At 50.1% G+C, this 143,813-nt stretch overlaps 2 protein-coding genes and 1 long non-coding RNA gene across 3 annotated transcripts; 2 read left to right on the forward strand and 1 right to left on the reverse strand.

Moving 5' to 3' along the window:
- Positions 1-40,917: 40,917 nt before the first annotated feature.
- Positions 40,918-94,836, forward strand: LOC145877557 (uncharacterized). The gene is made up of 8 exons (XM_082973393.1): positions 40,918-40,955; positions 41,101-41,206; positions 43,185-43,325; positions 47,163-47,430; positions 47,742-47,839; positions 48,198-48,317; positions 84,499-84,501; positions 94,669-94,836. The coding sequence occupies exons 1-8, from the start codon at positions 40,918-40,920 to the stop codon at positions 94,834-94,836; spliced, it is 942 nt and encodes a 313-aa protein (XP_082829519.1).
- Positions 94,837-130,118: 35,282 nt separating this feature from the next.
- On the reverse strand, positions 130,119-136,402 carry LOC106575478 (mitotic checkpoint protein BUB3). Its single transcript, XM_014151992.3, has 7 exons — positions 136,261-136,402; positions 134,303-134,497; positions 134,036-134,105; positions 133,784-133,935; positions 133,386-133,544; positions 131,836-132,013; positions 130,119-131,322 (listed from the first exon to the last, which is right to left on the reverse strand). Exons 2-7 carry the CDS (start codon positions 134,495-134,497, stop codon positions 131,102-131,104), a joined length of 975 nt encoding a protein of 324 aa, XP_014007467.3. The 5' UTR covers positions 136,261-136,402; the 3' UTR covers positions 130,119-131,101.
- Positions 136,403-136,477: 75 nt separating this feature from the next.
- On the forward strand, positions 136,478-140,039 carry LOC145882988 (uncharacterized). The gene is made up of 2 exons (XR_014394565.1): positions 136,478-136,549; positions 139,565-140,039. It is a non-coding gene; the product is annotated as an uncharacterized LOC145882988 (long non-coding RNA).
- Positions 140,040-143,813: the final 3,774 nt, after the last annotated feature.

Below are 143,813 nucleotides of genomic sequence, written 5' to 3' on the forward strand. Positions count from 1 at the left end.
TGTCCTGTGCCCCCTTTTTAGAGACATAGCTACATAATTAGAGAGGTCTTGTCCCATGTCCCCTGGTTAGAGACATAGCTACATAATTAGAGAGGTCCTGTCCTGTGTCCCCTGGTTAGAGAGGTAACTACATAATTAGAGAGGTCTTGTCCTGTGCCCCCTGGTTAGAGACATAGCTACATAATTAGAGAGGTATTGTCCTGTGCCCCCTGGTTAGAGAGGTAACTACATAATTAGAGAGGTATTGTCCTGTGCCGCCTGGCTAAATAATTAAGGAGGTCTTGTCCTGTGTCCTCTGGTTAGAGAAGTAACTACATAATTAGAGAGGTCTTGTCCTGTGGCCCCTGGTTAGAGACGTAGCTACATAATTAGAGAGGTCTTGTCCTGTGTCCCCTGGTTAGAGAGGTCTTGTCCTGTGCCCCCTGGTTAGAGAGGTAGCTACATAATTAGAGAGGTATTATCCTGTGCCGCATGGCTACATAATTAGAGAGGTCATGTCCTGTGTCCCCTGGTTAGAGAGGTAACTACATAATTAGAGAGGTCTTGTCCTGTGTCCCCTGGTTAGAGAGGTAACTACATAATTAGAGAGGTCTTGTCCTGTGCCGCCTGGTTAGAGAGGTAACTACATAATTAGAGAGGTCTATTCCTGTGTCCCCTGGTTAGAGACATAGCTACATAATTAGAGAGGTCTTGTCCTGTGCCCCCTGGTTAGAGACATAGCTACATCATTAGAGAGGTCTTGTCCTGTGCCCCCTGGTTAGAGAGGTAACTACATAATAAGAGAGGTCTTGTCCTGTGTCCCCTGGTTAGAGACATAGCTACATAATTAGAGAGGTCTTGTCCTGTGCCCCCTTTTTAGAGACATAGCTACATAATTAGAGAGGTCTTGTCCTGTGTCCGCTGGTTAGAGACATAGCTAAATAATTAGAGAGGTCTTGTCCTGTGTCCCCTGGTTAGAGAGGTAACTACATAATTAGAGAGGTCTTGTCCTGTGCCCCCTGGTTAGAGAGGTAACTACATAATTAGAGAGGTCTTGTCCTGTGCCCCCTGGTTAGAGAGGTAACTACAGAATTAGAGAGGTCTTGTCCTGTGTCCCCTGGTTGGAGACATAGCTACATAATTAGAGAGGTCTTGTCCTGTGCCCCCTGGTTAGAGACATAGCTACATAATTAGAGAGGTCTTGTCCTGTGCCCCCTGGTTAGAGAGGTAACTACATAATTAGAGAGCTCTTGTCCCGTGCCCCCTGGTTAGAGACATAGCTACATAATTAGAGAGGTCTTGTCCCATGTCCCCTGGTTAGAGACATAGCTACATAATTAGAGAGGTCCTGTCCTGTGTCCCCTGGTTAGAGAGGAAACTACATAATTAGAGAGGTCTTGTCCTGTGCCCCCTGGTTAGAGACATAGCTACATAATTAGAGAGGTATTGTCCTGTGCCCCCTGTTTAGAGAGGTAACTACATAATTAGAGAGGTATTGTCCTGTGCCGCCTGGCTAAATAATTAGGGAGGTCTTGTCCTGTGTCCTCTGGTTAGAGACGTAGCTACATAATTAGAGAGGTCTTGTCCTGTGTCCCCTGGTTAGAGACGTAGCTACATAATTAGAGAGGTCTTGTCCTGTGTCCCCTGGTTAGAGAGGTCTTGTCCTGTGCCCCCTGGTTAGAGAGGTAGCTACATAATTAGAGAGGTATTATCCTGTGCCGCCTGGCTACATAATTAGAGAGGTCATGTCCTGTGTCCCCTGGTTAGAGAGGTAACTACATAATTAGAGAGGTCTTGTCCTGTGTCGCCTGGTTAGAGATGTAACTACATAATTTGAGAGGTCTTGTCCTGTGCCGCCTGGTTAGAGAGGTAACTACATAATTAGAGAGGTCTTGTCCTGTGTCCCCTGGTTAGAGACATAGCTACATAATTAGAGAGGTCTTGTCCTGTGCCCCCTGGTTAGAGACATAGCTACATCATTAGATAGGTCTTGTCCTGTGCCCCCTGGTTAGAGAGGTAACTACATAATTAGAGAGGTCTTGTCCTGTGTCCCCTGGTTAGAGACATAGCTACATAATTAGAGAGGTCTTGTCCTGTGTCCCTTGCTTAGAGACGTAGCTACATAATTAGAGAGGTCTTGTCCTGTGTCCCCTGGTTAGAGACGTAGCTATATAATTAGAGAGGTCGTGTCCTGTGTCCCCTGGTTAGAGAGGTAGCTACATAATTAGAGAGGTCTTGTCCCGTAAACCCTAGTAAGAGACATAGCTACATTATTAGAGTGGTCTTGTCCCGGTGTCCCCTGGTTAGAGACGTAGCTACATAATTAGATAGGTCTTGTCCCGTTCCCCCTGGTTAGAGACATAGCTACATAATTAGAGAGGTCTTGTCCTCTGTCCCCTGGTTAGAGACATAGCTACATAATTAGAGAGGTCTTGTCCCGTGCCCCCTGGTTAGAGACGTAGCTACATAATTAGAGAGGTCTTGTCCCGTGTCCCCTGGTTAGAGACGTAGCTACATAATTAGAGAGGTCTTGTCCTGTGTCCCTTGCTTAGAGACGTAGCTACATAATTAGAGAGGTCTTGTCCTGTGTCCCCTGGTTAGAGACGTAGCTATATAATTAGAGAGGTCTTGTCCTGTGTCCCCTGGTTAGAGAGGTAGCTACATAATTAGAGAGGTCTTGTCCCGTAAACCCTAGTAAGAGACATAGCTACATAATTAGAGAGGTCTTGTGCTGTGTCCCCTGGTTAGAGACATAGCTACATAATTAGAGAGGTCTTGTCCTGTGTCCCCTGGTTAGAGAGGTAACTACATAATTAGAGAGGTCTTGTCCTGTGCCCCCTGGTTAGAGAGGTAACTACATAATTAGAGAGGTCTTGTCCTGTGCCCCCTGGTTAGAGAGGTAACTACATAATTAGAGAGATCTTGTCCTGTGTCCCCTGGTTAGAGACATAGCTACATAATTAGAGAGGTCTTGTCCTGTGCCCCCTGGTTAGAGACATAGCTACATAATTAGAGAGGTCTTGTCCTGTGCCCCCTGGTTAGAGAGGTAACTACATAATTAGAGAGCTCTTGTCCCGTGCCCCCTGGTTAGAGACATAGCTACATAATTAGAGAGGTCTTGTCCCATGTCCCCTGGTTAGAGACATAGCTACATAATTAGAGAGGTCCTGTCCTGTGTCCCCTGGTTAGAGAGGTAACTACATAATTAGAGAGGTCTTGTCCTGTGCCCCCTGGTTAGAGACATAGCTACATAATTAGAGAGGTATTGTCCTGTGCCCCCTGGTTAGAGAGGTAACTACATAATTAGAGAGGTCTTGTCCTGTGCCCCCTGGTTAGAGAGGTAACTACATAATTAGAGAGGTCTTGTCCTGTGTCCCCTGGTTAGAGACATAGCTACATAATTAGAGAGGTCCTGTCCTGTGCCCCCTTTTTAGAGACATAGCTACATAATTAGAGAGGTCTTGTCCTGTGCCCCCTGGTTAGAGACATAGCTACATAATTAGAGAGGTATTGTCCTGTGCCCCCTGGTTAGAGAGGTAACTACATAATTAGAGAGGTATTGTCCTGTGCCGCCTGGCTAAATAATTAGGGAGGTCTTGTCCTGTGTCCTCTGGTTAGAGAAGTAACTACATAATTTGAGAGGTCTTGTCCTGTGCCGCCTGGTTAGAGAGGTAACTACATAATTAGAGAGGTCTTGTCCTGTGTCCCCTGGTTAGAGACATAGCTACATAATTAGAGAGGTCTTGTCCTGTGCCCCCTGGTTAGAGACATAGCTACATCATTAGATAGGTCTTGTCCTGTGCCCCCTGGTTAGAGAGGTAACTACATAATTAGAGAGGTCTTGTCCTGTGTCCCCTGGTTAGAGACATAGCTACATAATTAGAGAGGTCTTGTCCTGTGCCCCCTTTTTAGAGACATAGCTACATAATTAGAGAGGTCTTGTCCTGTGTCCCCTGGTTAGAGACATAGCTACATAATTAGAGAGGTCTTGTCCTGTGCCCCCTGGTTAGAGACATAGCTACATAATTAGAGAGGTATTGTCCTGTGCACCCTGGTTAGAGAGGTAACTACATAATTAGAGAGGTATTGTCCTGTGCCGCCTGGCTAAATAATTAGGGAGGTCTTGTCCTGTGTCCTCTGGTTAGAGAAGTAACTACATAATTAGAGGTCTTGTCCTGTGTCCCCTGGTTAGAGACGTAGCTACATAATTAGAGAGGTCTTGTCCTGTGTCCCCTGGTTAGAGAGGTCTTGTCCTGTGCCCCCTGGTTAGAGAGGTAGCTACATAATTAGAGCGGTATTGTCCTGTGCCGCCTGGCTACATAATTAGAGAGGTCATGTCCTGTGTCCCCTGGTTAGAGAGGTAACTACATAATTAGAGAGGTCTTGTCCTGTGTCCCCTGGTTAGAGACATAGCTACATAATTAGAGAGGTCTTGTCCTGTGTCCCCTGGTTAGAGAGGTAACTACATAATTAGAGAGGTCTTGTCCTGTGCCCCCTGGTTAGAGAGATAACTACATAATTAGAGAGGTCTTGTCCTGTGCCCCCTGGTTAGAGAGGTAACTACATAATTAGAGAGGTCTTGTCCTGTGTCCCCTGGTTAGAGACATAGCTACATAATTAGAGAGGTCTTGTCCTGTGCCCCCTGGTTAGAGAGATAGCTACATAATTAGAGAGGTCTTGTCCTGTGCCCCCTGGTTAGAGAGGTAACTACATAATTAGAGAGCTCTTGTCCCGTGCCCCCTGGTTAGAGACATAGCTACATAATTAGAGAGGTCTTGTCCCATGTCCCCTGGTTAGAGACATAGCTACATAATTAGAGAGGTCCTGTCCTGTGTCCCCTGGTTAGAGAGGTAACTACATAATTAGAGAGGTCTTGTCCTGTGCCCCCTGGTTAGAGACATAGCTACATAATTAGAGAGGTCTTGTCCTGTGCCCCCTGGTTAGAGACATAGCTACATAATTAGAGAGGTCTTGTCCTGTGCCCCCTGGTTAGAGAGGTAACTACATAATTAGAGAGGTCTTGTCCTGTGTCCCCTGGTTAGAGACATAGCTACATAATTAGAGAGGTCTTGTCCTGTGCCCCCTTTTTAGAGACATAGCTACATAATTAGAGAGGTCTTGTCCCATGTCCCCTGGTTAGAGACATAGCTACATAATTAGAGAGGTCCTGTCCTGTGTCCCCTGGTTAGAGAGGTAACTACATAATTAGAGAGGTCTTGTCCTGTGCCCCCTGGTTAGAGACATAGCTACATAATTAGAGAGGTATTGTCCTGTGCCCCCTGGTTAGAGAGGTAACTACATAATTAGAGAGGTATTGTCCTGTGCCGCCTGGCTAAATAATTAAGGAGGTCTTGTCCTGTGTCCTCTGGTTAGAGAAGTAACTACATAATTAGAGAGGTCTTGTCCTGTGTCCCCTGGTTAGAGACGTAGCTACATAATTAGAGAGGTCTTGTCCTGTGTCCCCTGGTTAGAGAGGTCTTGTCCTGTGCCCCCTGGTTAGAGAGGTAGCTACATAATTAGAGAGGTATTATCCTGTGCCGCCTGGCTACATAATTAGAGAGGTCATGTCCTGTGTCCCCTGGTTAGAGAGGTAACTACATAATTAGAGAGGTCTTGTCCTGTGTCCCCTGGTTAGAGAGGTAACTACATAATTAGAGAGGTCTTGTCCTGTGCCGCCTGGTTAGAGAGGTAACTACATAATTAGAGAGGTCTATTCCTGTGTCCCCTGGTTAGAGACATAGCTACATAATTAGAGAGGTCTTGTCCTGTGCCCCCTGGTTAGAGACATAGCTACATCATTAGAGAGGTCTTGTCCTGTGCCCCCTGGTTAGAGAGGTAACTACATAATTAGAGAGGTCTTGTCCTGTGTCCCCTGGTTAGAGACATAGCTACATAATTAGAGAGGTCTTGTCCTGTGCCCCCTTTTTAGAGACATAGCTACATAATTAGAGAGGTCTTGTCCTGTGTCCGCTGGTTAGAGACATAGCTAAATAATTAGAGAGGTCTTGTCCTGTGTCCCCTGGTTAGAGAGGTAACTACATAATTAGAGAGGTCTTGTCCTGTGCCCCCTGGTTAGAGAGGTAACTACATAATTAGAGAGGTCTTGTCCTGTGCCCCCTGGTTAGAGAGGTAACTACAGAATTAGAAAGGTCTTGTCCTGTGTCCCCTGGTTGGAGACATAGCTACATAATTAGAGAGGTCTTGTCCTGTGCCCCCTGGTTAGAGACATAGCTACATAATTAGAGAGGTCTTGTCCTGTGCCCCCTGGTTAGAGAGGTAACTACATAATTAGAGAGCTCTTGTCCCGTGCCCCCTGGTTAGAGACATAGCTACATAATTAGAGAGGTCTTGTCCCATGTCCCCTGGTTAGAGACATAGCTACATAATTAGAGAGGTCCTGTCCTGTGTCCCCTGGTTAGAGAGGAAACTACATAATTAGAGAGGTCTTGTCCTGTGCCCCCTGGTTAGAGACATAGCTACATAATTAGAGAGGTATTGTCCTGTGCCCCCTGTTTAGAGAGGTAACTACATAATTAGAGAGGTATTGTCCTGTGCCGCCTGGCTAAATAATTAGGGAGGTCTTGTCCTGTGTCCTCTGGTTAGAGAAGTAACTACATAATTAGAGAGGTCTTGTCCTGTGTCCCCTGGTTAGAGACGTAGCTACATAATTAGAGAGGTCTTGTCCTGTGTCCCCTGGTTAGAGAGGTATTGTCCTGTGCCCCCTGGTTAGATAGGTAAGTACATAATTAGAGAGGTATTGTCCTGTGCCGCCTGGCTAAATAATTAGGGAGGTCTTGTCCTGTGTGCTCTGGTTAGAGAAGTAACTACATAATTAGAGAGGTCTTGTCCTGTGTCCCCTGGTTAGAGACGTAGCTACATAATTAGAGAGGTCTTGTCCTGTGTCCCCTGGTTAGAGAGGTCTTGTCCTGTGCCCCCTGGTTAGAGAGGTAGCTACATAATTAGAGAGGTATTATCCTGTGCCGCCTGGCTACATAATTAGAGAGGTCATGTCCTGTGTCCCCTGGTTAGAGAGGTAACTACATAATTAGAGAGGTCTTGTCCTGTGTCGCCTGGTTAGAGATGTAACTACATAATTTGAGAGGTCTTGTCCTGTGCCGCCTGGTTAGAGAGGTAACTACATAATTAGAGAGGTCTTGTCCTGTGTCCCCTGGTTAGAGACATAGCTACATAATTAGAGAGGTCTTGTCCTGTGCCCCCTGGTTAGAGACATAGCTACATCATTAGATAGGTCTTGTCCTGTGCCCCCTGGTTAGAGAGGTAACTACATAATTAGAGAGGTCTTGTCCTGTGTCCCCTGGTTAGAGACATAGCTACATAATTAGAGAGGTCTTGTCCTGTGCCCCCTTTTTAGAGACATAGCTACATAATTAGAGAGGTCTTGTCCTGTGTCCCCTGGTTAGAGACATAGCTACATAATTAGAGAGGTCTTGTCCTGTGTCCCCTGGTTAGAGAGGTAACTACATAATTAGAGAGGTCTTGTCCTGTGCCCCCTGGTTAGAGAGGTAACTACATAATTAGAGAGGTATTGTCCTGTGCCCCCTGGTTAGAGAGGTAACAACAGAATTAGAGAGGTCTTGTCCTGTGTCCCCTGGTTGGAGACATAGCTACATAATTAGAGAGGTCTTGTCCTGTGCCCCCTGGTTAGAGACATAGCTACATAATTAGAGAGGTCTTGTCCTGTGCCCCCTGGTTAGAGAGGTAACTACATAATTAGAGAGCTCTTGTCCCGTGCCCCCTGGTTAGAGACATAGCTACATAATTAGAGAGGTCTTGTCCCATGTCCCCTGGTTAGAGACATAGCTACATAATTAGAGAGGTCCTGTCCTGTGTCCCCTGGTTAGAAAGGTAACTACATAATTAGAGAGGTCTTGTCCTGTGCCCCCTGGTTAGAGACATAGCTACATAATTAGAGAGGTATTGTCCTGTGCCCCCTGGTTAGAGAGGTAACTACATAATTAGAGAGGTATTGTCCTGTGCCGCCTGGCTAAATAATTAGGGAGGTCTTGTCCTGTGTCCTCTGGTTAGAGAAGTAACTACATAATTAGAGAGGTCTTGTCCTTTGTCCCCTGGTTAGAGACGTAGCTACATAATTAGAGAGGTCTTGTCCTGTGTCCCCTGGTTAGAGAGGTCTTGTCCTGTGCCCCCTGGTTAGAGAGGTAGCTACATAATTAGAGCGGTATTGTCCTGTGCCGCCTGGCTACATAATTAGAGAGGTCATGTCCTGTGTCCCCTGGTTAGAGAGGTAACTACATAATTAGAGAGGTCTTGTCCTGTGTCCCCTGGTTAGAGACATAGCTACATAATTAGAGAGGTCTTGTCCTGTGTCCACTGGTTAGAGAGGTAACTACATAATTAGAGAGGTCTTGTCCTGTGCCCCCTGGTTAGAGAGATAACTACATAATTAGAGAGGTCTTGTCCTGTGCCCCCTGGTTAGAGAGGTAACTACATAATTAGAGAGGTCTTGTCCTGTGTCCCCTGGTTAGAGACATAGCTACATAATTAGAGAGGTCTTGTCCTGTGCCCCCTGGTTAGAGAGATAGCTACATAATTAGAGAGGTCTTGTCCTGTGCCCCCTGGTTAGAGAGGTAACTACATAATTAGAGAGCTCTTGTCCCGTGCCCCCTGGTTAGAGACATAGCTACATAATTAGAGAGGTCTTGTCCCATGTCCCCTGGTTAGAGACATAGCTACATAATTAGAGAGGTCCTGTCCTGTGTCCCCTGGTTAGAGAGGTAACTACATAATTAGAGAGGTCTTGTCCTGTGCCCCCTGGTTAGAGACATAGCTACATAATTAGAGAGGTCTTGTCCTGTGCCCCCTGGTTAGAGACATAGCTACATAATTAGAGAGGTCTTGTCCTGTGCCCCCTGGTTAGAGAGGTAACTACATAAATAGAGAGGTCTTGTCCTGTGTCCCCTGGTTAGAGACATAGCTACATAATTAGAGAGGTCTTGTCCTGTGCCCCCTTTTTAGAGACATAGCTACATAATTAGAGAGGTCTTGTCCCATGTCCCCTGGTTAGAGACATAGCTACATAATTAGAGAGGTCCTGTCCTGTGTCCCCTGGTTAGAGAGGTAACTACATAATTAGAGAGGTCTTGTCCTGTGCCCCCTGGTTAGAGACATAGCTACATAATTAGAGAGGTATTGTCCTGTGCCCCCTGGTTAGAGAGGTAACTACATAATTAGAGAGGTATTGTCCTGTGCCGCCTGGCTAAATAATTAAGGAGGTCTTGTCCTGTGTCCTCTTGTTAGAGAAGTAACTACATAATTAGAGAGGTCTTGTCCTGTGTCCCCTGGTTAGAGACGTAGCTACATAATTAGAGAGGTCTTGTCCTGTTTACCCTGGTTAGAGAGGTCTTGTCCTGTGCCCCCTGGTTAGAGAGGTAGCTACATAATTAGAGAGGTATTATCCTGTGCCGCCTGGCTACATAATTAGAGAGGTCATGTCCTGTGTCCCCTGGTTAGATAGGTAACTACATAATTAGAGAGGTCTTGTCCTGTGTCCCCTGTTTAGAGAGGTAACTACATAATTAGAGAGGTCTTGTCCTGTGCCGCCTGGTTAGAGAGGTAACTACATAATTAGAGAGGTCTTTTCCTGTGTCCCCTGGTTAGAGACATAGCTACATAATTAGAGAGGTCTTGTCCTGTGCCCCCTTTTTAGAGACATAGCTACATAATTAGAGAGGTCTTGTCCTGTGTCCCCTGGTTAGAGACATAGCTAAATAATTAGAGAGGTCTTGTCCTGTGTCCCCTGGTTAGAGAGGTAACTACATAATTAGAGAGGTCTTGTCCTGTGCCCCCTGGTTAGAGAGGTAACTACATAATTAGAGAGGTCTTGTCCTGTGCCCCCTGGTTAGAGAGGTAACTACAGAATTAGAGAGGTCTTGTCCTGTGTCCCCTGGTTGGAGACATAGCTACATAATTAGAGAGGTCTTGTCCTGTGCCCCCTGGTTAGAGACATAGCTACATAATTAGAGAGGCCTTGTCCTGTGCCCCCTGGTTAGAGAGGTAACTACATAATTAGAGAGCTCTTGTCCCGTGCCCCCTGGTTAGAGACATAGCTACATAATTAGAGAGGTCTTGTCCCATGTCCCCTGGTTAGAGACATAGCTACATAATTAGAGAGGTCCTGTCCTGTGTCCCCTGGTTAGAGAGGAAACTACATAATTAGAGAGGTCTTGTCCTGTGCCCCCTGGTTAGAGACATAGCTACATAATTAGAGAGGTATTGTCCTGTGCCCCCTGGTTAGAGAGGTAACTACATAATTAGAGAGGTATTGTCCTGTGCCGCCTGGCTAAATAATTAGGGAGGTCTTGTCCTGTGTCCTCTGGTTAGAGAAGTAACTACATAATTAGAGAGGTCTTGTCCTGTGTCCCCTGGTTAGAGACGTAGCTACATAATTAGAGAGGTCTTGTCCTGTGTCCCCTGGTTAGAGAGGTCTTGTCCTGTGCCCCCTGGTTAGAGAGGTAGCTACATAATTAGAGAGGTATTATCCTGTGCCGCCTGGCTACATAATTAGAGAGGTCATGTCCTGTGTCCCCTGGTTAGAGAGGTAACTACATAATTAGAGAGGTCTTGTCCTGTGTCGCCTGGTTAGAGAGGTAACTACATAATTTGAGAGGTCTTGTCCTGTGCCGCCTGGTTAGAGAGGTAACTACATAATTAGAGAGGTCTTGTCCTGTGTCCCCTGGTTAGAGACATAGCTACATAATTAGAGAGGTCTTGTCCTGTGCCCCCTTTTTAGAGACATAGCTACATAATTAGAGAGGTCTTGTCCTGTGTCCCCTGGTTAGAGACATAGCTACATAATTAGAGAGGTCTTGTCCTGTGTCCCCTGGTTAGAGAGGTAACTACATAATTAGAGAGGTCTTGTCCTGTGCCCCCTGGTTAGAGAGGTAACTACATAATTAGAGAGGTATTGTCCTGTGCCCCCTGGTTAGAGAGGTAACAACAGAATTAGAGAGGTCTTGTCCTGTGTCCCCTGGTTGGAGACATAGCTACATAATTAGAGAGGTCTTGTCCTGTGCCCCCTGGTTAGAGACATAGCTACATAATTAGAGAGGTCTTGTCCTGTGCCCCCTGGTTAGAGAGGTAACTACATAATTAGAGAGCTCTTGTCCCGTGCCCCCTGGTTAGAGACATAGCTACATAATTAGAGAGGTCTTGTCCCATGTCCCCTGGTTAGAGACATAGCTACATAATTAGAGAGGTCCTGTCCTGTGTCCCCTGGTTAGAAAGGTAACTACATAATTAGAGAGGTCTTGTCCTGTGCCCCCTGGTTAGAGACATAGCTACATAATTAGAGAGGTATTGTCCTGTGCCCCCTGGTTAGAGAGGTAACTACATAATTAGAGAGGTATTGTCCTGTGCCGCCTGGCTAAATAATTAGGGAGGTCTTGTCCTGTGTCCTCTGGTTAGAGAAGTAACTACATAATTAGAGAGGTCTTGTCCTGTGTCCCCTGGTTAGAGACGTAGCTACATAATTAGAGAGGTCTTGTCCTGTGTCCCCTGGTTAGAGAGGTATTGTCCTGTGCCCCCTGGTTAGAGAGGTAGCTACATAATTAGAGCGGTATTGTCCTGTGCCGCCTGGCTACATAATTAGAGAGGTCATGTCCTGTGTCCCCTGGTTAGAGAGGTACCTACATAATTAGAGAGGTCTTGTCCTGTGTCCCCTGGTTAGAGACATAGCTACATAATTAGAGAGGTCTTGTCCTGTGTCCCCTGTTTAGAGAGGTAACTACATAATTAGAGAGGTCTTGTCCTGTGCCGCCTGGTTAGAGAGGAAACTACATAATTAGAGAGGTCTTTTCCTGTGTCCCCTGGTTAGAGACATAGCTACATAATTAGAGAGGTCTTGTCCTGTGCCCCCTTTTTAGAGACATAGCTACATAATTAGAGAGGTCTTGTCCTGTGTCCCCTGGTTAGAGACATAGCTAAATAATTAGAGAGGTCTTGTCCTGTGTCCCCTGGTTAGAGAGGTAACTACATAATTAGAGAGGTCTTGTCCTGTGCCCCCTGGTTAGAGAGGTAACTACATAATTAGAGAGGTCTTGTCCTGTGCCCCCTGGTTAGAGAGGTAACTACAGAATTAGAGAGGTCTTGTCCTGTGTCCCCTGGTTGGAGACATAGCTACATAATTAGAGAGGTCTTGTCCTGTGCCCCCTGGTTAGAGACATAGCTACATAATTAGAGAGGTCTTGTCCTGTGCCCCCTGGTTAGAGAGGTAACTACATAATTAGAGAGCTCTTGTCCCGTGCCCCCTGGTTAGAGACATAGCTACATAATTAGAGAGGTCTTGTCCCATGTCCCCTGGTTAGAGACATAGCTACATAATTAGAGAGGTCCTGTCCTGTGTCCCCTGGTTAGAGAGGAAACTACATAATTAGAGAGGTCTTGTCCTGTGCCCCCTGGTTAGAGACATAGCTACATAATTAGAGAGGTATTGTCCTGTGCCCCCTGGTTAGAGAGGTAACTACATAATTAGAGAGGTATTGTCCTGTGCCGCCTGGCTAAATAATTAGGGAGGTCTTGTCCTGTGTCCTCTGGTTAGAGAAGTAACTACATAATTAGAGAGGTCTTGTCCTGTGTCCCCTGGTTAGAGACGTAGCTACATAATTAGAGAGGTCTTGTCCTGTGTCCCCTGGTTAGAGAGGTCTTGTCCTGTGCCCCCTGGTTAGAGAGGTAGCTACATAATTAGAGAGGTATTATCCTGTGCCGCCTGGCTACATAATTAGAGAGGTCATGTCCTGTGTCCCCTGGTTAGAGAGGTAACTACATAATTAGAGAGGTCTTGTCCTGTGTCGCCTGGTTAGAGAGGTAACTACATAATTTGAGAGGTCTTGTCCTGTGCCGCCTGGTTAGAGAGGTAACTACATAATTAGAGAGGTCTTGTCCTGTGTCCCCTGGTTAGAGACATAGCTACATAATTAGAGAGGTCTTGTCCTGTGCCCCCTTTTTAGAGACATAGCTACATAATTAGAGAGGTCTTGTCCTGTGTCCCCTGGTTAGAGACATAGCTACATAATTAGAGAGGTCTTGTCCTGTGTCCCCTGGTTAGAGAGGTAACTACATAATTAGAGAGGTCTTGTCCTGTGCCCCCTGGTTAGAGAGGTAACTACATAATTAGAGAGGTATTGTCCTGTGCCCCCTGGTTAGAGAGGTAACAACAGAATTAGAGAGGTCTTGTCCTGTGTCCCCTGGTTGGAGACATAGCTACATAATTAGAGAGGTCTTGTCCTGTGCCCCCTGGTTAGAGACATAGCTACATAATTAGAGAGGTCTTGTCCTGTGCCCCCTGGTTAGAGAGGTAACTACATAATTAGAGAGCTCTTGTCCCGTGCCCCCTGGTTAGAGACATAGCTACATAATTAGAGAGGTCTTGTCCCATGTCCCCTGGTTAGAGACATAGCTACATAATTAGAGAGGTCCTGTCCTGTGTCCCCTGGTTAGAAAGGTAACTACATAATTAGAGAGGTCTTGTCCTGTGCCCCCTGGTTAGAGACATAGCTACATAATTAGAGAGGTATTGTCCTGTGCCCCCTGGTTAGAGAGGTAACTACATAATTAGAGAGGTATTGTCCTGTGCCGCCTGGCTAAATAATTAGGGAGGTCTTGTCCTGTGTCCTCTGGTTAGAGAAGTAACTACATAATTAGAGAGGTCTTGTCCTGTGTCCCCTGGTTAGAGACGTAGCTACATAATTAGAGAGGTCTTGTCCTGTGTCCCCTGGTTAGAGAGGTATTGTCCTGTGCCCCCTGGTTAGAGAGGTAGCTACATAATTAGAGCGGTATTGTCCTGTGCCGCCTGGCTACATAATTAGAGAGGTCATGTCCTGTGTCCCCTGGTTAGAGAGGTACCTACATAATTAGAGAGGTCTTGTCCTGTGTCCCCTGGTTAGAGACATAGCTACATAATTAGAGAGGTCTTGTCCTGTGTCCCCTGGTTAGAGAGGTAACTACATAATTAGAGAGGTCTTGTCCTGTGCCCCCTGGTTAGAGAGATAACTACATAATTAGAGAGGTCTTGTCATGTGCCCCCTGGTTAGAGAGGTAACTACATAATTAGAGAGGTCTTGTCCTGTGTCCCCTGGTTAGAGACATAGCTACATAATTAGAGAGGTCTTGTCCTGTGCCCCCTGGTTAGAGAGATAGCTACATAATTAGAGAGGTCTTGTCCTGTGCCCCCTGGTTAGAGAGGTAACTACATAATTAGAGAGCTCTTGTCCCGTGCCCCCTGGTTAGAGACATAGCTACATAATTAGAGAGGTCTTGTCCCATGTCCCCTGGTTAGAGACATAGCTACATAATTAGAGAGGTCCTGTCCTGTGTCCCCTGGTTAGAGAGGTAACTACATAATTAGAGAGGTCTTGTCCTGTGCCCCCTGGTTAGAGACATAGCTACATAATTAGAGAGGTCTTGTCCTGTGCCCCCTGGTTAGAGACATAGCTACATAATTAGAGAGGTCTTGTCCTGTGCCCCCTGGTTAGAGAGGTAACTACATAATTAGAGAGGTCTTGTCCTGTGTCCCCTGGTTAGAGACATAGCTACATAATTAGAGAGGTCTTGTCCTGTGCCCCCTTTTTAGAGACATAGCTACATAATTAGAGAGGTCTTGTCCCATGTCCCCTGGTTAGAGACATAGCTACATAATTAGAGAGGTCCTGTCCTGTGTCCCCTGGTTAGAGAGGTAACTACATAATTAGAGAGGTCTTGTCCTGTGCCCCCTGGTTAGAGACATAGCTACATAATTAGAGAGGTATTGTCCTGTGCCCCCTGGTTAGAGAGGTAACTACATAATTAGAGAGGTATTGTCCTGTGCCGCCTGGCTAAATAATTAAGGAGGTCTTGTCCTGTGTCCTCTGGTTAGAGAAGTAACTACATAATTAGAGAGGTCTTGTCCTGTGTCCCCTGGTTAGAGACGTAGCTACATAATTAGAGAGGTCTTGTCCTGTGTCCCCTGGTTAGAGAGGTCTTGTCCTGTGCCCCCTGGTTAGAGAGGTAGCTACATAATTAGAGCGGTATTGTCCTGTGCCGCCTGGCTACATAATTAGAGAGGTCATGTCCTGTGTCCCCTGGTTAGAGAGGTAACTACATAATTAGAGAGGTCTTGTCCTGTGTCCCCTTGTTAGAGACATAGCTACATAATTAGAGAGGTCTTGTCCTGTGTCCCCTGGTTAGAGAGGTAACTACATAATTAGAGAGGTCTTGTCCTGTGCCCCCTGGTTAGAGAGATAACTACATAATTAGAGAGGTCTTGTCCTGTGCCCCCTGGTTAGAGAGGTAACTACATAATTAGAGAGGTCTTGTCCTGTGTCCCCTGGTTAGAGACATAGCTACATAATTAGAGAGGTCTTGTCCTGTGCCCCCTGGTTAGAGAGATAGCTACATAATTAGAGAGGTCTTGTCCTGTGCCCCCTGGTTAGAGAGGTAACTACATAATTAGAGAGCTCTTGTCCCGTGCCCCCTGGTTAGAGACATAGCTACATAATTAGAGAGGTCTTGTCCCATGTCCCCTGGTTAGAGACATAGCTACATAATTAGAGAGGTCCTGTCCTGTGTCCCCTGGTTAGAGAGGTAACTACATAATTAGAGAGGTCTTGTCCTGTGCCCCCTGGTTAGAGACATAGCTACATAATTAGAGAGGTCTTGTCCTGTGCCCCCTGGTTAGAGACATAGCTACATAATTAGAGAGGTCTTGTCCTGTGCCCCCTGGTTAGAGAGGTAACTACATAATTAGAGAGGTCTTGTCCTGTGCCCCCTGGTTAGAGACATAGCTACATAATTAGAGAGGTATTGTCCTGTGCCCCCTGGTTAGAGAGGTAACTACATAATTAGAGAGGTATTGTCCTGTGCCGCCTGGCTAAATAATTAAGGAGGTCTTGTCCTGTGTCCTCTGGTTAGAGAAGTAACTACATAATTAGAGAGGTCTTGTCCTGTGTCCCCTGGTTAGAGACGTAGCTACATAATTAGAGAGGTCTTGTCCTGTGTCCCCTGGTTAGAGAGGTCTTGTCCTGTGCCCCCTGGTTAGAGAGGTAGCTACATAATTAGAGCGGTATTGTCCTGTGCCGCCTGGCTACATAATTAGAGAGGTCATGTCCTGTGTCCCCTGGTTAGAGAGGTAACTACATAATTAGAGAGGTCTTGTCCTGTGTCCCCTGGTTAGAGACATAGCTACATAATTAGAGAGGTCTTGTCCTGTGTCCCCTGGTTAGAGAGGTAACTACATAATTAGAGAGGTCTTGTCCTGTGCCCCCTGGTTAGAGAGATAACTACATAATTAGAGAGGTCTTGTCCTGTGCCCCCTGGTTAGAGAGGTAACTACATAATTAGAGAGGTCTTGTCCTGTGTCCCCTGGTTAGAGACATAGCTACATAATTAGAGAGGTCTTGTCCTGTGCCCCCTGGTTAGAGAGATAGCTACATAATTAGAGAGGTCTTGTCCTGTGCCCCCTGGTTAGAGAGGTAACTACATAATTAGAGAGCTCTTGTCCCGTGCCCCCTGGTTAGAGACATAGCTACATAATTAGAGAGGTCTTGTCCCATGTCCCCTGGTTAGAGACATAGCTACATAATTAGAGAGGTCCTGTCCTGTGTCCCCTGGTTAGAGAGGTAACTACATAATTAGAGAGGTCTTGTCCTGTGCCCCCTGGTTAGAGACATAGCTACATAATTAGAGAGGTCTTGTCCTGTGCCCCCTGGTTAGAGACATAGCTACATAATTAGAGAGGTCTTGTCCTGTGCCCCCTGGTTAGAGAGGTAACTACATAATTAGAGAGGTCTTGTCCTGTGTCCCCTGGTTAGAGACATAGCTACATAATTACAGAGGTCTTGTCCTGTGCCCCCTTTTTAGAGACATAGCTACATAATTAGAGAGGTCTTGTCCCATGTCCCCTGGTTAGAGACATAGCTACATAATTAGAGAGGTCCTGTCCTGTGTCCCCTGGTTAGAGAGGTAACTACATAATTAGAGAGGTCTTGTCCTGTGCCCCCTGGTTAGAGACATAGCTACATAATTAGAGAGGTATTGTCCTGTGCCCCCTGGTTAGAGAGGTAACTACATAATTAGAGAGGTATTGTCCTGTGCCGCCTGGCTAAATAATTAAGGAGGTCTTGTCCTGTGTCCTCTGGTTAGAGAAGTAACTACATAATTAGAGAGGTCTTGTCCTGTGTCCCCTGGTTAGAGACGTAGCTACATAATTAGAGAGGTCTTGTCCTGTGTCCCCTGGTTAGAGAGGTCTTGTACTGTGCCCCCTGGTTAGAGAGGTAGCTACATAATTAGAGAGGTATTATCCTGTGCCGCCTGGCTACATAATTAGAGAGGTCATGTCCTGTGTCCCCTGCTTAGAGAGGTAACTACATAATTAGAGAGGTCTTGTCCTGTGTCCCCTGTTTAGAGAAGTAACTACATAATTAGAGAGGTCTTGTCCTGTGCTGCCTGGTTAGAGAGGTAACTACATAATTAGAGAGGTCTTTTCCTGTGTCCCCTGGTTAGAGACATAGCTACATAATTAGAGAGGTCTTGTCCTGTGCCCCCTTTTTAGAGACATAGCTACATAATTAGAGAGGTCTTGTCCTGTGTCCCCTGGTTAGAGACATAGCTAAATAATTAGAGAGGTCTTGTCCTGTGTCCCCTGGTTAGAGAGGTAACTACATAATTAGAGAGGTCTTGTCCTGTGCCCCCTGGTTAGAGAGGTAACTACATAATTAGAGAGGTCTTGTCCTGTGCCCCCTGGTTAGAGAGGTAACTACAGAATTAGAGAGGTCTTGTCCTGTGTCCCCTGGTTGGAGACATAGCTACATAATTAGAGAGGTCTTGTCCTGTGCCCCCTGGTTAGAGACATAGCTACATAATTAGAGAGGTCTTGTCCTGTGCCCCCTGGTTAGAGAGGTAACTACATAATTAGAGAGCTCTTGTCCCGTGCCCCCTGGTTAGAGACATAGCTACATAATTAGAGAGGTCTTGTCCCATGTCCCCTGGTTAGAGACATAGCTACATAATTAGAGAGGTCCTGTCCTGTGTCCCCTGGTTAGAGAGGAAACTACATAATTAGAGAGGTCTTGTCCTGTGAACCCCTGGTTAGAGACATAGCTACATAATTAGAGAGGTATTGTCCTGTGCCCCCTGGTTAGAGAGGTAACTACATAATTAGAGAGGTATTGTCCTGTGCCGCCTGGCTAAATAATTAGGGAGGTCTTGTCCTGTGTCCTCTGGTTAGAGAAGTAACTACATAATTAGAGAGGTCTTGTCCTGTGTCCCCTGGTTAGAGACGTAGCTACATAATTAGAGAGGTCTTGTCCTGTGTCCCCTGGTTAGAGATGTATTGTCCTGTGCCCCCTGGTTAGAGAGGTAAGTACATAATTAGAGAGGTATTATCCTGTGCCGCCTGGCTAAATAATTAGGGAGGTCTTGTCCTGTGTCCTCTGGTTAGAGAAGTAACTACATAATTAGAGAGGTCTTGTCCTGTGTCCCCTGGTTAGAGACGTAGCTACATAATTAGAGAGGTCTTGTCCTGTGTCCCCTGGTTAGAGAGGTCTTGTCCTGTGCCCCCTGGTTAGAGATGTAGCTACATAATTAGAGAGGTATTATCCTGTGCCGCCTGGCTACATAATTAGAGAGGTCATGTCCTGTGTCCCCTGGTTAGAGAGGTAACTACATAATTAGAGAGGTCTTGTCCTGTGTCCCCTGGTTAGAGAGGTAACTACATAATTTGAGAGGTCTTGTCCTGTGCCGCCTGGTTAGAGAGGTAACTACATAATTAGAGAGGTCTTGTCCTGTGTCCCCTGGTTAGAGACATAGCTACATAATTAGAGAGGTCTTGTCCTGTGCCCCCTGGTTAGAGACATAGCTACATCATTAGATAGGTCTTGTCCTGTGCCCCCTGGTTAGAGAGGTAACTACATAATTAGAGAGGTCTTGTCCTGTGTCCCCTGGTTAGAGACATAGCTACATAATTAGAGAGGTCTTGTCCTGTGCCCCCTTTTTAGAGACATATCTACATAATTAGAGAGGTCTTGTCCTGTGTCCCCTGGTTAGAGACATAGCTACATAATTAGAGAGGTCTTGTCCTGTGTCCCCTGGTTAGTGAGGTCACTACATAATTAGAGAGGTCTTGTCCTGTGCCCCCTGGTTAGAGAGGTAACTACATAATTAGAGAGGTATTGTCCTGTGCCCCCTGGTTAGAGAGGTAACAACAGAATTAGAGAGGTCTTGTCCTGTGTCCCCTGGTTGGAGACATAGCTACATAATTAGAGAGGTCTTGTCCTGTGCCCCCTGGTTAGAGACATAGCTACATAATTAGAGAGGTCTTGTCCTGTGCCCCCTGGTTAGAGACATAGCTACATAATTAGAGAGGTCTTGTCCTGTGTCCCCTGGTTAGAGACATAGCTACATAATTAGAGAGGTCTTGTCCTGTGTCCCCTGGTTAGAGAGGTAACTACATAATTAGAGAGGTCTTGTCCTGTGCCCCCTGGTTAGAGAGGTAACTACATAATTAGAGAGGTCCTGTCCTGTGTCCCCTGGTTAGAGAGGAAACTACATAATTAGAGAGGTCTAGTCCTGTGCCCCCTGGTTAGAGACATAGCTACATAATTAGAGAGGTATTGTCCTGTGTCCCCTGGTTAGAGACATAGCTACATAATTAGAGAGGTCTTGTCCTGTGTCCCCTGGTTAGAGAGGTAACTACATAATTAGAGAGGTCTTGTCCTGTGCCCCCTGGTTAGAGAGGTAACTACATAATTAGAGAGGTCCTGTCCTGTGTCCCCTGGTTAGAGAGGAAACTACATAATTAGAGAGGTCTTGTCCTGTGCCCCCTGGTTAGAGACATAGGTACATAATTAGAGAGGTATTGTCCTGTGCCCCCTGGTTAGAGAGGTAACTACATAATTAGAGAGGTATTGTCCTGTGCCGCCTGGCTAAATAATTAGGGAGGTCTTGTCCTGTGGCCTCTGGTTAGAGAAGTAACTACATAATTAGAGAGGTCTTGTCCTGTGTCCCCTGGTTAGAGACGTAGCTACATAATTAGAGAGGTCTTGTCCTGTGTCCCCTGGTTAGAGAGGTATTGTCCTGTGCCCCCTGGTTAGAGAGTTAAGTACATAATTAGAGAGGTATTGTCCTGTGCCGCCTGGCTAAATAATTAGGGAGGTCTTGTCCTGTGTCCTCTGGTTAGAGAAGTAACTACATAATTAGAGAGGTCTTGTCCTGTGTCCCCTGGTTAGAGACGTAGCTACATAATTAGAGAGGTCTTGTCCTGTGTCCCCTGGTTAGAGAGGTCTTGTCCTGTGCCCCCTGGTTAGAGAGGTAGCTACATAATTAGAGAGGTATTATCCTGTGCCGCCTGGCTACATAATTAGAGAGGTCATGTCCTGTGTCCCCTGGTTAGAGAGGTAACTACATAATTAGAGAGGTCTTGTCCTGTGTCCCCTGGTTAGAGAGGTAACTACATAATTTGAGAGGTCTTGTCCTGTGCCGCCTGGTTAGAGAGGTAACTACATAATTAGAGAGGTCTTGTCCTGTGTCCCCTGGTTAGAGACATAGCTACATAATTAGAGAGGTCTTGTCCTGTGCCCCCTGGTTAGAGACATAGCTACATCATTAGATAGGTCTTGTCCTGTGCCCCCTGGTTAGAGAGGTAACTACATAATTAGAGAGGTCTTGTCCTGTGTCCCCTGGTTAGAGACATAGCTACATAATTAGAGAGGTCTTGTCCTGTGCCCCCTTTTTAGAGACATAGCTACATAATTAGAGAGGTCTTGTCCTGTGTCCCCTGGTTAGAGACATAGCTACATAATTAGAGAGGTCTTGTCCTGTGTCCCCTGGTTAGAGAGGTAACTACATAATTAGAGAGGTCTTGTCCTGTGCCCCCTGGTTAGAGAGGTAACTACATAATTAGAGAGGTATTGTCCTGTGCCCCCTGGTTAGAGAGGTAACTACATAATTAGAGAGGTCTTGTCCTGTGTCCCCTGGTTAGAGACATAGCTACATAATTACAGAGGTCTTGTCCTGTGCCCCCTTTTTAGAGACATAGCTACATAATTAGAGAGGTCTTGTCCCATGTCCCCTGGTTAGAGACATAGCTACATAATTAGAGAGGTCCTGTCCTGTGTCCCCTGGTTAGAGAGGTAACTACATAATTAGAGAGGTCTTGTCCTGTGCCCCCTGGTTAGAGACATAGCTACATAATTAGAGAGGTATTGTCCTGTGCCCCCTGGTTAGAGAGGTAACTACATAATTAGAGAGGTATTGTCCTGTGCCGCCTGGCTAAATAATTAAGGAGGTCTTGTCCTGTGTCCTCTGGTTAGAGAAGTAACTACATAATTAGAGAGGTCTTGTCCTGTGTCCCCTGGTTAGAGACGTAGCTACATAATTAGAGAGGTCTTGTCCTGTGTCCCCTGGTTAGAGAGGTCTTGTACTGTGCCCCCTGGTTAGAGAGGTAGCTACATAATTAGAGAGGTATTATCCTGTGCCGCCTGGCTACATAATTAGAGAGGTCATGTCCTGTGTCCCCTGCTTAGAGAGGTAACTACATAATTAGAGAGGTCTTGTCCTGTGTCCCCTGTTTAGAGAAGTAACTACATAATTAGAGAGGTCTTGTCCTGTGCTGCCTGGTTAGAGAGGTAACTACATAATTAGAGAGGTCTTTTCCTGTGTCCCCTGGTTAGAGACATAGCTACATAATTAGAGAGGTCTTGTCCTGTGCCCCCTTTTTAGAGACATAGCTACATAATTAGAGAGGTCTTGTCCTGTGTCCCCTGGTTAGAGACATAGCTAAATAATTAGAGAGGTCTTGTCCTGTGTCCCCTGGTTAGAGAGGTAACTACATAATTAGAGAGGTCTTGTCCTGTGCCCCCTGGTTAGAGAGGTAACTACATAATTAGAGAGGTCTTGTCCTGTGCCCCCTGGTTAGAGAGGTAACTACAGAATTAGAGAGGTCTTGTCCTGTGTCCCCTGGTTGGAGACATAGCTACATAATTAGAGAGGTCTTGTCCTGTGCCCCCTGGTTAGAGACATAGCTACATAATTAGAGAGGTCTTGTCCTGTGCCCCCTGGTTAGAGAGGTAACTACATAATTAGAGAGCTCTTGTCCCGTGCCCCCTGGTTAGAGACATAGCTACATAATTAGAGAGGTCTTGTCCCATGTCCCCTGGTTAGAGACATAGCTACATAATTAGAGAGGTCCTGTCCTGTGTCCCCTGGTTAGAGAGGAAACTACATAATTAGAGAGGTCTTGTCCTGTGAACCCCTGGTTAGAGACATAGCTACATAATTAGAGAGGTATTGTCCTGTGCCCCCTGGTTAGAGAGGTAACTACATAATTAGAGAGGTATTGTCCTGTGCCGCCTGGCTAAATAATTAGGGAGGTCTTGTCCTGTGTCCTCTGGTTAGAGAAGTAACTACATAATTAGAGAGGTCTTGTCCTGTGTCCCCTGGTTAGAGACGTAGCTACATAATTAGAGAGGTCTTGTCCTGTGTCCCCTGGTTAGAGATGTATTGTCCTGTGCCCCCTGGTTAGAGAGGTAAGTACATAATTAGAGAGGTATTATCCTGTGCCGCCTGGCTAAATAATTAGGGAGGTCTTGTCCTGTGTCCTCTGGTTAGAGAAGTAACTACATAATTAGAGAGGTCTTGTCCTGTGTCCCCTGGTTAGAGACGTAGCTACATAATTAGAGAGGTCTTGTCCTGTGTCCCCTGGTTAGAGAGGTCTTGTCCTGTGCCCCCTGGTTAGAGATGTAGCTACATAATTAGAGAGGTATTATCCTGTGCCGCCTGGCTACATAATTAGAGAGGTCATGTCCTGTGTCCCCTGGTTAGAGAGGTAACTACATAATTAGAGAGGTCTTGTCCTGTGTCCCCTGGTTAGAGAGGTAACTACATAATTTGAGAGGTCTTGTCCTGTGCCGCCTGGTTAGAGAGGTAACTACATTATTAGAGAGGTCTTGTCCTGTGTCCCCTGGTTAGAGACATAGCTACATAATTAGAGAGGTCTTGTCCTGTGCCCCCTGGTTAGAGACATAGCTACATCATTAGATAGGTCTTGTCCTGTGCCCCCTGGTTAGAGAGGTAACTACATAATTAGAGAGGTCTTGTCCTGTGTCCCCTGGTTAGAGACATAGCTACATAATTAGAGAGGTCTTGTCCTGTGCCCCCTTTTTAGAGACATATCTACATAATTAGAGAGGTCTTGTCCTGTGTCCCCTGGTTAGAGACATAGCTACATAATTAGAGAGGTCTTGTCCTGTGTCCCCTGGTTAGTGAGGTCACTACATAATTAGAGAGGTCTTGTCCTGTGCCCCCTGGTTAGAGAGGTAACTACATAATTAGAGAGGTATTGTCCTGTGCCCCCTGGTTAGAGAGGTAACAACAGAATTAGAGAGGTCTTGTCCTGTGTCCCCTGGTTGGAGACATAGCTACATAATTAGAGAGGTCTTGTCCTGTGCCCCCTGGTTAGAGACATAGCTACATAATTAGAGAGGTCTTGTCCTGTGCCCCCTGGTTAGAGACATAGCTACATAATTAGAGAGGTCTTGTCCTGTGTCCCCTGGTTAGAGACATAGCTACATAATTAGAGAGGTCTTGTCCTGTGTCCCCTGGTTAGAGAGGTAACTACATAATTAGAGAGGTCTTGTCCTGTGCCCCCTGGTTAGAGAGGTAACTACATAATTAGAGAGGTCCTGTCCTGTGTCCCCTGGTTAGAGAGGAAACTACATAATTAGAGAGGTCTAGTCCTGTGCCCCCTGGTTAGAGACATAGCTACATAATTAGAGAGGTATTGTCCTGTGTCCCCTGGTTAGAGACATAGCTACATAATTAGAGAGGTCTTGTCCTGTGTCCCCTGGTTAGAGAGGTAACTACATAATTAGAGAGGTCTTGTCCTGTGCCCCCTGGTTAGAGAGGTAACTACATAATTAGAGAGGTCCTGTCCTGTGTCCCCTGGTTAGAGAGGAAACTACATAATTAGAGAGGTCTTGTCCTGTGCCCCCTGGTTAGAGACATAGGTACATAATTAGAGAGGTATTGTCCTGTGCCCCCTGGTTAGAGAGGTAACTACATAATTAGAGAGGTATTGTCCTGTGCCGCCTGGCTAAATAATTAGGGAGGTCTTGTCCTGTGGCCTCTGGTTAGAGAAGTAACTACATAATTAGAGAGGTCTTGTCCTGTGTCCCCTGGTTAGAGACGTAGCTACATAATTAGAGAGGTCTTGTCCTGTGTCCCCTGGTTAGAGAGGTATTGTCCTGTGCCCCCTGGTTAGAGAGTTAAGTACATAATTAGAGAGGTATTGTCCTGTGCCGCCTGGCTAAATAATTAGGGAGGTCTTGTCCTGTGTCCTCTGGTTAGAGAAGTAACTACATAATTAGAGAGGTCTTGTCCTGTGTCCCCTGGTTAGAGACGTAGCTACATAATTAGAGAGGTCTTGTCCTGTGTCCCCTGGTTAGAGAGGTCTTGTCCTGTGCCCCCTGGTTAGAGAGGTAGCTACATAATTAGAGAGGTATTATCCTGTGCCGCCTGGCTACATAATTAGAGAGGTCATGTCCTGTGTCCCCTGGTTAGAGAGGTAACTACATAATTAGAGAGGTCTTGTCCTGTGTCCCCTGGTTAGAGAGGTAACTACATAATTTGAGAGGTCTTGTCCTGTGCCGCCTGGTTAGAGAGGTAACTACATAATTAGAGAGGTCTTGTCCTGTGTCCCCTGGTTAGAGACATAGCTACATAATTAGAGAGGTCTTGTCCTGTGCCCCCTGGTTAGAGACATAGCTACATCATTAGATAGGTCTTGTCCTGTGCCCCCTGGTTAGAGAGGTAACTACATAATTAGAGAGGTCTTGTCCTGTGTCCCCTGGTTAGAGACATAGCTACATAATTAGAGAGGTCTTGTCCTGTGCCCCCTTTTTAGAGACATAGCTACATAATTAGAGAGGTCTTGTCCTGTGTCCCCTGGTTAGAGACATAGCTACATAATTAGAGAGGTCTTGTCCTGTGTCCCCTGGTTAGAGAGGTAACTACATAATTAGAGAGGTCTTGTCCTGTGCCCCCTGGTTAGAGAGGTAACTACATAATTAGAGAGGTATTGTCCTGTGCCCCCTGGTTAGAGAGGTAACAACAGAATTAGAGAGGTCTTGTCCTGTGTCCCCTGGTTGGAGACATAGCTACATAATTAGAGAGGTCTTGTCCTGTGCCCCCTGGTTAGAGACATAGCTACATAATTAGAGAGGTCTTGTCCTGTGCCCCCTGGTTAGAGAGGTAACTACATAATTAGAGAGCTCTTGTCCCGTGCCCCCTGGTTAGAGACATAGCTACATAATTAGAGAGGTCTTGTCCCATGTCCCCTGGTTAGAGACATAGCTACATAATTAGAGAGGTCCTGTCCTGTGTCCCCTGGTTAGAGAGGTAACTACATAATTAGAGAGGTCTTGTCCTGTGCCCCCTGGTTAGAGACATAGCTACATAATTAGAGAGGTATTGTCCTGTGCCCCCTGGTTAGAGAGGTAACTACATAATTAGAGAGGTATTGTCCTGTGCCGCCTGGCTAAATAATTAGGGAGGTCTTGTCCTGTGTCCTCTGGTTAGAGAAGTAACTACATAATTAGAGGTCTTGTCCTGTGTCCCCTGGTTAGAGACGTAGCTACATAATTAGAGAGGTCTTGTCCTGTGTCCCCTGGTTAGAGAGGTCTTGTCCTGTGCCCCCTGGTTAGAGAGGTAGCTACATAATTAGAGCGGTATTGTCCTGTGCCGCCTGGCTACATAATTAGAGAGGTCATGTCCTGTGTCCCCTGGTTAGAGAGGTAACTACATAATTAGAGAGGTCTTGTCCTGTGTCCCCTGGTTAGAGACATAGCTACATAATTAGAGAGGTCTTGTCCTGTGTCCCCTGGTTAGAGAGGTAACTACATAATTAGAGAGGTCTTGTCCTGTGCCCCCTGGTTAGAGAGATAACTACATAATTAGAGAGGTCTTGTCCTGTGCCCCCTGGTTAGAGAGGTAACTACATAATTAGAGAGGTCTTGTCCTGTGTCCCCTGGTTAGAGACATAGCTACATAATTAGAGAGGTCTTGTCCTGTGCCCCCTGGTTAGAGAGATAGCTACATAATTAGAGAGGTCTTGTCCTGTGCCCCCTGGTTAGAGAGGTAACTACATAATTAGAGAGATCTTGTCCCGTGCCCCCTGGTTAGAGACATAGCTACATAATTAGAGAGGTCTTGTCCCATGTCCCCTGGTTAGAGACATAGCTACATAATTAGAGAGGTCCTGTCCTGTGTCCCCTGGTTAGAGAGGTAACTACATAATTAGAGAGGTCTTGTCCTGTGCCCCCTGGTTAGAGACATAGCTACATAATTAGAGAGGTCTTGTCCTGTGCCCCCTGGTTAGAGACATAGCTACATAATTAGAGAGGTCTTGTCCTGTGCCCCCTGGTTAGAGAGGTAACTACATAATTAGAGAGGTCTTGTCCTGTGTCCCCTGGTTAGAGACATAGCTACATAATTAGAGAGGTCTTGTCCTGTGCCCCCTTTTTAGAGACATAGCTACATAATTAGAGAGGTCTTGTCCCATGTCCCCTGGTTAGAGACATAGCTACATAATTAGAGAGGTCCTGTCCTGTGTCCCCTGGTTAGAGAGGTAACTACATAATTAGAGAGGTCTTGTCCTGTGCCCCCTGGTTAGAGACATAGCTACATAATTAGAGAGGTATTGTCCTGTGCCCCCTGGTTAGAGAGGTAACTACATAATTAGAGAGGTATTGTCCTGTGCCGCCTGGCTAAATAATTAAGGAGGTCTTGTCCTGTGTCCTCTGGTTAGAGAAGTAACTACATAATTAGAGAGGTCTTGTCCTGTGTCCCCTGGTTAGAGACGTAGCTACATAATTAGAGAGGGCTTGTCCTGTGTCCCCTGGTTAGAGAGGTCTTGTCCTGTGCCCCCTGGTTAGAGAGGTAGCTACATAATTAGAGAGGTCTTGTCCTGTGTCCCCTGGTTAGAGAGGTAACTACATAATTAGAGAGGTCTTGTCCTGTGCCGCCTGGTTAGAGAGGTAACTACATAATTAGAGAGGTCTTTTCCTGTGTCCCCTGGTTAGAGACATAGCTACATAATTAGAGAGGTCTTGTCCTGTGCCCCCTGGTTAGAGACATAGCTACATCATTAGAGAGGTCTTGTCCTGTGCCCCCTGGTTAGAGAGGTAACTACATAATTAGAGAGGTCTTGTCCTGTGTCCCCTGGTTAGAGACATAGCTACATAATTAGAGAGGTCTTGTCCTGTGCCCCCTTTTTAGAGACATAGCTACATAATTAGAGAGGTCTTGTCCTGTGTCCCCTGGTTAGAGACATAGCTAAATAATTAGAGAGGTCTTGTCCTGTGTCCCCTGGTTAGAGAGGTAACTACATAATTAGAGAGGTCTTGTCCTGTGCCCACTGGTTAGAGAGGTAACTACATAATTAGAGAGGTCTTGTCCTGTGCCCCCTGGTTAGAGAGGTAACTACAGAATTAGAGAGGTCTTGTCCTGTGTCCCCTGGTTGGAGACATAGCTACATAATTAGAGAGGTCTTGTCCTGTGCCCCCTGGTTAGAGACATAGCTACATAATTAGAGAGGTCTTGTCCTGTGCCCCCTGGTTAGAGAGGTAACTACATAATTAGAGAGCTCTTGTCCCGTGTCCCCTGGTTAGAGACATAGCTACATAATTAGAGAGGTCTTGTCCCATGTCCCCTGGTTAGAGACATAGCTACATAATTAGAGAGGTCCTGTCCTGTGTCCCCTGGTTAGAGAGGAAACTACATAATTAGAGAGGTCTTGTCCTGTGCCCCCTGGTTAGAGACATAGCTACATAATTAGAGAGGTATTGTCCTGTGCCCCCTGGTTAGAGAGATAGCTACATAATTAGAGAGGTCTTGTCCTGTGCCCCCTGGTTAGAGAGGTAACTACATAATTAGAGAGATCTTGTCCCGTGCCCCCTGGTTAGAGACATAGCTACATAATTAGAGAGGTCTTGTCCCATGTCCCCTGGTTAGAGACATAGTTACATAATTAGAGAGGTCCTGTCCTGTGTCCCCTGGTTAGAGACATAGCTACATAATTAGAGAGGTCCTGTCCTGTGTCCCCTGGTTAGAGAGGTAACTACATAATTAGAGAGGTCTTGTCCTGTGCCCCCTGGTTAGAGACATAGCTACATAATTAGAGAGGTATTGTCCTGTGCCCCCTGGTTAGAGAGGTAACTACATAATTAGAGAGGTATTGTCCTGTGCCGCCTGGCTAAATAATTAAGGAGGTCTTGTCCTGTGTCCTCTGGTTAGAGAAGTAACTACATAATTAGAGAGGTCTTGTCCTGTGTCCCCTGGTTAGAGACGTAGCTACATAATTAGAGAGGTCTTGTCCTGTGTCCCCTGGTTAGAGAGGTCTTGTCCTGTGCCCCCTGGTTAGAGAGGTAGCTACATAATTAGAGAGGTCTTGTCCTGTGTCCCCTGGTTAGAGAGGTAACTACATAATTAGAGAGGTCTTGTCCTGTGCCGCCTGGTTAGAGAGGTAACTACATAATTAGAGAGGTCTTTTCCTGTGTCCCCTGGTTAGAGACATAGCTACATAATTAGAGAGGTCTTGTCCTGTGCCCCCTGGTTAGAGACATAGCTACATCATTAGAGAGGTCTTGTCCTGTGCCCCCTGGTTAGAGAGGTAACTACATAATTAGAGAGGTCTTGTCCTGTGTCCCCTGGTTAGAGACATAGCTACATAATTAGAGAGGTCTTGTCCTGTGCCCCCTTTTTAGAGACATAGCTACATAATTAGAGAGGTCTTGTCCTGTGTCCCCTGGTTAGAGACATAGCTAAATAATTAGAGAGGTCTTGTCCTGTGTCCCCTGGTTAGAGAGGTAACTACATAATTAGAGAGGTCTTGTCCTGTGCCCACTGGTTAGAGAGGTAACTACATAATTAGAGAGGTCTTGTCCTGTGCCCCCTGGTTAGAGAGGTAACTACAGAATTAGAGAGGTCTTGTCCTGTGTCCCCTGGTTGGAGATATAGCTACATAATTAGAGAGGTCTTGTCCTGTGCCCCCTGGTTAGAGACATAGCTACATAATTAGAGAGGTCTTGTCCTGTGCCCCCTGGTTAGAGAGGTAACTACATAATTAGAGAGCTCTTGTCCCGTGTCCCCTGGTTAGAGACATAGCTACATAATTAGAGAGGTCTTGTCCCATGTCCCCTGGTTAGAGACATAGCTACATAATTAGAGAGGTCCTGTCCTGTGTCCCCTGGTTAGAGAGGAAACTACATAATTAGAGAGGTCTTGTCCTGTGCCCCCTGGTTAGAGACATAGCTACATAATTAGAGAGGTATTGTCCTGTGCCCCCTGGTTAGAGAGGTAACTACATAATTAGAGAGGTATTGTCCTGTGCCGCCTGGCTAAATAATTAGGGAGGTCTTGTCCTGTGTGCTCTGGTTAGAGAAGTAACTACATAATTAGAGAGGTCTTGTCCTGTGTCCCCTGGTTAGAGACGTAGCTACATAATTAGAGAGGTCTTGTCCTGTGTCCCCTGGTTAGAGAGGTCTTGTCCTGTGCCCCCTGGTTAGAGAGGTAGCTACATAATTAGAGAGGTATTGTCCTGTGCCACCTGGCTACATAATTAGAGAGGTCATGTCCTGTGTCCCCTGGTTAGAGAGGTAACTACATAATTAGAGAGGTCTTGTCCTGTGTCCCCTGGTTAGAGACATAGCTACATAATTAGAAAGGTCTTGTCCTGTGTCCCCTGGTTAGAGAGGTAACTACATAATTAGAGAGGTCTTGTCCTGTGCCGCCTGGTTAGAGAGGTAACTACATAATTAGAGAGGTCTTGTCCTGTGTCCCCTGGTTAGAGACATAGCTACAAAATTAGAGAGGTCTTGTCCTGTGTCCCCTGGTTAGAGAGGTAACTACATAATTAGAGAGATCTTGTCCTGTGCCCCCTGGTTAGAGAGGTAACTACATAATTAGAGTTCTTGTCCGGTGCCACCTGGTTAGAGAGGTAACTACATAAGTAGAGAGGTCTTGTCCTGTGTCCCCTGGTTAGAGACATAGCTACATAATTAGAGAGGTCTTGTCCTGTGCCCCCTGGTTAGAGAGGTAACTACATAATTAGAGAGGTCTTGTCCTGTGCCCCCTGGTTAGAGAGGTAACTACAGAATTAGAGAGGTCTTGTCCTGTGTCCCCTGGTTGGAGACATAGCTACATAATTAGAGAGGTCTTGTCCTGTGCCCCCTGGTTAGAGACATAGCTACATAATTAGAGAGGTCTTGTCCTGTGCCCCCTGGTTAGAGAGGTAACTACATAATTAGAGAGCTCTTGTCCCGTGTCCCCTGGTTAGAGACATAGCTACATAATTAGAGAGGTCTTGTCCCATGTCCCCTGGTTAGAGACATAGCTACATAATTAGAGAGGTCCTGTCCTGTGTCCCCTGGTTAGAGAGGAAACTACATAATTAGAGAGGTCTTGTCCTGTGCCCCCTGGTTAGAGACATAGCTACATAATTAGAGAGGTATTGTCCTGTGCCCCCTGGTTAGAGAGGTAACTACATAATTAGAGAGGTATTGTCCTGTGCCGCCTGGCTAAATAATTAGGGAGGTCTTGTCCTGTGTGCTCTGGTTAGAGAAGTAACTACATAATTAGAGAGGTCTTGTCCTGTGTCCCCTGGTTAGAGACGTAGCTACATAATTAGAGAGGTCTTGTCCTGTGTCCCCTGGTTAGAGAGGTCTTGTCCTGTGCCCCCTGGTTAGAGAGGTAGCTACATAATTAGAGAGGTATTGTCCTGTGCCACCTGGCTACATAATTAGAGAGGTCATGTCCTGTGTCCCCTGGTTAGAGAGGTAACTACATAATTAGAGAGGTCTTGTCCTGTGTCCCCTGGTTATAGACATAGCTACATAATTAGAAAGGTCTTGTCCTGTGTCCCCTGGTTAGAGAGGTAACTACATAATTAGAGAGGTCTTGTCCTGTGCCGCCTGGTTAGAGAGGTAACTACATAATTAGAGAGGTCTTGTCCTGTGTCCCCTGGTTAGAGACATAGCTACATAATTAGAGAGGTCTTGTCCTGTGTCCCCTGGTTAGAGAGGTAACTACATAATTAGAGAGATCTTGTCCTGTGCCCCCTGGTTAGAGAGGTAACTACATAATTAGAGTTCTTGTGCGGTGCCACCTGGTTAGAGAGGTAACTACATAATTAGAGAGGTCTTGTCCTGTGTCCCCTGGTTAGAGACATAGCTACATAATTAGAGAGATCTTGTCCTGTGCCCCCTGGTTAGAGACATAGCTACATAATTAGAGAGGTCTTGTCCTGTGCCCCCTGGTTAGAGAGGTAACTACATAATTATAGAGCTCTTGTCCCATGCCCCCTGGTTAGAGACATAGCTACATAATTAGAGAGGTCTTGTCCCATGTCCCCTGGTTTTAGACATAGCTACATAATTAGAGAGGACCTGTCTTGTGTCCCCTGGTTAGAGAGGTAACTACATAATTAGAGAGGTCTTGTCCTGTGCCCCCTGGTTAGAGACATAGCTACATAATTAGAGAGGTATTGTCCTGTGCCCCCTGGTTAGAGAGGTAACTACATAATTAGAGAGGTATTGTCCTGTGCCACCTGGCTAAATAATTAGGGAGGTCTTGTCCTGTGTCCTCTGGTTAGAGAAGTAACTACATAATTAGAGAGGTCTTGTCCTGTGTCCCCTGGTTAGAGACGTAGCTACATAATTAGAGAGGTATTATCCTGTGCCGCCTGGCTACATAATTAGAGAGGTCATGTCCTGTGTCCCCTGGTTAGAGAGGTAACTACATAATTAGAGAGGTCTTGTCCTGTGTCCCCTGGTTGGAGAGGTCTTGTCCTGTGCCCCCTGGTTAGAGAGGTAGCTACATAATTAGAGAGGTATTATCCTGTGCCGCCTGGCTACATAATTAGAGAGGTCATGTCCTGTGTCCCCTGGTTAGAGAGGTAACTACATAATTAGAGAGGTCTTGTCCTGTGTCCCCTGGTTAGAGACATAGCTAGATAATTAGAGAGGTCTTGTTACGTGCCGCCTGGTTAGAGAGGTAACTACATAATTAGAGAGGTCTTGTCCTGTGTCCCCTGGTTAGAGACATAGCTACATAATTAGAGAGGTCTTGTCCTGTGCCCCCTGGTTAGAGACATAGCTACATAATTAGAGAGGTCTTGTCCTGTGCCCCCTGGTTAGAGAGGTAACTACATAATTAGAGAGGTCTTGTCCTGTGTCCCCTGGTTAGAGACATAGCTACATAATTAGAGAGGTCTTGTCCTGTGTCCCTGGTTAGAGACATAGCTACATAATAAGAGACGTCTTGTCCTGTGTCCCCTGGTTAGAGAGGTAACTACATAATTAGAGAGCTCTTGTCCCGTGCCCCCTGGTTAGAGACATAGCTACATAATTAGAGAGGTCTTGTCCCATGTCCCCTGGTTAGAGACATAGCTACATAATTAGAGAGGTCCTGTCCTGTGTCCCCTGGTTAGAGAGGTAACTACATAATTAGAGAGGTCTTGTCCTGTGCCCCTTGGTTAGAGAGGTAACTACATAATTAGACAGCTCTTGTCCCGTGCCCCCTGGTTAGAGACATAGCTACATAATTAGAGAGGTCTTGTCCCATGTCCCCTGGTTAGAGACATAGCTACATAATTAGAGAGGTCCTGTCCTGTGTCCCCTGGTTAGAGAGGTAACTACATAATTAGAGAGGTCTTGTCCTGTGCCTCCTGGTTAGAGACATAGCTACATAATTAGAGAGGTATTGTCCTGTGTCCCCTGGTTAGAGAGGTCTTGTCCTGTGCCCCCTGGTTAGAGAGGTAGCTACATAATTAGAGAGGTATTATCCTGTGCTGCCTGGCTACATAATTAGAGGTCATGTCCTGTGTCCCCTGGTTACAGAGGTAACTACATAATTAGAGAGGTCTTGTCCTGTGTCCCCTGGTTAGAGAGGTAACTACATAATTAGAGAGGTCTTGTCCTGTGCCGCCTGGTTAGAGAGGTAACTACATAATTAGAGAGGTCTTGTCCTGTGTCCCCTGGTTAGAGACATAGCTACATAATTAGAGAGGTCTTGTCCTGTGCCCCCTGGTTAGAGACATAGCTACATAATTAGAGAGGTCTTGTCCTGTGCCCCCTGGTTAGAGAGGTAACTACATAATTAGAGAGGTCTTGTCCTGTGTCCCCTGGTTAGAGACATAGCTACATAATTAGAGAGGTCTTGTCCTGTGTCCCTGGTTAGAGACATAGCTACATAATAAGAGAGGTCTTGTCCTGTGTCCCCTGGTTAGAGAGGTAACTACATAATTAGAGAGCTCTTGTCCCGTGCCCCCTGGTTAGAGACATAGCTACATAATTAGAGAGGTCTTGTCCCATGTCCCCTGGTTAGAGACATAGCTACATAATTAGAGAGGTCTTGTCCTGTGCCCCCTGGTTAGAGAGGTAACTACATAATTAGAGAGGTCTTGTCCTGTGTCCCCTGGTTAGAGACATAGCTACATAATTAGAGAGGTCTTGTCCTGTGTCCCTGGTTAGAGACATAGCTACATAATAAGAGAGGTCTTGTCCTGTGTCCCCTGGTTAGAGAGGTAACTACATAATTAGAGAGCTCTTGTCCCGTGCCCCCTGGTTAGAGACATAGCTACATAATTAGAGAGGTCTTGTCCCATGTCCCCTGGTTAGAGACATAGCTACATAATTAGAGAGGTCCTGTCCTGTGTCCCCTGGTTAGAGAGGTAACTACATAATTAGAGAGGTCTTGTCCTGTGCCCCTTGGTTAGAGAGGTAACTACATAATTAGACAGCTCTTGTCCCGTGCCCCCTGGTTAGAGACATAGCTACATAATTAGAGAGGTCTTGTCCCATGTCCCCTGGTTAGAGACATAGCTACATAATTAGAGAGGTCCTGTCCTGTGTCCCCTGGTTAGAGAGGTAACTACATAATTAGAGAGGTCTTGTCCTGTGCCCCCTGGTTAGAGACATAGCTACATAATTAGAGAGGTATTGTCCTGTGCCCCCTGGTTAGAGAGGTCTTGTCCTGTGCCCCCTGGTTAGAGAGGTAGCTACATAATTAGAGAGGTATTATCCTGTGCTGCCTGGCTACATAATTAGAGAGATCATGTCCTGTGTCCCCTGGTTACAGAGGTAACTACATAATTAGAGAGGTCTTGTCCTGTGTCCCCTGGTTAGAGAGGTAACTACATAATTAGAGAGGTCTTGTCCTGTGCCGCCTGGTTAGAGAGGTAACTACATAATTAGAGAGGTCTTGTCCTGTGTCCCCTGGTTAGAGACATAGCTACATAATTAGAGAGGTCTTGTCCTGTGCCCCCTGGTTAGAGACATAGCTACATAATTAGAGAGGTCTTGTCCTGTGCCCCCTGGTTAGAGAGGTAACTACATAATTAGAGAGGTCTTGTCCTGTGTCCCCTGGTTAGAGACATAGCTACATAATTAGAGAGGTCTTGTCCTGTGTCCCTGGTTAGAGACATAGCTACATAATAAGAGAGGTCTTGTCCTGTGTCCCCTGGTTAGAGAGGTAACTACATAATTAGAGAGCTCTTGTCCCGTGCCCCCTGGTTAGAGACATAGCTACATAATTAGAGAGGTCTTGTCCCATGTCCCCTGGTTAGAGACATAGCTACATAATTAGAGAGGTCTTGTCCTGTGCCCCCTGGTTAGAGAGGTAACTACATAATTAGAGAGGTCTTGTCCTGTGTCCCCTGGTTAGAGACATAGCTACATAATTAGAGAGGTCTTGTCCTGTGTCCCTGGTTAGAGACATAGCTACATAATAAGAGAGGTCTTGTCCTGTGTCCCCTGGTTAGAGAGGTAACTACATAATTAGAGAGCTCTTGTCCCGTGCCCCCTGGTTAGAGACATAGCTACATAATTAGAGAGGTCTTGTCCCATGTCCCCTGGTTAGAGACATAGCTACATAATTAGAGAGGTCCTGTCCTGTGTCCCCTGGTTAGAGAGGTAACTACATAATTAGAGAGGTCTTGTCCTGTGCCCCTTGGTTAGAGAGGTAACTACATAATTAGACAGCTCTTGTCCCGTGCCCCCTGGTTAGAGACATAGCTACATAATTAGAGAGGTCTTGTCCCATGTCCCCTGGTTAGAGACATAGCTACATAATTAGAGAGGTCCTGTCCTGTGTCCCCTGGTTAGAGAGGTAACTACATAATTAGAGAGGTCTTGTCCTGTGCCCCCTGGTTAGAGACATAGCTACATAATTAGAGAGGTATTGTCCTGTGCCCCCTGGTTAGAGAGGTCTTGTCCTGTGCCCCCTGGTTAGAGAGGTAGCTACATAATTAGAGAGGTATTATCCTGTGCTGCCTGGCTACATAATTAGAGAGGTCATGTCCTGTGTCCCCTGGTTACAGAGGTAACTACATAATTAGAGAGGTCTTGTCCTGTGTCCCCTGGTTAGAGAGGTAACTACGTAATTAGAGAGGTCTTGTCCTGTGCCGCCTGGTTAGAGAGGTAACTACATAATTAGAGAGGTCTTGTCCTGTGTCCCCTGGTTAGAGACATAGCTACATAATTAGAGAGGTCTTGTCCTGTGCCCCCTGGTTAGAGACATAGCTACATAATTAGAGAGGTCTTGTCCTGTGCCCCCTGGTTAGAGAGGTAACTACATAATTAGAGAGGTCTTGTCCTGTGTCCCCTGGTTAGAGACATAGCTACATAATTAGAGAGGTCTTGTCCTGTGTCCCTGGTTAGAGACATAGCTACATAATAAGAGAGGTCTTTTCCTGTGTCCCCTGGTTAGAGAGGTAACTACATAATTAGAGAGCTCTTGTCCCGTGCCCCCTGGTTAGAGACATAGCTACATAATTAGAGAGGTCTTGTCCCATGTCCCCTGGTTAGAGACATAGCTACATAATTAGAGAGGTCCTGTCCTGTGTCCCCTGGTTAGAGAGGTAACTACATAATTAGAGAGGTCCTGTCCTGTGTCCCCTGGTTAGAGAGGTAACTACATAATTAGAGAGGTCTTGTCCCATGTCCCCTGGTTAGAGACATAGCTACATAATTAGAGAGGTCCTGTCCTGTGTCCCCTGGTTAGAGAGGTAACTACATAATTAGAGAGGTCTTGTCCTGTGCCCCCTGGTTAGAGACATAGCTACATAATTAGAGAGGTATTGTCCTGTGCCCCCTGGTTAGAGAGGTCTTGTCCTGTGCCCCCTGGTTAGAGAGGTAGCTACATAATTAGAGAGGTATTATCCTGTGCTGCCTGGCTACATAATTAGAGAGGTCATGTCCTGTGTCCCCTGGTTACAGAGGTAACTACATAATTAGAGAGGTCTTGTCCTGTGTCCCCTGGTTAGAGAGGTAACTACATAATTAGAGAGGTCTTGTCCTGTGCCGCCTGGTTAGAGAGGTAACTACATAATTAGAGAGGTCTTGTCCTGTGTCCCCTGGTTAGAGACATAGCTACATAATTAGAGAGGTCTTGTCCTGTGCCCCCTGGTTAGAGAGGTAACTACATAATTAGAGAGGTCTTGTCCTGTGCCCCCTGGTTAGAGACATAGCTACATAATTAGAGAGGTATTGTCCTGTGCCCCCTGGTTAGAGAGGTAACTACATAATTAGAGAGGTATTGTCCTGTGCCGCCTGGCTACATAATTAGGGAGGTCTTGTCCTGTGTCCTCTGGTTAGAGAAGTAACTACATAATTAAAGAGGACTTGTCCTGTGTCCCCTGATTAGAGACGTAGCTACATAATTAGAGAGGTCTTGTCCTGTGTCCCCTGGTTAGAGAGGTCTTGTCCTATGCCCCCCGGTTAGAGAGGTAGCTACATAATTAGAGAGGTATTGTCCTGTGCCGCCTGGCTACATAATTAGAGAGGTCTTGTCCTGTGTCCCCTGGTTAGAGAGGTAACTACATAATTAGAGAGGTCTTGTCCTGTGTCCCCTGGTTAGAGAGGTAACTACATACTTAGAGAGGTCTTGTCCTGTGCCGCCTGGTTAGAGAGGTAACTACATAATTAGAGAGGTCTTGTCCTGTGTCCCCTGGTTAGAGACATAGCTACATAATTAGAGAGGTCTTGTCCTGTGCCCCCTGGTTAGAGACATAGCTACATAATTAGAGAGGTCTTGTCCTGTGTCCCCTGGTTAGAGACATAGCTACATAATTAGAGAGGTCTTGTCCTGTGTCCCCTGGTTAGAGAGGTAACTACATAATTAGAGAGGTCTTGTCCTGTGCCGCCTGGTTAGAGACATAGCTACATAATTAGAGAGGTCTTGTCCTGTGCCCCCTGGTTAGAGACATAGCTACATAATTAGAGAGGTCGTGTCCTGTGCCCCCTGGTTAGAGAGGTAACTACATAATTATAGAGCTCTTGTCCTGTGCCCCCTGGTTAGAGAGGTAGCTACATAATTAGAGAGGTATTATCCTGTGCTGCCTGGCTACATAATTAGAGAGGTCATGTCCTGTGTCCCCTGGTTACAGAGGTAACTACATAATTAGAGAGGTCTTGTCCTCTGTCCCCTGGTTAGAGAGGTAACTACATAATTAGAGAGGTCTTGTCCTGTGCCGCCTGGTTAGAGAGGTAACTACATAATTAGAGAGGTCTTGTCCTGTGTCCCCTGGTTAGAGACATAGCTACATAATTAGAGAGGTCTTGTCCTGTGCCCCCTGGTTAGAGAGGTAACTACATAATTAGAGAGGTCTTGTCCTGTGCCCCCTGGTTAGAGACATAGCTACATAATTAGAGAGGTATTGTCCTGTGCCCCCTGGTTAGAGAGGTAACTACATAATTAGAGAGGTATTGTCCTGTGCCGCCTGGCTACATAATTAGGGAGGTCTTGTCCTGTGTCCTCTGGTTAGAGAAGTAACTACATAATTAGAGAGGACTTGTCCTGTGTCCCCTGATTAGAGACGTAGCTACATAATTAGAGAGGTCTTGTCCTGTGTCCCCTGGTTAGAGAGGTCTTGACCTATGCCCCCCGGTTAGAGAGGTAGCTACATAATTAGAGAGGTATTGTCCTGTGCCGCCTGGCTACATAATTAGAGAGGTCTTGTCCTGTGTCCCCTGGTTAGAGAGGTAACTACATAATTAGAGAGGTCTTGTCCTGTGTCCCCTGGTTAGAGAGGTAACTACATACTTAGAGAGGTCTTGTCCTGTGCCGCCTGGTTAGAGAGGTAACTACATAATTAGAGAGGTCTTGTCCTGTGTCCCCTGGTTAGAGACATAGCTACATAATTAGAGAGGTCTTGTCCTGTGCCCACTGGTTAGAGACATAGCTACATAATTAGAGAGGTCTTGTCCTGTGTCCCCTGGTTAGAGACATAGCTACATAATTAGAGAGTTCTTGTCCTGTGTCCCCTGGTTAGAGAGGTAACTACATAATTAGAGAGGTCTTGTCCTGTGCCGCCTGGTTAGAGACATAGCTACATAATTAGAGAGGTCTTGTCCTGTGCCCCCTGGTTAGAGACATAGCTACATAATTAGAGAGGTCGTGTCCTGTGCCCCCTGGTTAGAGAGGTAACTACATAATTATAGAGCTCTTGTCCTGTGCCCCCTGGTTAGAGACATAGCTACATAATTAGAGAGGTCTTGTCCCATGTCCCCTGGTTAGAGACATAGCTACATAATTAGAGAGGTCCTGTCCTGTGTCCCCTGGTTAGAGAGGTAACTACATAATTAGAGAGGTCTTGTCCTGTGCCCCCTGGTTAGAGACATAGCTACATAATTAGAGAGGTCTTGTCCCATGTCCCCTGGTTAGAGACATAGCTACATAATTAGAGAGGTCCTGTCCTGTGCCCCCTGGTTAGAGAGGTAACTACATAATTAGAGAGGTATTGTCCTGTGCCGCCTGGCTACATAATTAGGGAGGTCTTGTCCTGTGTCCTCTGGTTAGAGACATAGCTACATAATAAGAGGGGAAGGATGTGGAGGGGGAGACAACATGTTCTTCCTGTAATTTAATTAAAGCACACACTCACACACATACATACCATAAGATCATATGACCTGTTTGTGCTCGCCATATGTCTATGTTCCAGTGGTACAGACCGCTGTGCATCTCCCCACAGTCAATGACCACGGCAATGTGAACTGAATCCACTCTGTGAGAGATTGATTTCCATAACCTACTGCGCTCTCATAACCCGGAGACCCATACTTTTATTTTATTTTTTTAAATTCAATGACTGGTTAGTTTGTGTTTCTCCAGTTGAATGTGAAGACGAAAATGTCCAAAATATATACATTTTTCTGCTCCCAAATAACGTCTATACCGCAGTGAGGTTTTCCTGGTGGAAATCCGAGCCTCCCGGTGGTTTGTTGTTTACGTCTTCCAGGAACGGGATGCCGGAGCCAAGAGAAGAGCCCCGGTTGAGAAACATCATTCCGGGATACAATTTCACTGCAGCAAGTTGGACGGCAGGAAAGTATATCGGCTGCCTCATCTCACAAAGAGGTGCTAGAAAGAGAAAAAACGGACTCCTGTTTGCAACTTTTCTCTGGTTTTATTAAAGTAAGAGCTCAACGTTTGTCTCCGTCTTTTGTTTCTAACGTTAGTATCTGTCTTGTCTTTGTTTTTCCGCAGGATGTCACCGCTAAGTCAAGTTCATTTTCCGAGTGTTTTTTTTGTTTGTTGTTGTTGTTGTGAACAAACAACGTTTGTTGACATTGGCAATATAGAAGTTGTAGCTAAATACAGCGAGATAATGTAACGTAAATGATGTGTTGTCCAAAAAAATATATATATTTAGTTAGTTAGGACATGCTGTGCTTGCTCCTTCCAAATAGCACATTTAAAAACGGATGGGAATGATGTGGAACAGGAATCTCTTCCAAAAGACTTAGTAAATAACAAGGTTGCCAACAAACAACAGAATAATATGACCAGGTAGGGAGTTGATGCCTATTCGGCACCTAGTTATCTTGGTGAATTGATCATGCTACTTTGTATACGTTGTTTGTTGACATCCTTTTTAGTTATTTACCAAGTTTTTTGGAACAGATTCCTGTTGGAACGTAACACAAATTATACCCACCCGGTAAAAACACGTTGTTTTTAAAAAATGTTTTTGTTACTAGCTATATATATTCTTGTTGTTTAAAGATGTTGCTGTCTAAATGAGCTTTTACTTTCCTGTAGCTTGATGCTGTTTTATGTCAACATATAGCTACACCCCTCCACTTCTATAGCTACATACACAAAACATTAGGAACACCTTCCTAATATTGAGTTGCACCCCCTTTTCCCCTCATAACAGCCTCATTTCATCAGGTCATGGAATCTACAAGGTGTTGAAAGTGTTCCACAGGGGATGCTGGCCGATGTTGACTCCAATGCTTCCCACAGTTGTGTCCAGTTGGCTGGATGTCCTTTGGGTGGTGAACCATTCTACATACACACAGGAAACTGTTGAGCGTGAAAAACCCAGCAGCGCTGCAGTTCTTGACACACACAAACCGGTGTACCTGGCACCTACTACCATACCCCGTTGAAAGGCACTTAAATCTTTTGTCTTTCCCACTCACCCTCTGAATGAGACACATACACAATACACGTCTCGAGGCTTAAAAATCCTTAATAAATTTGTCTCCTCCCCTTCATCTACACTGATTGAAGTGGATTTAACAGGTGACATTAATAAGGGATCATAGCTTTCACCTGGTCAGTCTATGTTCCCAATGTTTTATACACTCTGTGTGTGTTGTTCCACTTATTATCAGGTTTGATTTTGTTGTTTCAGATCCACAAGAAGAATGTTTCAGCTTGGAAGCCAACTTGCCCAGTTTCACTTCTCCACAGGACCCAGTACTGCTACTGCAGGTGCCCAAGGAGAGACTACACAGCCTGCCCTAACAGTACAGGACTTTATCCAACATGTCAGGTAGGTCTGAATGAATGGATTTTTAACATGTCAGGTAGGTCTGAATGACTGGATTTTTAACATGTCAGGTAGGTCTGAATGACTGGATTTTTAACATGTCAGGGACTTTATTCAAGTGTTTTCTGTACATATGGTGAGGTTATTAGCTAGATGTTCTTGTTTCTCCTCAACAGTGGTAGCTAGCTAGACGACTATGGGGGGAGGGTCATGTTGTACGTAGTTAAAAAAAAAGCATAAGGACCTTGGATTTATAGCCCTTTTTCCAATATTGTCTTTAGGAAACTTGGCGGACTGAAAAAAGAATACATTTTCTGCGACTTACGTGTCCCGACCCAGTTTCAAACCACCAAGGCAGACGACATCAACCTTGTCATCCTCACAGGTGTGCAATCAAGTATTTTTAACTAACTAGGTCTATGAACTGTGTAGTTGACTTGACTCCTAACCAATGTTCCCTCATTTTTGGGGGGAGGGGCACTGAGTAAACTTCAGTTCTGCAAACTTTGAAATTTGTGAAAATTCCTGTTGAACTTCCAGCGCATGTTTACTGTGAACACTGAGGCTGTACTCGCTTTAAGTTAGTTTTAACAGTGGCCAAGTAGGCTACTGTGGGTATTTGATCATAATGTAGGCCTACCAGAGTGGCCTACCATCAAAAATAATGGGGAAAATGCATCCCATAACATGTTAACATGGAAATAACTGTTCTATCATTCAGCCTACAGTAGCAGCCAATGTGTGGTGTTCAATGTAGATCTACATTCCATGAGACTTTTGAACAGAAAAACATGTAGGGATTGACATTAACCTGTTGATCCACTTGTCCTTCAGACAAATAGGTGGCTGGAAATGGTGTGGTGTTTGACGCAAGAAACCAAAATACAACACAGCCCCTTCAAGACAAAAAAAAGTACTTTACCTGACTGGCTTTTCTAGAAATGTACTTTTTTAATTTTGTGTTCTTGTAGGAAGCAATCACTCCCCCACTGCCGACTACAAATTATTTATAACTTGGCTAATAACTCACTAACTAGCAAAAGATATGAACAAAATGTACACATGGCTACATGCAGCTCTTGATTTGATCTCAAAACAAGCGCATCCATTCTCGACCGCTCATGCTGTGAACACAGTCCAGCTCAAAGTGAATGGCACAGATCCATATATGGCAATGGTCTATTTGCATATAGGCCTACTGCAGCTCTGATTGTTCCGCACCGATCTGTGTAGAGTACGGGCTGAGTTGTGTTCTGCCTCCAACTAAATCTCTTGCATAGTTATTTATTTTTTTCTTCGGTATGTTGCTTTGAAAGTGGCTAATTTTGCGTTGATTTGATCATAATTAAAACAGTAAAGGGAAAAGTTGATAGTGTTAACTTACAGGGAAAACTCTGAGCTTCACTCAGCTTTCTAATCTCCTGCTTCTCTGTGGGCTGATATTTGTTCTGCGTGGCAGTCCCGGGAGCGGGGAGGAAGTCTTGGGGCTACTGCGTAAACGCACGCAGCTTAGAGTGAACGTTGACAGGGATGCTGGCCCATGTTGACTCCAATGCTTCCCCACCCGTGTGTCAAGTTCGCTGGATGTCCTTTGGGTGGTGGACCGTTCTTGATACACATGGGGGAAACTGTTAAGTGTGGAAAAACCCAGCAGCATTGCAGTTCTTGACACACTCAAACCGGTGCGCCTGGCACCTATCACACCCCGTTCAAAGGCACTTATTCTTTTGTCTTGCCCGTTCACCGTCTGAATGGCAACCATAAACAATCCATGTCTCAATTGTCTCCAGGCTTAAAAATCCTTCTATAACCTGTCTCTTCCCCTTCATCTACACTGATTTTTAAGTGGATTTAACAAGTAACATCAATAAGGGACCATATCTTTCACCTGGTCAGTCTGTCATGGAAAGAGGTGTTCCTAATGTTTTGTACACTGTCTATATGATTGGGTGTATAGATTGAAAGCAGCCATTCAGCTCTATCAGAGGTGCTAATGGACATACTGAGCATAAACTCTAAATCAAGGCTGTCCAACCCTGTTCCTGGAGAGACGCCCTCCTGTAGGTGTTCACTCCAACCCTGTTCCTGGAGAGACGCCCTCCTGTAGGTGTTCACTCCAACCCTGATCCTGGAGAGATGCCCTCCTGTAGGTGTTCACTCCAACCCTGTTCCTGGAGAGACGCCCTCCTGTAGGTGTTCACTCCAACCCTGATCCTGGAGAGATGCCCTCCTGTAGGTGTTCACTCCAACCCTGTTCCTGGAGAGACGCCCTCCTGTAGGTGTTCACTCCAACCCTGTTCCTGGAGAGACGCCCTCCTGTAGGTGTTCACTCCAACCCTGTTCCTGGAGAGACGCCCTCCTGTAGGTGTTCTGCATCGACGTGAAGCCCTGGAGAGGAACGGTGTCTTCCCAGCAGCAGAACTGGCACGTTCAGCTCAAAGAACAGGACCACAACTTTACCAACACCTCTATAGAACAGGTGGCAGACCCTCTTGAGGCCATCATGGTAAATATGTCATAACATCTTTCGTTAAAAAAAAAAAAATCTAATGTCACTTAGATGCATCTTGCTAAGTCATTCACATAGACTAGTGGTCCAAAAGCTTACAGTATGAAGACTAGATCAGGGGTTCTCAAACGTTTTATCAGCCCCCCCCCCCCCCCCCCCCCACACAAGAAATGGCCCATAGTTTTACTGTGGCAGGGCATAGTCGGACAAGTCTCAGGCCCTGGGAAGGAACATTTTTAAAGGCCTTCCTCTTTGGCATAGGAAAGCAAATTTCCTGCAATTCTACAAATTTATGTTATTTGTCAAAGCAATGTTATTTAATGGGGGGCAAAGCAATGTTGTTACAGCTTTAAAGCTAATATCCTGTAACTCTACACATTTTGCCATGAGACAGAACTTTGCAGTTTTAAAGCTTAAATTTCAGTGCATTTTATGTAAAAAGGGGGAAAAAATTAATTATAATTGAAGTATTTGCCCAGGGTTTAAGAACATGCATTGTATATTAATATAACATTGTATTACACCCTCTAAACTTATTGAAGAGATCTTTTGAAATTAGTCAAAAATAAATATATATAAAAAATACTTTTTTTTTAGGTCTGACCACAAACCCCTCGCCTAGATAGCCTAAAGTGACGAGAACTGATGCCAAGTGGTAGCCTAGTTGTTGTAAGCATTTGCAGTCTGGCACTTAATTCTGCCAGCCCAAGCTCCAACACCCTCTCTTATCCAACCTCTTCTCTGCCCCAACATAGCATCGACAGCAGGGTTGTTCATTTTGCCCCCCCCCCCCCCCCCCCCCCCGCAGCCCGCCTACGGTCTTCACCAAGGTCCGGAGGGCCGCACTTAAAATGGATTCTATTTATTCGATCCGTCGCTTTTGGAATTTGCTCCCTGACTGTCTCGCTTGCGTATAGATGACTGTTAGTAAGCCGGACAGGGGAAGACTATAAATGTAGGTTATTATTTCTACAGAGATTCAGTTTTATTTTGGTCATTTTAATGTTGATTGAGATGGTTTCCCCCTCGTAGGCCAGATCTGGCCCATATGTTTGACACCCCTGAGGCTCTGATCTACAGTGAATGGAAATGAGTGACTCCTGTCCTGCCCTGGTAGACAGGGTGACAGCTGTGTTGAGACGCCTGTTTTTCCCCCCCCTCTATAAACATAATTACAGCCGTTAAAATCAAGAGGCCCTACTTTGGGAGGGAATTTACCGAAACCCTGCTTCGCTGTAGTGTTAATCAACTCATTTCCATATAAATGTGCTACTCTGACTCAGTCAAGATCCAGGACAAAGCAGACATTTAGATTAGAATACAAAACAAGTCAGTCAGACTTATTTTTTATTTTTTTTAACTACAGCTTGGTTTAGAAGGATATTTTTTATCATCAAATCCTTCCAATGGTGATTTTTGGGGGTAACATCATTTTCCTAAACTGTGCTTTCCATTTCCATAGTGTGTCAGAAGAACATTACCCACCAAAAACATACATTATGAGTTATTATTTGTGGTTGTTAAAATGCTGCTTGATGAAGAATAATATACTATACTTGAAAGACTTGCTAATGATTAGGTCTCTGATTATTAGCTAATGATTTATATCTACACAATTAGATTTTACATTCACTTTTTAGTCATTTAAGGGGGGTAGTTGCGTGTCATCCGCATAGCAACAATAGGAGAGAGGATGTGAGGATATGACAGAGCTGAGTGACTTGGTGTATAGAGAGAAGAGGAGAGGTCCATCCTCATAGCAGTGATGGGAGAGACCATGTGAGGATATGAGAGCTGTGTGACTTGGTCTATAGAGAGAAGAGGGCCTAGAACCAAGCCCTGGGGAACACCAGTAGTGAGAGTACATGGTGCAGATACAGATCCTCTCCACGTCACCTGGTAAGAGCGACCAGCCGGGTAGGATGCAACCAAGAGTGTGTAGTCTGAGACGCCCAGCCCTGCGAGGAGGATCTGATGGAGCCTGAGACGCCCAGCCCTGCGAGGAGGATCTGATGGTTCACGGTGTCGAAGGCAGCAGATAGATCTAGGAGGAAGAGAACAAGAGTCAGCTTTGGCAGTGTTACGAGCCCCTGACACAGAGGAGCAGTCTCGGTTTAGTGGCATGTCTTGAAGCCTGACTGGTTAGGGTCCAGAAAATAATTCTTAGAGTTGGTCAGAGACTCAAGTATTTTTGGAAAGAAAAGAAATCAGGGATATAGGTCTGTAGTTTCTGACATCAGAGGGTTTCAAGACAAGGGGAGCAACTCTGGCCATTTTGAATTTAGAGGGTCAGGGATGAGTTGGTGAGGGAAGTGAAGGTCTCCATTGATGGTCTGGAGAAGGGGATGGGGTTGAGCAGGCAGGTTGTCGGGCAGCCGGACCTCACTAGTTGCTGGATGTCATCTGGAGAGAGAGGGGAGAAAGAGGTCAAGGCGTCGGGTAGTTCTGTGTGAGTGAGACAAGTGGAGTCAATAGGTTGAGTGGATGTCAAACTTATTTTCAAAGTGGTTGACAAAGTTGTCTGCAGGGACGTGGTGGAGGGGAAGGTGGGAAAGTGTTTCCTAGGTTTAGAGGCAGGACCTTGACATTTACATTGATAGAAAGTGTACCCATACTAGCATGCTGTATACTCATCGTCGCATACTATTTAACATGTCGCGTTTAGTAAAAATGATGCAGTATGTCACGGCCGCAACGCAAGAGCGGCTCCTGAGTAGGTGGGGTTGAGTGCGGGTGCATTTCTTTTCCAAATTCAACAGACGTTCATCGCGTTAACCAGCCTGATAATATCTCATTTCCAATACGATCAATTTGTCTAAACTCTGAATATAATATGAATGGGGTTATAGGCCTACTCAGGCTGGTTATATGCAGCCTATCACATTCGACTTATACCATTGGCTATTTAAGGACTAAAGACAGTTATTTGGTTCCATTTCAACGTATTTATTAGTGAAACAAATGTGTGTACACACACTTTTCAAATGTTCAAATCAAAAGACTATTTCACAGAAAAACGTGGCCAGCCGTGGTGCATCGCAAATTCAGAACCGTTGCATAGCAACATAATAAACTATACCACTGATCATTGGGAATGAGATCAGAATGACCTACGAAGGCTTGATCCATCAATTCAGTTATTAAATAGGGAGGTCAGCCTACAAAACCGATTTTTAGCATGACATCAATAACAGCCAAGTCCACGGTGCTGACACATACAGAAATCTAAAGATGGTTTAGCATTTAGTTTAGAAACTCTGACGAGAACAAGAAACACTTTTCAATGAGAAAACGGAAATCCTCTTTGGTTTAAAAAAAAAAAAAAAACGAACAAAAAAATACTCTTGATAATTTTAAGGAGAACAAAAATTACTTAGCCTACATTTGCGAACCACAGCAGAAAACGTCGCTGTTCGGCGTCTTCCCAATTAAGTAGTTTTGTTGTTAGTACCTAGTTGGCTTCAAGTAGCCAATCACTCGACAATGCATTGTGGGAAAGTGTGCATCGAATTCTACTAGATGACGAGTCCAAATGAGTAGGACATAATGGCATTTAAAGTATGATCGATTTTTCTAAAATGTTGTATACTATTTTTTTTTTTTATAAAAAAATGTGCATACTCAAACGGCCTCCTATTTAGGACGCAAGGGTATTTGGTCATGGCCATTGGCTTTAGCAGAGGATACAGATATAGAGGAGGGAGTGAAAGGATGATAGGTCCTCTGGAAGTTTAGTTTTCCTCCATTTTCACTCAGCTGCCCGCAGCCCTGTTCTGTAAGCCATACCCCCTCCAGACCAAGACAGGTAACCTGTGGTATCTATATCCCCTCCAGACCAAGACAGGTAACCTGTGGCATCTATATATCCTCCAGACCAAGACAGGTAACCTGTGGCAGTACCTGAGGAGGAGCGGCATATCGGTGCGTCAGGAGCTCTTCCTTCCCAGGCTAGTCTTCCTCGCCCCAGACTGCCAGCTGGATGAAGAGTTGAGGAAGAGGAGGGAGCTGGTCTCCCACAGTCAAATAGATGCATTCCTCTGCTCCTTCAGAGAGGGTTATGTAGCCTGGATATCAGACGCACTGACTCCTGCCTGGCTGTCCGGTGAGTGGAGGAGGCATTGTGGTTTTTTTGGGGTCACAAATAAATAAAAATAAAAAATTATATATTTTTTTTAAACAAAAATGGATGCCTTGGATAAGAAAATACTATTTTGGTGAAATATGACAGTTTTAAATAGTGAAAGAAGGGAGCTTTTCAATTATTCTAAGCTAATCAATATTTACTACTGTTGGCCTAGTCTGCTGCTCATCGCTTGCTGTACTGTTGACGGTAGACAGAGATGCACATTTGCATGTGTGTTTAAGAGCTTTATAAATCCTGTATATTATTACTGTTTCCTCCGTGTCCTGCAGGTCACCTGTCGTACCGTCAGATAGGGGAGCTGAAACAAGTGGTGAGGAAAATGGGGACCTGGGACCTGGTCAGACTACAGGGAGGAGAGCAGCTCAAGGTGGCTTTAACAACTTAATGGATATTAATATCTGCCATTTCGCAGACGCTTTTATCCTAAACCACTAACAGTCATGTGTGTACATTTTAAATATGGGTGGCCCCGGGAATCGAACCCACAATCCAGGAGGTACCAGTGCCGTGCTCTACCAACTGAGTCATTCAGGACCCCCATAGCCTTGTATCTGTCTGTTTTATTAATAATAATAATGCGTAGGCCACTACTTTTTCTAGTGCTGTTCTGAAACCAAAAGACACTATTACCTTTTTTTTGTTTTGTTTTTATTGTTTTACTGTGAAGTGTGTCATGAATTTTTAAATGCGGTTTTAAATCAAGTTTGTCTGTACTTGGTTTGAAGGGAGACTTCCGGAGCTGTCCTTACATTGCTCTGAACCGCCAGGAGACGGACACCATGGAATTCTTTAAGATCAAAAGGCTGTCTGCTAATTCGCTGTGGGCTCTGCTGGGACACGCCCCTGCTGGGACATGCCCCCCTCTAACCACTAGGCTACCTGCCTCCCCCCCTCTAACCACTAGGCTACCTGCCTCCCCCCCTCTAACCACTAGGCTACCTGCCTCCCCCCCTCTAACCACTAGGCTACCTGCCTCCCCCCCTCTAACCACTAGGCTACCTGCATCCCCCCCTCTAACCACTAGGCTACCTGCCTCCCCCCCCTCTAACCACTAGGCTACCTGCCTCCCCCCCCTCTAACCACTAGGCTACCTGCCTCCCCCCCTCTAACCACTAGGCTACCTGCCTCCCTCCCTCTAACCACTAGGCTACCTGCCTCCCTCCCTCTAACCACTAGGCTACCTGCCCCCCTCCCTCTAACCACTAGGCTACCTGCCCCCCTCCCTCTAACCACTAGGCTACCTGCCCCCCTCCCTCTAACCACTAGGCTACCTGCCCCCCTCCCTCTAACCACTAGGCTACCTGCCCCCCTCCCTCTAACCACTAGGCTACCTGCCCCCCTCCCTCTAACCACTAGGCTACCTGCCTCGCTCCCCTCCCCCTAACCACTAGGCTACCTGCCTCCCTCCTCCCCTCCCCCTAACCACTAGGCTACCTGCCTCCCTCCTCCCCTCCCCCTAACCACTAGGCTACCTGCCTTTATTTATTTAACTAGGCAAGTCAGTTAAGAACATTCTTATTTACTACCTGCCCCCCCCGCTAACCTCTAACCACTAGGCTACCTGCCTCCCCCCCTCTAACCACTAGGCTACCTGCCTCCCTCCTTCTAACCACTAGGCTACCTGCCTCCCTCCCTCTAACCACTAGTCTACCTGCCTCCCTCCCCCTCCCTCTAACCACTAGGCTACCTGCCTCCCTCCCCCTCCCTCTAACCACTAGGCTACCTGCCTCCCTCCCCCTCCCTCTAACCACTAGGCTACCTGCCTCCCTCCCTCTAACCACTAGGATACCTGCCTCCCTCCCCCTCCCTCTAATCACTAGGCTACCTGCCTCCCTCCCCCTAACCACTAGGTTACCTGCCTCCCTCCTCCCCTCCTCCCCTCCCCCTAACCACTAGGCTACCTGCCTCCCTCCCCCCCCTCCACCTAACCACTAGGCTACCTGCCTCCCCCCCCCCCTCCCCCTAACCACTAGGCTACCTGCCTACCTCCCTCCCTCCCCCCCCCTAACCACTAGGCTGCCTGCCTCCCTCCCGCCCTCCCCCCCCTAACCACTAGCCTGCCTCCCTCCCTCCCTCCCCCCCCCTAGCCACTAGGCTGCCTGCCTCCCTCCCTCCCCTCCTAACCACTAGGCTGCCTGCCTCCCTCCCTCCCCCCCCTAACCACTAGGCTGCCTGCCTCCCTCCCTCCCCCCTAACCACTAGGCTGCCTGCCTCCCTCCCTCCCCCCCTAACCACTAGGCTGCCTGCCTCCCTCCCTCCCTCCCCCCCCTAACCACTGGGCTGCCTGCCTCCCTCCCTCCCTCCCCCCCCTAACCACTAGGCTGCCTGCCTCCCTCCCCCCCCCCCCCCCCTAACCACTAGGCTGCCTGCCTCCCTCCCCCCCCCCCCTAACCACAAGGCTGCCTGCCTCCCTCCCCCCCCCCCTAACCACTAGGCTGCCTGCCTCCCTCCCTCCCCCCCCCCTAACCACTAGGCTGCCTGCCTCCCTCCCTCCCCCCCCCCCCCAACCACTAGGCTGCATGCCTCCCTCCCTCCCCCCCCCCCTAACCACTAGGCTGCATGCCTCCCTCCCTCTAACCACTAGGCTACCTGCCTCCCTCCTTCTAACCACTAGGCTACCTGCCTCCCTCCCTCTAACCACTAGTCTACCTGCCTCCCTCCCCCTCCCTCTAACCACTAGGCTACCTGCCTCCCTCCCCCTCCCTCTAACCACTAGGCTACCTGCCTCCCTCCCCCTCCCTCTAACCACTAGGCTACCTGCCTCCCTCCCTCTAACCACTAGGATACCTGCCTCCCTCCCCCTCCCTCTAATCACTAGGCTACCTGCCTCCCTCCCCCTAACCACTAGGTTACCTGCCTCCCTCCTCCCCTCCTCCCCTCCCCCTAACCACTAGGCTACCTGCCTCCCTCCCCCCCCTCCACCTAACCACTAGGCTACCTGCCTCCCCCCCCCCTCCCCCTAACCACTAGGCTACCTGCCTACCTCCCTCCCTCCCCCCCCCTAACCACTAGGCTGCCTGCCTCCCTCCCGCCCTCCCCCCCCTAACCACTAGCCTGCCTCCCTCCCTCCCTCCCCCCCCCTAGCCACTAGGCTGCCTGCCTCCCTCCCTCCCCTCCTAACCACTAGGCTGCCTGCCTCCCTCCCTCCCCCCCCTAACCACTAGGCTGCCTGCCTCCCTCCCTCCCCCCTAACCACTAGGCTGCCTGCCTCCCTCCCTCCCCCCCTAACCACTAGGCTGCCTGCCTCCCTCCCTCCCTCCCCCCCCTAACCACTGGGCTGCCTGCCTCCCTCCCTCCCTCCCCCCCCTAACCACTAGGCTGCCTGCCTCCCTCCCCCCCCCCCCCCCTAACCACTAGGCTGCCTGCCTCCCTCCCCCCCCCCCCTAACCACAAGGCTGCCTGCCTCCCTCCCTCCCCCCTAACCACTAGGCTGCCTGCCTCCCTCCCTCCCCCCCTAACCACTAGGCTGCCTGCCTCCCTCCCTCCCTCCCCCCCTAACCACTAGGCTGCCTGCCTCCCTCCCTCCCTCCCCCCCCTAACCACTGGGCTGCCTGCCTCCCTCCCTCCCTCCCCCCCCTAACCACTAGGCTGCCTGCCTCCCTCCCCCCCCCCCCCCCCTAACCACTAGGCTGCCTGCCTCCCTCCCCCCCCCCCCTAACCACAAGGCTGCCTGCCTCCCTCCCCCCCCCCCTAACCACTAGGCTGCCTGCCTCCCTCCCTCCCCCCCCCCTAACCACTAGGCTGCCTGCCTCCCTCCCTCCCCCCCCCCCCCAACCACTAGGCTGCATGCCTCCCTCCCTCCCCCCCCCCCTAACCACTAGGCTGCATGCCTCCCTCCCTCCCTCCCCCCCTAACCACTAGGCTGCCTGCCTCCCTCCCTCCCCCCCTAACCACTGGGCTGCCTGCCTCCCTCCCTCCCCCCTAACCACTGGGCTGCCTGCCTCCCTCCCTCCCCTCCCCTAACCACTGGGCTGCCTGCCTCCCTCCCTCCCCCCCCAACCACTGGGCTGCTTGCCTCCCTCCCTCCCCCCTAACCACTGGGCTGCCTCCCTCCCTCCCCCCCCTAACCACTAGGCTGCCTGCCTCCCTCCCCCCCCACCCTAACCACTAGGCTGCCTGCCCCCCTAAACACTAGGCTGCCTGCCTCCCTCCCCCCCCCCCCTAACCACTAGGCTGCCTGCCCCCCTAACCACTAGGCTGCCTGCCTCCCTCCCTCCCCCCCTAACCACTAGGCTGCCTGCCTCCCTTCCTCCCCCCCTAACCACTAGGCCGCCTGCCTCCCTAACCACTAGGATGCCTGCCTCCCCCCCCCCCATTACCACTAGGCTGCCTGCCCCCCTAACCACTAGGCTGCCTGCCTCCCTCCCTCCCCCCCTAACCACTAGGCTGCGTGCCTCCCTCCCCCCCCTAACCACTGGGCTGCCTGCCTCCCTCCCTCCTCCCCTAACCACTGGGCTGCCTGCCTGCCTCCCTCCCCCCCTAACCACTAGGCTGCCTGACTCCCTCCCTCCCCCCCCTAACCACTAGGCTGCCTGCCTCCCTCCCTCCCTCCCCCCCTAACCACTAGGCTGCCTGCCTCCCTCCCTCCCTCCCCCCCCTAACCACTAGCCTGCCTCCCTCCCTCCCCCCTAACCACTAGACTCCCTCCCTCCCTCCCTCCCCCCCCTAACCACTAGGCTGCCTGACTCCCTCCCTCCCTCCCTCCCCCCCCCCCTAACCACTAGGCTGCCTGACTCCCTCCCTCCCTCCCCCCCTAACCACTAGGCTGCCTGCCTCCCTCCCTCCCTCCCCCCCCTAACCACTAGCCTGCCTCCCTCCCTCCCCCCCTAACCACTAGGCTGCCTGCCGACCTCCCTCCCTCCCTCCCTCCCCCCCCTAACCACTAGCCTGCCTCCCTCCCTCCCCCCCTAACCACTAGACTCCCTCCCTCCCTCCCCCCCCTAACCACTAGGCTGCCTGACTCCCTCCCTCCCTCCCTCCCCCCCCCCTAACCACTAGGCTGCCTGACATCCCTCCCTCCCTCCCCCCCCTAACCACTAGGCTACCTGCCTCCCTCCCTCTAACCACTAGGCTACCTGCCTCCCTCCCTCTAACCACTAGGCTACCTGCCCCCCTCCCTCTAACCACTAGGCTACCTGCCCCCCTCCCTCTAACCACTAGGCTACCTGCCCCCCTCCCTCTAACCACTAGGCTACCTGCCCCCCTCCCTCTAACCACTAGGCTACCTGCCCCCCTCCCTCTAACCACTAGGCTACCTGCCCCCCTCCCTCTAACCACTAGGCTACCTGCCTCGCTCCCCTCCCCCTAACCACTAGGCTACCTGCCTCCCTCCTCCCCTCCCCCTAACCACTAGGCTACCTGCCTCCCTCATCCCCTCCCCCTTAACCACTAGGCTACCTGCCTTTATTTATTTAACTAGGCAAGTCAGTTAAGAACATTCTTATTTACTACCTGCCCCCCCCGCTAACCCCTCCCCCCCTAACCACTAGGCTGCCTGCCTCCCTCCCTCCCTCCCCCCCCTAACCACTAGCCTGCCTCCCTCCCTCCCCCCTAACCACTAGACTCCCTCCCTCCCTCCCTCCCCCCCCTAACCACTAGGCTGCCTGACTCCCTCCCTCCCTCCCTCCCCCCCCCCCTAACCACTAGGCTGCCTGACTCCCTCCCTCCCTCCCCCCCTAACCACTAGGCTGCCTGCCTCCCTCCCTCCCTCCCCCCCCTAACCACTAGCCTGCCTCCCTCCCTCCCCCCCTAACCACTAGGCTGCCTGCCGACCTCCCTCCCTCCCTCCCTCCCCCCCCTAACCACTAGCCTGCCTCCCTCCCTCCCCCCCTAACCACTAGACTCCCTCCCTCCCTCCCCCCCTAACCACTAGGCTGCCTGACTCCCTCCCTCCCTCCCTCCCCCCCCCCTAACCACTAGGCTGCCTGACATCCCTCCCTCCCTCCCCCCCCTAACCACTAGGCTGCCTGCCTCCCTCCCTCCCTCCCCCCCCTAACCACTAGGCTGCCTGCCTCCCTCCCTCCCTCCCCCCCCTAACCACTAGCCTGCCTCCCTCCCTCCCCCCCTAACCACTAGGCTGCCTGCCGACCTCCCTCCCTCCCTCCCCCCCCTAACCAATAGCCTGCCTCCCTCCCTCCCCCCCCCCTAACCACTAGGCTGCCTGCTTCCCTCCCTCCCCCCCCTAACCACTAGGCTGCCTGCCTCCCTCCCCCCCCTAACCACTAGGCTGCCTGCCTCCCTCCCTCCCCCCACTAACCACTAGGCTGCCTGCCTCCCTCCCTCCCCCTCTAACCACTAGGCTGCCTGCCTCCCTCCCTCGCCCCTTAACCACTAGGCTGCCTGCCTCCCTCCCCCCCCCCTAACCACTAGGCTGCCTGCCTCCCTCCCCCCCCTAACCACTAGGCTGCCTGCCTCCCCCCCTAACCACTAGGCTGCCTGCCTCCCTCCCGAACCACTAGGCTGCCTGCCTCCCTCCCTAACCACTAGGCTGCCTGCCTCCCTCCCTAACCACTAGGCTGCCTGCCTCCCTCCCTAATCACTAGGCTGCCTGCCTCCCTCCCTAACCACTAGGCTGCCTGCCTCCCTCCCTAACCACTAGGCTGCCTGCCTCCCTCCCTAACCACTAGGCTGCCTGCCTCCCTTCCTAACCACTAGGCTGCCTGCCTCCCTCCCTAACCACTAGGCTGCCTGCCTCCCTCCCTAACCACTAGGCTGCCTGCCTCCCTCCCTAAACACTAGGCTGCCTGCCTCCCTCCCTAACCACTAGGCTGCCTGCCTCCCTCCCTAACCACTAGGCTGCCTGCCTCCCTCCCCCCTAACCACTAGGCTGCCTGCCTCCCTCCCCCCTAACCACTAGGCTGCCTGCCTCCCTCCCCCCTAACCACTAGGCTGCCTGCCTCCCTCCCCCCTAACCACTAGGCTGCCTGCCTCCCTCCCCACTAACCACTAGGCTGCCTGCCTCCCTCCCCACTAACCACTAGGCTGCCTGCCTCCCTCCCCCCTAACCACTAGGCTGCCTGCCTCCCTCCCCCCTAACCACTAGGCTGCCTGCCTCCCTCCCCCCTAACCACTAGGCTGCCTGCCTCCCTCCCCCCTAACCACTAGGCTGCCTGCCTCCCTCCCCCCTAACCACTAGGCTGCCTGCCTCCCTCCCCACCTAACCACTAGGCTGCCTGCCTCCCTCCCCTTCTAACCACTAGGCTGCCTGCCTCCCTCCCCCCTAACCACTAGGCTGCCTGCCTCCCTCCCCCCTAACCACTAGGCTGCCTGCCTCCCTCCCCCCTAACCACTAGGCTGCCTGCCTCCCTCCCCCTTAACCACTAGGCTGCCTGCCTCCCTCCCCCCTAACCACTAGGCTGCCTGCCTCCCTCCCCCTAACCACTAGGCTGCCTGCCTCCCTCCCCCCTAACCACTAGGCTGCCTGCCTCCCTCCCCCCTAACCACTAGGCTGCCTGCCTCCCTCCCCCCTAACCACTAGGCTGCCTGCCTCCCTCCCCCCTAACCACTAGGCTGCCTGCCTATCTCCCCCCTAACCACTAGGCTGCCTGCCTGCCCCCCTAACCACTAGGCTGCCTGCCTCCCTCCCCCCCCCCCCTAAACACTAGGCTGCCTGCCCCCCCCCCCTAACCACTAGGCTGCCTGCCCCCCCCCCCTAACCACTAGGCTGCCTGACTCCCCCCCCCCTAACCACTAGGCTGCCTGACTCCCCCCCCCCCCCCCCCCTAATCACTAGGCTGCCTGCCTCCCCTCCCCCCCCCCCTAACCACTAGGCTGCCTGCCTCCCCCCCTAACCACTAGGCTGCCTGCCTCCCCCCCCTCCCTAACCACTAGGCTGCCCCGCCTCCCTAACCACTAGGCTGCCCCGCCTCCCCCCCCCTAACCACTAGGCTGCCTGCCTCCCCCCCCCCTAACCACTAGGCTGCCCCGCCTCCCTCCCTCCCCCCCCTAACCACTAGGCTGCCTGCCTCCCTCCCTCCCCCCCTAACCACTAGGCTGCCTGCCTCCCTCCCTCCCCCCCTAACCACTAGGCTGCCTGCCTCCCTCCCTCCCCTAACCACTAGGCTGCCTGCCTCCCTCCCTCCCCCCCCCCTAACCACTAGGCTGCCTCCCTGCCTCCCTCCCTAACCACTAGGCTGCCTCCCTGCCTCCCTCCCTAACCACTAGGCTGCCTGCCTCCCTCCCTAACCACTAGGCTGCCTGCCTCCCTCCCCCCTAACCACTAGGCTGCCTGCCTCCCTCCCCCCTAACCACTAGGCTGCCTGCCTCACTCCCCCCTAACCACTAGGCTGCCTGCCTCACTCCCCCCTAACCACTAGGCTGCCTGCCTCCCTCCCCCCTAACCACTAGGCTGCCTGCCTCCCTCCCCCCTAACCACTAGGCTGCCTGCCTCCCTCCCCCCTAACCACTAGGCTGCCTGCCTCCCTCCCCCCTAACCACTAGGCTGCCTGCCTATCTCCCCCCTAACCACTAGGCTGCCTGCCTATCTCCCCCCTAACCACTAGGCTGCCTGCCTGCCCCCCTAACCACTAGGCTGCCTGCCTGCCCCCCTAACCACTAGGCTGCCTGCCTCCCTCCCCCCCCCCTAAACACTAGGCTGCCTCCCTCCCCCCCCCCTAACCACTAGGCTGCCTCCCTCCCCCCCCCTAACCACTAGGCTGCCTGACTCCCCCCCCCCTAACCACTAGGCTGCCTGACTCCCCCCCCCCCTAATCACTAGGCTGCCTGCCTCCCCTCCCCCCCCCCCCCCTAACCACTAGGCTGCCTGCCTCCCCCCCTAACCACTAGGCTGCCTGCCTCCCCCCCCACCCTAACCACTAGGCTGCCCCGCTTCCCTAACCACTAGGCTGCCCCGCCTCCCTAACCTCTAGGCTGCCCCGCCTCCCTAACCACTAGGCTGCCCCGCCTCCCCCCCCTATCCCACTAGGCTGCCTGCCCCCCCCCCCCTAACCACTAGGCTGCCCCGCCTCCCTCCCCCCCCCCCCTAACCACTAGGCTGCCTGCCTCCCTCCCCCCCCCCTAACCACTAGGCTGCCTGCCTCCCTCCCTCCCCCCCCTAACCACTAGGCTGCCTGCCTCCCTCCCTCCCCCCTAACCACTAGGCTGCCTGCCTCCCTCCCTCCCCCTAACCACTAGGCTGCCTGCCTCCCTCCCTCCCCCCCCCCTAACCACGCGGGCTGCCTCCCTGCCTCCCTCCCTAACCACTAGGCTGCCTCCCTGCCTCCCTCCCTAACCACTAGGCTGCCTGCCTCCCTCCCTAACCACTAGGCTGCCTGCCTCCCTCCCTAACCACTAGGCTGCCTGCCTCCCTCCCCCCTAACCACTAGGCTGCCTGCCTCCCTCCCCCCTAACCACTAGGCTGCCTGCCTCCCTCCCCCCTAACCACTAGGCTGCCTGCCTCCCTCCCCCCTAACCACTAGGCTGCCTGCCTCCCTCCCCCCTAACCACTAGGCTGCCTGCCTCCCTCCCCCCTAACCACTAGGCTGCCTGCCTCCCTCCCCCCTAACCACTAGGCTGCCTGCCTCCCTCCCCACCTAACCACTAGGCTGGCTGCCTCCCTCCCCACCTAACCACTAGGCTGGCTGCCTCCCTCCCCACCTAACCACTAGGCTGCCTGCCTCCCTCCCCACCTAACCACTAGGCTGCCTGCCTCCCTCCCCACCTAACCACTAGGCTGCCTGCCTCCCTCCCCCCTAACCACTAGGCTGCCTGCCTCCCTCCCCCCTAACCACTAGGCTGCCTGCCTCCCTCCCCCCTAACCACTAGGCTGCCTGCCTCCCTCCCCCCTAACCACTAGGCTGCCTGCCTCCCTCCCCCCTAACCACTAGGCTGCCTGCCTCCCTCCCCACCTAACCACTAGGCTGCCTGCCTCCCTCCCCTTCTAACCACTAGGCTGCCTGCCTCCCTCCCCCCTAACCACTAGGCTGCCTGCCTCCCTCCCCCCTAACCACTAGGCTGCCTGCCTCCCTCCCCCTTAACCACTAGGCTGCCTGCCTCCCTCCCCCCTAACCACTAGGCTGCCTGCCTCCCTCCCCCCTAACCACTAGGCTGCCTGCCTCCCTCCCCCCTAACCACTAGGCTGCCTGCCTCCCTCCCCCCTAACCACTAGGCTGCCTGCCTCCCTCCCCCCTAACCACTAGGCTGCCTGCCTCCCTCCCCCCTAACCACTAGGCTGCCTGCCTCCCTCCCCCCTAACCACTAGGCTGCCTGCCTATCTCCCCCCTAACCACTAGGCTGCCTGCCTCCCTCCCTAACCACTAGGCTGCCTGCCTCCCTCCCTAACCACTAGGCTGCCTGCCTCCCTCCCTAACCACTAGGCTGCCTGCCTCCCTCCCTAACCACTAGGCTGCCTGCCTCCCTCCCTAACCACTAGGCTGCCTGCCTCCCTCCCTAACCACTAGGCTGCCTGCCTCCCTCCCCCCTAACCACTAGGCTGCCTGCCTCCCTCCCCCCTAACCACTAGGCTGCCTGCCTCCCTCCCCCCTAACCACTAGGCTGCCTGCCTCCCTCCCCCCTAACCACTAGGCTGCCTGCCTCCCTCCCCCCTAACCACTAGGCTGCCTGCCTCCCTCCCCCCTAACCACTAGGCTGCCTGCCTCCCTCCCCCCTAACCACTAGGCTGCCTGCCTCCCTCCCCCCTAACCACTAGGCTGCCTGCCTCCCTCCCCACCTAACCACTAGGCTGCCTGCCTCCCTCCCCTTCTAACCACTAGGCTGCCTGCCTCCCTCCCCCCTAACCACTAGGCTGCCTGCCTCCCTCCCCCCTAACCACTAGGCTGCCTGCCTCCCTCCCCCCTAACCACTAGGCTGCCTGCCTCCCTCCCCCCTAACCACTAGGCTGCCTGCCTCCCTCCCCCCTAACCACTAGGCTGCCTGCCTCCCTCCCCCCTAACCACTAGGCTGCCTGCCTCCCTCCCCCCTAACCACTAGGCTGCCTGCCTCCCTCCCCCCTAACCACTAGGCTGCCTGCCTCCCTCCCCCCTAACCACTAGGCTGCCTGCCTCCCTCCCCCCTAACCACTAGGCTGCCTGCCTCCCTCCCCCCTAACCACTAGGCTGCCTGCCTCCCTCCCCCCTAACCACTAGGCTGCCTGCCTATCTCCCCCCTAACCACTAGGCTGCCTGCCTGCCCCCCTAACCACTAGGCTGCCTGCCTCCCTCCCCCCCCCCCTAAACACTAGGCTGCCTGCCCCCCCCTAACCACTAGGCTGCCTGCCCCCCCCCCCCCTAACCACTAGGCTGCCTGACTCCCCCCCCCCCTAACCACTAGGCTGCCTGACTCCCCCCCCCCCCCCCTAATCACTAGGCTGCCTGCCTCCCCTCCCCCCCCCCTAACCACTAGGCTGCCTGCCTCCCCCCCCTCCCTAACCACTAGGCTGCCCCGCCTCCCTAACCACTAGGCTGCCCCGCCTCCCCCCCTAACCACTAGGCTGCCTGCCTCCCCCCCCCTAACCACTAGGCTGCCCCGCCTCCCTCCCTCCCCCCCTAACCACTAGGCTGCCTGCCTCCCTCCCTCCCCCCCTAACCACTAGGCTGCCTGCCTCCCTCCCTCCCCCCCTAACCACTAGGCTGCCTGCCTCCCTCCCTCCCCCTAACCACTAGGCTGCCTGCCTCCCTCCCTCCCCCCCCCCTAACCACTAGGCTGCCTCCCTGCCTCCCTCCCTAACCACTAGGCTGCCTCCCTGCCTCCCTCCCTAACCACTAGGCTGCCTCCCTGCCTCCCTCCCTAACCACTAGGCTGCCTGCCTCCCTCCCTAACCACTAGGCTGCCTGCCTCCCTCCCCCCTAACCACTAGGCTGCCTGCCTCCCTCCCCCCTAACCACTAGGCTGCCTGCCTCACTCCCCCCTAACCACTAGGCTGCCTGCCTCCCTCCCCCCTAACCACTAGGCTGCCTGTCTCCCTCCCCCCTAACCACTAGGCTGCCTGCCTCCCTCCCCCCTAACCACTAGGCTGCCTGCCTCCCTCCCCCCTAACCACTAGGCTGCCTGCCTCCCTCCCCCCTAACCACTAGGCTGCCTGCCTATCTCCCCCCTAACCACTAGGCTGCCTGCCTGCCCCCCTAACCACTAGGCTGCCTGCCTGCCCCCCTAACCACTAGGCTGCCTGCCTGCCCCCCTAACCACTAGGCTGCCTGCCTCCCTCCCCCCCCCCCTAAACACTAGGCTGCCTCCCCCCCCCCCCTAACCACTAGGCTGCCTCCCTCCCCCCCCCTAACCACTAGGCTGCCTGACTCCCCCCCCCCTAACCACTAGGCTGCCTGACTCCCCCCCCCCTAATCACTAGGCTGCCTGCCTCCCCTCCCCCCCCCCCCTAACCACTAGGCTGCCTGCCTCCCCCCCTAACCACTAGGCTGCCTGCCTCCCCCCCCTCCCTAACCACTAGGCTGCCCCGCCTCCCTAACCACTAGGCTGCCCCGCCTCCCTAACCACTAGGCTGCCCCGCCTCCCTAACCTCTAGGCTGCCCCGCCTCCCTAACCACTAGGCTGCCCCGCCTCCCCCCCCTAACCACTATGCTGCCTGCCCCCCTCCCCCTAACCACTAGGCTGCCCCGCCTCCCTCCCTCCCCCCCCTAAACACTAGGCTGCCTGCCTCCCTCCCCCCCCCCTAACCACTAGGCTGCCTGCCTCCCTCCCTCCCCCCCCCTAACCACTAGGCTGCCTGCCTCCCTCCCTCCCCCCCTAACCACTAGGCTGCCTGCCTCCCTCCCTCCCCCTAACCACTAGGCTGCCTGCCTCCCTCCCTCCCCCCCCCCTAACCACGCGGGCTGCCTCCCTGCCTCCCTCCCTAACCACTAGGCTGCCTCCCTGCCTCCCTCCCTAACCACTAGGCTGCCTGCCTCCCTCCCTAACCACTAGGCTGCCTGCCTCCCTCCCTAACCACTAGGCTGCCTGCCTCCCTCCCCCCTAACCACTAGGCTGCCTGCCTCCCTCCCCCCTAACCACTAGGCTGCCTGCCTCCCTCCCCCCTAACCACTAGGCTGCCTGCCTCCCTCCCCCCTAACCACTAGGCTGCCTGCCTCCCTCCCCACCTAACCACTAGGCTGGCTGCCTCCCTCCCCACCTAACCACTAGGCTGCCTGCCTCCCTCCCCACCTAACCACTAGGCTGGCTGCCTCCCTCACCACCTAACCACTAGGCTGCCTGCCTCCCTCCCCACTAACCACTAGGCTGCCTGCCTCCCTCCCCCCTAACCACTAGGCTGCCTGCCTCCCTCCCCCCTAACCACTAGGCTGCCTGCCTCCCTCCCCCCTAACCACTAGGCTGCCTGCCTCCCTCCCCCCTAACCACTAGGCTGCCTGCCTCCCTCCCCACCTAACCACTAGGCTGCCTGCCTCCCTCCCCTTCTAACCACTAGGCTGCCTGCCTCCCTCCCCCCTAACCACTAGGCTGCCTGCCTCCCTCCCCCCTAACCACTAGGCTGCCTGCCTCCCTCCCCCTTAACCACTAGGCTGCCTGCCTCCCTCCCCCCTAACCACTAGGCTGCCTGCCTCCCTCCCCCCTAACCACTAGGCTGCCTGCCTCCCTCCCCCTAACCACTAGGCTGCCTGCCTCCCTCCCCCCTAACCACTAGGCTGCCTGCCTCCCTCCCCCCTAACCACTAGGCTGCCTGCCTCCCTCCCCCCTAACCACTAGGCTGCCTGCCTCCCTCCCCCCTAACCACTAGGCTGCCTGCCTCCCTCCCCCCTAACCACTAGGCTGCCTGCCTCCCTCCCCCCTAACCACTAGGCTGCCTGCCTCCCTCCCCCCTAACCACTAGGCTGCCTGCCTTCCCCCCTAACCACTAGGCTGCCTGCCTGCCCCCCTAACCACTAGGCTGCCTGCCTCCCTCCCCCCCCCCTAAACACTAGGCTGCCTGCCCCCCCCCCCCTAACCACTAGGCTGCCTGACTCCCCCCCCCCTAACCACTAGGCTGCCTGACTCCCCCCCCCCCCCTAATCACTAGGCTGCCTGCCTCCCCCCCTAACCACTAGGCTGCCTGCCTCCCCCCCTAACCACTAGGCTGCCTGCCTCCCCCCCTCCCTAACCACTAGGCTGCCCCGCCTCCCTAACCACTAGGCTGCCCCGCCTCCCCCCCCTAACCACTAGGCTGCCTGCCTCCCTCCCTCCCCCCCCCTAACCACTAGGCTGCCTGCCTCCCTCCCTCCCCCCCTAACCACTAGGCTGCCTGCCTCCCTCCCTCCCCCCCTAACCACTAGGCTGCCTGCCTCCCTCCCTCCCCCCCTAACCACTAGGCTGCCTGCCTCCCTCCCTCCCCCTAACCACTAGGCTGCCTGCCTCCCTCCCTCCCCCCCCCCCTAACCACTAGGCTGCCTCCCTGCCTCCCTCCCTAACCACTAGGCTGCCTCCCTGCCTCCCTCCCTAACCACTAGGCTGCCTCCCTGCCTCCCTCCCTAATCACTAGGCTGCCTCCCTGCCTCCCTCCTTAACCACTAGGCTGCCTGCCTCCCTCCCCCCTAACCACTAGGCTGCCTGCCTCACTCCCCCCTAACCACTAGGCTGCCTGCCTCCCTCCCCCCTAACCACTAGGCTGCCTGCCTCCCTCCCCCCTAACCACTAGGCTGCCTGCCTCCCTCCCCCCTAACCACTAGGCTGCCTGCCTCCCTCCCCCCTAACCACTAGGCTGCCTGCCTCCCTCCCCCCTAACCACTAGGCTGCCTGCCTCCCTCCCCCCTAACCACTAGGCTGCCTGCCTATCTCCCCCCTAACCACTAGGCTGCCTGCCTGCCCCCCTAACCACTAGGCTGCCTGCCTGCCCCCCTAACCACTAGGCTGCCTGCCTGCCCCCCTAACCACTAGGCTGCCTGCCTCCCCCCCCCCCCCCTAAACACTAGGCTGCCTCCCTCCCCCCCCCCTAACCACTAGGCTGCCTGACTCCCCCCCCCCCTAACCACTAGGCTGCCTGACTCCCCCCCCCCCCTAATCACTAGGCTGCCTGCCTCCCCTCCCCCCCCTAACCACTAGGCTGCCTGCCTCCCCCCCTAACCACTAGGCTGCCTGCCTCCCCCCCCTCCCTAACCACTAGGCTGCCCCGCTTCCCTAACCACTAGGCTGCCCCGCCTCCCTAACCTCTAGGCTGCCCCGCCTCCCTAACCACTAGGCTGCCCCGCCTCCCCCCCCTAACCACTAGGCTGCCTGCCCCCCCCCCCCTAACCACTAGGCTGCCCCGCCTCCCTCCCTCCCCCCCCTAAACACTAGGCTGCCTGCCTTCCTCCCCCCCCCCTAACCACTAGGCTGCCTGCCTCCCTCCCTCCCCCCCCTAACCACTAGGCTGCCTGCCTCCCTCCCTCCCCCCCTAACCACTAGGCTGCCTGCCTCCCTCCCTCCCCCTAACCACTAGGCTGCCTGCCTCCCTCCCTCCCCCCCCCCCTAACCACGCGGGCTGCCTCCCTGCCTCCCTCCCTAACCACTAGGCTGCCTCCCTGCCTCCCTCCCTAACCACTAGGCTGCCTGCCTCCCTCCCTAACCACTAGGCTGCCTGCCTCCCTCCCTAACCACTAGGCTGCCTGCCTCCCTCCCCCCTAACCACTAGGCTGCCTGCCTCCCTCCCCCTAACCACTAGGCTGGCTGCCTCCCTCCCCCCTAACCACTAGGCTGCCTGCCTCCCTCCCCCCTAACCACTAGGCTGCCTACCTCCCTCCCCCCTAACCACTAGGCTGCCTGCCTCCCTCCCCACCTAACCACTAGGCTGGCTGCCTCCCTCCCCACCTAACCACTAGGCTGGCTGCCTCCCTCCCCACCTAACCACTAGGCTGCCTGCCTCCCTCCCTAACCACTAGGCTGCCTGCCTCCCTCCCCCCTAACCACTAGGCTGCCTGCCTCCCTCCCCCCTAACCACTAGGCTGCCTGCCTATCTCCCCCCTAACCACTAGGCTGCCTGCCTATCTCCCCCCTAACCACTAGGCTGGCTGCCTCCCTCCCCACCTAACCACTAGGCTGCCTGCCTCCCTCCCCACCTAACCACTAGGCTGCCTGCCTCCCTCCCCTCTAACCACTAGGCTGCCTGCCTCCCTCCCCCCTTACCACTAGGCTGCCTGCCTCCCTCCCCCCTAACCACTAGGCTGCCTGCCTCCCTCCCCCCTAACCACTAGGCTGCCTGCCTCCCTCCCCCCTAACCACTAGGCTGCCTGCCTATCTCCCCCCTAACCACTAGGCTGCCTGCCTATCTCCCCCCTAACCACTAGGCTGCCTGCCTATCTCCCCCCTAACCACTAGGCTGCCTGCCTATCTCCCCCCTAACCACTAGGCTGCCTGCCTATCTCCCCCCTAACCACTAGGCTGCCTGCCTATCTCCCCCCTAACCACTAGGCTGCCTGCCTATCTCCCCCCTAACCACTAGGCTGCCTGCCTATCTCCCCCCAAACCACTAGGCTCCCTCCCCCCCCCTAACCACTAGGCTGCCTGCCTCCCTCCCCCCCCCTAAACACTAGGCTGCCTCCCTCCCCCCCCCCTAACCACTAGGCTGCCTCCCTCCCCCCCCCCTAACCACTAGGCTGCCTGCCCCCCCCCTAACCACTAGGCTGCCTGACTCCCCCCCCCCCCCCTAACCACTAGGCTGCCTGACTCCCCCCCCCCCCCCTAACCACTAGGCTGCCTGCCTCCCCCCCTAACCACTAGGCTGCCTGCCTCCCCCCCTAACCACTAGGCTGCCTGCCTCCCCCCCTCCCTAACCACTAGGCTGCCCCGCCTCCCCCCCCTAACCACTAGGCTGCCTGCCTCCCTAACCACTAGGCTGCCCCGCCTCCCTCCCTCCCCCCCCCTAACCACTAGGCTGCCTGCCTATCTCCCCCCTAACCACTAGGCTGCCTGCCTATCTCCCCCCAAACCACTAGGCTCCCTCCCCCCCCCCTAACCACTAGGCTGCCTGCCTCCCTCCCCCCCCTAAACACTAGGCTGCCTCCCTCCCCCCCCCCCCAAACACTAGGCTGCCTCCCTCCCCCCCCCCCTAACCACTAGGCTGCCTCCCTCCCCCCCCCCCCTAACCACTAGGCTGCCTCCCTCCCCCCCCCCTAACCACTAGGCTGCCTGCCCCCCCCCCTAACCACTAGGCTGCCTGACTCCCCCCCCCCCTAACCACTAGGCTGCCTGCCTCCCCTCCCCCCCCCCTAACCACTAGGCTGCCTGCCTCCCCCCCTAACCACTAGGCTGCCTGCCTCCCCCCCTCCCTAACCACTAGGCTGCCCCGCCTCCCTAACCACTAGGCTGCCCCGCCTCCCCCCCTAACCACTAGGCTGCCTGCCTCCCTCCCCCCCCCCCCTAACCACTAGGCTGCCTGCCTCCCTTCCTCCCCCCCCTAACCACTAGGCTGCCTGCCTCCCTCCCTCCCCCCCCTAACCACTAGGCTGCCTGCCTCCCTCCCCCCCCCCTAACCACTAGGCTGCCTGCCTCCCTCCCTCCCTCCCCCCTAACCACTAGGCTGCCTGCCTCCCTCCCTCCCTCCCCCTAACCACTAGGCTGCCTGCCTCCCTCCCTCCCCCCCCCCTAACCACTAGGCTGCCTCCCTCCCTCCCCCCCCTAACCACTAGGCTGCCTGCCTCCCTCCCTAACCACTAGGCTGCCTGCCTCCCTCCCTAACCACTAGGCTACCTGGCTCCCTCCCTCCCCCCCCTAACCACTAGGCTGCCTGCCTCCCTCCCTAACCACTAGGCTGCCTGCCTCCCTCCCTCCCTCCCCCCTAACCACTAGGCTGCCTGCCTCCCTCCCTCCCTCCCCCTAACCACTAGGCTGCCTGCCTCCCTCCCTCCCCCCCCCCTAACCACTAGGCTGCCTCCCTCCCTCCCCCCCCTAACCACTAGGCTGCCTGCCTCCCTCCCTAACCACTAGGCTACCTGGCTCCCTCCCTCCCCCCCCTAACCACTAGGCTGCCTGCCTCCCTCCCTAACCACTAGGCTGCCTGCCTCCCTCCCCCCTAACGACTAGGCTGCCTGCTTATCTCCCCCCTAACCACTAGGCTGCCTGCCTATCTCCCCCCTAACCACTAGGCTGCCTGCCTCCCCCCCTAACCACTAGGCTGCCTGCCTCCCCCCCTAACCACTAGGCTCCCTCCCCCCCCCCTAACCACTAGGCTGCCTGCCTCCCTCCCCACCCCCCCTAAACACTAGGCTGCCTCCCTCCCCCCCCTAACCACTAGGCTGCCTGCCCCCCCCCCTAACCACTAGGCTGCCTGCCTCCCCCCCCCCTAACCACTAGGCTACCTGCCTCCCCCCCCCCCTAACCACTAGGCTGCCTGCCTCCCCCCCCCCAACCACTAGGCTGCCTGCCTCCCCCCCCCCCCTAACCACTAGGCTGCCTCCCCTCCCCCCCCCCTAACCACTAGGCTGCCTGCCTCCCCCCCCCTAACCACTAGGCTGCCTGCCTCCCCCCCTAACCACTAGGCTGCCTGCCTCCCCCCAAACCACTAGGATCCCTCCCCCCCCTAACCACCAGGCTGCCTGCCTCCCTCCCCCCCCCTAAACACTAGGCTGCCTCCCTCCCCCCCCCCTAACCACTAGTCTGCCTGCCCCCCCCCCCTAACCACTAGGCTGCCTGCCTCCCCCCCTCCCCCCCCCTAACCACTAGGCTGCCTGCCTCCCTCCCTAACCACTAGGCTGCCTGCCTCCCTCCCCCCTAACCACTAGGCTGCCTGCCTCCCCCCCCTCCCTAACCACTAGGCTGCCCCGCCTCCCTAACCACTAGGCTGCCCCGCCTCCCTAACCACTAGGCTGCCTGCCTCCCCCCCCTAACCACTAGGCTGCCCCGCCTCCCTAACCACTAGGCTACCTGGCTCCCTCCCTCCCCCCCCTAACCACTAGGCTGCCTGCCTCCCTCCCTAACCACTAGGCTGCCTGCCTCCCTCCCTCCCTCCCCCCTAACCACTAGGCTGCCTGCCTCCCTCCCTCCCTCCCCCTAACCACTAGGCTGCCTGCCTCCCTCCCCCCCCCCCCCCCCTAACCACTAGGCTGCCTCCCTCCCTCCCCCCCCTAACCACTAGGCTGCCTGCCTCCCTCCCTAACCACTAGGCTGCCTGCCTCCCTCCCTAACCACTAGGCTACCTGGCTCCCTCCCTCCCCCCCCTAACCACTAGGCTGCCTGCCTCCCTCCCTAACCACTAGGCTGCCTGCCTCCCTCCCCCCTAACGACTAGGCTGCCTGCTTATCTCCCCCCTAACCACTAGGCTGCCTGCCTATCTCCCCCCTAACCACTAGGCTGCCTGCCTCCCCCCCTAACCACTAGGCTGCCTGCCTCCCCCCCTAACCACTAGGCTCCCTCCCCCCCCCCCTAACCACTAGGCTGCCTGCCTCCCTCCCCACCCCCCCTAAACACTAGGCTGCCTCCCTCCCCCCCCCTAACCACTAGGCTGCCTGCCCCCCCCCCTAACCACTAGGCTGCCTGCCTCCCCCCCCCCCTAACCACTAGGCTACCTGCCTCCCCCCCCCCCTAACCACTAGGCTGCCTGCCTCCCCCCCCCCTAACCACTAGGCTGCCTGCCTCCCCCCCCCCCCCTAACCACTAGGCTGCCTCCCCTCCCCCCCCCCCTAACCACTAGGCTGCCTGCCTCCCCCCCCCTAACCACTAGGCTGCCTGCCTCCCCCCCTAACCACTAGGCTGCCTGCCTCCCCCCAAACCACTAGGCTCCCTCCCCCCCCTAACCACCAGGCTGCCTGCCTCCCTCCCCCCCCCTAAACACTAGGCTGCCTCCCTCCCCCCCCCCTAACCACTAGTCTGCCTGCCCCCCCCCCCTAACCACTAGGCTGCCTGCCTCCCCCCCTCCCCCCCCCTAACCACTAGGCTGCCTGCCTCCCTCCCTAACCACTAGGCTGCCTGCCTCCCTCCCCCCTAACCACTAGGCTGCCTGCCTCCCCCCCCTCCCTAACCACTAGGCTGCCCCGCCTCCCTAACCACTAGGCTGCCCCTCCTCCCTAACCACTAGGCTGCCCCGCCTCCCTAACCACTAGGCTGCCTGCCTCCCCCCCCTAACCACTAGGCTGCCCCGCCTCCCTAACCACTAGGCTGCCCCGCCTCCCTCCCTCCCCCCCCCTAACCACTAGGCTGCCTGCCTCCCTCCCTAACCACTAGGCTGCCTGCCTCCCTCCCTAACCACTAGGCTGCCTGCCTCCCCCCCTAACCACTAGGCTGCCTGCCTCCCCCCCTAACCACTAGGCTGCCTGCCTCCCCCCCTAACCACTAGGCTGCCTGCCTCCCCCCTAACCACTAGGCTGCCTGCCTCCCCCCCTAACCACTAGGCTGCCTGCCTCCCCCCCAAACCACTAGGCTCCCTCCCCCCCCTTAACCACTAGGCTGCCTGCCTCCCTCCCCCCCCCCCCAACCACTAGGCTGCCTGCCTCCCCCCCCCCCTAACCACTAAGCTGCATGCCTCCCCTCCCCCCCCCTAACCACTAGGCTGCCTGCCTCCCCCCCCTCCCTAACCACTAGGCTGCCCCCCCTCCCTAACCACTAGGCTGCCCCGCCTCCCTAACCACTAGGCTGCCCCGCCTCCCTAACCACTAGGCTGCCCCGCCTCCCTAACCACTAGGCTGCCCCGCCTCCCCCCCCCTAACCACTAGGCTGCCTGCCTCCCTCCCCCCTAACCACTAGGCTGCCTGCCTCCCTCCCCCCTAACCACTAGGCTGCCTGCCTCCCTCCCCCCTAACCACTAGGCTGCCTGCCTCCCTCTCCCCTTACCACTAGGCTGCCTGCCTCCCTCCCCCCTAACCACTAGGCTGCCTGCCTCCCTCCCCCCTAACCACTAGGCTGCCTGCCTCCCTCCCCCCTAACCACTAGGCTGCCTGCCTCCGTCCCCCCTAACCACTAGGCTGCCTGCCTCCGTCCCCCCTAACCACTAGGCTGCCTGCCTCCCTCCCCACCTAACCACTAGGCTGCCTGCCTCCCTCCCCACCTAACCACTAGGCTGCCTGCCTCCCTCCCCCTAACCACTAGGCTGCCTGCCTCCCTCCCCCCTAACCACTAGGCTGCCTGCCTCCCTCCCCCCTAACCACTAGGCTGCCTGCCTCCCTCCCCCCTAACCACTAGGCTGCCTGCCTCCATCCCCCTTAACCACTAGGCTGCCTGCCTCCCTCCCCCCTAACCACTAGGCTGCCTGCCTATCTCCCCCCTAACCACTAGGCTGCCTGCCTATCTCCCCCCTAACCACTAGGCTACCTGCCTATCTCCCCCCTAACCACTAGGCTGCCTGCCTCCCCCCCTAACCACTAGGCTGCCTGCCTCCCCCCCTAACCACTAGGCTGCCTGCCTCCCCCCCTAACCACTAGGCTGCCTGCCTCCCCCCCTAACCACTAGGCTCCCTCCCCCCCCCCAAACCACTAGGCTCCCTCCCCCCCCCCTAACCACTAGGCTGCCTGCCTCCCTCCCCCCCCCCCCCCCCTAAACACTAGGCTTCCTCCCTCCCCCCCCCTAAACACTAGGCTGCCTGCCTCCCCCCCCTCCCTAACCACTAGGCTGCCCCGCCTCCCTAACCACTAGGCTGCCCCGCCACCCCCCCTAACCACTAGGCTGCCTGCCTCACCCCCCCCTAACCACTAGGCTGCCCCGCCTCCCTAACCACTAGGCTGCCCCGCCTCCCTCCCTCCCCCCCCCTAACCACTAGGCTGCCTGCCTCCCTCCCCCCCCCCCCCTAACCACTAGGCTGCCTGCCTCCCTCCCTCCCCCCCCTAACCACTAGGCTGCCTGCCTCCCTCCCTCCCCCCCTAACCACTAGGCTGCCTGCCTCCCTCCCTCCCCCCCCCTAACCACTAGGCTGCCTGCCTCCCTCCCCCCCCCCTAACCACTAGGCTGCCTGCCTCCCTCCCTCCCTCCCCCCTAACCACTAGGCTGCCTGCCTCCCTCCCTCCCCCTAACCACTAGGCTGCCTGCCTCCCTCCCCCCCCCCCCCCTAACCACTAGGCTGCCTGCCGCCCTCCCCCCTAACCACTAGGCTGCCTGCCTATCTCCCCCCTAACCACTAGGCTGCCTGCCTATCTCCCCCCTAACCACTAGGCTGCCTGCCAATCTCCCCCCTAACCACTAGGCTGCCTGCCTATCTCCCCCCTAACCACTAGGCTGCCTGCCTATCTCCCCCCTAACCACTAGGCTGCCTGCCTATCTCCCCCCTAACCACTAGGCTGCCTGCCTATCTCCCCCCTAACCACTAGGCTGCCTGCCTATCTCCCCCCTAACCACTAGGCTGCCTGCCTATCTCCCCCCTAACCACTAGGCTGCCTGCCTATCTCCCCCCTAACCACTAGGCTGCCTGCCTATCTCCCCCCTAACCACTAGGCTGCCTGCCTATCTCCCCCCTAACCACTAGGCTGCCTGCCTATCTCCCCCCTAACCACTAGGCTGCCTGCCTATCTCCCCCCTAACCACTAGGCTGCCTGCCTATCTCCCCCCTAACCACTAGGCTGCCTGCCTATCTCCCCCCTAACCACTAGGCTGCCTGCCTATCTCCCCCCTAACCACTAGGCTGCCTGCCTATCTCCCCCCTAACCACTAGGCTGCCTGCCTATCTCCCCCCTAACCACTAGGCTGCCTGCCTATCTCCCCCCTAACCACTAGGCTGCCTGCCTATCTCCCCCCTAACCACTAGGCTGCCTGCCTATCTCCCCCCTAACCACTAGGCTGCCTGCCTATCTCCCCCCTAACCACTAGGCTGCCTGCCTATCTCCCCCCTAACCACTAGGCTGCCTGCCTATCTCCCCCCTAACCACTAGGCTGCCTGCCTATCTCCCCCCTAACCACTAGGCTGCCTGCCTATCTCCCCCCTAACCACTAGGCTGCCTGCCTATCTCCCCCCTAACCACTAGGCTGCCTGCCTATCTCCCCCCTAACCACTAGGCTGCCTGCCTCCCCCCCCCCCCCCTAGGCTGCCTGCCCCCCCCCTAACCACTAGGCTGCATGACTCCCCACTAGGCTGCCTGCCTCCCTCCCCCCCCCCTAAACACTAGGCTGCCTCCCTCCCCCCCTAACCACTAGGCTGCCTGACTCCCCTCCCCCCCCCCCCTAACCACTAGGCTGCCTGCCTCCCCCCCTCCCTAACCACTAGGCTGCCCCTCCTCCCTAACCACTAGGCTGCCCCGCCTCCCCCCCCTAACCACTAGGCTGCCTGCCTCCCCCCCCTAACCACTAGGCTGCCCCGCCTCCCTAACCACTAGGCTGCCCCGCCTCCCTCCCTCCCCCCCTAACCACTAGGCTGCCTGCCTCCCTCCCCCCCCCCCTAACCACTAGGCTGCCTGCCTCCCTCCCTCCCCCCCCTAACCACTAGGCTGCCTGCCTCCCTCCCTCCCCCCCTAACCACTAGGCTGCCTGCCTCCCTCCCTCCCCCCCCTAACCACTAGGCTGCCTGCCTCCCTCCCTCCCCCCCCTAACCACTAGGCTGCCTGCCTCCCTCCCTCCCTCCCCCCTAACCACTAGGCTGCCTGCCTCCCTCCCTCCCCCTAACCACTAGGCTGCCTGCCTCCCTCCCTCCCCCCCCCCCTAACCACTAGGCTGCCTCGATCCCTCCCCCCCCTAACCACTAGGCTGCCTGCCTCCCTCCCTCCCTCCCCCCTAACCACTAGGCTGCCTGCCTCCCTCCCTCCCCCTAACCACTAGGCTGCCTGCCTCCCTCCCTCCCCCCCCCCTAACCACTAGGCTGCCTCCCTCCCTCCCCCCCCCTAACCACTAGGCTGCCTGCCTCCTCCCTAACCACTAGGCTGCCTGCCTCCCTCCCTAACCACTAGGCTGCCTGCCTATCTCCCCCCTAACCACTAGGCTGCCTGCCTATCTCCCCCCTAACCACTAGGCTGCCTGCCTATCTCCCCCCTAACCACTAGGCTGCCTGCCTATCTCCCCCCTAACCACTAGGCTGCCTGCCTCCCCCCCAAACCACTAGGCTCCCTCCGCCCCCCCTAACCACTAGGCTGCCTGCCTCCCTCCCCCCCCCCCCTAAACACTAGGCTGCCTCCCTCCCCCCCCCCTAACCACTAGGCTGCCTGCCCCCCCCCTAACCACTAGGCTGCATGACTCCCCCCCCCTAACCACTAGGCTGCCTGCCTCCCTCCCCCCCCCCCAACCACTAGCCTGCCTCCCTCCCTCCCCCCCCCTAACCACTAGGCTGCCTGCCTCCCTCCCCCCTAACCACTAGGCTGCCTGCCTCCCTCCCTCCCCCCTAACCACTAGGCTGCCTGCCTCCCTCCCCCCCCCCCCCCTAACCACTAGGCTGCCTCCCTCCCTCCCCCTCCTAACCACTAGGCTGCCTGCCTCCCTCCCTCCCTCCCCCCTAACCACTAGGCTGCCTGCCTCCCTCCCTCCCCCTAACCACTAGGCTGCCTGCCTCCCTCCCGCCCCCCCCCCCTAACCACTAGGCTGCCTCCCTCCCTCCCCCCCCTAACCACTAGGCTGCCTGCCTCCCTCCCTAACCACTAGGCTGCCTGGCTCCCTCCCTCCCCCCCCCTAACCACTAGGCTGCCTGCCTCCCTCCCTAACCACTAGGCTGCCTGCCTCCCTCCCCCCTAACCACTAGGCTGCCTGCCTCCCTCCCCCCCCCCCAACCACTAGGCTGCCTGCCTCCCTCCCTCCCCCCCTAACCACTAGGCTGCCTGCCTCCCTCCCTCCCCCCCTAACCACTAGTCTGCCTGCCTCCCTCCCTCCCCCCCTAACCACTAGGCTGCCTGCCTCCCTCCCTCCCCCCCCCCTAACCACTAGGCTGCCTGCCTCCCTCCCCCCTAACCACTAGGCTGCCTGCCTCCCTCCCTCCCCCCTAACCACTAGGCTGCCTGCCTCCCTCCCTCCCCCCCCCCCTAACCACTAGGCTGCCTCCCTCCCTCCCCCTCCTAACCACTAGGCTGCCTGCCTCCCTCCCTCCCTCCCCCCTAACCACTAGGCTGCCTGCCTCCCTCCCTCCCCCTAACCACTAGGCTGCCTGCCTCCCTCCCTCCCCCCCCCCCTAACCACTAGGCTGCCTCCCTCCCTCCCTAACCACTAGGCTGCCTGGCTCCCTCCCTCCCCCCCCTAACCACTAGGCTGCCTGCCTCCCTCCCTAACCACTAGGCTGCCTGCCTCCCTCCCCCCTAACCACTAGGCTGCCTGCCTCCCTCCCCCCTAACCACTAGGCTGCCTGCCTCCCTCCCCCCTAACCACTAGGCTGCCTGCCTCCCTCCCCCCTAACCACTAGGCTGCCTGCCTCCCTCCCCCCTAACCACTAGGCTGCCTGCCTCCCCCCTAACCACTAGGCTGCCTGCCTCCCCCCTAACCACTAGGCTGCCTGCCTCCCTCCCTCCCTCCCCCCTAACCACTAGGCTGCCTGCCTCCCTCCCTCCCCCTAACCACTAGGCTGCCTGCCTCCCTCCCTCCCCCTAACCACTAGGCTGCCTGCCTCCCTCCCTCCCCCCCCCCCTAACCACTAGGCTGCCTCCCTCCCTCCCCCCCCTAACCACTAGGCTGCCTGCCTCCCTCCCTAACCACTAGGCTGCCTGGCTCCCTCCCTCCCCCCCTAACCACTAGGCTGCCTGCCTCCCTCCCTAACCACTAGGCTGCCTGCCTCCCTCCCCCCTAACCACTAGGCTGCCTGCCTCCCTCCCCCCTAACCACTAGGCTGCCTGCCTATCTCCCCCTAACCACTAGGCTGCCTGCCTCCCCCCTAACCACTAGGCTGCCTGCCTCCCTCCCTCCCCCTAACCACTAGGCTGCCTGCCTCCCTCCCTCCCCCTAACCACTAGGCTGCCTGCCTCCCTCCCTCCCCCCCCCCTAACCACTAGGCTGCCTCCCTCCCTCCCCCCCCTAACCACTAGGCTGCCTGCCTCCCTCCCTAACCACTAGGCTGCCTGGCTCCCTCCCTCCCCCCCCCTAACCACTAGGCTGCCTGCCTCCCTCCCTAACCACTAGGCTGCCTGCCTCCCTCCCCCCTAACCACTAGGCTGCCTGCCTCCCTCCCCCCTAACCACTAGGCTGCCTGCCTATCTCCCCCTAACCACTAGGCTGCCTGCCTCCCCCCCTAACCACTAGGCTGCCTGCCTCCCCCCCTAACCACTAGGCTGCCTGCCTCCCCCCCAAACCACTAGGCTCCCTCCCCCCCCTTAACCACTAGGCTGCCTGCCTCCCTCCCCCCCCCCCCTAACCACTAGGCTGCCTGCCTCCCTCCCCCCCCCCCCTAACCACTAGGCTGCCTGCCTCCCCCCCCCCTAACCACTAGGCTGCATGCCTCCCCTCCCCCCCCCTAACCACTAGGCTGCCTGCCTCCCCCCCTAACCACTAGGCTGCCTGCCTCCCCCCCTCCCTAACCACTAGGCTGCCCCGCCTCCCTAACCACTAGGCTGCCCCGCCTCCCTAACCACTAGGCTGCCCCGCCTCCCCCCCCCTAACCACTAGGCTGCCTGCCTCCCCCCCCTAACCACTAGGCTGCCCCGCCTCCCTAACCATTAGGCTGCCCCGCCTCACTCCCTCCCCCCCTAACCACTAGGCTGCCTGCCTCCCTCCCCCCCCCCCCCTAACCACTAGGCTGCCTGCCTCCCTCCCTCCCCCCCCTAACCACTAGGATGCCTGCCTCCCTCCCTCCCACCCCCTAACCACTAGGCTGCCTGCCTCCCTCCCTCCCCTCCCCCTAACCACTAGGCTGCCTGCCTCCCTCCCTCCCTCCCCCCTAACCACTAGGCTGCCTGCCTCCCTCCCTCCCCCTAACCACTAGGCTGCCTATCTCCCTCCCCCCCCCTAAACACTAGGCTGCCTCCCTCCCCCCCCCCTAAACACTAGGCTGCCTCCCTCCCCCCCCCCCTAACCACTAGGCTGCCTGCCCCCCCCCCTAACCACTAGGCTGCCTGCCCCCCCCCCTAACCACTAGGCTGCCTGCCTGCCCCCCCCCCTAACCACTAGGCTGCCTGCCTCCCCCCCCCCTAACCACTAGGCTGCCTGACTCCCCCCCCCCCCCCCCCCCTAACCACTAGGCTGCCTGCCTCCCCCCCCCTAACCACTAGGCTGCCTGCCTCCCCCCCCTAACCACTAGGCTGCATGCCTCCCCCCCTAACCACTAGGCTGCCTGCCTCCCCCCCTCCCTAACCACTAGGCTGCCCCGCCTTCATAACCACTAGGCTGCCCCGCCTCCCCCCCCCTAACCACTAGGCTGCCTAACTCCCCCCCCCCCTAACCACTAGGCTGCCCCGCCTCCCTAACCACTAGGCTGCCCCGCCTCCCTCCCTCCCCCCCCCTAACCACTAGGCTGCCTGCCTCCCTCCCTCCCCCCCTAACCACTAGGCTGCCTGCCTCCCTCCCTCCCCCCCCCTAACCACTAGGCTGCCTGCCTCCCTCCCTCCCCCCCCCTAACCACTAGGCTGCCTGCTTCCCTCCCTCCCTCCCCCCTAACCACTAGGCTGCCTGCCTCCCTCCCTCCCCCTAACCACTAGGCTGCCTGCCTCCCTCCCCCCCCCCCCCTAAACACTAGGCTGCCTGCCCCCCCCCTAACACCTAGGCTGCCTGCCTCCCCCCCCTAACCACTAGGCTGCCTGACTCCCCCCCCCCCCCTAACCACTAGGCTGCCTGACTCCCCCCCCCCCCTAACCACTAGGCTGCCTGCCTCCCCCCCCCTAACCACTAGGCTGCCTGCCTGCCTCCCCCCCCCCTAACCACTAGGCTGCCTCCCTCCCTCCCCCCCCCTAACCACTAGGCTGCCTGCCTCCCTCCCTAACCACTAGGCTGCCTGCCTCCCTCCCTCCCCCCCCTAACCACTAGGCTGCCTGGCTCCCTCCCTCCCCCCCATAACCACTAGGCTGCCTGCCTCCCTCCCCCCTAACCACTAGGCTGCCTGCCTCCCTCCCTCCCTCCCCCCCCTAACCACTAGGCTGCCTGCCTCCCTCCCCCCTAAACACTAGGCTGCCTCCCTCCCCCCCCCTAACCACTAGGCTGCCTGACCCCCCCCCCCCTAACCACTAGGCTGCCTGCCTCCCCCCCCCCTAACCACTAGGCTGCCTGACTCCCCCCCCCCCCAACCACTAGGCTGCCTGACTCCCCCCCCCCCCCCTAACCACTAGGCTGCCTCCCTCCCCCCCCCCCTAAACACTAGGCTGCCTGCCTCCCCCCCCCTAACCACTAGGCTGCCTGACTCCCCCCCCCCCCCTAATCACTAGGCTGCCTGCCTCCCCCCCCCTAATCACTAGGCTGCCTGCCTCCCCCCCCTAACCACTAGGCTGCCTGCCTCCCCTCCCCCCCCCCTAACCACTAGGCTGCCTGCCTCCCCCCCTAACCACTAGGCTGCCTGCCTCCCCCCCTCCCTAACCACTAGGCTGCCTGCCTCCCTAACCACTAGGCTGCCCCGCCTCCCTAACCACTAGGCTGCCCCGCCTCCCTCCCTCCACCCCCCTAACCACTAGGCTGCCTGCCTCCCTCCCCCCCCCTAACCACTAGGCTGCCTGCCTCCCTCCCTCCCCCCCCAACCACTAGGCTGCCTGCCTCCCTCCCTCCCCCTAACCACTAGGCTGCCTGCCTCCCTCCCGCCCCCCCCCCCTAACCACTAGGCTGCCTCCCTCCCTCCCCCCCCTAACCACTAGGCTGCCTGCCTCCCTCCCTAACCACTAGGCTGCCTGGCTCCCTCCCTCCCCCCCCCTAACCACTAGGCTGCCTGCCTCCCTCCCTAACCACTAGGCTGCCTGCCTCCCTCCCCCCTAACCACTAGGCTGCCTGCCTCCCTCCCCCCCCCCCAACCACTAGGCTGCCTGCCTCCCTCCCTCCCCCCCTAACCACTAGGCTGCCTGCCTCCCTCCCTCCCCCCCTAACCACTAGTCTGCCTGCCTCCCTCCCTCCCCCCCTAACCACTAGGCTGCCTGCCTCCCTCCCTCCCCCCCCCTAACCACTAGGCTGCCTGCCTCCCTCCCCCCTAACCACTAGGCTGCCTGCCTCCCTCCCTCCCCCCTAACCACTAGGCTGCCTGCCTCCCTCCCTCCCCCCCCCCCTAACCACTAGGCTGCCTCCCTCCCTCCCCCTCCTAACCACTAGGCTGCCTGCCTCCCTCCCTCCCTCCCCCCTAACCACTAGGCTGCCTGCCTCCCTCCCTCCCCCTAACCACTAGGCTGCCTGCCTCCCTCCCTCCCCCCCCCCCTAACCACTAGGCTGCCTGCCTCCCTCCCTCCCCCTAACCACTAGGCTGCCTGCCTCCCTCCCTCCCCCCCCCCCTAACCACTAGGCTGCCTCCCTCCCTCCCTAACCACTAGGCTGCCTGGCTCCCTCCCTCCCCCCCCTAACCACTAGGCTGCCTGCCTCCCTCCCTAACCACTAGGCTGCCTGCCTCCCTCCCTAACCACTAGGCTGCCTGCCTCCCTCCCCCCTAACCACTAGGCTGCCTGCCTCCCTCCCCCCTAACCACTAGGCTGCCTGCCTCCCTCCCCCCTAACCACTAGGCTGCCTGCCTCCCTCCCCCCTAACCACTAGGCTGCCTGCCTCCCCCCTAACCACTAGGCTGCCTGCCTCCCTCCCTCCCTCCCCCCTAACCACTAGGCTGCCTGCCTCCCTCCCTCCCCCTAACCACTAGGCTGCCTGCCTCCCTCCCTCCCCCTAACCACTAGGCTGCCTGCCTCCCTCCCTCCCCCTAACCACTAGGCTGCCTGCCTCCCTCCCTCCCCCCCCCCCTAACCACTAGGCTGCCTCCCTCCCTCCCCCCCCTAACCACTAGGCTGCCTGCCTCCCTCCCTAACCACTAGGCTGCCTGCCTCCCTCCCCCCTAACCACTAGGCTGCCTGCCTCCCTCCCCCCTAACCACTAGGCTGCCTGCCTATCTCCCCCTAACCACTAGGCTGCCTGCCTCCCCCCTAACCACTAGGCTGCCTGCCTCCCTCCCTCCCCCTAACCACTAGGCTGCCTGCCTCCCTCCCTCCCCCTAACCACTAGGCTGCCTGCCTCCCTCCCTCCCCCCCCCCTAACCACTACGCTGCCTCCCTCCCTCCCCCCCCTAACCACTAGGCTGCCTGCCTCCCTCCCTAACCACTAGGCTGCCTGGCTCCCTCCCTCCCCCCCCTAACCACTAGGCTGCCTGCCTCCCTCCCTAACCACTAGGCTGCCTGCCTCCCTCCCCCCTAACCACTAGGCTGCCTGCCTCCCTCCCCCCTAACCACTAGGCTGCCTGCCTATCTCCCCCTAACCACTAGGCTGCCTGCCTCCCCCCCTAACCACTAGGCTGCCTGCCTCCCCCCCTAACCACTAGGCTGCCTGCCTCCCCCCCAAACCACTAGGCTCCCTCCCCCCCCTTAACCACTAGGCTGCCTGCCTCCCTCCCCCCCCCCCTAACCACTAGGCTGCCTGCCTCCCCCCCCCCTAACAACTAGGCTGCCTGCCTCCCCCCCCCCTAACCACTAGGCTGCATGCCTCCCCTCCCCCCCCCTAACCACTAGGCTGCCTGCCTCCCCCCCTAACCACTAGGCTGCCTGCCTCCCCCCCTCCCTAACCACTAGGCTGCCCCGCCTCCCTAACCACTAGGCTGCCCCGCCTCCCTAACCACTAGGCTGCCCCGCCTCCCCCCCCCTAACCACTAGGCTGCCTGCCTCCCCCCCCTAACCACTAGGCTGCCCCGCCTCCCTAACCATTAGGCTGCCCCGCCTCACTCCCTCCCCCCCTAACCACTAGGCTGCCTGCCTCCCTCCCCCCCCCCCCCTAACCACTAGGCTGCCTGCCTCCCTCCCTCCCCCCCCTAACCACTAGGCTGCCTGCCTCCCTCCCTCCCACCCCCTAACCACTAGGCTGCCTGCCTCCCTCCCTCCCCTCCCCCTAACCACTAGGCTGCCTGCCTCCCTCCCTCCCTCCCCCCTAACCACTAGGCTGCCTGCCTCCCTCCCTCCCCCTAACCACTAGGCTGCCTATCTCCCTCCCCCCCCCTAAACACTAGGCTGCCTCCCTCCCCCCCCCCCTAAACACTAGGCTGCCTCCCTCCCCCCCCCCCTAAACACTAGGCTGCCTCCCTCCCCCCCCCCCTAAACACTAGGCTGCCTCCCTCCCCCCCCCCCCTAACCACTAGGCTGCCTGCCCCCCCCCTAACCACTAGGCTGCCTGCCTGCCCCCCCCCCTAACCACTAGGCTGCCTGCCTCCCCCCCCCCTAACCACTAGGCTGCCTGACTCCCCCCCCCCCCCCCCCCTAACCACTAGGCTGCCTGCCTCCCCCCCCCTAACCACTAGGCTGCCTGCCTCCCCCCCCTAACCACTAGGCTGCATGCCTCCCCCCCTAACCACTAGGCTGCCTGCCTCCCCCCCTCCCTAACCACTAGGCTGCCCCGCCTTCATAACCACTAGGCTGCCCCGCCTCCCCCCCCCTAACCACTAGGCTGCCTAACTCCCCCCCCCCCTAACCACTAGGCTGCCCCGCCTCCCTAACCACTAGGCTGCCCCGCCTCCCTCCCTCCCCCCCCCTAACCACTAGGCTGCCTGCCTCCCTCCCTCCCCCCCTAACCACTAGGCTGCCTGCCTCCCTCCCTCCCCCCCCCTAACCACTAGGCTGCCTGCCTCCCTCCCTCCCCCCCCCTAACCACTAGGCTGCCTGCTTCCCTCCCTCCCTCCCCCCTAACCACTAGGCTGCCTGCCTCCCTCCCTCCCCCTAACCACTAGGCTGCCTGCCTCCCTCCCCCCCCCCCCCTAAACACTAGGCTGCCTGCCCCCCCCCTAACACCTAGGCTGCCTGCCTCCCCCCCCCTAACCACTAGGCTGCCTGACTCCCCCCCCCCCCCCCCTAACCACTAGGCTGCCTGACTCCCCCCCCCCCCCCCTAACCACTAGGCTGCCTGCCTCCCCCCCCCTAACCACTAGGCTGCCTGCCTGCCTCCCCCCCCCCTAACCACTAGGCTGCCTCCCTCCCTCCCCCCCCCTAACCACTAGGCTGCCTGCCTCCCTCCCTAACCACTAGGCTGCCTGCCTCCCTCCCTCCCCCCCCTAACCACTAGGCTGCCTGGCTCCCTCCCTCCCCCCCATAACCACTAGGCTGCCTGCCTCCCTCCCCCCTAACCACTAGGCTGCCTGCCTCCCTCCCTCCCTCCCCCCCCTAACCACTAGGCTGCCTGCCTCCCTCCCCCCTAAACACTAGGCTGCCTCCCTCCCCCCCCCTAACCACTAGGCTGCCTGACCCCCCCCCCCTAACCACTAGGCTGCCTGCCTCCCCCCCCCCTAACCACTAGGCTGCCTGACTCCCCCCCCCCCAACCACTAGGCTGCCTGACTCCCCCCCCCCCCCCTAACCACTAGGCTGCCTCCCTCCCCCCCCCCCTAAACACTAGGCTGCCTGCCTCCCCCCCCCCTAACCACTAGGCTGCCTGACTCCCCCCCCCCCCCTAATCACTAGGCTGCCTGCCTCCCCCCCCCTAATCACTAGGCTGCCTGCCTCCCCCCCCTAACCACTAGGCTGCCTGCCTCCCCTCCCCCCCCCCTAACCACTAGGCTGCCTGCCTCCCCCCCTAACCACTAGGCTGCCTGCCTCCCCCCCTCCCTAACCACTAGGCTGCCTGCCTCCCTAACCACTAGGCTGCCCCGCCTCCCTAACCACTAGGCTGCCCCGCCTCCCTCCCTCCACCCCCCTAACCACTAGGCTGCCTGCCTCCCTCCCCCCCCCTAACCACTAGGCTGCCTGCCTCCCTCCCTCCCCCCCCAACCACTAGGCTGCCTGCCTCCCTCCCTCCCCCCCCCCTAACCACTAGGCTGCCTGCCTCCCTCCCTCCCCCCCCCTAACCACTAGGCTGCCTGCCTCCCTCCCTCCCCCCCCTAACCACTAGGCTGCCTGCCTCCCTCCCTCCCCCCCAACCACTAGGCTGCCTGCCTCCTTCCCTCCCCCCCTAACCACTAGGCTGCCTGGCTCCCCCCCCTAACCACTAGGCTGCCTGCCTCTCCCCCCCTAACCACTAGGCTGACTGCCTCCCCCCCCCTAACCACTAGGCTGCCTGCCTCCCCCCCCCCCCCTAACCACTAGGCTGCCTGCCTCCCCCCCCCCCTAACCACTAGGCTGCCTGCCTCCCTCCCCCCTAACCACTAGGCTGTCTGCCTCCCTCCCCCCTAACCACTAGGCTGCCTGCCTCCCTAACCACTAGGCTGCCCCGCCTCCCTAACCACTAGGCTGCCCCGCCTCCCTCCCTCCCCCCCCTAACCACTAGGCTGCATGCCTCCCTCCCCCCCAACCACTAGGCTGCCTGCCTCCCTCCCCCCTAACCACTAGGATGCCTGCCTCCCTCCCCCCTAACCACTAGGCTGCCTGCCTCCCTCCCCCCTAACCACTAGGCTGCCTGCCTCCCTCCCCCCTAACCACTAGGCTGCCTGCCTCCCTCTCCCCTAACCACTAGGCTGCCTGCCTCCCTCCCCCCCTAACCACTAGGCTGCCTGCCTCCCTCCCCCCTAACCACTAGGCTGCCTGCCTCCCTCCCCCCTAACCACTAGGCTGCCTGCCTCCCTCCCCCCTAACCACTAGGCTGCCTGCCTCCCTCCCCCCTAACCACTAGGCTGCCTGCCTCCCTCCCCCTAAACACTAGGCTGCCTGCCTCCCTCCCCCCTAACCACTAGGCTGCCTGCCTCCCTCCCCCCTAACCACTAGGCTGCCTGCCTCCCTCCCCCCCTAACCACTAGGCTGCCTGCCTCCCTCCCCCCCTAACCACTAGGCTGCCTGCCTCCCCCCCTAACCACTAGGCTGCCTGCCTCCCTCCCCCCTAACCACTAGGCTGCCTGCCCCCCCCCCCCCCTAACCACTAGGCTTTCTGCCTCCCCCCCCCCCCCGCTAACCACTAGGCTTTCTGCCTTCCCCCCCCCCCCGCTAACCACTAGGCTGCCTGCCTCCCTCCCTAACCACTAGGCTGCCTGCCTCCCTTCCTAACCACTAGGCTGCCTGTCTCCCTCCCTAACCACTAGGCTGCCTGTCTCCCTCCCTAACCACTAGGCTGCCTGCCTCCCTCCCTAACCACTAGGCTGCCTGCCTCCCTCCCTAACCACTAGGCTGCCTGCCTCCCTCCCTAACCACTAGGCTGCCTGCCTCCCTCCCCCCTAACCAATAGGCTGCCTGCCTCCCTCCCCCCTAACCACTAGGCTGCCTGCCTCCCTCCCCCCCTAACCACTAGGCTGCCTGCCTCCCTCCCCCCCTAACCACTAGGCTGCCTGCCTCCCTCCCCCCTAACCACTAGGCTGCCTGCCTCCCTCCCCCCTAACCACTAGGCTGCCTGCCTCCCTCCCCCCTAACCACTAGGCTGCCTGCCTCCCTCCCCCCTAACCACTAGGCTGCCTGCCTCCCTCCCCCCTAACCACTAGGCTGCCTGCCTCCCTCCCCACCTAACCACTAGGCTGCCTGCCTCCCTCCCCCCTAACCACTAGGCTGCTTGTCTCCCTCCCCCCCTAACCACTAGGCTGCCTGCCTCCCTCCCCCCTAACCACTAGTCTGCCTGCCTCCCTCCCCCCTAACCACTAGGCTGCCTGCCTCCCTCCCCCCTAACCACTAGGCTGCCTGCCTCCCTCCCCCCTAACCACTAGGCTGCCTGCCTCCCTCCCCCCTAACCACTAGGCTGCCTGCCTCCCTCCCCCCTAACCACTAGGCTGCCTGCCTCCCTCCCCCCTAACCACTAGGCTGCCTGCCTCCCTCCCCCCTAACCACTAGGCTGCCTGCCTCCCTCCCCCCTAACCACTAGGCTGCCTGCCTCCCTCCCCCCCTAACCACTAGGCTGCCTGCCTCCCTCCCCCCCTAACCACTAGGCTGCCTGCCTCCCTCCCCCCCTAACCACTAGGCTGCCTGCCTCCCTCCCCCCCTAACCACTAGGCTGCCTGCCTCCCTCCCCCCCTAACCACTAGGCTGCCTGCCTCCCTCCCCCCCTAACCACTAGGCTGCCTGCCTCCCTCCCCCCCTAACCACTAGGCTGCCTGCCTCCCCCCCTAACCACTAGGCTGCCTGCCTCCCCCCCAAACCACTAGGCTGCCTGCCTCCCTCCCCCCCCCTAAACACTAGGCTGCCTGCCTCCCTCCCCCCCCTAAACACTAGGCTGCCTGCCTCCCCCCCCAAACCACTAGGCTCCCTCCCCGCCCCAAACCACTAGGCTGCCTGCCTCCCCCCCCCCCCTAACCACTAGGCTGCCTGCCTCCCCCCCCTAACCACTAGGCTGCCTGCCTCCCCCCCCCTAACCACTAGGCTGCCTGCCTCCCCTCCCTAACCACTAGGCTGCCTGCCTCCTGCCTTGTTTCAGGGAAAGGTAATTGATTTTGACTAATGAGGTAAATGCATGAATGTTGGCTGTTCCAGTTGGCCTTAGTCCAAACCTGATAGTCACTCTGAGTGCTTAGGAACCCGTACTGCTGTACTGTGATGAAAACAGGAGTTCAATTACATTTCAACTATGAAATTCACACAAAATATTGCAGTGGTTACTTAATTTAAAAAAAATGATATTTGCTCAGTTGGCAACATTATGTTGCATATTTTTGCGTCTTGATTCAGATTTCTGACTTGCACAAATACAAACCAACTTTATTTTCCATGTTACAACTAACAAATGTATTTTATAGATGATATGGCTGTTTTTGGGGAAGGGTAGGGCTGTGGCGGTCACGAAACTGTCAGATGGTGATTGTCAAGCAAATAACTGTCGGTCTCACAGTAATTGACCGTTAATTAACATAAACCCATTTAACATCTCCTGGCTTCCACACACAGACTACAAACCATTGATTTAGACCTTTTGAACATCTACATTTTAAAAAGACTAATAAATCCATGTAATAGTCTACACCTTCACAATAAATCCATTATTTTAGACGGGTCTAAAGAAACATGATATGAAGAAAATGTAGTCTATTTCAGAAGAACAGAATTCCGAAACACTTCTCGCTCACATGGCTAACGAACAGCAAAAGTACTAGCCTATGTCAATCTACTATCCCCCATAGTACAAAAGTCTACCTATTCTGTGCAATAAATAAATATTCCACACGTAATCTGGGACCGTTGTGGGATGCGATAGATCCCAAATTAATACAACCACTAGCATTAGGCTATGAGCGCGACTGTTTCATTAGTGGGGTAACACCATTATCAAAAGTGACCGCAAATGTGATTTTATGTCATGTTTTATTATAAAGGTGCATTTTTTTTTTTATGGTGAAACTGATCTCCCTCAAACTTGACACTCACGTGCTGCTTATGTATGGCAGTTAGGCTCTACCCCCCCCCCTTGTAAAGCGGATTAATGTGCCTCATTTTAATTTTATTTTAATTTAATTTTAATTTTATTTGGACAATTTTAGTTGTGACACAAAACATATAGGCCTATGGGCTAGGCTACATGAGGTGTGCGACTATGATTAAAGAAAGGCTATTGTCACCCATCAGACTATTCTTCATTTAATATTGTCTTTACATATGCAGTGGGGGGGAGTAGTATTTTATCCCCTGCTGATTTTGTACGTTTGCCCAGTGACAAAGAAATTATCAGTCTATAATTTTAATGGTAGGTTTATTTGAACAGTGAGACAGAATAACAACAAAAAAATCCAGAAAAATGCATGTCAAAAATGTTATAAAATGATTAGCATTTTAATGAGGGAAATAAGTATTTGACCCCTCTGCAAAACATGACTTAGTACTTGGTGGCAAAACCCTTGTTGGCAATCAGAGGTCAGATGTTTCTTGTTGGCCACCACATCTCAGGAGGGATTTTGTCCCACTCCTCTTTGCAGATCTTCTCACTGTACTAAATAATATATAAATGTGGAATTGGTTTGATTTAGAATGGACCATTATCATGCACTTGTCTCAGAACCGGGGCAAGGGGAAAAAATGCGTCATCTATGCACTTAAATGAATGGGGGATGCTTTTACCCGTGGTTTATTTTCATGCCAGCCAGGTAGGCTTTTCTCCTGTTTGTTTATATTTACAATGTGCTTCATATTAGAGTTGAGAAATATAGTAGGCCGTATAGAAAGCTGATGGCCTCTACTAAAAAGAGGAGGATCCCATCACACTTTTTTTCTCACGCAATTGCATAGCCTATAGAAATGTTGCGCAACATGAGCTCTCATGAAGTTTGATTAGATTTTCTGCAACATTTTGCATTGATGTCAGAGTATTTAGAGGGACAATAGAGTGCTGAGTACCTGGCAGTTAGCAAGTTTGGTAGGCTACTAAGGACCATCAGAGCTTGGAGAAGACTAATTACTGTGACTAAACGGACAGGTGGAATTTGACTGCCTTCATGACTCGTGACCGCTGGTGTGGCGGTAATAGTCACCGCAACAGTCCTAGTCAAGGGTACACATTGATCATAGGTCCCACCATTCTGGACCCAGTGACATGACATTGATCATAGGTCCCACCATTCTGGACCCAGTGACATGACGTTGATCCGGGGTCCCAACATACATGGTCATGAACTTAATGCTTCCGTTACAGGTGTAGCCTACACCTATCTCTAGAGCCGCTGACCCGGGGACACACACACACACACGCTGTACGAGGCCCTACCAGCCCTTCCACTCGATTCAGTCTCCAGTGGACCCTAGTCCTGCCCAGGGGGCCTCGCTGTGTTACAACATATTATATTCCCAGCTAAATATCAGTAAATGGAGGCTGAATGGCCCTCCATCATAAGGCAACCCATCTTACACACCATCCATATCTCACAAAGGAACATGACACTCTTATGATAGATAATCCTAGAATGTATGCCAGGAGGAAGGCCTCCTGCCGTGTGTTACGCCTGTCTTGCTTACTGGGCGTTGTGAGGCATCAGGGCTTTCTCTGCTCCACTAAGCGACTAGATGACAAGGCACCTCATTGTCACCTTGTTCCTGTCAGACTACATACAGTGGTCAGGGTGCGGATCTAGTCCATGATGTTTCGCACAGCTGGTCTTGTTACAGCGACACTTAGGAAATTTCCACTCATGCAAGAAATTGAGTATTTAGAAAATGTTAAGTGATATTTTTTTTATATACAGTACCAGTCAAATGTTTGGACACACCTACTCATTCAAGGGTTTTTCTCTAGTTTTACTATTTTCTACAATGTAGAATAATAGTGAAGTGTGTGTGTGTCTCTCCTATATAGCGATGGGATACACATGATGCCAATATCATAATGTATTAGATTTCTATAATATGAATAGCTTTTCCATTTGGGAAACCTCCATGCTACCAATTTTAATTATGCAGTCGGTGTGTTCAGGCCCCTATGCCAACAGGCAGCACAGCTCTTAAATGTGGTTTGGACCAGCTACTCGGGGTGGATAGAGTGGAAGTGAGAGACCCGGGGTCTCGCCAGACACGGGTGTGGGACCCAGCGTCTCGCCAGACACGGGTGTTGGGTCTTGATTTGTTCCTAGTACTGTAAATACATAACCATGGGCTCTGATAGGACGCGACCTGCCATTTTTAATTTCACTGCTGTTTGGGTAGAAGGAATAGATGCCACCAGGTTTGTTTTATTAGAGCAGACCATAGCAAAACATTTTAAAGACGCCTATGTGCAACAGAACTAAAATACTAGGGAGGGATTATCCCTCCCTGTTTTCAGACTGTTTTCTTTACTCGACAACACTACCACAGTCGGTAAGGGATTCGGTGTATTTTTCTACGGCTCCATCCGTTCTATTGTTCTGGTGAGGACATTGGGGAAGGCAGGGATCTATCAGACCCCAGAGGGGAGTATGATGGAGTGCAGCGGGCTGTAATTGATAAATGATGGTCTATATTCCTAGCCCGCTGTTCTCGGGTCGTGTGTGTCCTCTCGCTCAGATGGCATGGTACTGTTCGGGCTAGAGTAGAAGAGAGCGTTTTTGAAGGCAGTGCTTGTTGTCTTCACCTCTAGTTAAAAGTATGATGGTGCTGGCAGCTCTGCTTCCAGCTCCTAAGCAACTTTGCGGTATTTTTTTGTTTATTTCTTCAAGCGTTTTGCTACACCCGCAATAACATCTGCAAAATGTGTATGTGACCAATAACATTTGATTATGGCACATCTAGGTCTGCAATTAGTCATTTAGCAGACGCTCCGATTCAGAGCCACACAGTAGCTAATAGTAGTATATTCAGATAGCTAGGTGGGACAACCACATATTACAGTAGTTAGCATATTCAGATAGCTAGGTGGGACAACCACATATCACAGTAGTTAGTATATTCAGAAAGCTAGGTGGGACAACCACACATCACAGTAGTTAGTATATTCAGATATCTAGGTGGGACATCTACGTATCCTGACCTTGCACTTGAGTGTTTGTTCTTCACAGAAGACATCGCCTACCTACTCCTCCCTGTCCTTCCATTGGCCAGGTTCTACTGTATTCTCCCATCATGAGCATCCCAAGGGGAGACTTTGGCTCAGGGAGCTGCAGACCAGAGAAACAGAGCTCTGTCATAAACCAGTCCGTAGAATCGGTCGCGGTCATGGCCGGTGACGTAGAATCGGTCGCGGTCATGGAGATTGCAGCTGCCCCCCGCTGTGGCGATTACCTCAGGTTGTCTTCTGTATTAAGTCTTGATAGAAGCACAATTTTTCTGCACTTTCCTAATTTGGAAAAGTTTTCTGAAGAATGTGTTTTGGTCCAGTAATAAAACACAAAGCATTTTTCAACAGATGAAAAAATTGTGGTGGAAATTACCATAGTTTTCAGATTATTTTTTCTTCATAATTGGAATATAGCTCTTCAAAGAAAGCCAGCGATTTGAGATAATTATCTCCAGTGTGTGTGTATAGAAACCCCTTGCTGCAGAGTGTGTAGGAGTCCTCTGAGCTATGCAATTACACAAGACAAGTGCGGCAAAATCCCAGGTGTCCGTACTACACTATAGCAGTGTAGTACGCCGGCACTATACCCACTCACAGAGCACCAGACCAGTGATGAACGTTACCTTTTATGTAACAGTGGCTAATTAAATTCTGTCGTTCTATTATCTCTGCTGAGCTCCAAGCCGCAGTGAAGAGTATGGTGGAGAGATCCCATGTCCGTCCGTATGAAGATAGAACTCAATAGGCCTAGTGGATGTATTCATCTGTCTACTGTGTATATAGTCCATCCCTCCTCCTCCTCCTTGTAGTACGATGCCATCATTCTCAAGCCCTCTTTTTGTTCATTGGGTGGAACATTAACATGTGGAAATCCATGTTTTATATTTAACACAATGGTTAGAAGATGAGGACGTCTACAGTTGTATTCACAATTGACTATTAATATATTTGAATACATGTTTAAAAAAAAAATAGCCCTCGACTCTTTTTTTAACCTTTAACTAGGTAAGTCAGTTAAGAACAAATTCTTATTTACAATGACGACCTACCGGGGAACAGTGGGGTTAACTGCCTTGTTCAGGGGCACAACGACAGATTTTTACCTTGTCAGCTCGGGTATTCGATCTTGCATCCTTTCGGTTACTAGTCCAATGCTCTAACCACTAGGCTACCTGCCGCCCCCAAGTAACCAGGGGCCACAGGTCTGTGTCATATCGTAGCCACTGTCCAGGGGCCACAGGTCTGTGTCATATCGTAGCCACTGTCCAGGGGCCACAGGTCTGTGTCATATCGTAGCCACTGTCCAGGGGCCACAGGTCTGTGTCATATCGTAGCCACTGTCCAGGGGCCACAGGCACATGGATATTAAAACACTCTGTGTATTGTAACGTTCTGTTATTGCTGAGTTGATGATGTCATCCCTGTAGTTCTTTCTCCATTGTCTGTCTATGCTGTCTGTAGTCCTAGGTTATGACTGGCTCCCAAATGGCACCCTATTACCTATGGGTCTGGGGTCAAAAGTAGTGCACTAAATAGGGAATAGGGTGCGGTGTGGGACACAGCGTAGATTCTAATTCAAAACCCTGTTCCCATCTGTTATGGTTATGTTGAATCCCACATAAACCAGTTAGCAGACACTTTGACCCATTTTATTTTTTGTCTGTTGTCTTGATAATCAGCCTTTAATAATGCTCAGCATCAATATGCTCTTTTAAACCTCCATTTTGCTTTAGTTAATGGAGTCACAGAGAGGCGGTCAGTGAATGCTCTGGGGGTTAATGACATTAAGACATGTTTGTAAAGGGCTAAATTAAATCAGTCATAGATTGTAGCTCAGCCAAGTCATGCCAGACAACCAGACAAACCCCATTGAAGAGAGAGAGAGAGGAGATTCCTATTCTAACCTCCTCACAGCAAATGCACTTATGTTGTAGGGACATAAAGTAAGTGGGTCTGGGATATGAATGGAGCTAAATGGTTATTGGTGCTAGCTGGGGCTCTAATGGCTTCCGGCTAGTCCTGTTAGATCATCCGTTTACACTGCTGCTACTCTCATATCCTGATGCCTAGTCACCTTACCCCAATACATATCACCTTACCCCTATACATATCTACCTCCATCACTCCAGTATCCCTGTCCCCTTCCCCCTATACATATTGTCGTGTCTTTGGCTATGCCGGATTAAGTGATATGACATGCTAACTTATAAAATTATTTCTCTGTAATTAATATTACCTGATTAAGCTAATCATGTAAATGTAATTAACTACAAAGTCGGGGCACCACGGAAGAACGTTTATAGAGCTGTTATCTTCCGAATAAACTCTTAAAATACTTAGTAATATTTTACCTCGATAGCAGTCAATATTAACCCTTGTCTTATTTTCAGTCTCATAATGAAAGTTGTAAGTTCTTGGCTATCTTCACGAACCCTGGCTAACAAGTTGAATCAGCAATACAAAATTGGGTTTAATTATTTATTTACTAAATACCTAACTAATCACACAGAATTACAAATACACAGAATACAATGTCGTCATACAGAAAACGTCCCGGTAGACGGAACAGATATGACGGCTGGTTACACAAAGGAAAGGGGGTTGGGCTTGAATGAAAGAGCGGGAAGATTTAGGAACAGAGAAACAGCAGCTATGCTATCGTAAATACATTATCTTATGCATTCTAAATTACCGCCCATTTGGAAAAGGAAAATGCAATAAATATTTACTCTGAGCTGCGCTTCGGTAGATTGGTCGTAGATGCTGGCCGGGTTGGCCAACAGATCTTCCTGTTACTCGGAAGAATGTCTCTGGTGGTCAATTGGATACGTGGTGGTATCTTCGTCCGTCTGTTAGACTGGATCCGTCGTCCGTCCTTTCCTAGCCCACGTTACAGCGGCCGCTGCTAACTCAACGGCTAGGAAGTAGCACTTCTGTAGTGAATAAGCTCAAAGTTCATACCAGTTCATACCATAGCTCACGCCGAGGTTGGCTTAGTTGACATGTGTCCTTCTAACGTAGAGGCTGCAGGCCTCCCGTACTGGAACTACTTGAATGTCTTTTCGTCAAAGGGTTATATAGTGGAGAGGGGGAAGGGAGGTGTTTCATCGTTTATAACCCTTGTCTCTTCACAGGGTTGGACCACTGATCGAGCAGGGCACTTTCCTTATGAAAACCCAATTCTCTCATTTGGAAGCTAAAATTACATTTAATCTCCTAACAAACAATTTCAACATCAAACATTTCAATTGCATAACAATTCCATGTGACTCTGATAACCGCATTTGTTTGATGTTCCAAGACTCTCTATATTTAACAGGACAGCAGTCCTTCAGTAGGGTCAGTAAGAGAGGGGAAGGGGGAAAGGTATTTATGGGGGGGGGTCATAAACCTTACCCACAGGCCAACGTCATGACAATATCTACCTCCATCACTCCAGTATCCCTGTCCCCTTCCCCCTATACATATCTACCTCCAAGACTCCAGTATCCCTGTCCCCTTCCCCCTATACATATCTACCTCCATCACTCCAGTATCCCTGTCCCCTTCCCCCTATACATATCTACCTCCATCATTCCAGTATCCCTGTCCCCTTCCCCCTATACATATCTACCTCCATCACTCCAGTATCCCTGTCCCCTTCCCCCTATACATATCTACCTCCATCACTCCAGTATCCCTGTCCCCTTCCCCCTATACATATCTACCTCCATCACTCCAGTATCCCTGTCCCCTTCCCCCTATACATATCTACCTCTATCACTCCAGTATCCCTGTCCCCTTCCCCCTATACATATCTACCTCTATCACTCCAGTATCCCTGCACATTGTTAATATGGTACTGAACTGACCCTGTATATAGTCACCTTATCCCTACATACAGTAACGTTCAAACGTTTGGGGTCACTTGGATATGTCCTTGTTTTCCATGAAATGAGTTGCAAAATGAATAAGAAATATAGTCAAGGTTGACAAGGTTGTAAAAAATGATTTTTCATTTAAATAATTGTGTCCTTCAAACTTTGCTTTTGTCAAAGAATCCTTCATTTGCATCAATTACAGCCTTGCAGACCTTTGGATTCTAGTGGTCAATTTGTTGTGGTAATCTAAGATTTCCCCATCCTACCTGAAGCACCTCCCACAAGTTGGATTGGTTTGATGGGCACTTATGTACCATGCGGTCAAGCTGCTACCACAACATCTCAATAGGGTTGAGATACGGTGACTGTGCTGGCCACTCCATTATAGACAGAATACCAGCTGACTGCTTCTTCCCTAAATAGTTATTGCGTAGTTTGGAGCTGTGCTTTGGGTCATTGTCCTGTTGTAGGAGGAAATTGGCTCCAATTAAGCGCCGTCCACAGGGTATGGCGTTGCAAAATGGAGTGATAGCCTTCCTTCCTCAAGATCCCTGTTACCCTGTACGACTCTCCCACTTCACCACCTCCGAAACAACACCCCCAGACCATCACATTGCCTCCACCATGCTTGACAGATGACATCACTCCTCCAGCATATTTTCATTTTCTTTCTGCGTCGCACGAATGTTCTTTGATCCGAACACCTCAAACTTAGATTTGTCTGTCCATAACTTTTTTCCAATCTTCCTCTGTCCAGTGTTTGTTCTTTTGCCCATCTTAATATTTTATTTTTTATTGGCCAGTCTGAGATATGGCTTTTTCTTTGCAACTCTGCCTTGAAGGCCAGCATTCCGGAGTCACCTCTTCACTGTTGACGTTGAGACTGGTGGTTTGTGGGTACTATTTAATGAAGCTGCCAGTTGAGGACTTGTGAGGCGTCTGTTTCTCGAACTAGACACTAATGTACTTGTCCTCTTGCTCAGTTGTGCACCGGGGCCTCCCACTCTTTCTATTCTGGTTAAAGCCAGTTTGGGCTGTTCTGTGAAGGGAGTAGTACAGTGTTGTATGAGATCTTCAATTTCTTGGCATTTTCTCGCATGGAATAGCCTTCATTTCTCAGAACAAGAATAGACTGACGAGTTTTAGAAGAAAGGTCTTTGTTTCTGGCCATTTTGAGCCTGTAATCGAACCCTGAAATGCTGATGCAGTTTTATTGCTTCTTTAACTGAGGTTAATCAGGAAAACAGTTTTCAGCTGTGCTAACATAATTGCAAGAGGGTTTTCTAATGATCAATTAGCCTTTTGAAATGATAAACTTGGATTGGCTAACACAACATGCCATTGGAACACAAGAGTGATGGTTGCTGATAATGGGCCTCTGTACACCTACGTAGATATTCCATTAAAAAATCAGCTGTTTCCAGCTACAATAGTCATTTACAACATTAACAATGTCTTCACTGTATTTCTGATAAATTTGATTTTACTTTAATGAACACAAATTGCTGTTCTTTCAAAAACAATGACATTTAAGTGACCGCAAACTTTTGAACGGTAGTGTATCTACCTCCATCACTCCAGTATCTACAGGCAGGTGATGGTCCTTTCTACACCCTACATGTAGACAACAGGCAGGTGATGGTCCGTTCTAGAGCCTTGGTTTTAGGTTTTATTTATTCGCACAAAAGAAAAGTGAAAGACAACAGTGCAGATATAAACTGGTGAAACGGGGTTCAGGTTTGAAGACGGTGCAGCTATAAACTGGGATTCAGGCTGGAAGACGGTGCAGATATAAACTGGTGAAACGGGGTTCAGGCTGGAAGACCAAAAGGGCTGATATGAACCACTAATAGAAGTACAAAAAAGTTTGTTCAATCAGTTAAACAGCATATTAATTGTACATGATATACTCCGTATACAATAAAAAAAACATGTTTATGTGAGTTAGGCTACATAGAGGAGATTACTGAGTAGTTTTATTTATAGAATTCATTTATTTGGAACATTCAGAAAATGTGTCCATACCGGACGGAGTTGGCTTCATTAATTACTGAATCAAAATTATTGTGATTTTTAAAATCAAATTGGTATCCTCAGCAAAGAGAAGGGGAAGTACGGTAGAAGACCCAGCAGCAATGTCATTTGATATAGATTTAGGAATAACAAAGGTCAGATTCTAGAATCCTACAGGTTGACCACAGGGACACCAGTCTCCATTCAGAGAAGATGGTTCACTGCCAGACATTTTACAACAGAAGTAATTTCCCCTCAAAAGGAAAGTGAGCTGTCTGTGGTCAGCTCTGAAAGGGGGTGAACCGACGGTGGGACTTGTGACATACCAGACAGTAAATAAAAGAACAGAGAAAAGGAGTTGTCTTGTTGAAATGTGAGGGACTTGAGGGCTGGATGAAGTCATCCTGACAGAAAATAACAAGGTGAGGAGGGAGATGGTTAGTTCTTTTGTGTGACTCCCTCCACTCCCACCCTTCACCCTCAGGGCTCTGTGCTCTCAGTGGAGGCTCACACACAGGCCTCTTCCCCCCCTCCCACCCTTCAACCTCAGGGCTCTGTGCTCTCAGTGGAGGCTCACACACAGGCCCCCCCCCCCCCCCCCCCCTCCGTGCCTGGACCAGTTACAACCCCCTGAGGTCTTCTCTGATGGTAATACCTGTAACTCTAGACAGAGACCAAATCAGAGGGCGAATGAGTTGTACCATATCGAACCATTTTTTTATTTAACTAGGCAGTTAAAGAACAAATTCTTTTTTACAATGACGGCCTACCCTGGCCAAACCCTAACCCGGATGACGCTGGGCCGATTGGGTGTCCCATAGGGCGGTGCACAATCACGGCCGGTTGTAATACAGCCTGGAATCAAACCAGGGTCTGTAGTGACGCCTCTAGCACTGAGATGTAGTGCCTTAGACCGCTGTGCCGTTCCGGAGCCCCCTTTACCCATCACTGTGTAATCTAGCTGTACACTGTGCTAGTATGGATATTAATGAAACTGGGACAAAGTTGTGAGTGGACTCGGGTTCAGGTAGCCCGGGTGAATCGTGATGTAGCCCGGGTGAATCGTGATGTAGCCCGGGTGAATCGTGATGTAGCCCGGGTGCCAGTCTGTTCCTGCTCTCTTGCCAACTCTTTATAGAACTGTTATGCTAGACGTTGGATTGACAATGGTAATGTAGTAGGCACAAGCAGGTCTGGGGGGCCGGGCCGACGAGATCAGGTCTGGGGGGCTGGGCTGGGATTTATAAACATTATTCAATATTATACACAGACAGGTCTTCTCACAGTTCTGGGGATTCACAGACAGAAATATAATTAATTCTATTCATTATATTTCATTGATCAGAGTGAGGTAGTTTTAAAGATAACAGATGCAGTATCTCTATAGTTGTAAAGATAACATATACTGTGTGTGTGAAGTCGGAAGTTTACATACACTTAGGTTGGAGTCATTTTAAAACTCATTTTTCAACCACTCCACACATTTCTTGTTAACAAACTATAGTTTTGGCAAGTTGGTTAGGACATCTACTTTGTGCATGACGCAAGTAATTTTTCCAACACTTGTTGACACCTGATCTACTGGGGCCAGAGTGAACGGAATGCAGTACAACAGGGCTTTGATTCAATCTGATAGCGGGATATAGGCATTGGGTCATTTTTCTGATTGAGCCGGCATATGCAGCATTTAGTGCGTGAATGGGATCACCTCCACCAAGGCCTTTTGAAGCCACAATGTCTGTAACCTACCATCTGAATGAGTCCCGGCCCAGTGATTTTTTAAAAATTATTATTTAATTTTTTTAATATTATTATTATTTTTTTCCTCCTTTCCTCTGCTTCCTGCCAGCCCCCCCCCCCCCCCCCCCAGACAGGAAGCAACAGCTTGTCAATATAGCTGTAGAGGTACAGACCTAAGATCAGTCCCCACTGACCCCAGAGAGAGGTTCCAGAACGTCAGAAACGCCTCCAAGCCAGACTGACCACCATAACTTTAAAACAAACAACTTTTTATATAAGAAAGTTATTTAGAAAAATGTATTAGTTTATGAAATTAGATAGGGGAGCTTTACATGTGGAGGACCACTGTTTTGTATGTAAATAAAGATACAATAAATAAGATTTCTCTCCTAAACGAAAGGTGACTACTTATCACACTTCTCTTCTGTCCTCCCCTATAGGTGACGGTGAAGATGTATCGACGTGGAGCTCCAGGCTGGCTGGGAAAGCCCCTGACGTCCACCAGCACCATCCCTCACAACACGCACGTCATCTTCAGGATCAACGGAGAGGAAACGGATGCCAGGATCCCTGCTAACACCATCCAAAGCATCACACTCAGCATATGACCTTTTAACCCAGGTTACAGCCCAACAGGTACCCTATATAGTACACTACTTTTAGTGCGCTGGTATATGGAATAGGGTGCCATTTTTGGGGGGGATCATCACAGACAGTGGATCTGTATGAGAAACTAGCCTGTTCTCCACGGTCTGCAGGTTTTTAGGTGTGTCAGGGGCTTGTGTGTGCAGTTTTCTAAACTACCAGGTTGGGTATCTGCTGAATCAGTCACTATTTAAACTAATTTACCCAACTCGTTATTTGGGCCCTTTAAGACCAGAAGGGCAAAAGGAGTCAAGGGGATTGTTGATAACTGAAGGACCCTGTAGTGAGGCTTCAGGGACGACCTTCTATACTAGCTATCACATAACAATGAATATATATATCTGCTGTTTTTAGTTATTTATAAGAGTACCTTTTTTTTTAATCACATAGATCACTTAGTTGTGCTACACAGCATCCTGCAGGCTACCAAACGTCCCTTAACCACGGCTACACAGCATCCTGCAGGCTACCAAAACGTCTCCTTTGAATTCCATGCTGTCACAGTTACCAGCCCTTTCAAGCTTAACATCCTTATCATTTATCGCCCTCCAGGTTCCCTTGGAGAGTTCATCAATGAGCTTGACGCCTTGATAAGTTCCTTTCCTGAGGATGGCTCACCTCTCAGTTCTGGGTGACTTTAACCTCCCCACGTCTACCTTTGACTCATTCCTCTCTGCCTCCTTCTTTCCACTCCTCTCCTCTTTTGACCTCACCCTCTCACCTTCCCCCCCCTACTCACAAGGCAGGCAATACGCTTGACCTCATCTTTACTAGATGCTGTTCTTCCACTAATCTCATTGCAACTCCCCTCCAAGTCTCCGACCACTACCTTGTATCCTTTTCCCTCTCGCTCTCATCCAACACTTCTCACTCTGCCCCTACTCGGATGGTATTGCGCCGTCCCAACCTTCGCTCTCTCTCTCCCCCGCTACTCTCTCCTCTTCCATCCTATCTCCTGATTCTGCCTCCTCTCCTCCCTTTCTGCATCCTTTGACTCTCTATGTCCCCTATCCTCCAGGCTGGCTCGGTCTTCCCCTCCTGCTCCGTGGCTTGACGACTCATTGCGAGCTCACAGAACAGGGCTCTGGGCAGCCGAGCGGAAATGGAGGAAAACTCGCCTCCCTGCGGACCTGGCATCCTTTCACTCCCTCCTCTCTACATTTTCCTCTTGTCTCTGCTGCTAAAGCCACTTTCTACCACTCAAAATTCCAAGCATCTGCCTCTAACCCTAGGAAGCTCTTTGCCACCTTCTCCTCCCTCCTGAATCCTCCTCCCTCTCTGCGGATGACTTCGTCAACCATTTTGAAAAGGTCGACGACATCCGATCCTCGTTTGCTAAGTCAAACAACACCGCTGGTCCTGCTCACACTGCCCTACCCTGTGCTTTGACATCTTTCTCCCCTCTCTCTCCAGATGAAATCTCGCGTCTTGTGACGGCCGGCCGCCCAACAACCTGCCCGCTTGACCCTATCCCCTCCTCTCTTCTCCAGACCATTTCCGGAGACCTTCTCCCTTACCTCACCTCGCTCATCAACTCATCCTTGACCGCTGGCTACGTCCCTTCCGTCTTCAAGAGAGCGAGAGTTGCACCCCTTCTGAAAAAACCTACACTCGATCCCTCCGATGTCAACAACTACAGACCAGTATCCCTTTGTTTTCTCTCCAACTCTTGAACGTGCCGTCCTTGGCCAGCTCTCCTGCTATCTCTCTCAGAATGACCTTCTTGATCCAAATCAGTCAGGTTTCAAGACTGGTCATTCAACTGAGACTGCTCTTCTCTGTGTCTGGAGGCGCTCCGCACTGCTAAAGCTAACTCTCTCTCCTCTGCTCTCATCCTTCTAGACCTATCGGCTGCCTTTGATACTGTGAACCATCAGATCCTCCTCTCCACCCTCTCCGAGTTGGGCATCTCCGGCGCGGCCCACGCTTGGATTGCGTCCTACCTGACAGGTCGCTCCTACCAGGTGGCGTGGCGAGAATCTGTCTCCGCACCACGTGCTCTCACCACTGGCGTCCCCCAGGGCTCTGTTCTAGGACCTCTCCTATTCTGCTATACACCAAGTCACTTGGCTCTGTCATATCCTCACATGGTCTCTCCTATCATTGCTATGCAGACGACGCACAATTAATCTTCTCCTTTCCCCCTTCTGATAACCAGGTGGCGAATCGCATCTCTGCATGTCTGGCAGACATATCAGTGTGGATGACGGATCACCACCTCAAGCTGAACCTCGGCAAGATGGCGCTGCTCTTCCTCCCGGGGAAGGACTGCCCGTTCCATGATCTCGCCATAACAGTTGACAACTCCATTGTGTCCTCCTCCCAGTGTGCTAAGAACCTTGGCGTGACCCTGGACAACACCCTGTCGTTCTCCACTAACATCAAGGCGGTTACCCGATCCTGTAGGTTCATGCTCTACAACATTCGCAGAGTACGACCCTGCCTCACACAGGAAGCGGCGCAGGTCCTAATCCAGGCACTTGTCATCTCCCATCTGGATTACTGCAACTCGCTGTTGGCTGGGCTCCCTGCCTGTGCCATTAAACCCCTACAACTCATCCAGAACGCCGCAGCCCGTCTGGTGTTCAACCTTCCCAAGTTCTCTCACGTCACCCCGCTCCTCCGCTCTCTCCACTGGCTTCCAGTTGAAGCTCTTATCCGCTACAAGACCATGGTGCTTGCCTACGGAGCTGTGAGGGGAACGGCACCTCCATACCTTCAGGCTCTGATCAGGCCCTACACCCAAACAAGGGCACTGCGTTCATCCACCTCTGGCCTGCTCGCCTCCCTACCTCTGAGGAAGCACAGTTCCCGCTCAGCCCAGTCAAAACTGTTCGCTGCTCTGGCACCCCAATGGTGGAACAAGCTCCCTCACGATGCCAGGACAGCGGAGTCAATCACCACCTTCCGGAGACACCTGAAACCCCACCTCTTTAAGGAATACCTAGGATAGGATAAAGTAATCCTTCTAACCCCCCCCCCCCCCCCCCCTTTAAAAGATTTAGATGCACTATTGTAAAGTGGTTGTTCCACTGAATATCATAAGGTGAATGCACCAATTTGTAAGTCGCTCTGGATAAGAGCGTCTGCTAAATGACTTAAATGTAATGTAAATGTAATTTCCCTTCACTGGAACTAAAGGGCCCGACCCCTTAACCACGGCTACACAGCATCCTGCAGGCTACCAAAACGTCCCTTAACCAACCACGGCTACACAGCATCCTGCAGGCTACCAAAACGTCCCTTAACCACGGCTACACAGCATCCTGCAGGCTACCAAAACGTCCCTTAACCACGGCTACACAGCATCCTGCAGGCTACCAAAACGTCCCTTAACCACGGCTACACAGCATCCTGCAGGCTACCAAAACGTCCCTTAACCACGGCTACACAGCATCCTGCAGGCTACCAAAACGTCCCTTAACCACGGCTACACTTGTCACCCTGTAAGTCAAACCATTGTTATGCTGAAAATCTGTTTCATAATCATGCACTTAGCCTAATGTAAACTCTCCCGTTCGCAAACCGACTCGACTCGCCTTGTTCTATCCGCAGTGGCCTGTCATACTCAACGACAATATTTTGATGAAGATGTTTCAGAACAATTAGCCTGATTAACTTCCTGTTGTTTTTGAATGATAATTCTAGTGTTTGGCCCCTGCCACTAACTAGCCGTTATGTCGGTCGGTTTGATTGTCACCACTACATGGTTCAGCTGCGGAGTGTCTACCTAACGTGCTAATTGTTAGTTAAAAACCGCTGGCCCCTTAGTGTTAACGAGGGCTGGGGAAGTTACCTGTATTACTGGCGGTTTTGGTTTGACGGCAAGTGATACGGTCTGTTTTTCCTGAGTTTCTGTACTTTTTTAAATTAATACCCTCTTCTCTCTGGCAAGAGGATCTTCCAAGAGCTCACGTGTTCAGATCAAACCTGGGTTCAAATAGTATTTTAAATCATTTTCAGTAATTTAGCTGTGCTTTATTGAGCTTGCCTGTTTCAATAGAAAAGTCCCAAAAGTACAAACCTGGCACTCCAGGCAGGCTTAAGCAAACACTTGAAGTATTTGAAAGATTGCAAATAGTATTTGAACCCAGGTCTGGTTCAACCAGGCTACCCAGTACCATTTCATTTCTAGCTTTTAGTGTTACTTCTCATCAGTAGCACTACCTGCCACTCCACTGCTTTGCTAACAGCTAGCAATTGTATTTACTGTGTCTGGTATTGGGCCTAAATGAAGTTATTTCTACCAGGATATCAGTGCCTTGAGCTAATTCAGGAGGGGAATCTCTGTGTCATCTCGCTGACTAGCATCTCTCTACCTGAAACGACACTAGACTCAACTCAAGCTCCTCACTTTCCCAAAGGTCTGTTTTTCTACATGTGCCTGGGGGTTAGGATGTTTGTTGGGTGTGGAAGCACTGAGCAGCACTACCCCGTGTATATATATATACGAAAACGTTTCCTCTGGATGAAAGCGTCTGCTAAAACGTTGAGTGGATTAGTGTATTTTTTTGCTCATTATACTTGCATTAGGAGGAACCCAGGGCCAACCGCACCAGCATATGGTCTCACAAGGGGTCTGAGGATCTCATCTCGGTACCTAATGGCAGTCAGGCTACCTCTGGCGAGCACATAGAGGGCTGTGCGGCCCCCCAAAGAAATGCCACTCCACACCATGACTGACCCACTGCCAAACCGGTCATGCTGGAGGATGTTGCAGGAAGCAGAACGTTCTCCACGGCGTCTCCAGACTCTGTCACGTCTGTCACATGCTCAGTGTGAACCTGCTTTCATCTGTGAAGAGCACAGGGCGCCAGTGGCGAATTGCCAATCTTGGTGTTCTCTGGCAAATGCCAAACGTCCTGCATGGTGTTGGGCTGTAAGCACAACCCCCACCTGTGGACGTCGGGCCCTCATACCACCCTCATGGTGTCTGTTTCTGACCGTTTGATCAGACACATGCACATTTGTGGCCTGCTGGAGGTCATTTTGCAGGGCTCTGGCAGTGCTTCTCCTGCTCCTCCTTGCACAAAGGCGGAGGTAGCGGTCCTGCTGCTGGGTTGTTGCCCTCCTACGGCCTCCTCCACGTCTCCTGATGTACTGGCCTGTCTCCTGGTAGCGCCTCCATGCTCTGGATTCTAAGCTGACAGACACAGCAAACCTTCTTGCCACAGCTCGCATTGATGTGCCATCCTGGATGAGCTGCACTACCTAAGCCACTTGTGTGGGTTGTAGACTCCGTCTCATGCTACCACTAGAGTGAAAGCACCGCCAGCATTCAAAAGTAACCAAAACATCAGCCAGGAAGCATAGAAACTGAGAAGTGGTCTGTGCTCCCCACCTGCAGAACCACTCCTTTATTGGGGGTGTCTTGTTAATTGCCTATAATTTCCACCTGTTGTCTATTCCATTTGCACAACAGCATGTGAAATGTATTGTCAATCAGTGTTGCTTCCTAAGTGGACAGTTTGATTTCACAGAAGTGTGATTGACTTGGAGTTACATTGTGTTGTTTAAGTGTTCCCTTTATTTTTTTGAGCAGTGTATATATAATACCTACTCTCTATTCTCAGTGAAACCGTGGTTATCTTGGGGCAGCCAGTTTTCCAAGACATTGTTCATTGGTTTGTGTATTTTTGTTTTATACCTATGGATGTGTGTTTATATGTAACTATACCCATGTCTTACGTTCTGAACGTGTCGGTATGTAACTATACCCATGTCTTACGGTCTGAACGTGTCGGTATGTAACTATACCCATGTCTTACGGTCTGAACGTGTCTGTATGTAACTATACCCATGTCTTACCTTCTGAACGTGTCGGTATGTAACTATACCCATGTCTTACGGTCTGAACATGTCGGTATGTAACTATACCCATGTCTTACGGTCTGAATGTGTCGGTATGTAACTATACCCATGTCTTACGGTCTGAACGTGTCTGTATGTAACTATACCCATGTCTTACGGTCTGAACGTGTCGGTATGTAACTATACCCATGTCTTACGGTCTGAACGTGTCGGTATGTAACTATACCCATGTCTTACGGTCTGAACGTGTCTGTATGTAACTATACCCATGTCTTACGGTCTGAACGTGTCTGTATGTAACTATACCCATGTCTTACGGTCTGAACGTGTCGGTATGTAACTATACCCATGTCTTACGGTCTGAACGTGTCTGTATGTAACTATACCCATGTCTTACGGTCTGAACGTGTCGGTATGTAACTATACCCATGTCTTACGGTCTGAACGTGTCGGTATGTAACTATACCCATGTCTTACGGTCTGAACGTGTCGTTGGACTTGATATGTGCTCTCCTACTCAGCTGACTCAATGGTTTGTTCTCAGGAAAATGTATCTTTTTGAGACCACTATGCTCCAACTAGTTTTACAAAGCCAGTAGGCCTGCTGTGGGACTCTAAAAGTAGATCTACAGTAGGTTTACAGATTATACTGAACATTTTAAAACAAGTCTTGACAATACTACAAGCAACTATACCATTTGTATTCAAAGGCATAATTAAGCCATACTCTGCATGCTTATTTTACCATTTATATAATTTTTTTAATAGAAATCTTTAGTGATTTATTAAATGAGCTATTCAAATGTTTGTACTTCTTGATGTTTTTAAAAATAAAATGGTGTCTCAAATCTAATCTTGATAGTGTACTTATTGTGTATCCTGAAGTCTCTCTCGGTACATGCACATCACTCTGCCCTCATCACAACTACACTGAACAAAAAATATAAAACGCAACATGTAAAGTGTTGGTCCCATGTTTCATGAGCTGAAATAAAAGATCGCAGAAATGTTCCAGACGCACAAAAAGCTTAATTCTCTCAAATGTTATGCACAAATTTGTTTACGTCCCTGTTAGTGAGCATTTCTCCTTTGCCAAGATATGCCACACCTGTCAGGTGGATGGATTATCAAGAAGCTGATTAAACAGCGTGATCATTACGAAGGTGCACCTTTTTGCTGGGGACAATGAAAGGCCACTAAAATGTGTAGTTTTGTCACAAAACATAATGCCACACATGCCTCAAGTTTAGGGAGCGTGGAATTGGCATGCTGACTGCAGGAATGATCTCCAGAGTTGTTGCCAGAGAATTTAATGTTAATTTCTCTACTATAAGCCACTTCCAATGTCATTTTAGAGAATTTGGCCTCACCGCCACAGACCACGTGTAACCACGCCAGCCCAGGACCACCACATCCGGCATCTTCACCTGCGAGATCGTCTGAGACCAGCTACCCAGGCAGCTGGTGAAACTCGGGGTTCGCAGAACTGAAGAATTTCTGCACAAACTGTCAGAAACCGTCTCAGGGAAGCTCATCTGCATGCTCGTATTCCTCACCAGGGTCTTGAACTGACTGCAGTCTGGCGCCGTAACCAACCTTTTGAGGGCAAATGCTCACCTGGCATGCTGGAGAAGTGTGCTCTTCATGGATGAATCCCGGTTTCAGTTATGCCAGGCAGATGGCAGTCATGTGGGTGAGCGGTTTGCTGATGTCAACGTTGTGAACAGAGTGCCCCATGGTGGAGGTGGGGATATGGTATGGGCCCCATGGTGGAGTTGGGGATATGGTATGGGCCCCATGGTGGAGTTGGGGATATGGTATGGGCCCCATGGTGGCGGTGGGGTTATGGTATGGGCCCCATGGTGGAGGTGGGGTTAAGGTATGGGCTGGCATAAGCTACAGACAACGAACACAATTGCATTTTACTGATGGCAATTTGAATGCACAGAGATACTGTGGCGAGATCCTGAGGCCCATCACTCCGTTCCATGACATCTATCACTCCGTTCCATGACATCTATCACTCCGTTCCATGACATCTATCACTCCGTTCCATGACATCTATCACTCCATTCCATGACATCCATCACTCCGTTCCATGACATCATCCATCACTCCGTTCCATGACATCATCCATCACTCCGTTCCATGACATCATCCATCACCACGTTCCATGACATTATCCATCACCACGTTCCATGACATCATCCATCCATCACCACGTTCCATGACATCATTCTTTCATCACCACGTTCCATGACATCATCCATCACCACTTTGCCACAAGGTTTCATCAAAGTATTTTTGGGGAAATGGTGGATATTTATCCATCAGCAGTAGTCCTTTATTCCCTAGCCTTCAACAGCGTAGCCTGCGTGATGTCTGAACCGTGACGGATCCTAGCCTTCAACGGCGTAGCCTGCGTGATGTCTGAACCATGGAGGATCCTAGCCTTCAACAGCGTAGCCTGCGTGATGTCTGAACCATGACGGATCCTAGCCCTTCAACAGCGTAGCCTGCGTGATATCTGAACCAATGAGGATCCTAGCCTTCAACAGCGTAGCCTGCGTGATGTCTGAACCATGACGGATCCTACCCTTCAACAGCGTAGCCTGCGTGATGTCTGAACCGTGACGGATCCTAGCCTTCAACGGCGTAGCCTGCGTGATGTCTGAACCATGACGGATCCTACCCTTCAACAGCGTAGCCTGCGTGATGTCTGAACCATGACGGATCCTAGCCCTTCAACAGCGTAGCCTGCGTGATATCTGAACCAATGAGGATCCTAGCCTTCAACAGCGTAGCCTGCGTGATGTCTGAACCATGACGGATCCTACCCTTCAACAGCGTTGCCTGCGTGATGTCTGAACCATGGAGGATGAGCAGGGATTAGGAACGGATGAATGGAAGGCTGGCCACAGGTAGACAATGGGGGGGCTCTGTTAGCACTAGTAATGTGGTAGCCCGTTGGGAGGAGACGGTGTGACGTTCCACACACAGTTGGGAGGGGAAAGGGGGATGTGGTGCAGAACTCTAGGTGGAGACCAGAACACAGGAACACGGTGCAACCTACAAGGTAACCTGATCCAGGCTGGAATTCCATAGGAACGGCAGCAGATCAATGAGGGTTCTGTTAAAGGGGAAATCGTACAGGATATTGAGCTGAGTGCAGTGAACCCATCAAATTATACATGCATCCTATTGTGACTGTCTCTTTGTAATGGCTGTTTAAATGAGCTGAAGATTTAACCGGATTTACAACTATACCTATCCCTGTTTCATTGTATTTATTTAACCAGGATAGTCGACTCAGTAACTATGTATTTATTGAACCAGGATAGTCGACTCAGTAACTATGTATTTATTGAACCAGGATAGTCGACTCAGTAACAAGTTATTTATTTAACCAGGATAGTCAACTCAGTAACTATTGCCAATGCTGTCCAGGGAGTCATGGGAGTTTGTTCTTTGCTTTACTGAGCTAAAAAGGAGACTACTTTTAACAATAGACGTTTCTTTTATTTAATTCCATTTTCCTCCAAGAGTTGCTGAATTTCCCGCTCTCTACCCATTGATAGACCCAGCCCAGCTATAAGAGGCTAGCTCAGTCACCTGTACCTAATAGCACAACAAGTGGAAGGTTAAAGGTCACAACCTCAACGGTGACACCAGGCCTCTGACCCTGGACCTGTAAGGCTGTGACTATGGAGACGGTCCACTGGACTGCACAGCCAGGTGACTGCCTTGACCTGACCCTCTAAGGTGGACATCTGACCTGAGGAGATCTGGACAGACGGGACAAGGGACTCCGGGACAGACCATAGAAATATATTGACTACAATAAAAAAAGTAATTCTATGGGACAGAGCCTTGTTAGAGCTGCCGTGTGTGAAAGAGAGAGCGATACAGAGGGAGTGAGAGCAGGCTGGACTGCCAGGCTGACCTACTGAATGGAGCAGGCTGGACTGCCAGGCTGATCTACTGAATGTTCTACTGGTCTTTCTTTCTCCAGCCACCAGGCTGGAAACCTGTGATGTCTGGAGACTGGAGTCCAGGCTGGAAACCTCTATGACCGTTAGTGTAATGATGTATGACCCCTGACCCCTGACCGTTACAGTGTAATGATGTATGACCCCTGACCGTTACAGTGTAATGATGTATGACCCCTGACCCCTGACCGTTACAGTGTAATGATGTATGACCCCTGACCGTTACAGTGTAATGATGTATGACCCCTGACCCCTGACCGTTACAGTGTAATGATGTATGACCCCTGACCGTTACAGTGTAATGATGTATGACCCCTGACCGTTACAGTGTAATGATGTATGACCCCTGACCCCTGACCGTTACAGTGAAATGATGTCTGACCCCTGACCCCTGACCGTTACAGTGAAATGATGTCTGACCCCTGACCGTTACAGTGTAATGATGTATGACCCCTGACCCCTGACCATTACAGTGTAATGACCCCTGACCGTTACAGTGTAATGATGTATGACCCCTGACCGTTACAGTGTAATGATGTATGACCCCTGACCGTTACAGTGTAATGATGTGTGACCCCTGACCGTTAGTGTAATGACCCCTCACCCCTGACCGTTACAGTGTAATGATGCATGACCCCTGACCGTTACAGTGTAATGATGCATGACCCCTGACCGTTACAGTGTAATGATGCATGACCCCTGACGTTACAGTGTAATGATGCATGACCCCTGACCGTTACAGTGTAATGATGCATGACCCCTGACCGTTACAGTGTAATGATGCATGACCCCTGACCGTTACAGTGTAATGATGCATGACCCCTGACCGTTACAGTGTAATGATGCATGACCCCTGACCGTTACAGTGTAATGATGCATGACCTCTGACCGTTACAGTGTAATGATGTCTGACCCCTGACCGTTACAGTGTAATGATGTCTGACCCCTGACCGTTACAGTGTAATGATGTGTGACGCCGGAGAGGATGGCTGATGGTTTACGTGCTCCCAACCAACTCTGTTTATATTATTTGATTGTTTTTTTGCGTTGTTTGTAACTTGTTTTTTTTACTTATTTTATACATAAAGCTGCTTCTACCATCTCTTATGACTGAAAATAACTTCTGGACATCAGAACAGCGATTACTCACCTTGAACTGGAAGAAGATTTTTCCTTTAACGAGTCCGAGTCTGACGTGAAAGATTTACTGCTTTCCTGGGAACAGGCCCAAATCCCCGTCATTTTCGTGACGGCAGGTCGGGCTGCCTTCTGAGAATTCATAGGCGAGCGAGTAAACCCCCACTGCCATCCGTTCTATTGGCCAACGTGCAATCATTGGAAAATATAATCGATGACCTACGATCAAGGTTATCCTACCCACGGGACATTAAAAACTGTAATATCTTATGTTTCCCCAAGTCGTTGCTGAACGACGATACGGATAATATAAAGCTGTTGGGATTTTCCATGCACCGGCAGAACAGAGACGCTACGTCTGGTAAGACGAGGGGTGGGGGTGTGTGTCTATTTGTCAATAACAGCTGGTGAGCGATGTTTAATATTAAAGAAGTCTCGAGGTATTGCTCGCCTGAGGTAGAGTATCTCATGATAAGTTGTAGACCACACTATCTACCAAGAGAGTTCTCATCTATATTATTCGTAGCCGTCTATTTACCACCACAAACTGATGCTGGCACCAAGACCGCTCTCAACCAGCTGTATAACGCCATAAGCAAACAAGAAAATGCTCATCCAGAAGTGGCGCTCCTGGTGGCCGGGGAATTTAATACAGGCAAACATTAGTTTTACTTAATTTCTACCAGCATGTCACATGTGCAACCAGTGGAAAAAAAACTCTAGACCACCTTTACTCCACACACAGAGATGCAAACAAATCTCACCATAATTCTATCCTCCTGGTTCCTGCTTACAAGCAAAAACTAAAGCAGGAAGTACCAGTGACTCGCTCAATACGGAAGTGGTCAGATGAAGCGGATTCTACGCTACAGGACTGTTTTGCTAGCACAGACTGGAATATGTTCTGGGATTAACCCGATGGCATTGAGGAGTACACCACCTCAGTCATCGGCTTCATCAATAAGTGCATCGACGACGTCGTCCCCACAGTGACCATAGGTACATATCCCAACCAGAAGCCATGGATTACAGGCAACATCCGCATCAAGCTAAAGGCTAGAGCTGCTGCTTTCAAGCAGCGGGACACTAATCCGGACGCTTATAAGAAATCCCGTTATGCCCTCAGACAAACCATCAAACAAGCAAAGCGTCAATACAGGATTAAGATTGAATCCTACTACACCGGCTCTGACGCTCGTCGGATGTGGCAGGGCTTGAAAACTATTACGGACTACAAAGAGAAACCCAGGTGGATTACCAGAGCTACCGAGTGACGCGAGCCTACCAGATGAGCTAAATGCCTTTTATGCTCGCTTCAAGGCAAGCAACACTGAAACATGCACGAGAGCACCAGCTGTTCTGGACGACTGTGTGAAAACGCTCTCGGTAGCCAATGTGAACAAGACCTTTAAACAGGTCAACATTCACAAAGCCACGGGGCCAGACGGATTACCAGGACAGACGGATTACCAGGACAGACGGATTACCAGGACGCGTACTCAAAGCATGTGTGGACCAACTGGCAAGTGTCTTCACTGACATTTTTAACCTCTCCCTGACCGAGTCTGTAATACCAACATGTTTCAAGCAGACCACCATAGTCCCTGTGCCCAAGAACACTAAGGTAACCTGCCTAAATGACTACCGACCCGTAGCACTCACATCAGTAGCCATGAAGTGTTTTGAAAAGGCTGGTAATGGCTCACATCAACAGCATCATCCCGGATACCCTAGACCCACTCCATTTCACATACCGCCCCAAAAGATCCACAGATGACGCAATCTCAATCGCACTCCACACTACCCTTTCCCACCTGGACAAAAGGAACACCTATGTGAGAATGCTGTTCATTGACTACAGCTCAGCATTCAACACCATAGTGCCCACAAAGCTCATCACTAAGCTAAGGACCCTGGGACTAAACACCTCCCTCTGCAACTGGATCCTGGACTTCCACTGGGGCCCCTCAGGGGTGTGTACTTAGTCCCCTGCTGTACTCCCTGTTCACCTACGACTGCGTGGCCAAACACGACTCCAACACCATCATTAAGTTTGCTGACGACACAACAGTGGTAGGCCTGATCACTGACAACTATGAGACAGCCTATAGGGAGGAGGTCAAAGACCTGGCAGTGTGGTGACAGGACAACAACCTCTCCCTCAATGTGAGCAAGACAAAGGAACTGATTATGGACTACAGGAAAAGGCGGGCAGAACAGGCCCCCATTAACATCCATGGAGCTGTCGTGGAGCGGGTCGAGAGTTTCAAGTTCCCTCACCAACAAACTATCATGGTCCAAACACACCAGGACCGTCGTTAAGAGGGCACGACAACACCTTTCCCCCCTCAGGAGACTGAAAATATTTGTCTTCGGTCCCCAGATCCTCAAAAAGTTCTACAGCTGCACCATTGAGAGCATCCTGACCAGTTGCATCACCGCCTGGTATGGCAACTGCTTGACATCTGACCACATGGCGCTACAGAGGGTAGTGCGTACGGCCCACTACATCACTGGGGCCAAGCTTCCTGCCATCCAGGACCTATATACTAGGCAGTGTCAGAGGAAAGGGCAAAAAATTGTCAGAGACTCCAGTCACCCAAGTTATAGACTTTTTTCTCTGCTACCGCACGGAAAGCGGTACCGGAGCGCCAAGTCTAGGACCAAAAGGCTCCTTAACAGCTTCTACCCCCAAGCCATAAGACTGCTGAACAATTAATCAAATGGCCACCGGACTATTTACATTGATTACCCCCCCCCCCCTCCATTTGTTTTGTACACTGCTGCTCGCTGTTTATTATCTATGCATAGTCCCTTCACCCCCACCTACATGGTCAAATTACCTCGGCTAACCTGTACCCCCGCAAGATGACTCGGTACCGGTACCCCCTGTATATAGCCTCGTTATTTTATTGTTACTTTTTGTAATATTGTACTTTCGTTTATTTGTTAAATATTTTCTTAACTCTTTCTTGAACTGCTCTGTTGGTTAAGGGCTTGTAAGTAAGCATTTCACGGTAATGTCTACACTTGTTGTATTCGGGGGCATGTGACAAATAAAGTTTGATTTTCATTTGATGTATGAGCCTTGGCCTAGATGTCCTTCTGTCTCAGGTAGATCTTTACAGAGATATATTTGTTTGTGTTTTAAGAAGTTTTCCTGGACTTTCCGTTTCCACGGTTTCCACGGTAACAGGCTGTCAGCTGACAGTTTCCTGTTCTATACCAGCCTGGAAATCCTTCCCTGTGGCTCAGTTGGTAGAGCATGGTGTTTGCAACGCCAGCATGGTGTGTGCAACGCCAGGGTTGTGGGTTCGATTCCCACGGGGTGCCAGTACAAAAAAATAAAATAAAATGTATGAAATGTATGCATTCACTACTGTAAGTCGCTCTGGATAAGAGCGTCTGCTAAATGACTAAAATGTAAATGTGTAGATTCAATCCGGACCGCAGGAAGGTCTGTGTTATAGTGCGATTGACATTCAAAAGTTGTTTCCAAGTCGAGCCGACCAAAAGCAGCGTTAACTGTGAATGCGGTCTTCGCAAACGCAGAAACATTGCCTTTAAAAGGTGCATAGTCGAAAAGAGGCAATAGGATTGAATCTAGCACCTTAGTTTGGACAAGATGATTCGGTAATGCTGAGTTTGCTGCTGTCTGAAAAGTAAGCTAGACAGGAAGAGTGGTTTGACCTTTGACCCCATCCAGCTCAGCCAGCTCCTGTAGATGTACCGCTGTAGTTATCACAGGGTAACACCAGAGAGAGGTCAACACACTCTAAACTAGAACATTTTCTGAGCAGCAGGCCTGTTTGGCTTGGTAAGGGCCCTAGACAGTGAATTGTGTTGTTTCTGAGAGTCTAACCTCACAGTGAACATTCTGTTTACTCTAACTGGTGAAGCAGACAGAGCGTCAGGAAGAGCATTGGAAGGACTTCTACTGTGATTACTGAGCATGTACACACACACACACACACGCCATTACGGGACACTGAAGTTGTCAGTACATTTATTTCTGGTATTTGACACAACTGGAAAGAGTGGAAATAGCTGTGACTCATTAGGACTGTACTGAAATAGCTGTGACTCGTTAGGACTGTAGTGAAATAGCTGTGACTCGTTAGGACTGTAGTGAAATGGCTGTGACTCATTAGGACTGTAGTGAAATGGCTGTGACTCGTTAGGACTGTAGTGAAATAGCTGTGACTCGTTAGGACTATAGTGAAATAGCTGTGACTCGTTAGGACTGGAGTGAAATAGCTGTGACTCGTTAGGACTGGAGTGAAATAGCTGTGACTCGTTAGGACTGGAGTGAAATAGCTGTGACTCGTTAGGACTGTAGGGAAATAGCTGTGACTCGTTAGGACTGGAGTGAAATAGCTGTGACTCGTTAGGACTGTAGTGAAATAGCTGTGACTCGTTAGGACTGTAGTGAAATGGCTGTGACTCGTTAGGACTGTAGTGAAATGGCTGTGACTCGTTAGGACTGTAGTGAAATGGCTGTGACTCGTTAGGACTGTAGTGAAATGGCTGTGGTTCGTTAGGACTGTAGTGAAATGGCTGTGGTTCGTTAGGACTGTAGTGAAATGGCTGTGGTTCGTTAGGACTGTAGTAAAATGGCTGTGGTTCGTTAGGACTGTAGTGAAATGGCTGTGGTTCATTAAGACTGTAGTGAAATAGCTGTGGTTCGTTAAGACTGTAGTGAAATGGCTGTGGTTCATTAAGACTGTAGTGAAATAGCTGTGACTCGTTAAGACTGTAGTGAAATAGCTGTGACTCGTTAGGACTGTAGTGAAGTAGCTGTGACTCGTTAGGACTGTAGGGTTTGTTGGATGCCAGGAGAACGCTACTTGCCCCAATGCAATATTTTACAATCCAGATGTACAAAAAGCTCTTAGACACTTACCCAGAAAGACACAGCTGTAATTGCTACCAAAGGTGATTCTAACATGTATTGAGTCAGGGGTGTGAATACTAATATAAATTATATATTTCATTTTCAAATATTTTGCTAACATTTCTAAAAACATGTTTTTACTTTGCCGTTAGGGGGTATTGTGATGCCATTATGGGGTATTGTGATGTCATTATGGGGTATTGTGTGTGTAGATGGGTGAGGGGGAAAAAACAACATATTTAATCTATTTTGATTTCAGGCTGTAACACAACAAAATGTGGTGTAAGTCAAAGGGACTATGAATACTTTCTGAAGGCACTGATTGATTGTTTTGAAATTATTAGATAATTAAATGTAGTAAAGTGCATCATCTGTAGAAAACATTTACATAAAAAAAAAAATGATGCAGGATAAAATCACAATAAAGGCTGAAGGTTCCGTGTTCCGGGTTCCGTGTTAGAACATGGAACTCTCCACTACAATGACACTAGCTTTTCTTACCTGCACTGTTCTGTTCATCCAAAATGGGGGGTTTTTTCCGCAAGAGGTTACGAGTACTTATGGGCATTACTGTAATGCTTTTCTTTGTCAAAGCGAAGCATCTTTTGATATATTTTTCTTTGGTGATGATAAAGGAGTCATTATAGTTGGGAAAATGTAATAATGTGCAGTCCCATTTCACCGGCTTTTACACGATGCCTGCCTTCCTTAGATGATGAAAAGCCACGTACGGTCCAATTTCACAGGCTTTTACACGATGCCTGCCCCTTCCCTTTTCTCAGACACCCAGAGCTCTCTCTGGTCCATGGCTATGGCATTATAATGCAACAAAGCATTTCAAGGTTGTTGTTTTGATCCAAAAGCCACCATATGTTTTTTCTCACTTCTTATGTTGTGTATATATATTGTTTATCGAGTCATTGAATGTGTGGAATAGATTGAATAGTGGACTACTCTGAGACCTTATCTATAAAATATTTAATGGGTACTTTGTATAGAGACTAGTGTGTAGACTGCAATATTTAATGGGTACTTTGTATAGAGACTAGTGTGTAGACTGCAATATTTAATGGGTACTTTGTATAGAGACTAGTGTGTAGACTACAATATTTAATGGGTACTTTGTATAGAGACTAGTGTGTGGACTACAATATTTAATGGGTACTTTGTATAGAGACTAGTGTGTGGATTACAATATTTAATGGGTACTTTGTATAGAGACTAGTGTGTAATGGCACCCTATGAAATGGCACCCTATTCCCTACATAGTGCACTACTTTTGACCAGAGAAAAACATATCCATAATGTTGCATTAAGGGGTTAACAGGGACAAGAGCTGGGAGGACTGACTCAGCGACTCAGACAATGACCAGTACTCCAACCTCTAGTAAAAGCATGTTAACGGGGACAAGAGCTGGGAGGACTGACTCAGCGACAGACAATGACCAGTACTCCAACCTCTAGTAAAAGCATGTTAACGGGGACAAGAGCTGGGAGGACTGACTCAGCGACAGACAATGACCAGTACTCCAACCTCTAGTAAAAGCATGTTAACGGGGACAAGAGCTGGGAGGACTGACTCAGCGACAGACAATGACCAGTACTCCAACCTCTAGTAAAAGCATGTTAACAGGGACAAGAGCTGGAAGGGCTGACTCAGTGACTCATACTACCTGCAGACGAATAAAAGAGATTGGATGAAATGAATATTTCCTACCAATTACTGAGGAGAAGGGTGCTCTGGCCTGACTGGATGTGTTTGAGGGGATCAGGAGAAGGGTGCTCTGGCCTGACTGGATGTGTTTGAGGGGACCAGGTTAAGGGTGCTCTGGCCTGACTGGATGTGTTTGAGGGGACCAGGAGAAGGGTGCTCTAGCCTGACTGGATGTGTTTGAGGGGACCAGGAGAAGGGTGCTCTGGCCTGACTGGATGTGTTTGAGGGGACCAGGAGAAGGGTGCTCTAGCCTGACTGGATGTGTTTGAGGGGACCAGGTTAAGGGTGCTCTGGCCTGACTGGATGTGTTTGAGGGGACCAGGAGAAGGGTGCTCTGGCCTTGTATTTTCCGAACCCTCCAGGTCACCATCTGCTGCAGCGTGACGTCCTTTATACTAGGACTCCAGGTCACCATCTGCTGCAGCGTGACTTTTGATTATTGAACGTGATTAACATTAACGTAACAAGTCAACGAAGCGGAACAGATGTTGTCCACTGCTTTCCTCTGTCAGTAACAGCCTATTTAGAGGTCGCACCGAACCCAGACAGATATATAGCAGTAACAGCCTATTTAGAGGTCGCACCGAACCCAGACAGACATATAGCAGTAACAGCCTATTTAGAGGTCGCACCGAACCCAGACAGATATATAGTAGTAACAGCCTATTTAGAGGTCGCACCGAACCCAGACAGACATATAGCAGTAACAGCCTATTTAGAGGTCGCACCGAACCCAGACAAACATATAGTAGTCAACTAATGTGAATATCCCATAGCGTAATGTGTTTATCCTAGTCACAATGGCTTGGTGTTTTAGAGCGGCACTGCATCCATCCACCCAGTTCTCTGGTCCATTTAAAAGCCTTAGCCAGGACCTAATTCATCATTATCCACACGTTGTTATGTTATTAGTTTATTATTGATGGAGCCAGTCCATTTATTAGCTGATGTGTGATGACAGACCAGACCACAGCAGAACAGTGGAATGGATGGAAGGTTGATTTGACATTCTAGAACCACGCCAGCAGCGTTCTAGTTCCATCAATTCTATACCGAGTGTACAAAACATTAAGAACACCTGCTCTTTCAATGACAGACTGACCAGGTGAATCCAGGTGAAAGCTATGATCCCTTATTGATGTCACTTGTTAAATCCACTTCAATCAGTGTAGATGAAGGGGAGGAGACAGGTTAAAGAAGGATTTTTAAGCCTTAAAACAATTGAGAAATAGATTGTGTACATGTGCCATTCAGAGGGTGAATGGTCAAGACAAAAGATTTAAATGCCTGGCTATGGTAGTAGGTGCCAGGCTCACTGGTTTGTGTCAAGAATTGCAATGCTGCTGGGTTTTTCACTCTCAACAGTTTCCCGTGTGTATCAAGAATGGTCCACCAGGACATCCAGCCAACATGACACAAGTGTGGGAAGCAGTGTAGCCAACATGGACCAGCATCACCTGTGGAACGCTTTTGACACATTTTACAGTCAATGCTCTGATGAATTGAAGCTGTTCTGAGTGCAAAAGGAGGGGAGCAACTCAATATTAGGAAGGTGTTCTTAATATTTTGTACACTCAGTGTAACCTGGCAGGAAGGAAATGTGGAGAGCCAAGCTATAGGCTTCTGTAGCCATGCCCAAATAACAGTACAGCACCAAACCTACTGAGTCGATTTGTGAATTCTAGAATGTTCTCATTATATGTCAGGACTTTTCACTATATTTTTTTATAATTTATATCGTGTTAAATATTAGCCACTATCGGTAGCCACCGTCAGTTATACCCACATACATTAATAACTGTCCCTTTACTGTCAGTTATACCCACATACATTAATAACTGTCCCTTTACTGTCAGTTATACCCACATACATTAATAACTGTCCCTTTACTGTTAGTTTCCTTACATTTTGTATCATTCCATTACATTAGTGTCTCTGCTAGGTAAAGCCCCGCCTTATCTCAGCTCACTGGTCACCATAGCAGCACCCACCCGTAGCACGCGCTCCAGCAGGTATATCTCATTGGTCACCCCCAAAGCCAATTCCTCCTTTGGCCGCCTCTCCTTCCAGTTCTCTGCTGCCAATAACTGGAAGGAACTGCAAAAATCTCTGAAGCTGGAGACTCATATCTCCCTCACTAGCTTTAAGCACCAGCTGTCAGAGCAGCTCACAGATCACTGCACCTGTACATAGCCCATCTGTAAATAGCCCATCCAATCTACCTCATCCCCATACTGTTATTTATTTATTTCGCTCCTTTGCACCCCAGTATCTCAACTTGCACATTCATCTTCTGCACATCCTACCATTCCAGTGTTTAATTGCTATATTGTAATTACTTTGCCACCATGACCTATTTATTGCCTTACCTCCCTTATTCTACCTCATTTGCACTCACTGTATACAGACTTTTCTATTGTATTATTGATTGTATGTTTGTTTATTCCATGTGTAACTCTGTTGTTGTTGTTGTTGTATGTGTTGAACTGCTTTATCTTGGCCAGGTCACAGTTGCAAATAAGAACTTGTTCTCAACTAGCCTACCTGGTTAAATAAAAGTGAAATAAAAAATTCAAATTAAAAAAGTTCCTGAGGGATGCTAGCAATAGTGGATCATATTAGGCTAACGTATTACAAGTTGTGAAATAATTTGGAACATGTAGCCTATTGGAATCGTTATGGAACGCAGACCATACGTAGCAGTTTAAACCTGGAGCCTGACGCACGGGTCACGACGACTGGACCAACCTGGAGCCTGACGCACGGGTCACGACGACTGGACCAACCTGGAGCCTGACGCACGGGTCACGACGACTGGAGCAACTTGGAGCCTGAAGCACGGGTCACGACGACTGGACCAACCTGGAGCCTGACGCACGGGTCACGACGACTGGACCAACCTGGAGCCTGACGCACGGGTCACGACGACTGGAGCAACTTGGAGCCTGAAGCACGGGTCACGACGACTGGAGCAACCTGGAGCCTGACGCACGGGTCACGACAACTGGACCAACTGGACCAAGCTCTGATGTTGTTAGTGATCCTGTCCTGTAGGTATTAGTGATCCTGTCCTGTAGGTATTAGTGGTCCTGTCCTGTAGGTATTAGTGGTCCTGTCCTGTAGGTATTAGTGGTCCTGTAGGTATCAGTGTCCAGCTCTGATGTTGTTAGTGATCCTGTCCTGTAGGTATTAGTGGTCCTGTCCTGTAGGTATTAGTGATCCTGTCCTGTAGGTATTAGTGGTCCTGTAGGTATCAGTGTCCAGATCTGATGTTGTTAGTGATCCTGTCCTGTAGGTATTAGTGGTCCTGTAGGTATCAGTGTCCAGCTCTGATGTTGTTAGTGATCCTGTCCTGTAGGTATTAGTGATCCTGTCCTGTAGGTATTAGTGATCCTGTCCTGTAGGTATTAGTGGTCCTGTCCTGTAGGTATTAGTGGTCCTGTCCTGTAGGTATTAGTGGTCTTGTCCTGTAGGTATTAGTGGTCCTGTCCTGTAGGTATCAGGGATCCTGTCCTGTAGGTATCAGGGATCCTGTCCTGTAGGTATCAGGGATCCTGTCCTGTAGGTATCAGTGGTCCTGTCCTGTAGGTATTAGTGGTCCTGTCCTGTAGGTATTAGTGGTCCTGTAGGTATCAGGGATCCTGTCCTGTAGGTATTAGTGATCCTGTCCTGTAGGTATTAGTGGTCCTGTAGGTATTAGTGGTCCTGTCCTGTAGGTATGTGACCCTGTCCTGTAGGTATTAGTGGTCCTGTCCTGTAGGTATTAGTGGTCCTGTAGGTATCAGGGATCCTGTCCTGTAGGTATTAGTGATCCTGTCCTGTAGGTATTAGTGGTCCTGTAGGTATTAGTGGTCCTGTCCTGTAGGTATGTGACCCTGTCCTGTAGGTATTAGTGATCCTGTCCTGTAGGTGTTAGTGGTCCTGTCCTGTAGGTGTTAGTGATCCTGTCCTGTAGGTATTAGTGGTCCTGTCCTGTAGGTATTAGTGGTCCTGTCCTATAGGTATTAGTGGTCCTGTAGGTATTAGTGGTCCTGTCCTGTAGGTATTAGTGTCCAGCTCCATCACAATGATGTGTAAGATTCATTATAAGGAATACATTACAGCTCCCTCATAATGAATCATACACATCATTGTAAGGAATACATTGACACATATTTATTTATATATATAAATATTATATATATATATATATATATATATAAATATAATATATATATAAATATACATATAAATATATATATATTAATATATATATATAAATATATATATATATATTAATATTATAATATATATATATATATATATATATAAAAATATATAAATATAATATATATATATAAATAGAAAAAAAAAGATTTATATATTATATTTATATATATATTATATTTATATATATATATATTATATTATATTTATATATATATATTTATATATATATTTATATATATATATTATATTTATATATATATATATATTATATTTATATATATATTATATTTATATATATATATTATATTTATATATATATATATATATATATATTTATATAAATATATATATATTTATATAAATATATATATATTTATATAAATATATATATATATATATTTATATAAATATATATATCTATATATATATATATATATTTATATAAATATATATATATATATATATAAATATATATATATTTATATATATATATATTTATATAAATATATATATATATAATATAAATATATATATAAATATATATATATAAATAATATTTATATTTATATTTATATTTATATTTATATATATATATTTATATATAAATATATATTTATATTTATATATATTTATATATATTTATATTATATATTATATATTATTTATATTATATATTATATATTATTTATATTATATATATATATATATTATATTATATATATATATAATATATTCTTCTATTTATATATATATATTTGGAATAGTTGGGACACACCTACTGATTCAAGGGTTTTTATTTTTTATATTTTCTACATTGTAGAATAATAGTGAAGACATCAAAACTACGAAGTAACACATATGGAATCATGTTTTAATCAAAACAAAAGTGTTAAACAAATCAAAATATATTTGAGATTCTTCAAAGTAGCCACCATAACAGCTTGACTGTGGTCGTTGCTACAGTAACTGCCATGTGGTGGCTCAATAGACTCTATAGGCTACACAACAGTGTGAGGACTGCTCCGAGACAGTACTGTCACTGAAGACCCATGAGATCAGCCAGGACGACGCCGGGCCATATGTGCTTCGACGCCGGGCTACCGGTCTCCCGGTAGCTGGCCAGGCTGCGACACAGCCCTTGGGATCGAACCGGGGTCTGTAGTGCGACGCAGTTACTTAGACCGCTGCGTCACTCGGGAGGCTGCTTCCTGAAAGATACCATGATGTCATACTGCCTTGACTCAAACGCCACAAGAATGCGCTGGAGAATAGATCCACAGAATTAAAAACTCCAAAAAGAAAAACTCTTGAGAAAAACCAGAACACATTTTCCATTACTTTAACTCCTCTATGTAACAGAATTTAGGGGAATGAATGAAAAGCACACTGACATTGCCTGAAAGATGGACGGAAATGGCCGTCGTATTCACATTGATCTGTGGTTTTAGTAATAATGTAATGGTGGCCAGTGCCACAGGGTATGTTGTAGGGACTGATGCCATTCATTGACTGTTCATTCTCATGTGCCAATATTTGAGTACCCTCAAACTCAACTCTGGACCTCGAAGCCAGTTCCACTGCTTTTTTCCATTGTTCCCCTCTGATCAGGGCCTGATTTAGACCTGGGATACCAGGTGGAGTGATATTAATGATCAGGGCCTGATTTAGACCTGGGACACCAGGTGGGTTATATTAATGAGCAGGGCCTGATTTAGACCTGGGACACCAGGTGGGGTGATATTAATGATCAGGGCCTGATTTAGACCTGGGACACCAGGTGGGGTGATATTAATGATCAGGGCCTGATTTAGACCTGGGACACCAGGTGGGGTGATATTAATGATCAGGGCCTGATTTAGACCTGGGACACCAGGTGGGTGATATTAATGATCAGGGACTGATTTAGACCTGGGACACCAGGTGGGGTGATATTAATGATCAGGTAAAACATAGGAAACCAGAAGTAGCCCAGACCTTGTAGTGTCAGAGTTCAATACCTCTGTTTTTAGCACTTCCATCATCCCTCCCTTGTCATGTGGATATATTTAGAGTACTAGATGCAGGTTGGACTGTTTATTTCCTCCCCTTCTACAACAGCCACAATGTGACACCGACTGACACGTAACAGAGTTAATACCAGTGAACGGATTGCTGTTAAATGGTATATTCTTAAGGGGATTTGGCCCCAAAAAAACTGTTTCTAAAGTCAAGCTGTAATGGATAGATATAGGTTTAAGTTGTAATCTGGCCTGCAGCTGCAGTCACTCAGAGAGGTGCTGTGGAGAGGTGAAATCTGAGCCTCAAAGTTGTGGTCCATTAGTTCAGCTAAGCTTACCGTGAACGCCAATAGCAGGGAGGACAAGCAGTAGCCCTTGCCCTGTGGTCATGATCTCATTAAATAAACGCTGAACTGAAGTTTCATAGTGTCATCACCGTAGACCACAATGCAAAGAGGTTTTGCCCTGAAAGACTCCGACCTGGAAATCTGATTTGGGTTTAAATGGGGATAACAAGTAGCTGATTTACACAGAAAGTCCCCTGTGCTGGTGGAGTGATCTCCCCTCCCCCACCCATCTTTGGGTGACAGGATGACAGTATATAGAAAACGGCCTGTCACTCAAAGGCTTACCGCAAATCATCGACACAATGCAACTGGCTCCATTGTTTTTATCAATTGGAATTTGTTTTGTCAAGCGCAGGAGGGTAGTAGGAATCGCCTCTGGTTCTCATGAACCCTACCTGACAGGTGGCTCTGGGTGGAACATGTCTGTTAGAGACACCTGCAGGGCTTATATGACAAGTGGTTTCACCCCTGTAGGAAGTTTAGTGAATCCCCTCACTGTACAGAGCTGTCATGGGATTCATAGAAGGGACAACCTTTTTTTGGATTCCTCCAAGCTGATTGTCAAAGTTGAAAGTGATTTTCAAAGTTCACAGATACCACCAGATCTATAATGTCTCACCAGTAAAATAATATATATTTCTTTCCTTAGATACTTTGTAGTTGCATTACGCTTTTCAAGATCACAGTAGGGAAGAAATAAAAAGTTACTTCAGGTTATTATCAGTCATTAGAGCGGCTGCTTTATTTCCTGACGTTAGTGAGCGTTTGTCTACGCTCTTTAACCTTACGTCCTCTATAGCCTCGACTTCCCCGGGCTACAAACACATTGCACGGATTGGCCCCGTCTCCCTAATAGACATTCAGTATGACAGGCAGCCGGTCCTCTCTAAGTGGAGAGATGTTCATTCACTTATCCAGCAGCTTTCCCAGGAGGTAACCTTTCTGACCTGAAAATATTTTTCATAATAAATACTATTTTTTATGATAAGGAATAGTTGTCCCCTGAAAGTGGGTGGTGGTGGTGAACTAACAACCTAAACAACAACCTTAGTTCCTGAACTATGACATGCAGGTTAAGCTTGAAGGAAAAACAGCTGAGTTTGATAGTGGACTTCCTAATAGGCCAAGTGGTTATGTTGGTGGGAAAATAGTAAGGTCTCTGTCCACTGGCCTACAGGGCACCGAGCTCCTCCTGCACAGCAATGGATCAGTGACGACATCGACGGCATCACGGCTAGATGAGAGCCAACTGATCAGTGATGGACGGCATCACGGCTAGATGAGAGCCAACTGATCAGTGATGGACGGCATCACGGCTAGATGAGAGCCAACTGATCAGTGATGGACGGCATCACAGCTAGATGAGAGCCAACTGATCAGTGATGGACGGCATCACGGCTAGATGAGAGCCAACTGTTCAGTGATGGACGGCATCACAGCTAGTTGAGAGCCAACTGTTCAGTGATGGACGGCATCACAGCTAGATGAGAGCCAACTGATCAGTGATGGACGGCATCACGGCCAACTGTTCAGTGATGGACGGCATCACAGCTAGATGAGAGCCAACTGATCAGTGATGGACGGCATCACGGCTAGATGAGAGCCTTCTGATCAGTGATGGACGGCATCATGGCTAGATGAGAGCCAACTGGTCAGTGATGGACGGCATCACAGCTAGATGAGAGCCAACTGATCAGTGATGGACGGCATCACGGCTAGATGAGAGCCAACTGTTCAGTGATGGACGGCATCACAGCTAGATGAGAGCCAACTGATCAGTGATGGACGGCATCACAGCTAGATGAGAGCCTTCTGATCAGTGATGGACGGCATCACGGCTAGATGAGAGCCTTCTGATCAGTGATGGACGTCATCACGGCTAGATGAGAGCCAACTGATCGACGGCATCACAGCTAGATGAGAGCCAACTGATCAGTGATGGACGGCATCACAGCTAGATGAGAGCCTTCTGATCAGTGATGGATGGCATCACGGCTAGATGAGAGCCAACTGATCGACGGCATCACAGCTAGATGAGAGCCAACTGATCAGTGATGGATGGCATCACGGCTAGATGAGAGCCAACTGATCGACGGCATCACAGCTAGATGAGAGCCAACTGATCAGTGATGGACGGCATCACAGCTAGATGAGAGCCAACTGATCAGTGATGGACGGCATCACGGCTAGATGAGAGCCAACTGATTCGTGATGGACGGCATCACAGCTAGATGAGAGCCAAATTAATGTACATCTACTACCGTACTGTTCATTGACAGCCTCTAAAATACAGGTCTTGAGAAGGATCTACGAGCCTATAGACCTGTCCTGCCTGTATAGAGATGGATGGCTGAGACTGTGTGAGCCTTGAACGGCTGATTAGCTTCTAATGTAACTACAAGGCTTCTATGGGTAACTACAAGGCTTCTAAATATAACTACAAGGCTTCTGGCGTTAACTACAAGTTGTGTCACGACGTAGTCGACAGGGCAGGTCGCCAACACTCCATCCTCACTTCCTTATTTTTCTACAACTGTGTCATTTAGTCAGTGTATTCATATTAATAACTATGTCATTTAGTCAGTGTATTCATATTAATAACTGTCATTTAGTCAGTGTATTCATATTAATAACTGTGTCATTTAGTCAGTGTATTCATATTAATAATTGTGTCATTTAGTCAGTGTAGTCACAGTGTCATTTAGTCAGTGTATTCATATTAATAACTGTGTCATTTAGTCAGTGTATTCACTGTGTCATTTAGTCAGTGTATTCATATTAATAACTGTATTCACACCTGGGAGCCAGAAATCTTTCTGATTGAGAGGGGGTCAAATACTTATTTCCCTCATTAAAATGCAAATCATTTAATAACATTTTTGACATGCGTTTTTCTGGATTTTTTTGTTGTTATTCTGTCTCTCACTGTTCATATAAACCTACCATTAAAATTATAGACGGATAATTTTAATCCCTGTAAGTGGGCAAACGTACAAAATCAGCAGGGGATCAAATACTTTCCCCCCCCACTGTATATAATGTTATGAGGAATATAAACTACAACAACCTCAATGAGCCTCATATATAATGTTATGAGGAATAAACAACAACCTCAATGAGCCTCACATATGTTATGAGAAATAAACAACCTCAATTAGCCTCATATATAATGTTATGAGGAATATAAACAACAACAACCTCAATGAGCCTCATATACAATGTTGAGGAATATATACAACAACAACCTCAATGAGCCTCATATATAATGTTATGAGGAATATAAACTACAACAACCTCAGTAAGCCTCATATATAATGTTATGAGGAATATAAACAACAACAACCTCAATGAGCCTCATATATAATGTTGAGGAATATATACAACAACAACCTCAATGAGCCTCATATATAATGTTATGAGGAATATAAACTACAACAACCTCAGTAAGCCTCATATATAATGTTATGAGGAATATAAACAACAACAACCTCAATGAGCCTCATATATAATGTTGAGGAATATAAACTACAACAACCTCAATGAGCCTCATATATAATGTTATGAGGAATAAACAACAACCTCAATGAGCCTCCCATATGTTATGAGAAATAAACAACCTCAATTAGCCTCATATATAATGTTATGAGGAATATAAACTACAACAATCTCAATGAGACTCATATTTAATGTTATGAGAAATATAAACTACAACAACCTCAATGAGCCTCATATATAATGTAATGAGGAATATAAACTACAACAATCTCAATGAGACTCATATTTAATGTTATGAGGAATATAAACAACAACAACCTCAATGAGCCTCATATATAATGTTATGAGGAATATAAACTACAACAACCTCAATGAGCCTCATAATGTTATGAGGAATAAACAACAACAACCTCAATGAGCCTCATATATAATGTTATGAGGAATACAAACTACAACAACCTCAATGAGCCTCATATATAATGTAATGAGGAATAAAATTCATCAACAACAACCTCAATGAGCCTCATATATAATGTTATGAGGAATAAACTACAACAACCTCAATGAGCCTCATATATAATGTTATGAGGAATATAAACAACAACAACCTTAATGAGCCTCATATATAATGTTGAGGAATATATACAACAACAACCTCAATGAGCCTCATATATAATGTTATGAGGAATATAAACTACAACAAATCAGTAAGCCTCATATATAATGTTATGAGGAATATAAACAACAACAACCTCAATGAGCCTCATATATAATGTTGAGGAATATAAACTACAACAACCTCAATGAGCCTCATATATAATGTTATGAAGAATATAAACAACAACAACTTCAATGAGCCTCATATATAATGTAATGAGGAATAAGCAACAACAACCTCAATGAGCCTCATATATAATGTAATGAGGAATAAACAACAACAACAACCTCAATGAGCCTCATATATAATGTAATGAGGAATATAAACAACAACCTCAATGAGCCTCATATATAATGTAATGAGGAATATAAACTACATATTTCTTCCTGTCCATATAGTAGTGTACCAAGTCCAGGAGCATATCGGCTACCACAACGTAAACTGTCAAGAAAGACAGGCCCATGCACGCAGATGATTTTAGAATTATTTACTATAAATGTGAATATGAATGATATGATTTATTTGTAAAATGTAAAAGGTAGACGTATATAAGAGGGTTCTCCTGTTATTGGATCTCTATACGCCCATAAGAAATACACTGCTCAAAAAAATAAAGGGAACACTAAAACAACACATCCTAGATCTGAATGAAAGAAATAATCTTATTAAATACTTTTACCTTTACATAGTTGAATGTGCTGACAACAAAATCACACAAAAATAATCAATGGAGATCCAATTTATCAACCCATGGAGGTCTGGATTTGGAGTCACACTCAAAATTAAAGTGGAAAACCACACTACAGGCTGATCCAACTTTGATGTAATGTACTTAAAACAAGTCAAAATGAGGCTCAGTAGTGTGTGTGGCCTCCACGTGCCTGTATGACCTCCCTACAACGCCTGGGCATGCTCCTGATGAGGTGGCGGATGGTCTCCTGAGGGATCTCCTCCCAGACCTGGACTAAAGCATCCGCCAACTCCTAGACAGTCTGTGGTGCAACGTGGCGTTGGTGGATGGAGCGAGACATGATGTCTCGCAACGTGGCGTTGATGTTGCACAGCAACTCACTGCCTTCCTGAAGACAAACAATGTATACGAAACGCTTCAGTCTGGTTTTAGACCCCATCATAGCACTGAGACTGCACTTGTGAAGGTGGTAAATTACCTTTTAATGACGTCAGACCGAGGCTCTGCATCTGTCCTCGTGCTCCTAGATCTTAGTGCCGCTTTTGATACCATCGATCACCACATTCTTTTGGAGAGATTGGAAACCCAAATTGGTCTACATGGACAAGTTCTGGCCTGGTTTAGATCTTATCTGTCGGAAAGATATCAGTTTGTCTCTGTGAATGGTTTGTCCTCTGACAAATCAATTGTAAATTTCGGTGTTCCTCAAGGTTCCGTTTTAGGACCACTATTGTTTTCACTATATATTTTACCTCTTGGGGATGTCATTCGAAAACATAATGTTAAATTTCACTGCTATGCGGACGACACACAGCTGTACATTTCAATGAAACATGGTGAAGCCCCAAAATTGCCCTCGCTAGAAGCCTGTGTTTCAGACATAAAGAAGTGGATGGCTGCAAACGTTCTACTTTTAAACTCGGACAAAACAGAGATGCTTGTTCTAGGTCCCAAGAAACAAAGAGATCTTCTGTTGAATCTGACAATTAATCTGGATGGTTGTACAGTCGTCTCAAATAAAACTGTGAAGGACCTCGGCGTTACTCTGGACCCTGATCTCTCTTTTGAAGAACATATCAAGACTGTTTCAAGGACAGCTTTTTTCCATCTATGTAACATTGCAAAAATCAGAAACTTTCTGTCCAAAAATGACGCAGAAAAATTAATCCATGCTTTTGTTACTTCTAGGCTGGACTACTGCAATGCTCTACTTTCCGGCTACCCGGATAAAGCACTAAATAAACTTCAGTTAGTGCTAAATACGGCTGCTAGAATCCTGACTAGAACCAAAAAATTTGATCATATTACTCCAGTGCTAGCCTCCCTACACTGGCTTCCTGTTAAGGCAAGGGCTGATTTCAAGGTTTTACTGCTAACCTACAAAGCATTACATGGGCTTGCTCCTACCTATCTTTCCGATTTGGTCCTGCCGTACATACTTACACGTACGCTACGGTCACAAGACGCAGGCCTCCTAATTGTCCCTAGAATTTCTAAGCAAACGGCTGGAGGTAGGGCTTTCTCCTATAGAGCTCCATTTTTATGGAATGGTCTGCCTACCAATGTGAGAGACACAGACTCAGTCTCAACCTTTAAGTCTTTACTGAAGACTTATCTCTTCAGTAGGTCCTATGATTAAGTATAGTCTGGCCCAGGAGTGTGAAGAGGAACGGAAAGGCTGGAGCAACGAACCGCCAGTGCTGTCTCTGCCTTGCCGGTTCCCCTCTTTCCACTGGGATTCTCTGCCTCTAACCCTTTTACAGGGGCTGAGTCACTGGCCTACTGGTGTTCTTCCATGCCGTCCATGGGAGGGGTGCGTCACTTGAGTGGGTTGAGTCACTGACGTGGTCTTCCTGTCTGGGTTGGCGCCCCCCCCCCTTGGGTTGTGCCATGGCGGAGATCGTTGTGGGCTATACTCAGCCTTGTCTTAGGACGGTAAGTTGGTGGTTGGAGACATCCCTCTAGTGGTGTGGGGGCTGTGCTTTGGCAAAGTGGGTGGGGTTATATCCTGCCTGTTTGGCCCTGTCCGGGGGTATCATCGGATGGGGCCACAGTGTCTTCTGATCCCTCCTGTCTCAGCCTCCAGTATTTATGCTGCAGTAGTTTATGTGTCGGGGGGCTAGGGTCAGTCTGTTACATCTGGAGTATTTCTCTTGTCTTATCCGGTGTCCTGTGTGTATTTAAATATGCTCTCTCTAATTCTCTCTTTCTCTCTTTCTGTCTTTCTCTCGGAGGACCTGAGCCCTAGGACCATGCCTCAGGACTACCTGGTATGATGACTCCTTGCTGTCCCCAGTCCACCTGGCCGTGCTGCTGCTCCAGTTTCAACTGTTCTGCCTGCGGCTATGGAACCCTGACCTGTTCACCGGACGTGCTTGTTGCACCCTCGACAACTACTATGATTATTATTATTTGACCATGCTGGTCATTTATGAACATTTTAACATTTTAACATTTTGACCATGTTCTGTTATAATATCCACCCTGCACAGCCAGAAGAGGACTGGCCACCCCTCATAGCCTGGTTCCTCTCTAGGTTTCTTCCTAGGTTTTTGGCCTTTCTAGGGAGTTTTTCCTAGGGAGTTTTTCCTAGCCACCGTGCTTCTTTCACATGCTTTGCTTGCTGTTTGGGGTTTTAGGCTGGGTTTCTGTACAGCACTTTGAGAATATCAGTTGATGTACGAAGGGCTATATAAAAATACATTTGATTTGATTTGATGTCCCAGATGTGCTCAATTGGTTTCAGGTCTGGGGAACGGGCGGGCCAGTCCATAGCATCAATGCCTTCCTCTTGCAGGAACTGCTGACACACTCCAGCCACATGAGGTCTAGCATTGTCTTGCATTAGGAGGAACCCAGGGCCAACCGCACCAGCATATGGTCTCACAAGGGGTCTGAGGATCTCATCTCGGTACCTAATGGCAGTCAGGCTACCTCTGGCGAGCACATGGAGGGCTGTGCGGCCCCCCAAAGAAATGCCACCCCACACCATGACTGACCCACCGCCAAACCGGTCATGCTGGAGGATGTTGCAGGCAGCAGAATGTTCTCCACGGCGTCTCCAGACTCTGTCACGTCTGTCACATGCTCAGTGTGAACCTTCTTTCATCTGTGAAGAGCACAGGGCGCCAGTGGCGAATTTGCCAATCTTGGTGTTCTCTGGCAAATGCCAAACGTCCTGCACGGTGTTGGGCTGTAAGCACAACCCCCACCTGTGGACGTCGGGCCCTCATACCACCCTCATGGAGTCTGTTTCTGACCGTTTGAGCAGACACATGCACATTTGTGGCCTGCTGGCGGTCATTTTGCAGGGCTCTGGCAGTGCTCCTCCTTGCACAAAGGCGGAGGTAGCGGTCCTGCTGCTGTGTTGTTGCCCTCCTACGGCCTCCTCCACGTCTCCTGATGTACTGGCCTGACTCCTGGTAGCGCCTCCATGCTCTGGACACTACGCTGACAGACACAGCAAACCTTCTTGCCACAGCTCGCATTGATGTGCCATCCTGGATGAGCTGCACTACCTAAGCCACTTGTGTGGGTTGTAGACTCCGTCTCATGCTACCACTAGAGTGAAAGCACCGCCAGCATTCAAAAGTGACCAAAACATCAGCCAGGAAGTATAGAAACTGAGAAGTGGTCTGTGGTCCCCACCTGCAGAACCACTCCTTTATTGGGGGTGTCTTGCTAATTGCCTATAATTTCCACCTGTTGTCTATTCCATTTGCACAACAGCATGTGAAATTTATTGTCAATCAGTGTTGCTTCCTAAGTGGACAGTTTGATTTCACAGAAGTGTGATTGACTTGGAGTTACATTGTGTTGTTTAAGTGTTCCCTTTATTTTTTTGAGCAGTGTATATTTCTAGTCAGATTATCAATATTTACTGATGTGTGATTTCCCCGTTTCCACGGTGATTACATTAGATAGCATCATCAGTTTGGGTATTATATCAGAAACCATTTCCTGAAAGATGGTAGCTGGGGTTTGCATGCCAAAAAGGCACCTTATTCCCTATATAGTGCACTACTGTTGACCAGAGCCCTATTCCCTATATAGTGCACTACTGTTGACCAGAGCCCTATTCCCTATATATAACACTACTGTTGACCAGAGCCCTATTCCCTATATAGTGCACTACTTTAGACCAGAGCCCTATTCCCTATATATAACACTACTGTTGACCAGAGCCCTATTCCCTATATAGAGCACTACTGTTGACCAGAGCCCTATTCCCTATATAGAACACTACTGTTGACCAGAGCCCTATTCCCTATATAGTGCACTACTGTTGACCAGAGCGCTATTCCCTATATAGTGCACTACTGTTGACAAGAGCGCTATTCCCTGTAGAGTGCACTACTTTAGACCAGAGCCCTATTCCCTATATAGAACACTACTGTTGACCAGAGCCCTATTCCCTATATAGTGCACTACTGTTGACCAGAGTCCTATTCCCTATATAGAACACTACTGTTGACCAGAGCCCTATTCCCTATATATAACACCACTGTTGACCAGAGCCCTATTCCCTATATAGAGCACTACTGTTGACCAGAGCCCTATTCCCTATATAGAGTAGGGTTCCACTTGGGACACAGCTGAGTGAAGGTCATCTGTGGACTCAGAGGTGAACGTGAGGTTTCTGTGGTGGGGTTAACGTACACAGACAGCCCTGCAGAGCTACTATCACCCTGTCTAATTGTCATGTAATGGTTTCATGTAGAGACAAAGTGTCTGCAACACGTCTGTGGTTGGAAACTAAACCCCTGAATACACAACCACAGCTGTGTTTAACTAGGGCTAGAGGACAACACGCTAGGGGACAACACGCTCGGGGACAACACGCTAGGGGACAACACGCTAGGGGACAACACGCTAGAGGACAACACGCTCAAGGACAACACGCTCAAGGACAACACGCTAGGGGACAACACGCTAGGGGACAACAGGCTCGAGGACAACACGCTAGGGGACAACACGCTAGGGGACAACACGCTAGAGGACAACATGCTAGGGGACAACACGCTAGAGGACAACACGCTAGGGGACAACATGAGGCCTGGAATAGGCAGGAGGCTGATGATCATGGCATTGTTTATTTATTCGTTACTTATTTTAAATTGTATGATATATTATCTTATGTCGTTCTCATCTTTAACCGTTCTGTACTTTTTCATGTATTTTATGTTTTGTGTGGACCCCAGGAAGAGGACCCCAGGAAGTGTAGCTGCTGCATGTTCAGTAGTTAATGGACCCCAGGAAGAGTAGCTGCTGCATATTCAGTAGTTAATGGACCCCAGGAAGAATAGCTGCTGCATGTTCAGTAGTTAATGAACCCCAGGAAGAGTAGCTGCTGCATGTTCAGTAGTTAATGAACCCCAGGAAGAGTAGCTGCTGCATGTCCAGGAGTTAATGGACCCCAGGAAGAGTAGCTGCTGCATGTCCAGTAGTTAATGGACCCCTGGAAGAGTAGCTGCTGCATGTTCAGTGGTTAACGGGGATCCTAATAAACTACAGGAATAGGCTTACGCAGCATAGAAGAAGAATTCCGAAAAGTCATTCTATTTCTGTGGCATTTACATCCTGATATACACTGCTCAAAAAAATTATGGGAACACTTAAACACAATGTAACTCCAAGTCAATCACACTTCTGTGAAATCAAACTGTCCACTTAGGAAGCAACACTGATTGACAATCATTTTCACATGCTGTTGTGCAAATGGAATAGACAACAGGTGGAAATTATAGGCAATTAGCAAGACACCCCCAATAAAGGAGTGGTTCTGCAGGTGGGGACCACAGACCACTTCTCAGTTCCTATGCTTCCTGGCTGATGTTTTGGTCACTTTTGAATGCTGGCGGTGCTTTCACTCTAGTGGTAGCATGAGACGGAGTCTACAACCCACACAAGTGGCTTAGGTAGTGCAGCTCATCCAGGATGGCACATCAATGCGAGCTGTGGCAAGAAGGTTTGCTGTGTCTGTCAGCTTAGAATCCAGAGCATGGAGGCGCTACCAGGAGACAGGCCAGTACATCAGGAGACGTGGAGGAGGCCGTAGGAGGGCAACAACACAGCAGCAGGACCGCTACCTCCGCCTTTGTGCAAGGAGGAGCAGGAGAAGCACTGCCAGAGCCCTGCAAAATGACCTCCAGCAGGCTACAAATGTGCATGTGTCTGCTCAAACGGTCAGAAACAGACACCATGAGGGTGGTATGAGGGCCCGACGTCCACAGGTGGGGGTTGTGCTTACAGCCCAACACCGTGCAGGACGTTTGGCATTTGCCAGAGAACACCAAGACCAGATTACTAGAGGGGTGGGGGCTAGATACAACAACCTAATTTCACCAGATTACTAGAGGGGTGGGGGCTAGATACAACAACCTAATTTCACCAGATTACTAGAGGGGTGGGGGCTAGATACAACAACCTAATTTCACCAGATTACTAGAGGGGTGGGGGCTAGATACAACAACCTAATTTCACCAGATTATTAGAGGGGTGGGGGCTAGATACAACAACCTAATTTCACCAGATTATGAGAGGGGCGGTGGGCTAGATACAACTGAAGACAAGAGTGTAGTCCTTTTACATTTGTTAATAAAGCACACATTTAATTTTTAAAGTACAAATAGATTGGCACAGTAAAAAAAAATGTCATCCTAAAAATATAGGCAACCTTCGCTGAACTGAATAAAGGTCAGCGAAGGTTGTTTTGTATTGTATAGACGGAGCCATTCAGCGGCCTTCAGGACTCTCCTGGATCCACACCCAGATACATAAACAGATCAGGAGGCAGCCATTTTGTCAAGTCCTCATCGGTCTGTCAACTATGGGATATTGAAAAAGGTGGAGAGAGAGCTAGAGAACAGATCAGGAGGCAGCCATTTTGTCAAGTCCTCATCGGTCTGTCAACTATGGGATATTGTAAAAGGTGGAGAGAGAGCTAGAGAAAGAGAGCTAGATGGCCAGATAAATACCAGCTGCCTGCTCCTTGTCAATGCTGCCATTCATATGTACCAAAAAAAGTGTGAGCGACATTGTGGCAGTGCAGTCCAGACAAGACCACCGGGATGTGGACTGGAGAGTCTGCTTCACACTATATAGGGCCAAACCGAGCCGAGCTGTACTGGGCTGGATCCACCATGCAGTAGATCCTGTATCATGGTTGCTGTAGCTAACAGCGCTGAAAGGAGACAACGTGAAAAGAAACTACCCGAGACAGCAAGGTTCAGAATCAGATCGGGGGGGGGGCCCTATTGTGTGAATCAGACAGAAGACTGACTGACTCACTTGGGCTTAGTCTCTGCGTCTGTGACCTGGCGGATGAAGATGGTGTCCTCAGGGTGGCCGATGTCTCCCTGCTCTTGCATGTAGGAGGAGGCGATGGCCAGCGTAGAGCCGTCGTTACTGAAGGCCAGGGAGGCGATCGACGTGGGGTAACGATGAAACTGACACAGACGCTTTTTGTTGAAAGGATCCCAGATGTTCACGAAGCCGTCTGAACCACCTGGTAGAAGAAGGACAGAGAGGGTTTCAAAAGGTCAACGGTGGAACGCTGGAGATTTATCTACAGAGAAGTTAGAGTTTACAAGATTATAATCTTGAGGCTAATCACTCATCAAGTGTTCCCTTGAGTGTAACCATGGCGATATTAATCCAATAGGTCACATTTTTTACATTTTAGTCATTCAGCAGACGCTCTTATCCAGAGCGACTTACAGTAGTGAATGCATACATTTCATAGATTTTTTTCTCCGTACTGGTCCCCCGTGGGAATCGAACCCACAACCCTGGCGTTGCACACACCATGCTCTACCAACTGAGCCACACATGATAATAGACCATAATAGACCATAACACAGCAGGAAATTAAAAAAAAATCAACCTTCAGAGATACTTGTTTTATATTCTGGTTCAATAATTGTTCTTGTTTTTAAATTGTAGTTGAACATTTCAAAAGCAGTCTAAATGACGAATGACTACTGAGTTGTATTATTAGTGACAATAGAAAGTATCCCACCTGTGGCGAAGGTGTTGTGAACACTGTGGAAGGAGATGGCGTTGACGGGATAGACCTGTTCTATCCCGTTCTCCTTCAGACGGTGGCACTTGAAGGCATACTTCTTCTTCTGCACCTCTTGGCTGGGGTCCAGGTACTCCACAGCAACACGTCCTTCTATGGAGCTCAGGACATAGCCCTTCAAACAGACAGACATCTGGTCTCGCCGTCAGACAGAGACAGACAGACAGACAGACATCTGGTCTCGCCGTCAGACAGAGACAGACAGACATCTGGTCTCGCCGTCAGACAGAGACAGACAGACAGACAGACACAGACAGACATCTGGTCTCGCCGTCAGACAGAGACAGACAGACAGACAGACAGACATCTGGTCTCGCCGTCAGACAGACATCTGGTCTCGCCGTCAGACAGACATCTGGTCTCGCCGTCAGACAGACATCTGGTCTCGCCGTCAGACAGACATCTGGTCTCGCCGTCAGACAGACATCTGGTCTCGCCGTCAGACAGACATCTGGTCTCGCCGTCAGACAGACATCTGGTCTCGCCGTCAGACAGACATCTGGTCTCGCCGTCAGACAGACATCTGGTCTCGCCGTCAGACAGACAACGATGTGTGGTCGTGTCTGGCTCAGCTGATTAGAGTGTGGCACTAGCAATGCCAATGTCATGGGTTCAAGTCCAGCAAGGGGGATCACATAGGTCTACTAAAACATGTATGACGTCACCGTACGTCGCTGTGAATAAAAGCACCATCTAAGTGACGTTTAGTATTATGATATGACGTCACCTTCTACCCAGCCCACAGACGTGTGACGGTTAGACCAGGGGTTCTCCAACCTCTCCTCAGGACCCCCGACAGTTCCATGTATTTTAACTATCCTACAGCTAACTCACCTGATTCAACTAATCATCAAGCCCTTTCACTAGGTCAATCAGGTGAGATAGTTCAGGGATTCAACTAAAATAGTGAAAGGTCTAGGGGTCCCAAGGAGAGGTTAGAGAAGCACTGAGCTAGACTAGAGGTTTACCTGTTTACTGGAGAAGGCCCTGATGGCTCGTATCTGAGCTAGACTAGAGGTTTACCTGTTTGTTAGGGAAGGCCCTGATGGCTCGTGTCTGGTACTGAGCTAGACTAGAGATTTACCTGTTTGTTAGGGAAGGCCCTGATGGCTCGTATCTGAGCTAGACTAGAGGTTTACCTGTTTGTTAGGGAAGACCCTGATGGCTCGTGTCTGGTACTGAGCTAGACTAGAGGTTTACCTGTTTGTTAGGGAAGGCCCTGATGGCTCGTATCTGAGCTAGACTAGAGGTTTACCTGTTTGTTAGGGAAGGCCCTGATGGCTCGTATCTGAGCTAGACTAGAGGTTTACCTGTTTGTTAGGGAAGGCCCTGATGGCTCGTGTCTGGTACTGAGCTAGACTAGAGGTTTACCTGTTTGTTAGGGAAGGCCCTGATGGCTCGTATCTGAGCCAGACTAGAGGTTTACCTGTTTGTTAGGGAAGGCCCTGATGGCTCGTGTCTGGTACTGAGCTAGACTAGAGGTTTACCTGTTTGTTAGGGAAGGCCCTGATGGCTCGTGTCTGGTATTTCAGACTGGACTCTCTCCTCTGCTGGACATAACCCATATTCCTCAGGTCCCAGACCAACACCCTTCTCCCTGCTGTCCCCACTATCAGACGGTCACCAGCCACAGAGAGGGTGTACACCTTCGTTAAAAGAGACAAATACATGAGAACAGTCTTAAAATGTGTGTATCACAATCAATTTCTCTCAATGTCCATATGCCAGTAAGTATGTCCATTCTCACCAAAAACAAGACTATAAATATATTTTTTAACTTCAAATCAGAATTGAAAATGAGGTCACTGTGTGCTTTGGTCTTTATGAATGTAAACATATAAAAGTTTGCCCAGGAATGTTTCATGCAGAGTTTTGTTAGCTCTACCTTTTCAGGTTGTGTGAAGGTGCCAGCGTTGCAGGGGGTTCTAGGATCCCACAGCCTGACTGACCTGTCCCAGCTACCCGTTACCATGACGTTGACCTCTGGACAGTATTCCACACAGCGAATGGGGGCGTCGTGTGTCCCAACTATTGTATCTACACAAGGGAGAAAATATAGGACCGTTAAAAAAAAAAACACTGTTCATCTAACATTAACAGGAAGCACACAATTCAGTGGTGATATAGACAGGCACACCTTGATCTGTATTCAAGTCGTGGGTTTTCAACTGCGTGTCCAAGCCTCCGCTCCAAGCATGTGTAGGGTCCTACAAGAGAAGAGATATCTGACTCAAACATATTCCTTAACCAGGGGGGGGCCACACCATTTTGACTTACATTTTACATTATTTGTAGAAATGTACTTTAACAATATTGTCAAAGTAGACAACTCTGCATTTAAAAAATGGAGTAACTGATTACTATGGAATGCTTATGACAACAACAAAAAAGAGAACTTGTTTACATAGAAAGCACAATCCAGCACAGGTGCCAGGTGTGAATACTTGATCCTCATGGAGTTGCCTCCCACATCGTAGAGCCGGACAGTACAGTCCCAAGAGGACACTAGAAGGAACTGGCCTGTACTGGGGCTGAACTTAACAGCAGAGATACTGTCCTCTGGGCCCTGGTTCAGTTTGTACTCGTTCGAGCCAGTCATCTGCAAGGAGAGAACAGATACCACAGCTATTAGGTCATACTGGGATTCTGTAGGAAGGTAGGGAGTTTTCCTGCAGAGTAGTTCACCCCTGAAGTAGATGGAGAAAGCCGGGATGTATCTATTGAAAACCATAACATGCCAGGTATAATGCTTAGCTTGTTAGCTAAGCAGCCATACTTGTGTTGGCGAATTAAACAAACCAGCCAACACGTTTTATTTTTGATTTTATTTCCCCTTTATTTAACCAGGTAGGCAAGTTGAGAACAAGTTCTCATTTACAACTGCGACCTGGCCAAGATAAAGCAAAGCAGTTCGACACATATAACAACAGAGTTACACATGGAGTAAAACAAACATACAGTCAATAATACAGTAGAAAAATAAGTCTATATACAATGTGAGCAAATGAGGTGAGATAAGGGAGGTAAAGGCAAAAAGGCCATGGTGGCAAAGTAAATACAATATAGCAAGTAAAACACTGGAATGGTAGATTTGTAGAAGAAAGTGCAAAGTAGAAATAATGGGGTGCAAAGGAGCAAAATAAATAAATACAGTATGGGATGAGGTAGGTAGATTGGATGGGCTGTTTACAGATGGGCTATGTACAGGTGCAGTGATCTGTGAGCTGCTCTGACAGCTGGTGCTTAAAGCTAGTGAGGGAGATATGTGTCTCCAGCTTCAGAGATTTTTGCAGTTCGTTCCAGTCATTGGCAGCAGAGAACTGGAAGGAAAGACGGCCAAAGGAGGAATTGGCTTTGGGGGTGACCAGAGAGATATACCTGCTGGAGCGCGTGCTACAGGTGGGTGCTGCTATGGTGACCAGTGAGCGGAGATAAGGGGGGACATTACCTAGCAGGGTCTTGTAGATGACCTGGAGCCAGTGGGTTTGGCGACGAGTATGAAGCGAGGGCCAGACAACGAGAGCGTACAGGTCGCAGTGGTGGGTAGTATCCAGTTTGTTGAGTAGGGTATTGGAGGCTATTTTGTAAATGACATCGCCGAAGTCGAGGATTGGTAGGATGGTCAGTTTTACGAGGGTATGTTTGGCAGCATGAGTGAAGGATGCTTTGTTGCGAAATAGGAAGCCAATTCTAGATTTAACTTTGGATTGGAGATGTTTGATGTGAGTCTGGAAGGAGAGTTTACAGTCTAACCAGACACCTAGGTATTTGTAGTTGTCCACATATTCTAAGTCAGAAACGTCCAGAGTAGTGATGCTAGACGGGCAGACAGGTGTAGGCAGCGATCGGTTGAAGAGCATGCATTTAGTTTTACATGTAACGCAACATGACCTGTAAAGTTTTTATACACGAGAACGTTACAGTCCTGGAAATTCAAGAACACGAAGTGGGTGTGCTGAAAACCTAGCAAGTTAGCAAGCTAACTTAGTTGTGTGGGTAGGGAAGGCTAGCTAATGTGATTAACTAGCTAGCATACGTAATTGGCTAACTAGTTGGTCCGCAGTAGCTAGCCAACTTGGTCTCAACTACTTGCACATTGGCTAACGTTAGCTAATCAGCTGTTTTCTATCGGGTAACATTGGTTAACCTTAGCTAATCAGCTGTTTTCTATCGGGTAACATTGGTTAACATTAGCAGCTAACTAGCAAGCGTGGATGGTGAAAGCAGGCCAACCCTCGCCGGTTAGCTAGCTAGCTAGCTGGCTGGCTAGCCGTTTGCAAGCTAACTCGACAGCTATAGCTTGATAATGCTTTAGCTAGATTGTTTTTGTCAATCAACTAAGATTTTGTTTTTTAAACTCACCGTTCTTGGTTTGCGCTGAAGCACCTCCTTGGGTATAAAATTGGACAAATCACTCGTTGTTTATTTTATAGACTAATATGTTTGGTTTCCTCGTCCCTCTCCGCTGTAGACAGTCCGCAGCAGCGTTGCTACACGAGTGAATTGATTGGTCAGAACGAATAACCAACTTTCCCGCCTGGCTCGTGATTCTTTGAAAAGTTCTCTTCCGTTGTCGAGTCCATGGGTCATGTGACATGGGACATAACAATATCTTAAAACCGTTGACAACTCCGTGTCGTTTTTTTTAAAGGTATTGTTAAATAAAATGTTAACTATTTGGTTGTTATATCAAAACCTCTTGAAGAACATAGTCAGGCCTACAAATGTCAAATTATTCCATTGCGCAAATGTTCCATCGTTAAAGTTATATAGTAAAATAACTGCTTGCTTTTCACGATCAGTAAACGTTAATAATCATGTAATTTCGGATACGTAGGGTAGCCTCACGATATATCTCAATATTGGCCGCCATTAATTTGATATTTAAGATATATAAAATAAAATTGAACAAGTATGAGTGGGTTTAGATTAATTTCCTATATTTTGTGGGCTCTGCCTGTCAATCTGCAGAATGGCGCATTTGCCATGGCACTTCATGCCCCGTGTACACTAGCAGAAGAAGCGGCGCGGTGAAACACCGCTTCCCATTCATTTTCAATGGAATGAAAGCTGTGAGGGCGGTGCGAACATGGCATGGGAGGCGGTGCGAACATGGCATGGGAGGCGGTGAAAAATATAAACTTTTCACAAATTTATGCAAATCACCAGTGGCGACCGCTGGGCGATGACCAATCATATCTGGGCGATGACCAATCATATCGAGTGGCTCCCTTGACAAATTTGATGCTATGTGACCCAAGGCTGGAGACTTTCTTCAGCAAAGATGGCTGACAAAAATACCAGGATGGAAGCAAATGTGATTATAATGTCATAACGAATCATGCAAAAAAATGTACAGTTGAGAGGAATATGTTAGTTAATATAGAGACAAACGATTACGCATATTTTTTTTATTTATTATTAAGTTAATTTACGAAAATTGTGATTTAGCAAGCTAGCTGACTAACTAACATTAGCCAGCCAGCAGGCTAGCTTTATGGGTGTGGTGACACTAGTATGAAATTGTAATTCTGGTTGTTTCATGTTTTAGGGACTCCTGAATCAACCGATAGCATACCAGGCAGTCATCTTGTGAAACAGTGGATGTAAAGAATCTATCTAGCTGAAGCATTTACTGCAAATTGAGTGTACAATTTTGTAAGCTTGCCTTGCTGATTTTTGCCATGCAATGCAGATAGATGAAATAACATAGCTAGCTAACTATTTTCTTGCTTATTGTGCAGTGGAGGATAAAGGTACCTGGATGTGTAGCTCGCTATGTAGCCGATCTGTGTATGGACCTTAAAACGTTTGGTATACATATTAGTTCAGCACCCACGTAGCTATGAACCTCAGCTATCATAGCCAGTTGTATCAACTTCAAAACAGCCTGAATGACACTAATGAAGCCTATGGATTGAGTACAATATAATTTCACTTTGTGCCAAGGATGCAAGTCGTATATACATGTAGTTATTACCATGCATGAGATCCCCACATTGTAGCCTGTACATTTAATATATTCACTGATCATGGGCCTCCCGAGTGGCGCAGTGGTCTAAGAGATTCTGGGTTCGAGTCTAGGCTCTGTCGCAGCCGGCCGCGACTGGGAGGCCCATGGGGCGGTGCGCAATTGGCCCAGCGTCGTCCAGGTTAGGGAGGGTTTGGCCGGCAGGGATATCCTTGTCTCATCGCGCACTAGTAACTTCTGTGACGGGCCAGGCGCAGTGCACGCTGACACATGTCGCCAGGTGTACGGTGTTTCCTCCGACACATTGGTGCGGATGGCTTCCGGTTTGGATGGGCGTTGTGTCAAGAAGCAGTGCGGCTTGGTTGGATTGTGTTTCGGAGGACGCACGGCTCTCGACCTTCGCCTCTCCCGAGTCCGTACGGGAGTTGCAGCGATGAGACAAGACTGTAACTACCAATTAGATACCACAAAATTGGGGAGAAAAAAGGGGTGAAAAATTTAAAATATATATAATAATAATAAATATTCACTGATCATGTACTCTACCTTGGCAAATAAAGGTGCAGTTCAGGTATGAATGTCTTTGAGATCATTTTTCAGTCATATCCAATACCAGGAGTATCAAATTCCAGTCTTTGAATGATGCCGTGTCTTCAATGCATGTATGTATTACAATTATACACTTCAACAGTGTTTACCAATCTTGGTCCTGGGATATCAATGGTTACACATGATTTAACTAGTTAAAGGCCGATTTGTAATTCATATATACAGAAATATAATTAAAAAATCAGCACACTACACTTCTTATGCATCATGTAAATACTCTAACAACAGGTCATCTCAATATCTAATTTCCTTCATCTGCATGGATCTGATAAACACAGGATAGGTGTGGTATTTCATCAAATGAGACTTAATTTCAACCAGTAGAGAATTTGAAATGCTTTATTGAAAGAATTTCATTATCCAAGTGTTATAAATACATGCATTATAAATATTATAATTGGAATATTATATTATAAATGTAAGTTTTATCTTTACTTCAATGCACATCTATATTGTGCATTATAAAAACAGAGGAAGAAAGAGGAGGTGGTGAGAGAGGTGTAAAAGACAGAAAGGGAAAGAGGTAAGAACATAGGAGCAGGGAAGGCAGCAAATGATTAATGAATCACAGTGCTACCTAAATATTCTCTCAGTTCATCACAATTACATAATAGTGTCTCTCGTCAGACCGAAGGTTATCTTCAAGCAGGTGAGGTGGCGATGACAGGACTGGGGGTTGGCATCCTCACATCAAATCATACCTGCAGACGAGAGACAAGATGGAATTAGCATGTTTCACCCTTGTTTTTTAAAATATATTTTATTCTAACACATTTTATTCATATTTTATTCTAAATATATTTTATTCTATCTCTTTAATAATACTTCCTGTATAATATAAACTGACCTTGGATCATTAACTCTGGGACTAACTACATCTCTATCTGTATTTCAATGTAAAATGGGATGGGGCCACAGTGTCTTCTGATCCCTCCTGTCTCAGCCTCCAGTATTTATGTTGCAGTAGTTTATGTGTCGGGGGGCTAGGGTCAGTCTGTTACATCTGGAGTATTTCTCTTGTCTTATCCGGTGTCCTGTGTGAATTTAAATATGCTCTCTCTAATTCTCTCTCTCTTTCTCTCGGAGGACCTGAGCCCTAGGACCATGCCTCAGGACTACCTGGCATGATGACTCCTTGCTGTCCCCAGTCCACCTGGCCGTGCTGCTGCTCCAGTTTCAACTGTTCTGCCTGCGGCTATGGAACCCTGACCTGTTCACCGGACGTGCTTGTTGCACCCTCGACAACTACTATGATTATTATTATTTGACCATGCTGGTCATTTATGAACATTTTAACATCTTGACCATGTTCTGTTATAATATCCACCCGGCACAGCCAGAAGAGGACTGGCCACCCCTCATAGCCTGATTCCTCTCTAGGTTTCTTCCTAGCATTTTGGCCTTTCTAGGGAGTTTTTCCTAGGGAGTTTTTCCTAGCCACCGTGCTTCTTTCACATGCATTGCTTTCTGTTTGGGGTTTTAGGCTGGGTTTCTGTACAGCACTTTGAGATATCAGCTGATGTACGAAGGGCTATATAAATAAATTTGATTTGATTTAAAAGCATCTCTTTCATAATACTTCCTGTATAATATAAACTGACCTTGGATCATTAACTCTGGGACTAACTACATCTCTATCTGTATTTCAATGTAAAAGCATCTCTTTCACAATACTTCCTGTATAATATAAACTGACCTTGGATCATTAACTCTGGGACTAACTACATCTCTATCTGTATATCAATGTAAAAGCATCTCTTTCATAATACTTCCTGTTGGCCTGACCAAGTGACCTCTCACCTCTGATCATGCTGTGCCCTCTATATGTCAGCCAGTTCAGATGCAGGAGGGGTTCACGAACCACAGCTGATATAACCTAGAGGATTTAAGGAAAAGAAGGATGAAGTGAAGGAGAGAGACTGTTATTTAGAAAATAAGGTAGTTAAAGTGACAGTGTTCAACAGTAATCTATGTGTGTGGCCTCACCTGGTGTCCACACCACACTAAGTGGCTGCAGAGTACTTTATGCTGGAAAAACATGCACAGACACACGAGGACAAACAATACAGCGCAGTTATAGAAATAATGAAGTGTCTTACTATTCTCCATGGTTGGCCCTCTTGCCTATTCTTTGAAGGTGGAAGGAGCCACAGTTATACGCCTGAGCCTGCTTACTGCACAACACAACACAATCCATCAATCAGATTGATACATGACTGTGTAGGTATGGGTTATAGGGTGTCTAATTGTTTCAATATGGGTGACTTAAAATAGCCTGTATTGTTTTTGTACAGACATCACACCCTTACCTAAACAGCACCCTCACCTGAGAAGTAGAAATCAAAGGGAGAGAAACTGTGAATTGAATAACTGCAGTTGACATAGCTCAGTAAATGGAAGAATACTCTTATTGCAATGTGAATAGCTCTTAAAAGAGCCTTTGGTTGTGCATAGTGTAGTCTATGGTGTTGCCAGGGAACAGCACCCTCTTCGAAGAAGTAGGAGGTGAAGATCTCTTGCACACGGATTGCCTCTCTTGCTACGTTGTTGGACCCCATCCTTGAAACATCCTGCAGAGCAGCAGACTTCTACTCTGGCACGCGGCGGCGAGCTGCAGATCCCCTCCTGGTCCTCCTGTCCATCCTCATGAAGTTATGCAGGACACAGGTAGCCTTCACACACATCTGAATTCCTCCAGGAGGAAGTCCCAGATGGCCCTGGTCACCCAACCTTGCAGTGCCCTACACGTAACTGTAGGGAATAGTTTTGAAGGAATCACCAGTTACAAGGTGTCTGTAGGAATATGGAAGATAATGTCATTATTTGACTGTTACATCACCAGGTCATTGCGGATTACTAAAGTATAATATCCCTGATAACAAATAATGGTAACATTGGATAGATGCATGTACACACACATGTGCATGTGACAATAGCAAGATCATATCAAGGATAGCATCACAAATGAATACAGGACCAGGACTGAGAGCCACTACTCTTCAGTGGGACCTCTTCATCTGCTTGACAGGCTTTCACAGCTCTATGTATCTGAGGACAGAAAACCTCACAAGATACAGACTTCATTATAGTCAAATGGACTGCACTAAATATTATGTTGCTATTATCTCTGTCCTCATTTCTATTATCTCTGTCCTCACTTCCAGGGACAGGAACTAGACAAAAGTACTTGGTCTATCCAGAATAGCCTACTCTCTCACTGACAGTTGGGGCTGCTATCCTGTCACCGTCCTCCATAGCTGTTAGCTAGCTACCTACAAATGCATTTAGAGTTATTTTTACAGTGATAAATACATCAAGATAGCTAGCGAATATGAAGTTATGTAGGTGGTGATATTTAATTCAATTAGCTAGCTATCTATACAGTATGTAAAGTTGGCTAGATAGCTAGTTAGCCATGTTAGCAGCTCATTTGAGTTAGCCTGCACTGTAGCTAGTTAGCTAATAATACATTTTTTTTTTTTTTTACATTTTCAAAATATATTTACCTTCTTGAATAGCTTCTCCCAGACATGTGGACGATTGGAAACAGGGCAGTGAAGTTTGTTTGTCACCAGAGCGTTTTAGAGCATATTACTATTTACCAATTGAATAACTGGTCTTCCCTGTGGCTCAGTTGGTAGAGCATGGTGTTTGCAATGCCAGCATGGTGTGTGCAACGCCAGGGTTGTGGGTTCAATTCCCACAGGGGGCCAGTACAAAAATAAAATGTATGAAATGTATGCACTCACTACTGTAAGTTGCTCTGGATAAGAGTGTCTGCTAAATGACTAAAATGTAACTAGACCTTCCTACAAACTTGCTCTGCTGGATTCTTGACCCACAATCAAACTGTGCTGCCAACAAGCGAGCCTCTCTCTGTGGCCTAACCGGCACACGGTCATGTACCGCTTGTTAGTGAAAACGAGCCATAATGACTGATTATGTTTACTTTGCAAGATACCGGTAGAAACTTTGTACAGTTGGCTAAACATATACTGGTAAGTAAACCTAGTGTCATTTTTTTTTCTAAAACCAATGTAGGCCTACCTAGAGAAATTAGCTGACATGATCTCCATTTCAATATTGTTTTTAAGAGTGTTTCATTAGGATTTCTGCTGACAAGATAGGCTACATTAATTGATTGATTGACCACGTAAAATTGGCTAGCTAGCTAATAACAAATCAATGTCAATTTGTTTTATTTTTTATTTAACCTTGATTTAACTAGGAAAGTCAATTAAGAACAAATTCTTATTTATATAGGACAAAACTCACATCACGACAAGAGAGACAACACTACTAAAAGAGAGACCTAAGACAACAATATAGCATAGCAGCAACACATGACACCACAGCATGGTAGAAACACAACATGGTAGAAACACAACATGGTAGCAGAACATGGTAGAAAAACAAAACAGGATACAAACATTGTTGGTCCCAGACAACAGCACAAAGGTCAAGAAGGTAGAGACAACAATACATCACTCAAATCAGCCACAACGGTCAGTAAGAGTGTCCATGATTGAGTCTTGGAATGAAGAAATGGAGATAAAACTGTCCAGTTTGAGTGTTTGTTGCAGCTCGTTCCAGTCGCTAGCAGCAGCGAACTGAAAAGAGGAGCGACCCAGGGATGTGAGTGTTTTGGGGACCTATAACAGGATGTGACTGGCAGAAAGGGTGTTAACAAGCTAACTTTCAGGGGATAGACTAGATGGCTACATCCAAATATTGTTTGATTTGCTTTCCGTGATGACAAAGTAGTCCGACAACTTTACCAGGACGAGGACTTGCCGATACTAAGCTTTTTCCAAAAGCCTCATCTCTGATGAAGCAAACTAAATGATGTTGTTTGCTTAGCTACATATCAAATGGATAGGTGCCTTCACCTACCTTAAATTACATGATCATTGATGTTTACTGATCACTAAAAGCATGCAGTTACCCGCTGTATGATAGAGCTACATGTGCGCAATTGTTTTGTATGGTATAATCCGGAAGTGTGCAGTTCTGACTATCCTCAATAGGTGATGATATTAAAACCAAATAGTTATAACATGTATTTCACAATCCCTTGAAAATGGCACGTAGTTGTCAATGATTTTACCGGAGCTGGTGGTCCCCTTGCCCCCCAACATATAGGTTTTCCTAGCCACCGTGCTTCTACGCCTGCATTGCTTGCTGTTTGGGGTTTTAGGCTGGGTCTCGGTACAGCACTTTGAGACATCAGCTGATGTAAGAAAGGCTTTATAAATAAATTTGATTTGATTCGTGACGTTTTATTTAAAGCGACCAATGTGCGCATTTTCCCACCGGAGATGTTGTTTCCATCAAA

This window comes from Salmo salar, chromosome 01 (assembly GCF_965601325.2).
Source record: "Salmo salar chromosome 01, fSalSal1, whole genome shotgun sequence".
Taxonomy (NCBI): domain Eukaryota; kingdom Metazoa; phylum Chordata; class Actinopteri; order Salmoniformes; family Salmonidae; genus Salmo; species Salmo salar.

Coding starts and splice junctions, on each gene's coding strand:
- LOC145877557 (XM_082973393.1), top strand. CDS start 40,918: ATGTCAGGGACTTTATTCAAGTGTTTTCTGTACATATG. Junction 40,956..41,100: donor AAGTGTTTTCTGTACATATG/GTGAGGTTATTA, acceptor TATTGTCTTTAG/GAAACTTGGCGGACTGAAAA. Junction 43,326..47,162: donor ACCCTCTTGAGGCCATCATG/GTAAATATGTCA, acceptor TATCCCCTCCAG/ACCAAGACAGGTAACCTGTG.
- LOC106575478 (XM_014151992.3), bottom strand. CDS start 134,497: ATGACTGGCTCGAACGAGTACAAACTGAACCAGGGCCCAGAGGACAGT. Junction 134,106..134,302: donor TGCTGGATTGTGCTTTCTAT/GTAAACAAGTTC, acceptor CTTCTCTTGTAG/GACCCTACACATGCTTGGAG. Junction 133,545..133,783: donor CCTTCACACAACCTGAAAAG/GTAGAGCTAACA, acceptor CTTTTAACGAAG/GTGTACACCCTCTCTGTGGC.